The 117,673-nt window shown below is 43.3% G+C and overlaps 1 protein-coding gene across 1 annotated transcript; it reads right to left on the bottom strand.

Annotated features, from left to right (window-relative positions):
• Positions 1 to 7,954: 7,954 nt before the first annotated feature.
• On the bottom strand, positions 7,955 to 106,747 carry HFM1 (helicase for meiosis 1). Its single transcript, XM_065554242.1, has 35 exons — positions 106,620 to 106,747; positions 99,603 to 99,704; positions 99,053 to 99,168; positions 94,656 to 94,715; positions 93,349 to 93,408; positions 90,508 to 90,555; positions 88,922 to 88,992; positions 77,449 to 77,581; positions 74,737 to 74,888; positions 73,086 to 73,163; positions 72,774 to 72,935; positions 71,941 to 72,141; positions 71,763 to 71,851; positions 60,819 to 60,862; positions 60,102 to 60,203; positions 57,454 to 57,599; positions 48,618 to 48,712; positions 46,111 to 46,244; positions 40,124 to 40,171; positions 37,255 to 37,335; positions 36,654 to 36,745; positions 36,178 to 36,284; positions 36,039 to 36,086; positions 35,732 to 35,829; positions 35,521 to 35,652; positions 26,713 to 26,798; positions 19,535 to 19,618; positions 15,033 to 15,190; positions 14,042 to 14,145; positions 12,986 to 13,138; positions 12,290 to 12,367; positions 11,742 to 11,860; positions 10,785 to 10,870; positions 10,524 to 10,633; positions 7,955 to 9,202 (listed from the first exon to the last, which is right to left on the bottom strand). The coding sequence occupies exons 2-35, from the start codon at positions 99,671 to 99,673 to the stop codon at positions 8,940 to 8,942; spliced, it is 3,609 nt and encodes a 1,202-aa protein (XP_065410314.1). The 5' UTR covers positions 99,674 to 99,704; positions 106,620 to 106,747; the 3' UTR covers positions 7,955 to 8,939.
• Positions 106,748 to 117,673: the final 10,926 nt, after the last annotated feature.

Raw genomic sequence — 117,673 nt, forward strand, 5'->3', positions numbered from 1 at the left:
TGCAGTTCTAGAGCTTCCCATCAACAGTAACTCTTGGACAGCAGATGGGTTTGAGTGGCTGAGGTTGAGGAGGCTGCATACCTGTCTTTGTCCTTTCTGGAATTTGCATGATGGCTCATATATGTGCTGGTGACAGAAAGGCTGGTGAAGAGGCCTTGGTTTACACATCTGTTTGTGGTGGTTCCTCTTCGGGACCGAGGTATAACTACCCAGGATGTATTGGACTGTCTTGAGTCTTTTAATGGGTGTAGTGACTCATCTGTCTTCTCATTAAAGTGATGAGACTCAAAAGGCAAGTCCTCAATAGTACTCTGTACCTCCCTGGAGAACTCCGAAGAATGGAGCCACAATTCATGTCTCGTAACTGTCACTGTGGCTATGGATCTAGGTCTGGTGTCAGCCGCGTCCATGCCGCTTGCAATGATGTCTTAGCTACCAGTTTGCCCTCATCAATAAGAGTTTGGAATTGGATACTCTCTTCCTGAGGGACTTTGGATAGGAATGTGCTCCAGGAAGGCCGCCGAGGACACCTGAGCTCTGGTCGAGTGGGCCCTCACGATTGAGACTTGTGCCAGCTCGTACCAGGTCCAGATGCAGGAGGTGACCCAGTTGGAAATCCTCTGCAAGGACACCATAAGGCCCGTCATCCTGTCCGCTGTCACAATGAAGAGCAGGGTCGACTTGTGGAAAGGCTTGGTATGCTCCAGGTAAAATGCCAGGGCACGTCTGATGTACAGGGCATGCGGCCTCCTTTCTTCACTAGTGGTGTGTGGCTTGGGAGAAAATACCAGGAGGAAGATGTCCTGGTTAACATGGAAGGAAGACACCACTTTCAGCAGAAAGGTCAGATGTGGTCGCAGCTGAACCTTGTCCTTGTAGAACACCATATATGGGGCCTCTAACGTCAGGGCTTTAATCTCTGAGACTCGTCTCGCTGACGTTACTGTTACAAGGAAGGTGACCTTCCATAACAGGTAGGAAAGGGAACAGGAGCCCAACGGCTCAAAGGGTGGGCCTGTGAGCCTAGAAGGAACCAAGTTAAGGTCCCACTGTGGGGACAGGAGCCTGGACTGGCAGGAAGAGGCTCTCGAGGCTTCTCAAGAATCTGACCGACATGTCATGAGAGAACACCATCTGATCTTGGATCGAAGGGTGAAAGGCGGAGATGGCCGCGAGAGGGTCCCTGATTGAAGAGTGTGCCCGACCCTGGTTCTTCAGATGGAGAAGGCAGTCTAGGATAGACTGTACGGATGAGCGCAACGGAGAGATACCGTGCTCGGACGCCCAGTGGGAAACCTGGCCAAGGGGACGAGGTTAAGTCCCTCTAGTGGAAGGCTTCATACTTCCCAGGAGGACCTGTTGGACCTCAAGAGAGCAGGTCCTCTCCTCCGGGTTCAGCCACGCAGCCTCTACACCGAGAGGTGGAGGGGGGCGAGATTGGGATGTATGAGACGCCCATGGTCCTGAGACAGCAGGTCCACTTGGTTGGGCAGGGGCCAAACCAGTGCTGGCACGGCCATGCCAGGGCGATCACGATAACTTGTGCCTTGTCTCTCTTGATCTTTGCCAGGGCCCTGCTGATGAGCAGACTTAGCAGGAACTCATACATCAGGCTCCCAGACCACGACAGGAGGAAGGCATCAGAGAGAGAGTCCTTGCCCAGACCCTGCAGAGAACAACGATGACATTTTCTGTTTTGTCTGGTGGCGAACAGGTCCACTTGGGGAGATCCCCACCTCTGGAAGATCATGCAGGCTACCTCCAGGTGGAGTGACCACTCATGATGAGAGGAGAAGAACCTGCTGAGGTGATCTGCCAGTATGTTTCTGATGCTGGGAAGATGACAAGCTTCCAAGTGGATCTTGTAGCTGATGCAGAAATGCCACTTATGGAATGACTCTTGGCACAGAGCCGACAAGCATGCTCCCCCTTGCCTGTTGATGTAGAACATCAAGGCTGTGTTGTCCATCACTCTCACCGCTTTGCCCATCAGGTGCGGTAAGAAGACTCCTCATGCCAAGCGGACCACTCTGAGCTCTTTGACGTCTATCTACAACATCATCTCTTCTGGGGACCACATGCCCTGGGTCTGAAGGTCATCGAGATGTGCTCCCCAGCCGAGGTCCCAGGTGTCCGATATCAACTCCATCGAGTGACAAGGGCTCTCAAATTGAACTCCCTCCAGGACTGCCCTGGGGCTGGTCCACCATTGCAGCGAGGTAAGTATCGTCAGTGGGATGGTAACGACCTTTTCCAGGTGATCTCTGAACTGGGAATAGACCCGTCACCAGCCACAGATGTAAAGGGCGCATTCATAGCCTGGCATGGTGACCGACATAAGTACATGCTGCCATGTGGCCCAGCAGGCAAAGGCAAACCCTAGCCATGGTCAGGGGGAACGCATAGACTCCCGCAATGAGGTCCTCCAACGCTTGGAACTTCTCCTGCAGCAGAAATGCCCTGGCACATGTGGAGTCGAGCACCACTTTGATGAACTCTATTCTCTGCACCGGAACTAATGTCGACTTTTTGTCAGTTACGAGCAGTCCCAGGGATCAGCAGGTGGCCTGCAGCACCTCAACATCCCTTTGGACTTGGGAACTGGAGTGGCCTTTGATGAGCCAGTTATCGAGGTATGGGTAGATCTGGATATCCCGACGCCTGAGGTAAGCGGCTACCACCGACATACATTTGGTAAACACCCTCGGTGCTGTCAGTAGGCCGAATGGGAGGACCACAAACTGATAGTGATCGGGTCCCACCGCAAATCGTAGGAAGCGTCTGTGACCTTGAAAGATCGCTACGTGGAAATATGTGTCCTTCAAATTGAGGGCGGCATACCAGTCTCCAAGATCCAGGGAGGGGATGATGGAGGCCAGTGAGACCATGCAGAACTTCAATTGCTTTAGGTATTTGTAGAGGTTGCGCAGGTCCAGGATGGGCCGTAGACTGCCCTGGGCTTTTGGGATTAAAAAGTACCAGGAACAGAACCCCTTGTTCCTGTACTCGTGAGGAACTTCCTCCATCTCCCCCAACTGCAGCAACCCTTCTACCTCCGGCGCGAGGAGACTCTCTCATGAGAGGGGTCCCTGAAGAGGGATGGGGAAGGGGTGGTGGGAAGGAGGGGTAGAAAGAAACTGGAGCATATAACCCTATGCCACTGTATTGAGGACCTAGCAGTCTGAAGTTATAGTGGTCCATGCAGAGAAGAAAAAGAAAGGCTGTTGGAGAAAAGTGGGAAAGATGGATCTGGGGTATAGTCTGGTAGGTTGCCCTCGGGCGCACCCTCAAAATGCTCACTTGCCACCCTGCTTATTGCGGGTTGAGCCTGATTGGGCAGAGAGTGGAGGTGGGTGGCTGGGGTGGCGCTTGCCGGGGTTGGCTCCCTTGGCACTGAGATTGCTGTGGTTTGAACCGCTTACAGGCTGGACTGGGGACGTACAGCCCTAGAGTTTTCAGGGTAGTGCAGGAGTCCTTTAGTCCATGCAGCTTACTGTCTGTCTGCTCTGCAAACAGGGCCTGGTTGTCAAAGTGGAGGTCCTGCATCGATTGCTGAGCTTCAGTCAACAAGCCAGAGAGGAGCAGCCAGGATGCCCGCCGCTTGGAGATGGCTGAGGCCATGGTGCAAGCCACCGAGTCTGCTGCATCTGAAACTGCCTGAAGGGCCGCTCTGGCTGCAGCTGTGCCCTCCTCGAGGATTGCCCGGAATTCCTTCCTGGACCATTCGGGAAGTGAAACCTCAAACTTGGCCATGGCCCGCCACATGTTATAATTGTAGCCATCAAGGAGGGCTTGGTGATTGGCCACTCTCAATTGAAGGCTGGAAGACAAATAAATTTTTCGCCCAAACAGATCCAGTCTCTTCAAGTTTTTATTCTTGGGCGTAGCACTGGTTTGACCCTGTCTCTCCCTCTGATTAACAGCCTCAACTACGAGTGAGTTTGGGACCAGGTGAGTGTACAGGTACTCGTGACCTTTAGCTGGCACGAAGTATTTTGAAATGGGGGCAGGAAGGAGGGGGTTTGCCATAGGACATTAGTAATTTTCGATACCTCTTCATATAGGGGCAAAGCCACCCTAGCAGATGCCGTAGAGCAAAGGACGCTGAACAGGGTGTCCGCTGGCTCCTCTAGCTCCTCTTTGTGGAGCCCAGGTTGGAGGCGACCCTCTTCAATAGTTCTTGATGAGCTTTAGCATTATCTTGTGGAACTGGGTGAGGAGGACCCGTAATAGCTTTGCCTGGAAACGATGAGGAAGAAGCCAGTGCCATAGGAGCTGTCATATCTTCTGGTGGTCCCTCTGGCTGTTCCCCTGGGTCCTCATGGGCCTGGAGGGGAGGTCTTCTCTTCTGGGGCCTCCACCTCCGGGAAGGGTGGGATGCTGAAGCCAAATGGCCTATCCGAGGCTCCCGACATTGACCGGATGGCCTGCGAAGGCTGGGTAAACTCCCAAGGGTTCCAGGGTTACCAGGCCGCTGGCCACTGGCCTTGGAGCCACGGGGTTGGTTGCGGTGCCGATGACGTAGATGGTACCGCCGGTGCCAGGGCTTGTCCCAATGTCAAGGACTCCTGCTCAGTGCCCAGAGCCAGAAGCAGACTGGTTGCTGTCAGGTGACCATGATCGAGCAGACTGTTGGCCCTTCTCTGTGTAGTGCCAGCTGCTATGCCTAGACATAGACCTGTCCAATCGAGACGAGTTCCTCACGCAGGATCTTGGGGACTGGCAGCATTTGGCTGATCATTGTTGGTAATCCGTCGATCTACGCCTCATGCTGCTCGACTGGTACCGGGATCTAGACCAGGCTCGGGAGCTGGAATGGGCCAGTTGTTGGATCTCCCTCACCGTGGGGATCCGTGTCTTGGCAACAAGTGTCAGCGGGTGAATGACTGGTGGCTCTGCTCAAACTATCAGTCACATGATCAGTGCCGAGGCATTGGAGACATGAAGGGCCAGTCTTGATGCTCTTGCCGGGGGGGCGTGTGCCTCTGTAGGTATGCGCCAGGTTACCGGCGAGTTGTGCCTCGAATCCTGCTGTTGGTGCCCAGGGTCCGGAGCCTGAAGAGGGCTTCGCTGAGCTGGCCTCCCAACTTCTGATGGGGAGCGGTGCTGCTGAGGAAGTGACACACAGGGAGATCCCAAGGCGCGTTTACCCCTGCACTGGGGTACTGCCAGAGCCGGTGTGGGTGGCACTGGTAGCATCAGGATCTACTGCACTGCCTGCAGGGCGTCGGGTGTCAACGGGACCTCCAGTTGACAGAGGCTCTTGTCACTGTCTGGCGTGGCAGGCATGTTACGGGATGGGCTAGACTGCTCAACTTGAGCTGGGACCCGACTCCCTGACGGAGGTGCTGAGCCGCCCAGCACAGGTCTTAGCTCTCCTCCGGCCCTCTCCTTTCTCTTATGGCAGTGCTTCCCAAACTTGGGACGCGGCTTGTTTAGGGAAAGCCCCTGGCGGGCTGGGCCGGTTTGTGTACCTGCTGTGTCCGTAGGTGCAGCCGATTGCGGCTCCCACTGGCCGTGGTTCGCCGCTCCTGGCCAATGGGAGCTGCTGGAAGTGGCACGGGCCGAGGGACATACTGGCTGCTGCTTCCAACAGCTCCCATTGATCTGGAGCAGTGAACCGCAGCCACTGGGAGCCGCGATTGGCCGGACCTGTGGACGCGGGCAGGTAAACAAACCGGCCCGGCCCGCCAGGGGCTTTCCCTAAACAAGCGGCGTCCCACGTTTGGGAAACACTGCCTTATGGGAAGTGGGAGATCTTCCCCTTGTGGTCCTCTTTGGCTTCTTGGCCAGAACCAGGAAGGGGGATCGGTGCCAGCTTGTAGACAGTGCTGGCAGGGCACTCAGCACCGACGCTGCGGTGCTCAGGGCCAAGTCAGATTTCTGGTCCAGTGTCGGCATTAGCACTGACTCCATCAGGAGTGCCCGGAGACGGATGTCTCTCTCCTTTTTTGTCTGGGGTTTAAAGGATTTACCGATGTGATACTTTTCACTTATGTACCCTTCGCCCAGACACCTTAAACAACTACTGTGCGGTTCGCTGATGGGCATAGGCTGCTTACAACGATCACAGGCTTAAAGCATGGGGACCGGGACATGAGTCCCGTCTGGGTCTGGCTAAATTAGAGCCAACACTAAGGGAACTATTAACTACATACAACTATTTTATAGGAAAACTTTCATAAGAAACACTGAATGAGCACAGACGTTCCAGCACCGTCACTGGCGGCAAGAAGGAACTGAGGGTGGGGGGAGCCAGAGGGCGCCAGAGCTGGTCCCCTACAGATACTACTGAGGGAAAAACTTCCGGCACCAGTGCATGTGGCGAGCACACACACCTAATATGAAATGGACATGAGTAAGCACTTGAAGAAGAGGAGGAGGTTGGAGGATATTTTTGCCTTATCTCATCCTCACAGAGTTAAGTTTCAGTCTGTCCCTGAGTGCAAAGCATTATGGTAGTCAGAACCGATGGATCTAGTGTGACTATGGGCACGGTCATCAGTGGACCCTGATGGGAGTCAATCAGTATCATCAAAGAGGAGTCCAACTTGGAAATTTCAGTTGGTGCTGATCTTTCAGCTTATGAGTTGGAGCCAGAGCCAGAACCGACGGATCCTTTCTCCTTCGCACCTTACCCTTGTGGCCAGAAGATTTAGGTGGACCTAAGTTTTTAGGACTCTCATAACTTGAACAGAGACAGAAAGGGATCCTTTCTTTTAAGAGCAGATTTAGAAGGGGATATGTTCTTATGTCTATGAGAGTGCCCCTTACTCTCATGAAAGGCCTAAGCTAATGATTCCTTCGGAAGTTGGGCTTAACAACTCTGGCCTCTATTCCAGAGCTTGTCCTCAAAGGGGCACTGCTCACAGCCTGAAGCCGATGTACAGGGAATTCTCCCCAGCCTGGATCTGATGGGGGTCTCATGGCCTTCTCCACAAGATACTTCCTCAGTCAAAGTTCTCGGCCATCTCAGTTTCAGGGAGGGAAACAGCAGCTGTTGCTGCACTTGGCAGAGATATAAGCCTCCCCAAGGCAGTAAAGGCAGCATTAGTGTTCATCACTGATTGAGAAGGAGCAGGTATAGGAGAGACAGTTCTTAAACCTTGGAACTCTGGCCACAGTCCTTCTCCCAAAGGGAAAAATGGGAAAGGTCCCTGAGGTGGGGGAAACTACTAAAATGGTAAAATACTAGAACTATGTACAAGATGTTTATAGATAGGTACACAATACTCTTTGGAGACAGAGGATTCTGACTCAGGCCATGCTGCAGTAAGAAGGAACTGGAGAGGTGTCAGTTCAAATCACCCCTTATACCTTCGGTATGGAACATGAGAACCACTGCACAAGTGTGGTCCAACAGACATTATTTGCTAGAAATCTCTAGTCTCAGGTGCATGACGCGCCTGTGTGCCCACATGTGGAATACACATAGGGACCACCATTCAAAGAAGAAACTAATTTAGACAGGTGTTTTTACCATTGTATTGTTCAACTCTGCTCAGAGTGGGGATAGACAAAATGGTGGTGAAAACAACTTAGTCTGCTTGAGCCCTATCGATGCTACAGTTCCTGCCATTGCTACCACCAGGGGTGAATTAAGGGTCACATTTTGCAGTGTAGATGCAGCCTATTCTAAGACTTTAACTTAACATTTGTTACTTGTTCTGATGCTGTTAAGACGATTAATTTTAAAGTTTACATTTATCAACACTGCAGCATAAATAAAAAACCAACAAATTCACATATTTACAAAATTATCACAATAATTCTGAATTGATCTATCATTTGACTTTCATGATAATTTGGAGACTTTTAATACACTTGTTCCCTTAGATAGCTTTTCTATTGATTTTAAGCATGTATATAGCTGCAGAAGAACAGAAGGAAATACATTGCAAGGTCATTTATGGTTACATTCACTTGTGAGAACAATGAATGCATAATTCAATATGCAATTTAACAAAGGTTTATTTTGTCTTCAAAACCATACCACTTATTGAAACATAGAAAGCAGGAAGGCCAAAACAATTCTTAATTCTCAGGAACCATTCTTCCAACTTGAAGCATGCATCTTGATAAAGCTATCCTACCCAGGCCCTGGTGAGTAAGCCCAATTCTGCAAATTCCATTTACTTCAATGAGATTTGAAGGTGCTCTGCACCTTCTAGAAATGGGCCTAAAATGTGAATATTTACATGGAGACACAGGGGAGAAAGGAAACTTTCCATTCTCCCAATCTGTATTCTAAGCTAATACTGTGGAGGCTCTTCCAGTCACCTATCTTTGTGAGAGAGATTGGTTATGGACTCAATCAGAAAGAACCTGCTTCAGACTGTGATTCTGAATAGGGAATAATACACATGGAATCAGGTCCATTAACCTGATTAGGATATAATGTATGGGAAAGGGGTGGATACGGTGTCTGTAATTCAGGCCACAGGAAGGGAGAAATGTTTGGCAGTTGTAAAGTAATTTCACAGCATTTAGACAGTAGAACTTGCCTGCTGGAAAAAGGCAAAATCTGTTGATCTTAAAACCTCTGACATCTATGATAATTCAGAGGGCTAGCAGGTGCTGAGTCTATAATTTGTTGGTAAGACCTACAATTAATTGTACCAAATTGGTGACAATTGAAGTGAAAACATTAACTATTTACCTGCTCATCATTTTAACAAATACCCAACTTCAGAGACTGTGAATGAAGGTTCAGTAGAAAACCATCTTTGATATTTAGGCTGCAGTAATCTTTAATGAAAAATCTGTCTTTAAACTACAATTCTAGACGGTCAATTAAGTTACCCACAGATTTGAAGTTAAATTTTACTTTAGACCATAATTAATTACTTTTAACAAAAAGGGGGTGAAGAGTTAATTTGAAGAAGATTATCTGGTGCACTGTCCATTTGGTACATACAGTGACAATTATAAACAATAGGTTACACCAAAATAATTTTACCTAAATCTTCTCTACTCTCCACACCAGTGAAAAAGCTGCTAGCATGTATTAATTTGTCATCATCAAAATCATCCCAAACTTCATCTCCCAATTCAAAGTTCACATTCAAAGCCTCTGAAAACCAAGAGCTGCTTTTATCTGCATTAGTAAAATTATGCATTAAAGATTCTTTAAGATTTTTCTTTGACGTCATCGTCTGATGGCTCTCCTCACTTACAGTCACAGAATGTTCCCAAGAGAAATCTGTAATGCAATTATAATAGGGATGTAAAACTCTGGATTGCATGCTTAAGACTATTTGTTCAACCTATAAAAAAAAGCAAACTATGTTAGCTACACACTTTTTCTCAACATTATTTTAAGAAAAGTCATCTTCACTCCAAATTCCAGCAAGTGACCCTTATAAAGAATATTTCAAGTCACCTCTGATTTAATTTTTTTTCCCGTGTGAGAATTATGGTCTGGTGGAGTGCAAGTTTAACACTGATGAGCCCAGTCCCTTTACCTTCCCTCATTCATTTGCTCTTTATTCACTCTATTTAGTCTTACTCACTGTCTCCCTCTCCTATAAATTCAACTCCCCAAGAACTAATCACAGCAGACAAACACATTTTAAATAATTAATTTTAAAAGCATTTAACTAAAATATGTTAAGATAGCTGAACTAAAACATTATTTGAGAGTACTATGCAGAATGGAAGGGTTACCATTTCCTCTCACTGCATGAGTAGCAGAAATGAGCATGAGCAGATGTGGTGGCAGTACACTTCTGGAGATAGATTCATGTTAGCAAAATAAGTAGAAAATACTGCTATCTTTTGAACACTGGAAATAGAACACAATTGTATACTGTAAATCGGCATGTGCTAGAAATGGAAAGCATGTAATATGCAGTGTATGTATGTGAAAATAGCTTATGTGGTAGGATTGGGACCTTCATCAACAGTGATGGGAAGCAGCAGTAAAGTTTCATTGATTATTGAGATATACTCACATTTATGGAGAAATTAGAACCTTGAAAGGTATTAAAATAAAACTTCAGTTTTTAATATAGATAGAGTGAGAGGTTTTACTAAATGTTAATTTAGCTGTTTTAAGGGCCCAACCCAGCAAACAATACAAAGCATAATGCTCACTTTTCACTCAGATACTCCACTGATGATGGGAAAGGTGTGTGGAAAGCAGAAGGAGATAGAGATAAACTATCTGATGCATTACAATTGGCATCAATGGGAATAAGCACAGTCATAAGCATCAAACTCAGTAATACGTATTTACAGAATTAGGCCCTAAAGTATTAGAACTAACCACTACAGTTTTCCTTTAAGGGACATTTATTGGCTGAGAGCTCTGCTTGCAACTTTAATTGATTTTAGAAGAAAAGCCAATGTCAAAGCAAGTTCCTTGCCTTGACAGAGCGTATTGTATTGCCCTAAATATGCAGTTCCCTGCAGCACTATGGTGGTTGCTGTAGTGATTTCAACAGGTTTAATTTTGCAAGAAACATTTAATTCAAAACAATGAAAAAAATCATAGAAAATCTCATACATTAGTAATAACTTACTACTCTTTTCATAACTCTCTGATTGCAGTTGGTTCTGAGGTCTACCAAGGATATTAACATTATTCCAGTGTTCTCGTGAAGCTGAGGCAGAAGACTGTACATAGTCAGACCTTCATACAAATCAGTAAAACAGAGTCACAAGAAAGTTGCATTTTAAAAATAATTTGCTTCAGAAAACACGTCTTCACTGCTTATGCCAATGAGAGAATTTTAACTGAGCAGGTTTTAAATTCTATTATATTTATAGCAATAATATAGTACCTTGGCAATGCTGGCAACAAAGATTTCGGTGTAAAAACAAATTGTTTCAGATCCACATTTTGAGATTTATTTAACTGTATCTGCATCTAAAAAAAGATTACAGATGATTAGTGTATTATTGTATTTTAATAGTCTGGATCACACCACTTGCACTTTCCAAAGAATAGGGAAGGCATTATAGGAAGAAAGTTATTATTCATATTTTATAGAATTAATGCACGAAATGTACAGCTATTTGATGGAATAGATTTTTTTTAAAGTTTTATTACGCACATTATTCAATTTAGCCAGTGAGATCTTGGAGTAATGCAAGTATCTCAGCAAGTCCAGACTGTTAACCACATTTCTTTCTCTGTTATCTCTGGGTCAAATCATCCTCCACTGCAGAAAAACCTGCAGGGAGGGGGAAATAAGCATTGCAAAAACTCAGATGCCACATTCTCCCCATATGGAAGAGGGGTTTGCAGGCACATCCAGGGGGCAAAGTGCTTAGCCTTGAAACTCTGTGGAGTCTAAGAATCTAAAAAGAATGTTACTCTTAAAACCTCCTCTGGCAGCGTAATTCTCTCAGGACACCAGTATTAATTTTTACTTATAATTTCAGGTAGTATTTCCCTAGGTCTTCACATAGAGTGGTGGCTTCCAGCTATGCCTGCTACTCAGTCCACTATACTTTCCTAAACCTGCAGAGTACAAATCAGGCAGTGTTTGCAGAGAAAGGCTTCCACAGGCTCATGGGAATCATACCACTTAGCAGCTATACCTTTCCAAGATTACTGGGCCTTTCCCATCCTTTTTGTGCTCCTTCGCTATTTCCATATTTCACAGCAATGGGATACATTTGATCCTATGTGTCTATATGTGTTTAATAAAATACCTTCAATCTACCAATACTTATATATTCAATAAACATGATTAAATAATTTTTTTTTCAGGAGTGTGTATGTTAAAACGAACCTTTAATTGTTTTACTGGGGGAACTGATGAAATTGAGTTTCTGTTCCTTAAATCAGCTAGGTATGAAGAAAACTTTGAATCTCTCTTTAACTCATATTTCTGTGAAACTCCAACTTTACCTAAGAAAAGGAATTGAAGATTCTTCAGATTAAATTTTAGGGGTAAAATACAGGCCCCATTTGAGTCAATGGGAATTTTGACTTCAACAGGGCTAAGATTTCATCTTTGATGTTTTATAAAAGACAAATTTTGATGCATTTGTTTTCATACAAAAATATGAGAAGCTTGACATTGCTATCGAATTCTGTAAAATATTACTCTTCATTATATTCACTACAGAATAATTCTACTGCAGTTATTTATTAATAATTTTTACTTTTTAGATTGCATTATATTGACATTTTAAAGCATGATTCTCTTGCTTTGTACTCTTTTTACACCAATGTCACCATAGATATCAACAAAATCCTAATTTACACTTGTGTAAATGAGGGAATTAGATCCTTTGAATTTAGATGTTAGAAATAATGAGTTTTCATGAAACTCACAGCAGTCATGTCCACATACATCTTTATTTTTACAGTGATGGCTGCATTCTCTGTTCCCAAGTTTCATGTAGGTGATCTCTCGGTTACAGGCACCTCCTGAGGTAATATAAGAAGAAGAAATGCTGACTTTTTCTATTTCACTGATTTTGTTGAGGGTTTCTCAGGGAGAAAAAGGAACAAAGTAATCCATGGCATTAGATTTTTGTTCACCTCCAAATAACTTTTGGGTCAAAAAAGTCAGCTGCTACATGTTTGCCAGAGAGACTTCCCCTTTGGGTTGCTAAGACTGTTTTCATAGCAAAGCAATAATTGTCCCCACTAAAAGCTGTAAGCATCACCTCAACACCACTCTAAAACTCTGAAAGCATGAGGTACTAGATGTCCAACTTCTCTCCCAAATTCAGTTCCCTATGGAAATGTAATGCACTACCTGTTGAGCCAATGGAGCAACACTCTATGCCCTTGTTGGGACTCGATGGAAATAGTCCTAATTGTCTATACCAGATTCAAAGCCATTGTATACTACATTCCTTAATATATTCTAGTGTGTTTTCATACAACATTTTACTCAAAAGTGAGGAAAGATGACCAAATATGGGGCCCAGTCCTACTCATATTGAAGTAACTGACCAAACTTCCATTGACCTCAAGAGGTGCAGGATGTGGGACTCTATTCTTTAGAGTATTATTAATTACCTGTATCCTTTCTCGCTGCTGCTGATCTTATTGAAGAGGCATGATACATAGGTGAAGACTCAGCTTCTAATTTTCTTTGTAAAACCACTTCATTTCCAAACCTTTTTGGTCCTAAGTAAAAGGCTGAATAGTTTTGCTGAATATCCACCCCAACTTTTAGAAATGATCCACAAAAATGTTTATGTAAATATAAAAAAATATTTTTCAATTACCATTTACTGTACTTCCAATTTTATAATGAACAGTGTTATACAGTATGTTTTCATAATTTACCATTATAGTAATATAGTATTTTGCATTTAATGTTGTGATTGAGATTTAAACAAACAAACAAAAAATCTGGAAATTTAAAGTTATGGTTCCTACAAGAATCATTTAGCTAATCTGTACAGTATACACTGTTCACTTTAACATGTGTATATGTATTTGTTTTAGGAAGTGGAACTGTGTCTTGGGCATTTCTGATCCAATTTTAAACAATTTTCACCTCCTTAGCATTGCATTGCAAGCTGCTGTTAGGGAACATTAGTAGCACTATTTGCAGCTACACAAGAAGTACAACTAAGTGCTGATAGTACTTTTGATGTTAAATGCTATTAATATTTACAGCTTTGGACAACAGAACAATCTACACAAGGTTAAAAGACTAGGAGGGATTTGCCATTAAGAGAATCAATGTTAAATCAGGCAAATCTGATATGATGAATTGGTAAGTGGCTCAGAACTGATGGAGAGGAGATTGGAAAACTTTGGGGATGGATGGGGTGAAGTGTTTTGGAGTCATCTTCTAAAGAGTTTTGGGAAGAAGGGCTCGGGTTAAATCCTAGGGAGCAAGGAGAGATGACTGGTAATGTATATGACATTTAGATGAAACAGTTACATTAGAAAAATCTCATTATTAATGCTTTTAGTGTAGTATGCCATACAATAAAACAATGAATAGAATATTATTTTAAAATTAATTCATTTTTATTAAATTTTTGGCTTGGTATAAAGGAAACTGGTTTCCCTATTTATTCAACATCTTTAAAAGTATATTCATATCAATAAACCTACCATATTCAGAGCTAATTAAATTTATGCTAAGTTCGTCAGATTTAAGAGCTCTTTTCACTTCAATTTTTTTGGTCCAATTTCCATTTTTCAGCAAGACAGAATCCCTGCAACATATAATAATATAATGATATTAAGTATACACAATGGACAGTAAGATAGTGGTAAACATTTTATTAAAAGAAGTCACGTTATTTGTGATGCTAGCAGTATGGAAATCTAGTAAAAGACCATAGAGCAGTTTTGATTCAAGGGATCTAACTGATGAAGGGTCTCTTAAAAACATTCTCAATAGAATGTGCCCACACAGCCTGCAGCCCTAAGATAGCCAGGGTCCTGAAGATGCAAGGTGCAAAGAGCAAGCCTTCCTCTTTGTGAGGACTTGATCAGGACCCAAGTTCAGGTCATCTAGTTGGAGAAGATTTATTTTACTCTTTGTTTCCCATTCCCTTCAAGTACAGCTCATCCAACTGGAGAGAGTGTCTAATTCCTTCACCAGGTGAAAAAAACCAGTGTAGGGAAGGTAGGCAAGTGCTGCCTATGTAAATAATTCAGTACCTAATTTTCATGAGTAACAATTCAAAAGCTTCCTTTCTATTAGCATTAAGTAATGTAAATTTTGTATATTTATATTAAAACTGGATGCTTTTGGCTTCAATATAATCAATAAAATTGATAACATAATTACACAGATATTTAGAATGGCATGACTATTGCACTGCGTTTGTTTAGCCATTTACACCAGTGCAAAGCAAGTGTAAAATGCTACGAAATCAGGAAGCACTTTATGCCCATTTTACACAGTGCACAAAGCAACAGAGGATCAGGCCTAGGGAATCCATTTGCAGCAGGACTTCCACTAAAATAATAGAGATTTGGTTAGTCTCATTAATATAAAAAAATGTTACACCAGCTACATATTATTTGACTCTTCATGGAAATAATACAAAATGGCATTCCTAAAGATGTAAATAACATGACTGATCACACTTACATAATTTTCTGTTTAAAAACCACTTGATTATCAGCATCTCCTATGATCAAGGTTACATAGTGAAAGTCTGGTGCAGTTCTCTTAATCTGAAGCTGTTCAAAGTTTGTTAATATGATGGTCACTAAGATTTCAGCCACTGTATCGCTGTATTTTGTAAGCTAGGAAAATAAATCATACATAAAATGATATAACCAGTAAAAACACTTCAGAGTAAGCCCCACGCCTTTTCATGAATTTGTACACCACGCACAAACAAAGGCTCAATTTGGACAGGTGCAATTTCAACAGAACACACATTTGTTTTGTTCATACACCAGAAAGGGCTATCATCATGAGTTCATTGCTGAGATTCTAAGTTTGAATGACTGTTCAAAGATACTCTGCACTTCTAAGATGAATGTCACAGCATAGAAAAACCCCTTCTGTTCACTGCCAAGGAAAATAGAAACCTGATTCTATAAGGGATGCACACCAGTGACTTCCAGTGGAACAATCTGTTTACTAGTAAATCCAAAGAAAGATATGAATGCTCATCATGTATCCATTGCTGGAGTTCAAACACCAGAAATAATGATTCATGCCCTGTTTATACTAGCATTTCAAGATGTGTTTTAGTCTTTAACCAGGTGCTTTCTAGAAATGTGTTATTTGTAAAATACCTATTTTACTAGAACTTTATTAAGTACAGTAACTCCTCGCTTAACGTTGTAGTTATGTTCCTGAAACATGCAACTTTAAGCGAAATGATGTTAAGTGAATCCAATTTCCCCATAAGAATGAATGTAAATAGGGGGGTTAGGTTCCAAGAAAAAAATTTTCACCAGACAAAATTATATATATATATATATATATATATATATATATATATATATATATATATATATATATATATATATACACACACACATACACACACACACATACACAGAGTATAAGTTTTAAACAAACAATTTAATACTGGTACACAGCGATGATGATTGTGAAGCTTGGTTGAGGTGGTGCAGCATGGCAGACAGAGACAGAGACACACACCGTGTGTGAGAGAGAGAGAGATGGGCATTGCCCCTTTAAGTACGCTGACCCCACTGTAAGTACACTGCCTTTTTAAGTAGATCAGCAAGTTGAGACAGCCCATGCTGCGAGCAAGCTCCCTCCGTCCTGAGCCCTGTCGTGTCCCCTCCCCCCTGCACTATGGAGAAGGGGTAAGCGAGGTGCAGGAGCAGGGGGGAGGGGGACACCCTGACATTAGCCCCCCGCCTCCCTCCCCAACCCCGCACAAACAGAGCAAGCAGGAGGCTCCGGGAAGCAGTTCCAAGGCAGAGGGCAGGAGCAGCACATGGCAGTCGGGGGAGGGACAGCTCTACTGGCAATTGATAGCCTGCTGGGTGGCTGCCGCACAGGGAACTTAGGGCAATGGGGAGCTGCCGGTACACCCTGGTCAGGGCCGGCTTTAAGCCGATTCAGCTGAATTGGGCCCCGCGCCTAAGAGGGCCCCGCAGCTGTCCACTCCTTCCCTCCCCTGAATGCTCCGCCCCCTGTTCCTCCCCTGCCCCTGCTTCCCGCGAATCAGATGTTCGCGGGAAGTCTGAAAAGGGGCAGGCGGTGGCAGCAACAGGTAAGGGGTGGGGGGGCATGAGGAGGGCTCCTAGGAGGCGCGGCGGGGCCCAGTCCGGCCCCGGCCGAGCGGCTCTGGCTCCGGCCCGGCTCGGGCCCCGGGGCGCCAGCCGAGCCCCGGCCGAGCGGCTCTGGCTCTGGCCCGACTCGGGCCACGGGGCAGCGGCCCCAGTTCTGGCCGAGCACCCCCAGCACGGCCCCACGGCTCTGGCCCCAGCCGAGCACCGCCGGCTTGGGCCCCGGGGCGCCGGCCCGGCCCCAACACCTCAGGCCCCGGCCCTGGCGGCTCTGGCTCAGGCCCCGGGGCGCCGGCCCCGGCCCCAGCCGAGCGGTGCCGGCCGAGCACCCCCGGCCCGGCTCGGGCCCCACGGCTCCGGCCCCGGCCGAGCACCCCTGGCCTGGCTCGGGCCCTGGCCCAAGTGGCCCCGGCCCGAGCCCCTCGGGCCCCGGCAGCTCTGGCTCGGGCCTGGGCCGAGCGACTCCGGCCCAGACCCAAACCCCGCTACCCCAGCCCAAGTGGGGCCCGATTCCTGGGGGCGGGTCTTGCTAGCGGCAAGCCCCGCCCCCAGGAATCGGGCCCCGCTCTTGCTAAGGCCGGCCCTGACCTTGGTTCAAAGCCCCCACCAGCTAGCTGAAATGGGCTGCTCTTCCTGCGAGCAGTGGACAAAGCAGGCGGCTGCCAAACGACATTATAAGGGAGCATTGCGCAACTTTAAATGAGCATGTTCTCTAATTGATCAGCAACGTAAAAACGTTAACTGGGATGACTTTAAGTGAGGAGTTACTGTAATCCTAATGTTTTCAAAATATGTCAGACTGGTGATGCGAGTGAATCAACTATTATTCTATTCACCCACATAACAAGTTCATTACAGACAGCAGCGAGGCAAGCTTTCTCAACACTGCCCTGTTCCCCCATTCCAATGTCTATTTGTCTGATCTAGAAGGAGACTACTTTAGGTGAGTGAAGATAGTTCGGTCTCCATTCTTTTTCTAATGTTAAGACTGCAACGATGAGTGCTAATCATGGCAATTTTGAGAGTGGACTTTTTTCACTACAAACTAGACTGAGACCATCAACTTCTTTCTCACAAACCCCTAAAGAACCTTCCTATTATAATGACTTACAGACACAACTGCCAGTTCTATGTGGGAGACAAGGGGCATGAGGTAATATTTTTTATTGGACCTACTTCTGTTGGTAAGTGAGACAGGCTTTCAAGCTTACATAGAGTTCTTCTTCAGGTCTGGTAGAAGAAGCAGCTTGAAAGTTTGTCACTCTCACCAACAGAAGTTGGTCCAGTAAAAGATATTGCCTCACCCACCTTGTCTCTCTAATATCCTGGGACTGACAGCTACAACACTGCATAGTTCAGTCTGGCTCAGGTTGGTAATCTAACAATCAGAGCTTCCGTATCCCTTTATTAAGTTTAATTGCTGGATACTAATTATACCATTTAAATGATTAATCAGTGGTTAACGGAAGCCAGAAACGTGATCACCAAATTCTAGAGAAATGAACTGTGCCCATAATTTTGAAGAATTCTTATGGAAGATATAGGAAATAATTGCTTTGGAGAAATTTATGGTAAAAACGAAGTGTATTTTACATGTATGTATATTTTTCATAAACAATATAATGCTATTTCAAATGCTGATTTGAGATGGTCTTGGTGTTTTTTTTCAGTTAATGATATCAGCTATTATGGGTCCAATTTGGATTACATAAATTAAAATAGAATCACAATAAATCTTGGCTGAAAGAGGTTAATACATTAAATTCTGATCCTCCATTGTTGGCATCAACAAAAATGTATCAGACACAAATATATGTATCAAAATAAACATGAACTAGCTTCACAGGAAAGAATACAGAATAAGACAAGGAAAATCCTCCTTTTCTCTTATTAATTCATATGTAAATATGTCTGGGGATGAAGCATTTATCATTGTTAACTTTTCCTTCTGAAAAGGATTTTAGAATTACCAATACATTATTCAAGGACTTCTGCTAATCTACAAAATGACAGACTAAAACTGAATTGATCATTATTATAGTAATAGTCATAACACTTTAAACTTATATCAAGTTTTTTATCTTCGAAGTACAAACTGTAACTAATTGTCTTAACAACGCTATGAGGCAATTAAGTGTTGTTATCCACATTTTGCAGATAAGAATGATGAGGCAGACTGGTTAAGTGACTTGCCCAATGTCAGAGAGGGAGTAAGTATCAGAACTCAGGATTTCCTGTCTCCCAACCAAAGCATTAGCTCATGCCTCCTTTGATATGCATGGTATCAATTATTTGATTCTAATCAGCTATTGTTTCTGTATGTTCCTGAATCTGACATCTAAAAACAGAAAAAAATTCTTATTGACCTCTTTTTGCCTCATGTTTGATATTTAAGATGGAAGAGAGCTGTCAGATTTACATATTCAAAAGAGCTAGATCAATAGGTGAACTGTCTCCTTTCACATCTTTTAACATAAAAAGATTGCTGACAAACAGAAGAAACAAGAAAAGAAAGAGATCAGATATTTTGTGTAGAATGTAGACAACTGACTTAAGAAGTCTTTGAATGAACTTATGTTTCAGGAACATTTCTTATGACAATATTTCCTAAAATGTGGAGTGTGCCCATACAGAGGTCACAAAGAACACTCTTAGGAACACAGAATATGTATAAATTAAATGGGCAGGCCTTTAACAACACATGGCAAGGTTGAAGGGGGGCATGACTGGTTTCGTTTTCCTGATGGGGGACGTACACATTTAATATTGTAATATTTTATTGAAATATTTTATTTTTACTATGTTAGCAGAATTCTAAAGCAAAACAATCATAAAAAGCATTATCCAAGTAAAGCAAATGGAAGAAGTTACCTGTTCAATGTCAAGTTCATATTTTGGCAGGTGTAGCACAGATTCTTTTATTTGGTTTCCAAAAGGAGGATGTCTGTTTAAAATCTGCAAATATTTAGTTTTATTTCTGATATATTACAAGTCATGTATTACCAGTAATAAAAATAACTTTCAAATAAAGAAGTTTAATAAGAGAATGCACAGGATCAACTATGGACAGTTCTTATTCACCTACAACTACCCTTAATATCAAAGAAGTTGGAGGTTTCCATATCGTTTCAAGATTTGGCCCATAATTTGCAAATACTGTACTTATTATTCAAGAGGGATAATTATTTTCCAGGGATGGTATAATTTCTTCTTTCCTCATCCTGATGAAGAAATGTCTTAACTGGAAGCAGTTAATACTTCACCAACCAGGAAAGAATTGACAAGAAAAAGTATCAGTTGCTTTGATGTACAATAACTGTTCAGCCACAAGCAGAATAGTCTCTCAGAGGTTGACTCTCATCTCACTCATAATCCTCAACAGGCAAGGAACTTGGAACCTACTGAACTCCTTAGTCCCGGCCCTCCTCCACCCACAAAAAAAGAAATGCTATAGAAGACTGCCCCCAGTAAAATGGATCAGATCACGCTAGAATGAATATGAACAACTTTATCTGATAAATTATACTATTAAGTGTAAGAGGGGAAAAACCCTAATCCTGGGTAAGGGCTATTCTTGAGAGAAAACTGTGATAGCACATATATGGAAGTCCAAGCATAACTTCAGTCACACAAATAAGTGTTTTGGGACCATAGAGAGCTTCTATTGTCATTTTGGAAGGACCACAGTTCCTCAACATTACAGAGGAGTAGGAGAAAGGAGGTGTTTTAGATGCAGTATTGGCAATACCATAATAAAAGGAAGTTACTAGATGACCCAGCATCCACAGGGGTTCCCCTAAGGCAGTGGTTCTCAAACTTTTTTTTTTCATGGACCACTTGAAAATTGCTGAGGGTCTCAGTGGACCACTTAATGATCTTTCCAAATGTTGTTTGTACCATTAGCTAACTATTGTAAAGCGATTTGGATAAAAGCACCATATAAAAAAACCCTTAATTATAAACGTTTTTTTTGTTCTACAAATAAAAGCACACAACTCATATTTTAATATCAGTAGTCTTACCTTTCTAATGCGATGTCTATCAACTATCCGGATATATGTTGGGAAAATAACACAGCGGGGCACAGACTATCCAACAAATTCTTGGACTGCATTGGAGACAACTTTTTATTTCAGAAGGTTGAAAAAGCTACTAGGGGGGAAGCTGTTCTAGACTTGATTTTAACAAATAGGGAGGAACTCGTTGAGAATGTGAAAGTAGAAGGCAGCCTGGGTGAAAGTGATCATGAAATCATAGAGTTTGCAATTCTAACGAAGGGTAGAAGGGAGAACAGCAAAATAGAGACAATGGATTTCAGGAAGGCAGATTTTGGGAAGCTCAGAGAGCTGATAGGTAAGGTCCCATGGGACTCAAGACTGAGGGGAAAAACAACTGAGGAGAGTTGGCAGTTTTTCAAAGGGACACTATTAAGGGCCCAAAAGCAAGATATTCCGCTGGTTAGGAAAGATAGAAAATGTGGCAAAAGACCACCTTGGCTTAACCACGAGATCTTGCACGATCTAAAAAATAAAAAGGAGTCATATAAAAAATGGAAACTAGGACAGATTACAAAGGATGAATATAGGCAAACAACACAGGAATGCAGGGGCAAGATTAGAAAGGCAAAGGCACAAAATGAGCTCAAACTAGCTACGGGAATAAAAGGAAACAAGAAGACTTTTTATCAACACATTAGAAGCAAGAGGAAGACCAAAGACAGGGTAGGCCCACTGCTTAGTGAAGAGGGAGAAGTTTCCAGTAACAGGAAACTTGGAAATGGCAGAGATGCTTAATGACTTCTTTGTTTCGGTCTTCACCGAGAAGTCTGAAGCAATGCCTAACATAGCGAATGCTAATGGGAAGGGGGTAGGTTTAGCGGATAAAATAAAAAAAGAACAAGTTAAAAATCACTTAGAAAAGTTAGATGCCTGCAAGTCACCCGGGCCTGATGAAATGCATCCTAGAATACTCAAGGAGCTAATAGAGGAGGTATCTGAGCCTCTAGCTATTATCTTTGGAAAGTCATGGGAGACGGGAGAGATTCCAGAAGACTGGAAAAGGGCAAATATAGTGCCCATCTATAAAAAGGGAAATAAAAACAACCCAGGTAACTACAGACCAGTTAGTTTAACTTCTGTGCCAGGGAAGATAATGGAGCAAGTAATTAAGGAAATCATCTGCAAACACTTGGAAGGTGGTAAGGTGATAGGGAACAGCCAGCATGGATTTGTGAAGAACAAATCATGTCAAACCAATCTGATAGCTTTCTTTGATAGAATAACGAGCCTTGTGGATAAGGGTGAAGCGGTGGGTGTGGTATACCTAGACTTTAGTAAGGCATTTGATACGGTCTCGCATGATATTCTTATCGATAAACTAGGCAAATACAAATTAGATGGGGCTACTATAAGGTGGGTGCATAACTGTACTCAGAGATAACCGTACTCAGAGAGTTGTTATTAATGGTTCCCAATCCTGCTGGAAAGGCGTAACGAGTGGGGTTCCGCAGGGGTCTGTTTTGGGACCGGCTCTGTTCAATATCTTCATCAACGACTTAGATATTGGCATAGAAAGTACGCTTATTAAGTTTGCGGATGATACCAAACTGGGAGGGATTGCAACTACTTTGGAGGACAGGGTCATAATTCAAAATGATCTGGACAAATTGGAGAAATGGTCTGAGTTAAACAGGATGAAGTTTAACAAAGACAAATGCAAAGTGCTCCACTTAGGAAGGAAAAATCAATTTCACACATACAGAATGGGAAAAGACTGTCTAGGAAGGAGTACGGCAGAAAGGGATCTAGGGGTTATAGTGGACCACAAGCTAAATATGAGTCAACAGTGTGATGCTGTTGCAAAAAAAGCAAACATGATTCTGGGATGCATTAACAGGTGTGTTGTGAGCAAGACACGAGAAGTCATTCTTCCGCTCTACTCTGCTCTGGTTAGGCCTCAGCTGGAGTATTGTGTCCAGTTCTGGGCGCCGCATTTTAAAAAAGATGTGGAGAAATTGGAGAGGGTCCAGAGAAGGGCAACAAGAATGATTAAAGGTCTTGAGAACATGACCTATGAAGGAAGGCTGAAAGAACTGGGTTTGTTTAGTTTGGAGAAGAGAAGACTGAGAGGGGACATGATAGCAGTTTTCAGGTATCTAAAAGGGTGTCATGAGGAGGAGGGAGAGAACTTGTTCATCTTAGCCTCTAAGGATAGAACCAGAAACAATGGGTTTAAACTGCAGCAAGGGAGGTCTAGGTTGGACATTAGGAAAAAGTTCCTAACTGTCAGGGTGGTTAACCACTGGAACAAATTGCCTAGGGAGGTTGTGGAATCTCCGTCTCTGGAGATATTTAAGAGTAGGTTAGATAAATGTCTATCAGGGATGGTCTAGACAGTAATTGGTCCTGCCATGCGGGCAGGGGACTGGACTCGATGACCTCTCGAGGTCCCTTCCAGTCCTATAATCTATGATTCTATGATGGATGTGCCCTTTCTCCCCCGTGTGGCAGCCCCTGAGCTGGGAAGGAGGGCCATCTCTCCCTGGCAGCTACAGCCCTGCACATCCCAAATTTCCCCCACCCCCTCTTCTCACCCCAGTGCCCCGTACCACCTACCCCTGATTCCCCCCAAGGCCACCACCTCACCTTACATGTGCGTCTTCTCCAGGGTACAGGCACCTAATTTGTGGAGCCATGCCTGCGCAGCTCTACTAATTAGGTGGGTGGCCCTTCATTGTTTTGTGTGCGGCCGCCCAGGCACGCACCTTAGAGGGAACTATCTGCGGACCACCCGCATGGAGTTCACGGACCACTGGTGGTCCACGGACCATAGTTTGAGAACCTCTGCCCTAAGGAAATGTATATTATCCTAATGTTATAGGCTGGTAGCACTACCTATTAAAGTTTCCTGACATTTCCAATTATAAGACACTATTTTCAGCCACTTAAAACTCTGTCAAACTTTAACCATCAGGCTGAAATTTTCCATTTTTCAGTGTCACAGGCTGATCTTTTTGGGCAGGACGGTGAATGTTTCAGCTAAAACTGTTCAGCTTCTTCCAAGAATGAGGTTAGGGAAAAAAAGCATTGTTTTGCAATGTCAAAAGAATTCTGGTGACTTTTTCTTTGAGAAGCTCTATCACCCCCAGACTTTGGAGTAGGGAATTGACATTTGGCAAGAGTGGCCTTTGTATTAGGAATGTGCATTTTGCTGTTCATGTGAAAACCCATCCATACTTGGTCAAATTATAAACCTTTGAAAAATCTCAGTTCTCACATGCTCAGTAGAGACTTCTTAAAGTTTAGTAGCTAAAATCTCTGAATAGTCCATCCTCAATGAGCATGCAGCCTCCATCCCCTCACAGCTCCCAGTGCTGTTCAAACTAGGCATGCACCATGCCCAAAGAGCAACAGAGCATGCCTAAACACAGGAATACAGGAGTGAAATAAGGCTTTTTCTGTAATTGCTGCTCCTGTCTGCTATGGGCCAGGGCCGGGGGGGGGGGGGGGGGGGGAGGGGGGGGAGGGAGGAGGGAGGGAGTCAGGCACCAAAACTGAAAGCATAGAGCTTGCCTCCCATGGGCACTCAAGGACCCTGTGCTGGGAGAGGAAGCTGCCTGACTTGAATGTGGAAAGAACAAGCGCCAGACCAGGGGGAAGGAAAGGAGTAGATTGTGACAAGGAGCTTGGTGACACTGAAACTGCAAGTGGGGGAAGGGGAGAGAGAAACAGTGACCGGGTGTTGTGGGTTGACACTGGGATCTGGGGAAAGCGTTGGACTAATTGGAGCCTGGGACTAAGAGCTGGAGGGAGGGAAGGCAGGGACTGGCTGAGCAAGGAGATTGAGACAAGAAGCCTGAGGTGTGGAGACTGGGACTGAATAGGCAAGGAGAATTGAAGAGAGCAAATATCTATGAAATACTGGTAAAATGTGTCTTATCCCTCTCTAGGGTTGGTCCACATAGCAGACGATAACCTACTCTTGCTATCATTTACTGTGTTGGCTTCAGTAACAGAGGTCAGTGCTGGGGATCTAGAGGTTCTAACCCTGCTGCTGAACCATTTGGATGTCAATATGAAGACACGTGATGGTATTTGTTTTTTCAATTTGCTTTTTTAAAAAATCTAAGAAATTACACACAAAAACTATGTTAAAAGAACAAAAAGATTGCAAAATCAAGCACACACAAAGTTAGCTTTTGCCATCTTAATTTGGCACTCTTGTGCATATGGTTCACGATATGGTCTCAGATTACATAACCACATATCTTTTCCTTGAGACCCCTGCCTCATTCAGTGCACAGGAGGGACTTCCTCTGGACTGAATCAGGGCTGTGTAGTGGAGGGTATGGTCTAGAAAAGTGGTTTTAAAACTTTTTTCTGGTGACCCAGTTTAAGAAAATGCCCGTGACCCAACGGAGCTGGGGATGAGGGGTTTGGGGTGTGGGAGGGGGCTCTGGGCTGGGGCAGGGGGTTGGGGTGAGGCAGGGGGTCAGGGCTCTGGGCTGGGGGTTCAGGCTCTGGCCTGGGGCTGGGGATGAGGGGTTTGGGGTGCAGGAAGGGGCTCCAGGTTTGGGGGGGGCTCAGAGCTGGGGTAGGAGATTGGGGCACAGGGTTACCTCGGGCGGCTCCCGGTCAGCGGCGGTGCTAAGGCAGGCTTCCTGCCTGTTCTGGCACCACAGACTGCGTGCGCTCCGGAAGCGGCCACCAGCAGGTCCGGCTCCTAGGTGGACGAGTGCAAGCGGCTCCACACGGCTCTTGCCTGCAGGCACCGTTCCCCCAGTTCCCATTGACTGGGAACCAGCCAATGGGAGTGCAGAGCCGGTGCTTGGGGCCGGGGCCGCACGCAGAGCCCTGTGGTCCCCCTGCCTAGGAGCCGGACCTGCTGTTGGCCGCTTCCGGGGCGCAGACTGCTGTCAGAAAAGATAGGGACTAACCTGCCTTAGCTAGGCAGCACCGCACTGAATGTGGCAGGGATTCTGCGGAGAAAGTAATATGTGATCATATAATTAAATATTGTATCATAAAGCATAAACAAAAGGGAGCCAAATTAAGGTTGCACAGGAAATCTTAATTCTGGCATTTTCTAACTTTGGAGTACTTGACATTCCAACTTTACTATTATTTTATCATAATATAAAAACTACATATGAGAGAAATTTAAAACCAAGGACAAGGAACTAAGTAAGGCCATCTGAGTCATTAAAAAAAACAAACCAAATATAAGATTCCTATCTCCCTACCTGCAATGGTAACCTGAATAGCAACCTAACCAAAAAGCCAGAAATGCTTCAAACTGTTGCTCCTCTCCAGAGTAGAGCCAGACCTCAAAAAGCTGCCTCTAGTGCCTACATTAGGAATCTATACTATGTTGTCCTAAACTTTAATGTATTAAATGATGAAACACAAGAAACTGGGGGCGGGGGGGGGGGGAGAGAAACAGGCAGAGAAGGCAAATTAAGATCTAACAAATTCCCAAATGCAAAACAAGAGTATTAATGAAGCCCACAACATTTGGAGATCTGAAAGAGCACCTTACACACTGTGGGGAGAGGATGCTATCACACTTAAAAACCAGAAATGCCAAAGAAATTGTGCATCAGGAGCCCAGAAAAATTTAATCCCACGTCTTTCCGCACCAGCAGTGAGATCCTGGCCTCACCCATGTTCAATGGGAGTTTTGCCATTGACTTCAGTGGGGCCAGGATTTCATTCTACGACTTTCCGCTACTAAAAGGATAATGATGAAATTCCTGAATTTGAGCTATTATTCTTTTAGTTAGTGGAAAGTTCTAGGGTGAATCTCTCTTCCCCCATATGGTAATACAAAAATGTCAGTAAAATTAAGATGTAACTTATAATTGAAGCAAAACATCAACTTAACCAACTTCAGGAAAAGAATCAACTACCTCTGTCAGATAATTGCATATTTCTTTAATCTAGTGTGATACTGTACAAGAATAAACCACTTAAAACATTGGAGTCTATAACTTATTAAGTATTAAACATTAGCATTTCCTTATATAAATAGGCATATAAAATTTTAAATACCAATTCAAGCTCCCTTGCATTTGCATCTTCAATTTTTTTAAATGATGTCAGACCTGCATTTACCATTGCATTTGATAGTGTTACACCTGTAAAAAATGAAAAATGTTGTAATATTTTTATATGGAATTCCTAATTCCAAATTATTACTTTCAACAATTGCATTATGGCAAATAAATATAAAGCATAACTAATTTTAACAAGAGGTCTTTTATCTAGCATTTTTTCAAGAGGTGGTCAATGTTTTCTTTTCAACAATAGTCAATTTTATTTCTCTTCAAGTGGCCAGAAAATTTAATACAGTTTAGTTCAATTTATACAACAGTATAAACAAAACATAAAAGCAATAAAATGAAGTATAAAACATTTGAAAGTGACAATGTCTTTTACTAAGTTATAGAATCAAAGAAAGGCAGATCAAGGGCCAATTCCTGCAGGCTTTACACAGGAAAAACTCCGACAGTCAGCAAATAACTAATGTGGACACACAAATGAATAAACAGCATGGCACTGAAATAAAATAAGTTTTCATGCAAGAGACTCCTGTTGACTACCCAAGGGATCCTTTAAGCATATGCTAGAAATCCCTGTGAAGTCTATCTTTTTTTGAGCAAGATGTAACTAAAATCCACTCTAGGGAGAGCCACTTGTCTCCAAAATCTTCTGGGAGAATACACAATCCCTGAACAGATTTAGCAAAACACCTGATTAGAATCAGGAAAAGAACAGGCAGTCTCTGTGATCTATTGGACTAAAGGATAAGCTAGCAGGGAATTCTGCAAAAAAAAAAAAAAAAAAAAAAAACATGCCTCTACAAGTATTCCCAATTCCTCAGTCTCCCCTTGTGGGGTATGGGAGTCAGCACTTAGATTCCAAATCAGGAAATTCCTTCTTGGAACTATGACTCACTGGAATGAATACAAATAACTTAGACAGAAAAGTCTACTTGGAAGAAATGGAGGTTACTTACTGTAATTGGAAGTTCTTTGAGATGTGTGGTCCTATCTCTATTCAACACATGGTTACACAAGCTGCACACTATATGCCCAAGTGCGAGATTTTAACAAGCAGTGTCTGTTGGCCCACACATGTGCAGTCAGGGCCGGCTCCAGGTTTTTTGCCACCCCAAGCAAAAAAAAAAAAAAAAAGCCGGAATGCCGCTGCCGAAGCAAAAACAACAACAACAAAAAGGCCGGAGTGCCGCCCCTTGAAAAGTGCTGCCCCAAAGAGCTGGATGCCGCCCCTTGAAAACTGACGCCCCAAGCACATGCTTGGAACGCTGGTGCCTAGAGCCGGCCCTGTGTGCAGTAGGTCTCCTCATTCTCCCAAGCAAGGCAGTGCAGGTCGTTGCCCCTTCAGTTCCTCTTCTTACTGCAAATCTAATCAGATCCAAAGCAGAGGGGATGGAGGACGGGTAGTGAACTATAGATAGTGAACACACATGTCAAAGAATTTCCAGTTACAGTACATAACCTCCATTTCTTCCTCAAGTCCTGGTCCCTATGTGTATTCCACATGTGGATGATGGGCAAGCTGTGATCAGACTGGAGGTGGATGTGAGGAAGCAGGCAGCAAAGATGCTTGCAGTACTGCAGATACCATTGCTGAATCCGCAGCAGAGGCCTGGATTAGTGCATGTCTAGCAAATGTGTTGTAAGGGACCAGGGCATAGGTGGTCTGGTCTAGAGGTCACAACTGGGCTGAGGTCCACACATCAGGGTGGGTAATCAGTGAACAGGGGTCGGAGGAAATCGCTGGAGCTAGGTTCAATACGAAGAGTCAGGATCAAAGTCAGACCGGGATTGGAGACCATAGGTAGTACAAGGCCGGAATTGAGAGGCAGGAATCAGGGTCAGAGTAAGGCTGGAGTCAGATCCTGGATATCAGAGGTACTACCAGGCTAGAGTCAGGAGGCAAGAGCAAGGGTCAGGCTGGGATTCGAGACCAGAAATCAGGAGACAAGGTGAGGTCTGGAATTGCAGCAGGCCCAAAGTCTGTGTGGCTTCCCAGACAATTTCCTGGGGCAATCACCGGGGTTAAATAAGGTGGCTGACCAATCAGAGGGCCGCAGGCTACTGCCACTCAGGGTCTCCATAGTGCTTCCTGACTATGGCTCTGCAGGGCCCCCTGATGGCAGTGAGAATGTCAGCTGTCTTACATTCTGAAGACCTGGGTTCTAGTCCCTGTATCTGTGCATCATCACCTTCTTCAGAGGCATCCTTCCTTGAGATGGGCACTGAGCCTGGTTTATCTGAGGGGTCTTGATGAAAACTTTTTAGCAGGTCAGGGGCATGGATATGGACATGGGTAGCAGGTTCCCAGGAGTTTTCTTCTGGACCCTAGCCTTCCCAATTGATTAGGTAGTACAGTCTCCCCCTCTTCAGCTTAGAGTCAGGATAGCATGGATTAAATGCCCTTGGACCTGGACTGGTGGGGGCAGCTGTTGGGATCAATCAAGAAAGGGGTCCCTCTGTGTAATGCTTCGGGAAGGATACATGGAAAACTGGATAACTTTCAAGAGATTGAGGAAGCTGCCATTTGACTGTAACAGGGTTGATTTGCTTACAAACCTGGAAGGGTCTGAGGAACTGGTGGTCTAGCTTGAGGGATGGCCTGTTCATACAGAGGTGTTTTGCTGCAAGCCAGACCTTTTGACCCACCATGAGAGCTGGGCCTTCCTGGAGTCAACAGCCGCATACTGCTTGTAGTTCCTTTTCACATCTTCAAGGTGGTCCTTAAGTTTCTCCTGGATATGGTGAATTTGTTGGTTTCAGTCACCAGCTGCTGGGTTCATGGAGGCTGCTGATAAGGCCAGGTGAAAGCGAGGTTGGAACCCATAATTTGCAAAGAAGGCACAATCAGCGTTGTTGTATGAGAACTTGGCATAAAAAAGGAGGGACAACTAGTTATCTTGATGGTAGTTGACCAAGCACCATAGGTATTGCTCTAATACTTAGTTCACCCTCTCTCTCTGCCCATCTGTCTGGTAGTGGTACATGGAGGAAGTAAAAGTGTGAACATCCATTAGCCAGAGGGCTTTATGCCAAATGCGTAAGACCAATTGAGAGCCTTGGTCCAAAGTGCTACAGTCTGAAAGCCCATGAAGATGGATCACATGAACTGCTAGGAGTCGAGCCATTGTTTCAGCAGAGGTTAGGCCGATACAGTGGATGAAATGCGCCATTTTTATCAATTGGTCTACAACAGTTAAGGCGACTTGTGGCCAAAGGAAGGGAATTGCACTATGGAGTCCAGGGTGATTGAGGCCCGGGGTCTCTGGAGTACTGGGGCATCCTGGTGTGAGCACACAGGCCACAAGAGTCAACATGGTCCTGGACTTCAGTTTGCCTACGGGGCCACCAGAAGAAATGGGAAGGCGTGTGGAAGTCTTAAGGTGGCCAAAATGGCCTGTCAATGGAGGGTCATGGCAAAGATAGAGCCCTTCTAGCCGGGGGCACCTCGGTGGAATGTATATGCGCCCATCGATGTAGGTGATCCTATCCTGTGTAGAGCACTGCATTTTTGTTCTGGAGGACCCTTAGGAAGGCTGGGCCAGAGAAGACAGGGGGACTGCAAGTAGAAAAGAAAGATATCCGCCGGTGCCATGTAGGTCTGTGTGTGTCCTGGTTTGCAACGGGTCCCAGGGGTCGGCACCAACAATAACAGTGTGTCCCTGGGTAAGGTATATTCTTTGGGTGGACGAGTCGGAACCAAGAAGTCCAGACCTGCACCTGTAGATGGAACCGGCAGATAACAGTCCTTATGCTTTGGTGACAGAATCACAGATGGAAATGTCAGATCCTTCCTACACACTTTACCCTGCAATCTAGGAGGTTTTAGCAGAGCCAGTTTCTTGGGGTCTGCGTGTGAAGGCACCTGACTTTGATGGGCTCAGGAAAGGACCATGTCTCTTATGGATAGACCTCAATGGGGATCTGCCCTTGTGCCCATAACAGTGTCCCTTACTCTCATGGGAAGACCTGAAGGGTCTTTGGGCTTAGAAACCAAAAGCTCCGCTCCTATTCATGTCTCCCTGGCCCAGACTGGAAAGGGGCCTCATGGCCTTCTCCATCAAGTGTTTCCTAAAGTGAAGCTCACAGGCTCTACAAGCCATTGGTGGAAACAAGTGACAAGTACTGCACTTTGCAGAAATATGTGTCTCACTCAGACAGTGGAGACAGTGTTGCTGTTTATCGGTAACAGAGAAGGATCTAGGGCAGAAGACGCAGTTTTTGAAGCCCAGGACTCTGGGCATAGTCCCAGATTGTGGGGAGGGAATCCCCAGTCTGGGAAGGAAGCTACACTAAAACTATAACTTTATTAAATCTAGGAAGAATAACTATTTACAATTTTATTTACAGGTTCTTTGAAAAACTGAAGCGAGGACTACGGATTCTGCATCAAGCCATGCAGTGGTAACAAGGAACTGGGGGGCATTGACCCACACGCTTCTTATACCCTCACTCGGGAGCACAAGGAGACCTACTGCACATGTGCAAGGCAACAGACACAGCTTGTTAAAATCTCTGGACTTGGGCGCATGGTACGCATGCATACCCATGTGTGGAATTCACATAGGGACCAGCACTAGAACAACAAGTATCGGCATTCATCATAAATAATTTTCTAGGAACAGTGAAAGAAGGCTCAGAATAAGCAACTTAGAAGCCTTCAGCAACTTAGAAGCCTTCAAGCCTTTTTAGATAACTTCTGGGAGGAAAGGTTAGTCTCCTGGTAAGATTTAGCAGTCAAGGAGGACTCATTGTTTGTGTCAAGAACTTCATAGGTAAGAGTAAAGGAAGGGGCCTGTTGAGATCACTTCCCTCAATGAAGTACTGAAGCACTTCTTCCAGGTCTGACTTAGGGAGAGCCTCTCTTCCTAACAGACCTCTTCTTCTCCCGCTTTGTGATAACTTTGTGCAGGCTGTCTTTTCCAGCCCCAGAGTCTGCATCAATCACTTTATTAGTTTGCTGTTACTTCAGCAAATGTCTCTACCCTCTTAGGTGAGCCTTCATCCCCCTTTAAGGAAGCTGACTAGCTGACTAATTTTGTTTGTCACAGCTCCTGAACTTGCTTTAGCCACTGCCTACCTGAAGTAGTTGGAGATTCTGTCAAAAAAGGAAGGAAAAAACGTTACTATAAGGATATGTTTTTTCCCCCTTTTTCTTTTTCATTCTCCGGTTGGGAGACAAATAGAACAAGATGCAGATATAGAAGTTGCCTTTTTGCATAATACTCTGGGTGAAGCAGCTAAAAAACTGAAGAAACAGAAGAGGTGAAAAAACCCTGGATGGTGATTGGTCATAATCCTGCCTGCCAGAAGAAGTGAGGAGAAACTTGGCATTTGATATAATAGCCTGGAGCAGCATTTCTGCTGAACATCAGGGAGAAATGTGGAGGATACTAGAAAATGCAAGAAGTATTTAGAACAGTCCTAAATTGAACAAGGCCACGTGTCAATTAAAAAAAATCAATTAAAAAAATCACATATTTAGGAGATAAATTGACCACAAAGCTTGAAGTTTCTAAGATTTATGCAACACTGACATACAGAGACCCAAAAATTTAATAAAAATAAATAAATCCAAGACCACAATGCATGTCGAATTATGTCAGTAAATTCACACCCAACTATGTAGTTAGAATAACTCACCTCACTTCATGAAGATAAAAGATTGAGTTAGCTGCCAGAGCATGAAAGAATTCAAGAATTTGAAGAAAGTATTGATATCAACTCTAATTCAGCAATTGTTTGACCCACCAAAAGAGTACCTTCAAAAGGAACCTGGGAGCTCTACTACTTAGGATGACCAGACAGCAAATATGAAAAATCGGGACGGGGGGTGGGGGGTAATAGGAGCCTATATAAGAAAAAGACCCAAAAATCGGGACTGGCCCTATAAAATCGGGACATCTGGTCACCCTACCACTACTACAGAGGCATGAAAATGAATGGCTGTCAATAAAATATGCTGCAAGAGCTATGACAGCAGCAGAAAAACATACAAGAGGAAACCAAAAGAGAAAGATGTGGGCTTTTTATATAGCTGTACAAAGTTCACAATTTTCTGTACAACTGTAGCTGAAAAGCTGAAATTGACCTTAACCCACTGAATACAACACACAAGAAAGGACTTTGAGAAGAATACAGAAGTTACTTCTGTGTATATGTCTACACTGGAATAAAACACCCACAGCTGGCCCATGGCAGCTGACTTGGGCTCATAAGGCTCAGGCTGCAGGACTGTAAATTGCAGTGAAGATGTTGGTACTCGGGCTGGAGCCCAGCATCTGTGACCTGCTCCAGTCCAAGCCCCAACATCTACACTGCAATTTTTAGCCCTGCAGCCCGAACCTGAGTCAGCTGACACGGGCTAGCTGCAGGTGTTTTATTGCAGTGTAGACAGACCATGAAAGTACAAAAGTATAGTTTAATCCTGTAGTTCTGGACAGGACATCATCTAGTAATTGCAGACTGTCAAGAGCATATGTTCTCTTTGCCACCTCCCAAATAGATGCCATCAAAAGCATATGTTCCCTTTACTACCTTCCAAATAGTTGATCTAGAATAAGCAGTTACCAGTTCATGTGAACCCGATAAAAGCACCACGTGCCCTTTTGCCACAAATAAAAGATTAGCAGGAAAGAGAAACAGCTAAGGATGAAACAATACAAGCAGTAATACATGCTCTAAGTACTGGATGGACTCAACATTTCCCCACATGAATATTCACCATATAAAAATGAACCTCTCATTGATTTTGGGAGTATTCATGAAATGTACAAAAACAATTTCCATAGTCATAAGAAGAAAAATACTGGAAAGAATATGGACCTGATTCTCATTTATATGAGGGCCCCTTTAAAAAGTACATTTACTCCCACTCCCAGTGCGTTGTAAAGGGACCTTATTGTACATGAGAATTAAGTCCCACACCAAAAACTCCTTGGAATGATTAATTAAAAAAAAAAGAGCAGAAGTAATATTCTGGCTACATATAAACAGTGATATGGATGAAATAATAAGCAAGTGTGGAACCTGCCTGAAATACAGAGATACACAATGGGAAAGAAACATGACACCACATGAACAACCTACAATACTCGAAGGCAAAGTCGGAATGGATTTGTTTGCCCACCAGACATGATCACCTGATCATAATGGACTATTTTAACCACTTTCTAGATTGATACTTCAAGATACCACAGCTTCAACTGTGATCACTAAGTCTGTATTTGCATGTTATGGAATTTCAAGGACTGCAATGGACCACAATTCAAGAATACAAGAATTAATAGATCTGGCTAAAACTTATGAAATTCAGTACATCATCTAGTTCAGGGGTCGGCAACGTTTGGCACGTGGCTCGCCAGGGTAAGCACCCTGGCGGGCCGGGCCAGTTTATTTACCTGCTGACGCGGCAGGTTCGGCCGATCGCGGCCCCCACTCGTCGCGGTTCGCCGTCCCAGGCCAATGGGGGCGGTGGGAAGCGGCGCGGGCGAGCAATGTGCTGGTTGCTGCTTCCCGCTGCCCCCATTGGCCCGGGACGGCGAATCGCGGCGAGTGGGGGCCGCGATCGGCCGAACCTGCCGCGTCAGCAGGTAAATAAACTGGCCCGGCCCGCCAGGGTGCTTACCCTGGCGAGCCGCATGCCAAATGTTGCCGACCCCTGATCTAGTTCTTGATACCCACAAGAAAACAGATTTGAAGAATGTGGACTCTGTAGAGTGAAGGGAAAAAGGCAATTTATTAAGCACTACTCAATTATAGAGCAACACAGTTGCAATGTGAAAAATCACGAGAAGCCCCAAAAAGTGTAATGGATCGACTGTGTTTCAGACTATTTCAAAGAGAGTGAACTGACTGTTTAAGACATAGACATGCCTAAAACCCCCAATACTGCAGATACAGAAAAGTGCTGAAGATTAATTAGATTGGCTGATATTGTAAAAACAACATTAAAAATGTTAAGTTAAATCACTGTTAGAATTTGTTCAGTTAGAGAATATGGTGATTTTTTTAAAAAAGAGAAGGTGTGTCCTAAAGAGCTAAAACTGTAGCAGGAAGTTGCTACACATTCTGTAGGACTCTATGCAGTACCACTATTCCTGTCTCCCACACAGCACCAAGAAGCAGCTGCACAGACTCAGGCGGCAAGATTAGATTACAGCAGCATCAGTCCTGTATTTATTTTGTATGTAATCTCCTGTTGTTAGGTAAATAAATAAGTTATTTTAAAGCCTGTCTCAGACATCATTAACATACTACATTCGTCACAATTATGTCATCCTTGAAAGTGCCCTGTGTGTGAATTTTCAATTAAAAGACTGTCTACCATTGAGCAAAACAGTAATGTAATAGGACAGGATTGTGTACATTATCAGCAAAGCAGCAGAAATTCAATATTTTGCAGGGTACATCACAAATTACAAAAAGATTAATTAAAAGTTCAAATATCAGTTGTTTCTGCCAACGGATAGTTCAATTTTCTTTATAAACATGAATCTGATACTGTTAAATCTCTGGAAAAAGTTCCTTAAATGTTTTCTCTAGTGTATTTTTGTTGTTATTCCTAGATCAACGTTTTCATTCTAGTTACTAATCCAGTTAATAATTTACTGATTCTGAAAGAATTTGTACTGGTCTGTCAACTAATCATCTTTGCAACAGTCTTTTCTACCATGATTCTGGCAAATGAAAAGTTGGAAGACTTATTTAGTCCAGAAAACAGATCTTCTAAAAGTTTACAGTGAAGTTAATGATGAACTTTGACACACTATTATAATTACTGCTTCTTTCTGGTACCTACCAATTTTTTCTAGCTGTTTGGATACATGCAGAGAGTTTTCCCACAGTTTGCACCTGAAACACTTAGCTAAAATCAAAGAGTTTAATAATGCAGGGAAATTGTTTTTACGTGATGCCAGAAAGTCAGATAACCCTACAAAAGAAAAAATATATTTAATAATATAATACAGTTTATTATTAAATATATCAAAATGCATTAAATTTTAACATACATTTAGTAACTCTTACGCCATGCCTGAAAATTTTGCCTATATCTTGTGTCAAAGTGAAGTCTTGAATAGGAATGCATCCTAATTGAGCCTGAATAAGACTGAAAAAGAAATATTTCTTAGTATATAAAAAATATTAGTAAACAAAATATAATAAAACAAGAGTCAAAGACTCCATTGAAAAACAAAGGCAAGTTCAAGATAAAAGCAACATTGTTTGGCATCTAAAGGCCTGCACACAATGAAGTCAATAGGAGTTTGGATCAGGGCTTTTAATTTTCAAGCCAATGAGAGAAGACAAAATATTTACCAGTTTATTTTCATTTCTCTTGTTTTTATCTTCCCTTCCATTGGAAATCTGTATAATAAAACATACTGATTTTTTGCTATTCACTTTAACTAAAAATTATACTTTCTTTCTGAACATTAATTCATTGATTTTTTTGTACCTGATAGTTATCCTGTTCTTGTCTTTATTCAAAGTGTTCAATATTTTCTTCTCATTTATTCTTAACTTGACATCTGAAAATTCAATGCAGCCGGATATCATTGTGATCTGTAACAATTTAACATTGTTTAACAGATCCTGTTTTCATGCAATTGTTGTTAGTAGTAAGATATAATGGAAGTAACAGCACAAGACAATATAGTATGTTATATATAATCAGAATTGCTTCAGAATTCCTTCATTCAGAAGGGTAAGATGACTCAGTGCTACGTAACTGAGAAGAGTAAAAGATGGGACAATTGGAAGATCTCAGAGACTAAAACCCTTGAAAAAAATCATACTGCATACATCTTATACATCTTGAACTTCATAATTTTTTGGTGTAAGGAAAAACAATATAAACTGTCTTCAATTCTGTTTTAAACTTACAGATGTATATATAGATATAGATATATATTCTTAGGAAAATTATATTACCAGTTCAGATAAAGTTTCTGTTCCATTAATTGTGGAAAACTGTTTCACTGTATCAAATGCAATATAGTACCAAGCCATTAGTTTCCCAGTCTCTGTAGATGAAGATTAAAAATATTTAGTGCATTTTTTAAAGAGAAGGTGTAGGGTACTTGCTTCTTCTAAGCAACAGAACTGCATTTTTATTTTCCTTATACTATTATACATAGATCACTGTCACCAGGCCATCTTTTGATCTGCAGCAGAATTTCCAGTGATTTAATAGGAGGATTTGCACAGGGATCCAGATCAGTATATGGTCCTAAGAATACAACTTCTATCATTTGCTAAATTAAATTCAGCTCAGATAATAAAATACGGAATATGTTCATTATGGGCCAAATTCTGCCCTCAGCTACATCTGTAGAACTCCACTGGAGGTACACAGATGTACCTGAGGACAACCTTTCTCCTGAATGGTTTTCTGTTCACTGCACAATCTCTGTGCCTCTTAGTATGTCTTATGATAAATGCATACCAAGAATAATGTTTAAAACTTATAAAAATATTTTAAAAATACGTTTTCAATACTATAGTCTAAATTATATTATGAAGTAAATGTTACCTGTAGGTTTGAAATTAAATTCTTCATCCATCTTGATCAAATCAAGAGATGACAAATTGTTCAAATTCTTCAAACACAATTCTGTCCAGAGTTTGAAAAGAGAAATTAATTTTTCGAACATGCAGGAAAAAGATACAATATTTTTGTATATACTAAGGAAAAGATTATGGTCTAAGTTAGAACAGTGTAAAGCCAGAGTAACTCCACTTAACTCAACAGAAGGCCTAAGCACACGATCCTTTTCCCATTGAAGTCAGTGGCAAAAATTCTTACTAAATTCACTGGGGCAGGCTCAAAGCTCAACTATACATTCAACGAAAACCAACCAACCAACCTCACTTTAAAATTGTAGAAAGTGTGAAAGAAACTAGATGTGAGAAGTTTAAAATGTCAACTTAAGCTCTGAAAAGGTTGAGTCCACTAGTAATCATCCAACACAATACAATATTTTCACTAATTTTTAACGACATAGCAAGGCATGGCTATTCAAATGCACGTGTGATTGAGTTTTTAATGGTATATGTACGTTATAGTAACTGTGCCTGCATTTATTTCAATGGTTACAAATTCAAATAAACCTATGTAGTCACTAGCAGTGGATATTTGAATGATGATGATGATCAAAGTGTTTCCTTTGTTCTTATCTCTTTCGAAACCAAGAAAATTAAGTGCAAAAATGACATTAATACAATGTTGAAATTTTTCAATGCAAATATGTCAAGAAACTCAACGTTGTAGTTCCCATAGCAACCACAAATCATCCACATTGTATACACACTATATATACATATACATACACATATATATGAAGATAATTATAATTAACAGAATATACATTACTACAAAATACTGCATATGTGCAAGAGGGCTGAGTTACAATATCTGTTAGAATAATAAAGGTGAATTTCTAGATCTGTGCGGTTAAAATCTTGGCAAGTAATGTTCTATTACCATACCTATTTTGCATTTCATATCATTCTTATATTGGAGACAGTATGAAAGAAAGCATAGCATATTTGTTTTTATCATTTAAAGACGGGAGGGGCTGACCCCTAAACTGTTGAGTTTCATCTGGGAAATTTGATAGTATTGTCATAAATTGAGAAGTAATTTTAATATTTAAAGAGCCTTAAAGTAAATAATTATTTTATGTTCAAGCCATAACAAAATCATCTTCTTAAAAATTCTTTAAGTAATAGTTAAAGACTATTCTATAAAAACCTGAGAACTGAAGAATATAATTGATCTTTTTGTATTTGCAAAGTCAGATGCTACATGTCCGTTTTAACAATACAGCATACAAGGGGTCCCTTAATTGCTTGATTGAATTATCTTATCTTACTTCTTGGCATTGCTTTATCTATTTGCTATATGAATAAATGTATAACCAAGCTTAGAACAACTTTAGCATAGCAAAATAATTCTTAGAAGACCTAATAAATCAAATAGATTTGAGGTATGACTAAATAAGTTATGGAACACTTTATGCATACAAATCTTGCAAGATGTGTAAGATTTCTCCTGGCATACATAAACAGAATGAATAAATCAAGCAATAAATGCTAAATCTTTAGCAATAGAGCAGAATATGCATTGAAGGGCTTTGCTCCATGTCAAAAATCTCATGGTCCTGGGGAATGGAATCCTCAGTCTAAACCAGCCAGACTGTATACATAGCCAAATCACAACCAGGGGTGGCTCCAGGCACCAGCGCAGCAAGCGCGTGCCTGGGGTGGCAAGCCGCGGGGGGCGGCGTGCTGGTCGCCATGAGGGCGGTAGTCAGGCAGCCTTCGGCGGCATGCCTGCGGGAGGTCCGCAGGTCCCACAGTTTTGGTGGCAATTCGGCGGCGGGTACGGCGAAGGCGCGGGACCGGCAGATCACCCGCAGAAACACCGCCAAAGGCCACCTGACTGCCGTGCTTGGGCCGGCAAAAAACATAGAGCCGCCCCTGATCATAGTCACCAATATAGGTAACATGAAAGAATAGCATATAAGGCCCTCCTATAGCTCACTGGATACACTCCCACTGGCCATAAAATACCATGCCCTTGACCTGTACAAAATTCTCCTCCCACCTTCCTCAGGGAGTTATGAGGCCTGATGCAAAGTTTTCTATAATACAAGGCAGTATGAAGTTCCCCCGCACATAGTCTCTACTACTGCTGCCCCACGTGCATCAAGCATGCAGTTTTTAAATTGCTTTTGGGCAAGCTGCAGGTATTTAAGTTTTGTGGAAAGAGGAAATGTGATATTAAATTTCTGTAGAGCAAATTTTGAAGGAATGTGAAAAGAAATTAAATCAAATGACAAATCAATGGAGGGAAAGGAAGGAAAATGAAAAGCATTCAAAATGAAATGACTCTTACTGTATCCAAAGTTTGATTTATGAGTAGGATATACAAGAAGCAGGATATACATACCTATGCATGTGGGTAAGAACTTGGGAAGAGGAGTATTTATTGTTTCTCCATATTATGAAATCTGTTTTTTCGTAAAAGAATCATATTTGGAAAGTCCAGTATTTACAATATGGAATAGCATGTAAGTTAAATGAAAGTAATAGTAAAAAGCGACAAAGAGTCCTGTGGCACCTTATAGACTAACAGACGTCTGTTAGTCTATAAGATGCCACAGGACTCTTTGTCGCTTTTTACAGATTCAGACTAACATGGCTACCTCTCTGATACTTGAAAGTAATAGTGTTGCTTTAACAATTCACAAAAGGCTAGATTCAGCCAACCTTAATCACACTGAATAGTATCTTGCTCCATCAGTAGTTCCACGGAAATGAATGGAGCTATTCAGATATGGTGGAAGAATCTGGCTCAAAATGTCATGTTGTACTCAGAAAGGTGAAAAGGCACTGACCTTGTAATTTTGCTTCAATTCCAACTGTGTCTAGTCCAGGCGAAAAACCTGCAGGAAAAGGAAAAAAGGCCTTTTAAATTAATACAATCATGCATTTAATTTTCAACATTACTGTCTACCAAAACAATTTACTGACTGTAAAAAATGTCAATTTCAGTACAATGGTTGTACCTTTCATACTAATTGACACTTAAAATGAAGGCACGAAGTGGGTGAGGTAATATCTTTTATTGGACCAACTTCTGCATATATATGAAATAGTATCCATTTTAAGTTTGCAGTGTTGTTGTAACTGTGTTGGTCCTAGATATGAGAGAGAAGGTGGATGAGATAATATATTTTATTGGCTTGACTTCTGCTGGTAGAGAGGACAAGCTTTTGAGCTTCACAGAGATCTTCCTTATTCAGGTCAGGAAATGGTAACCAGAGTGTCACAGCTACATACAAGGCTGGACAGATTGTTCAGATTAATGTTGTAGGAGACCACTTCAAATGAAGATGGCACTGAACACCTCACCAGTTTTAGAACAAAGGAGGGTTAGTAGGCAGCAGAGTGCATTAAAAATTGTAATAAGCCATAAAACCAATGCCTTTGTTAAGTCCATGATTTTTAGCGTCCAGCAGAGTTATGAATTAAAGTTTCCAGGCTCATCTTTTGAAGGTGTTGTGCAGGTTTCCTTTGATGATGAGGCCTGAGGGGTCAGACACAGAGTGTTCACTTAAGTGTTTACTCACATGTGATAGGGTGTTTTTGTCTTTTATAATTTTTCTTTGAGAGTTCATTTGAGAGCAAAGTGATTGGCTGGTTTCACTCACATAGTTGTTGTTGGGGCATTTGATAAACTGGATCAGGTACACCACATATTGTGATAAATAAATAAATAAATAAAATATATGGAGATATATGGAGATATACCTATCTCATAGAGCTGGAAGGGACCCCAAAAGGTCACTGAGTCCAGCTCCCTGCCTTCACTAGCAGGACCAAGTACTTGATTTTTTGCCCCAGATCCCTAAGTGGCCCCCTCAAGGATTGAACTCACAACCCTGGGTTTAGCAGGCCAATGCTCAAACCACTGAGCTAACCCTTATATGTAGAACCAATTGATCTTGAAAGGTGTATTGGGGGAATATTGATCATCACAGCCATGGTGATGCGTCTGCAGGTTTTGCATCTGTTGTTCTAGTAGGATCTGGTGCTTTCAGGTGGTGTTTCCTTGACTGCGCGGAGCTTGCTTCTGATGATGAGCTTGATGAGGTTGGATGGGTGTTTGAAGGCCAGAAGTGGGGTTTGGGAAAGATTTCTTTCAGGGTGTGGTCCTCAAAGTTCCATTTTTGAAGCTGATCATGGTGTATTCGAATGGAATAGTGCATCTAGTTGTGTCACGCCTGCCACTCAAAAGTATCTCACTGCATCCAAACAGGTTATTTCTGAATCCTGGAACAATGGAGGAGACAAGCTTTGAAGGGGAGCATCTCTGGATTGGGATGGAGGATACATCCTGTGAAAAGGAACTGTGGTATTGGACAGAGAGCGATCGGTTGGCATTCTATCATGTGAAGGAGATAAATATACCAAACATGTTGTTGCCATGTTGGAGCTATAAGAATGATGTGAGCTTGGTCCTCCTGTATATTGTGAAGTATCTGGAATAGGAGGGGAAATGGAGAGAAGGCACAGAGGAGTGGTGTACTATATGCGATAAAGAATGCATCTCCCAGCGATCCGGGTCCGAGTCCTGCTCTGGAACAGAATTGAGGGCAATGGGTGTTTTGCGGTGTAGCAAGAAGATCTATGATAGGACATCCCCATCAATTGTAGATGGGCTGAAGGAAGAATCTCTGGCTCAATGTGTCTGCAGTGGTATTCTGGTATCCGGGGAGGTATGCTGCTGAACTGGTAATGTTGTGCTGGATACACCAGTTCCACAATTTGAGTGCCTCTGAGCAAAAGAGTGGGAACATGCTCCGCCTTGTCTGTTGATGTAAAACATACAGGCGAGATTGTTTGTCATGACTCTGATGGTGTGACGTTCAAGGAGAGGGAGGAAATGTCGTCAGGCATCGTGGACCACTCGTAGTTCTAGGAGGTTGATGTGTACCGTGGATTTTGTTAACAACCATCTGCCCTGCACTGTGTGATTAGGGGACACAACTGATTAGGGAGGAATCTGTTGTTAGAATCATGGTCGGTGGTGGTTGGAGGAAACGAACTCCAACACAGACATTGTAGGGCTGAGTCCACCAAAGCAGTGAGTCCTTGACTCTTATTTGCATGGATAAGAGTTTGTGGAGGCTGTGTTTGTTGGGGTGATATATTGTATAGAGCCATGCCTGAAGACATCACATGTGTAGTTTTGCGTGCCTGATCATGAAAGTGGCCTCTGCCATGTGGCCTAGAAGTTGGAGGCATGTCCTGGCAGAGATCTGGGGGCAGACCCCACACATTGGATATCAGATCTAGTATGACCAAGAATCTGTGAGGCGGTAGAAAGGCTCTGGCTTGTATGGTGTCCAATTATGCATCGATGAATTCCAGGTGTTGTACTGGCATTAAAGTGGACTTTTCTAGGTTCATGAGGAGGCCTAGCTTTGTAAACAAGTTCATTGTTGTAGACGGCTCGGAGAATGTCGGTCTCAGCTGGGGTCTTGAGGAGACAGTTGTTCGAGTATGGAAAGATGATGATACCTTGTTTCCTTAGGTAGGCTGCGATTACTGCCAGGACCTTGAAGAACACCAAAGGGGCAGTCGATAGTTCGAAAGGCAGTACCTTCTACTGGTAGTGGTTGTTGCCCATGATGAATTGGAAAAATCATCTGTGGGCAGAGTGAATTGCGATATAAAAGTATGTGTCTTGGAGGTCACGGACAGAGAACCTGTCCTCCTGTTCCAGTGCTGGGATAATAGTGGAGAGGTAGCCACCTTGAAGTGTTGCAGTTTGACGAACTTGTTTAGATTGCGAAGGTCCAGGATGTGTTGCCAGCTGCCAGATTTCTTCTGGATGAGGAAATAATGGGAGTAGAAACCCTGTCCCCTGTGTTGGAAAGGGACCAGTTCTATGGCTTCCAGTTGCAGAAGATAATTTATTTCTCCCTCTAGAATGGGTTTGTGAGGGGGTCCCTGAAGAGGGATAGGAAGTGGGCGGTGGCAGGGTGGGATAGATATGAAGGGGATAGAATATCCTTCCTTAATTATCTCTAGAACCCACCTGTCTGAGGTGATTAGTCTCCATGATGGGAGAAACAGAGCTTGTCGGTCACCAAACTGGTGGGACCTCAAAGATGGTGGGAATGACTGGAAGAGGGGGGCGCTTCTTGGGGCCTCAAGGTCTTTCAAAATTGTTGCTTCAGTAGGGGGGTGTGAGAGGTAGCCCCCTGAGGAGTAGATTCATAGATTCTAGGACTGGAAGGGACCTCGAGAGGTCATCGAGTCCAGTCCCCTGCCCGCATGGCAGGACCAAATACTGTCTAGACCATCCCTGATAGACATTTATCTAACCTACTCTTACATATCTCCAGAGATGGAGATTCCACAACCTCCCTAGGCAATTTATTCCAGTGTTTAACCACCCTGACAGTTAGGAACTTTTTCCTAATGTCCAACCTAGACCTCCCTTGCTGCAGTTTAAGCCCATTGCTTCTTGTTCTATCCTTAGAGGCTAAGGTGAACAAGTTTTCTCCCTCCTCCTTATGACACCCTTTTAGATACCTGAAAACTGCTATCATGTCCCCTCTCAGTCTTCTCTTTTCCAAACTAAACAAACCCAATTCTTTCAGCCTTCCTTCATAGGTCATGTTCTCAAGACCTTTAATCATTCTTGTTGCTCTTCTCTGGACTCTCTCCAGTTTGTCCACATCCTTCCTGAAATGTGGCGCCCAGAACTGGACACAATACTCCAGCTGAGGCCTAACCAGAGCAGAGTAGGTTGTTTACACTTGGAGGGAGGCCTTTGTTTTCAGCCCTGGGTGTCATACATTGAGAAGTATATTGCGGTGATCAAGAGTAAGGGGGGAGGTGGTACTTTCCTGGATGTCTCTTTGGCACAGGCGTGTAAATGCCGAGAGTTTGGAGGGTAGCTAGGGAGTCTTTACAGGAGTGTAGGGAATCGTCTGTGTGCTCCAAGAAGTTAAGTCTTCCACAATGGTTTGTACCTCATTATGAAAACCTGAGAGGTGGAGCCATGATGCATGCCTCATGAGCACAGCAGTTGCAATGGATTAGGCAGCAGTGTCTACAGAGTCTAACAAGGCTTGTAGGGCTATACGGGCTAGAAGGTGTACTTCCAATATTAGGGACTGGAATTGCTCTTTCTTGGCCTCTAGGAAGTCATGACAGAAATCCTCCAATTTGGAGTAGTTTAAGTAGTTAGCCATCAGAGCCTCGTAGGTATTCAAAACTGGAGCACGGCTGATGAATATGCCTTGCGTCCAAATAAGTTAGTCATTTCCAATCCCTGTCTGGATGACTAGCATGGGGTTAGTATTGACGGCCCTTCTCTCTTGCACCAAATTGACCACCAGAGAATTTGGGATAGGGTGCAAGAATAGAAATTCAGCATCGTTCGCTGGAAGGTAGTACTTTTTGTCGGCAGGTTTGCAAGTCGGAGGGATGGATGCTCGGGTCTGTCAGAGCCCTTTTGCAGAGTCTAGAAGAGCTTCATTGATCAGTAATACAATTCTGAAGGAAGAGGACGTGTGGAGGATATCAAGCAGTTTATGATGCTAATCCTTGACTTCCTTCAAAGGAATCTGCAGGGGATCTGCAATCCTGCAGAATAAGTCTTGAAAATGTCATCGGCCATAAACAAGAGCAAGGGTTCCTCAAAGTCATCGATACAGCTTCCTAGCAAAAAATTTCCTAGCTAGAATTTCCTAGCAAAAATTTCTTCCAACAATATGCAGCTTTCCTCATTTCCCTCCTCCCAAAACGTTAAGAGCATTTCTTATGTGATGTTTCCATTTCCTACCAAACTAGGAAACAAAACACTGAAATCTGGGTGAACGTAATTTATTTGGATTATGATAGTGCCAATGAGACAGGCATCTATTGTAATAGTCTTAACTAATAATGGCCTTGGTTTTGCAGGGGATTGTAATCTTCGTATTATTTTTATATAGCTTTTCACATAATAGTATGATGATATTAACAATATCTTAAAGTGTAAACAGACATATATATATGTATAAAGGAGTCAGGAGTACCTTACTAACAGCTGCTGAATGTCCAAACACTTATCACTTGGGAAAAAGTCAACCAAAAAGATTTAAATTTACCAATTATTAATTTTCTTTTTCAGTGCCACAAAGCAGCTGTTCCACAATCACAATCATAGACATCCCATTTTGCTGAGCACCACAGAATGCCTTATGCTGATTGGGTCAGCAGCCTGTACGATCAGTGCTGAAGCAGAAAATCTGCCTTTGGGGGAAAAAGATAGATCTGTTTTTATTCAATATGAAGCAGTTTTCTGAATTTTAATATCCTCATTTTATCTTCTATAAAATAAGGATATTAAAAAGAAAAACCACTCAATATTAAATAAAAGTTGATTTACCTTTTCCTTGGAGGCACACTCAATACTCAGAGCTGAAAAGTAATGGTAATATGCCACCAGCTTTGTGTGTGCTGTGATGCCTCAACACAGTGGGAAGTTGGTAATCATAGGCTGAAATTTTGCAGACCTGTTAATGAAAAAGTAGTACAAGTTTAAAATATGTTGAAATGCCTGCTAATTACGTTAACACGGTTGAAATGCTTTTTCCTAAAGATGTTCCAGGTCACCTTTAACAACTTCATTGTCTTCAATCCCTATTGAAATGACAGTCCATAAAAGACAAGAGAAAACAAATAACACTAATCTTTTTTATCATTTCTCACTAACAGAAAATTACTTGCCAAAAATGCAGGTAGTTTACTGTAACCTACTTTATCTTAGACATGACATATAATCCAGTATCATAGTCTAATCAATTTAAAAGCAACAAACCATAATGAACAGGATTTTTCAAAACTCTGATGTATAGGAAAGTTGATCGTATCCATTCCAAAGCTATTTTCACATCCGTGATAGTGTGCAACACTATTTCTGCATTTAAATGCTCAACAAGATGTTTGTGCAAACTAGTAAGGAACAAAAGGTAAATCAATTAGAAATATAATTAAATTAAGTAAATGTTAATCAACATTTTTTACAAACAATATTAAATTATATTTTACCATAAATAGTCCACTTACTGCTGCTGCTTTTTGTTGTACTCAGTATAAAAAGGTAAAAAATACTTAAATGATGAAGAATTCAAGTTGTTTGTTATGGAATGGGCTCCAGTTAGCAAAAGAAACGGAGATTTTTGGTGTTGGCTGTTGGACATCACTGGCATCCAGGAAACAAAACTATCTATATTTACATGTTGCATTATATTCTTGATACTTTGGGAAATATCAAAGTTTAAGTCTTAACAAGATTTAGCTTATAAGATTTTCAATTTTAGCATTTAAATTCCACTGTAAGTCTGAATGTTCTTATTTTTAAATGTCTCTCACTCCCTGTAGGCCTTCCATCAATTGAGCATTATAGGCTAGCGTTTCCTGAATCTCTCTTGTGTCAAACTTCAAAGACATGGCCTGGGAGCTTTCTATGTTCTATTCTTGGTTTTTTGAATACTATTACCACATATCTACAACCAATTTCCTTTGATATGTTTAAGACAGAACTATAGACCTAATTCTCTTTTGTAGGTATCAGGTATGGGTAGTATTCCAGCTGATGAAAAATACATGGAGCTCAATCTCCAAACCCAGAAACTCATTCAGTGTCATACTGCTGTTTTCAAGGAACATGACTTATACTTTAGCAGGTATCTACGTATCTACAGGCAGACATTCCAAAACAGGGATAACTTAAGAACCTCCTTACCCCACACAAAACCAGGACGCTAGAATGGGAACATCATTGGTATTAGGAACAAGACTAATCACTTGAAATCAACAGAATTTATATACCAAAAGAACTGGTGAGAAGAATTCACCTCTAACATTAAGCTGCTGACAGTAACTGAAGTAACTGTGAAGCATCTCACACATCCACTGAGACAATAGGCATCAGTATTTATGTCAGTGTTATGGTGTTGTGGGTATAACCCATCAGCTCCTTAGGGTGGTATGGCCCTGTAGCCCAAGTCACCAGGGCAAGCCTGGGCTTCAGGACCATAAGGCCTAGTGCCAGAAGTCTAAATAGTAGCCCTTTTCCCAGGGCAGCATGGCCCAATGGCTAGGGTCAGTAGGGCTACCCCGGGGTTCAGGATAGTAAGGCCTAGTGGCCAAAGTCTAAATAGCTGTCCTTCTCAGTGTAATATGGTCCAATTGCCAGAGTCAGTCACGTGGTCCCGATGTTCAGGACAGCAAGGCCCAGTGGCCAAAGTCTAAATAGCTGCCCTTCTCAGGGCGGTATGGTCCAATGGCCAGAGTCAGTTGGGCTGTCCCAGGATTTAGGACAGCAAGGCTCACTAGCCAGAGTCTAAAAAGCTGCCATTTGGTTCAAGGCAGTGTGACCCAGAGGCCAGAGTCTAAGCAGCTGCCCTTCGATTCAAGGCAGTACAGCTCGCGCCTTCGAGCGGTGACCTCATTGAGTGGTGGGTATGGTGCAGAATAAGGGGACTCAGGCCCAACCTACTCCACTGGGTCCCAACCCAGGGCCCCGAGGAACCGATTCTCCTGTGTTTAGGCTCGGTCTCTTTCTGCAGCCATTCCATTCCCTGCATCACTTCCTACCCTCACTTCCAGCATTGGTAGCCTCCCAGCATCAGCAAACTCTTTTCTGTCATCCTCGGCGGTCAACTGGGTGTCTGCAGTGGCTTCAGCGCAGTCAGCCTCTGCAGCCTGGGGCTCCAGCAGCTTCCTGACAGGAGCCTGCAGCACACATCTGCTCTCCTCCTCAGTCAGCCCAGACTGAGTGGAACTGCTCCCTCTTATACTGTGATTCCAGTTGGAGCATGCCCAGCAGAGATGACAGGGTGCAGCTTCCTTGGCCCAGAGCCTGGGATTAATCCCCTCCATCCCAGTGTGGGGTAGGTATACCCCATCACGTATGGGAACACTGCAAAGTTCATCTTTTTTTCTTGGACTACTGGAAAGGAAATGGGCTCAGGATTGGAGTGTTTGGTAGATATCTATGATGTTTTAAATGTACAGGATAGATGCCCAAATTACAGAATTTATTTTTCTCAATTAAAAACTGATTCTTTAAAAAAAATACTACAAGAAAGCTTCTGTGATTACTTTTTTGCACTATCTAAATATTGTTTGCTTTTCTTGTTGGTTAATATTCTCTCAGTCACTGAATAGATAAAATGAAGTTTCCACCTCTGGTGTACCTCTATATGATTTCCCCATAAACCTGTTTTTTTATAAACCGTGGGATGATAAGCCAAAAGAACAAGAAAATACATTTTGTTGGTTCTATCCATCAGTATGCTTGTAGCAAAATTACTTAGTTACCTGCTTTCTATTGTATCTGCACCATTTAACAGCTGTACATATTTCTCTCTTGTACTTAACCTAGTCAAGATAACTGCTGTAGCTGTAATGTCAAACTGAAAAAAAAAGTACTTTAAGATTTAGCAAGAAACACCTAAAATATGCATTTCATATCTTTGGTAACAATTCAAAATGTATTTTAAAAATGTTATGTTTAACCTGTTGAGGAATGCCAAGGCATCAACAACTGAAAGACAAATCCATTTGCACATTGAACAGTACCTGAACTTTAAAAAAAATAATTGTTTGCATTTGGGCTGGCGCTACTAACCTATTTGCTGTAACACGCATATACTATAGACAGTATTAGGATCAATGAAATTTTGCACAGTTGTTAAACAATACTGTGCATACACAAAAGAGAATCCCACTTATCCTGTGGACAAATACGCATTTGGAAAAATCCATTAACCTCAGTCAAGTGATTTCCACATCCCACCTCACCCAAGCTGCATGTCACCACCACAATCCTTCTGAATGAGAAGGACTGGAGAGAATTCACTTTGTAGTCGTTCAATGCACTCTGCAGTGCTGGACATTAGTCTTATGATTAGCGAGATTGTCAATTCCTCCCTCAAGTGGGAAGCAGCTCTTAAATGAATGATTATTAAACACAAGCTCAGAAAACCAATTCTTGACACTGATAATCTCATTAATTATTGCCAAATGTTAAAAAGCCTGGAAATGAACCATTAAGAGATACACCAAGTGCCCTACTGACTTCATTACTCACTATCAAGTTACCTCATGTACTCAGCACCCAACCTTCACTTTCCCTCTTGCTTTGTTCAGAATTGGAAATATAAAGCTAAATGTATATTGTTAATTTTTGTATGGGAATTTTCCAAGTTTTTTCATTTGGATCAGTGTATATGGTACATATGAAAACAGCCCTGAATCAAATAACTCTTCCTAATTCAGTATAAGAATTTAAGCACATGCTTAAAGTTAGGCATATGCTTAAGTATCTTTCTGAATCAGGACCTCTAGCAGCAAAATCATGTATCTTTTTTTTAAATGGCCAAAGATAAGAAAGAAGAATTATTTATATGTACAGTAATCGGAGTTCTTAAAGATGTCTTGTCCACATATATATTCCAGTTATCATTTATGTGTGCTCCAGGAGCAGAGTCTTTTGTCCAGCAGTGTCCATTGGGAGGCACACATGCCCAAAGTGTTCTCATGCCCCTTACCAACAGCATACAGGGCAGAGCAAGCCAACCACCACAGAATTCCAGCTGTACAGGACTCCATAGCACAGGGGAAGGAAGCTGGATTGTGGAATATACTAATGGCCAAATTCTCAAAGAAGTGAAGATTACTTGTAACTAGAGTTCTTTGAGATGGCTCCGCTTATTCATACTTATGGGTATTGCGCCTCCTAGTGGTGCCTAATAGTAGAACCTTCTCCAAGCAGTGTCTGTTAGAATGCTCACGCAACCCTTCCTACTCCTCCTCTCTGCATTTCTTAATATTCTGAGGATGAGGCTATAGAAGAGGCTGCAGCGCCCTCTACCACCTGTGTTCCTTCCGCCACCATCCCAGAGATACAGAACAATAGGACCCTAAGAAAGAGCAGAAGACAGGAAGAAAGTGTGAATATGCAGAGCCATTTCAAAGAATTCCAGTTACAAGTAAGTAATCTTCATTTCTTGTTCGAATGGCTCTGTGTATTCCCACTCACGGGTAGTTTTATAAACAGTACTGAAAATAACCTAAAGGAGAGAACAAAGTCCTAACTGAATAGTGACTGAAGCACTGCTGTGACATCTAATGTCTGCCCTGGAAGCCAAATTGAGAGAATAATGTTTACTAAATGTGTGAACATAAAAAACGGTTACTAACCTTTCCACAACTGCTGTTCTTAGAGATGTGTTGCTCATGTCCATTCCAATGTAGGTAGGCATGTGCTCATTCTGAGCATAGCCACTGGAAAGTTTTCCCTCAGAGGTATCCGTTAGGTCGGCTCTGGTGGCCCTTGGAGTCGCACACTCAGCACCGGTATAAAAGGTCCTGCTGACCCACAACCCCCTCAGTTCCTTCTTGCTGGCCAACTCCAACAGAGGGATAGGAAGGAAGGTCTTGGAATGGGCAGGAGCAACACATCTCAAAGAACAGTTATGGAAAGGTAGTAACTATTTTTCTTCTTTGAGTGCTTGCTCATGTCCATTTCATGTAGGTGACTCTCTGGCAGTTGCAAATGGAGGATTCAGAGTTTATTGACCAGCTGACTGCAACACTGCTCTGCCAAATCCAGCATCATCTTTAGCCTGTTGGGTGATGGGGTAGTGAAAAGTGAAAGTGTGAACCGACAACCATATTGCAGCTCTACAAACGTTCTGGATAGGAACCTGTGCTACAAATGCTGCCAAAGATGCTTGGGCCCTTGTGGAATGTGCTGTCAGGGCAGCTGGTGCAGGGACCTTTGCGAGGTCATAGCATGTGCTGATGTAGGATGTGATCCACAATGAAATACTCTGGGTTGAGATGGGAAGACCTTTCATCCTGTCTGCACAGGCCACGAATAGTTGAGTAGTTTTCCAAAATGGCTTAGTCCTTTCTATGTAGAAAGCCAGTGCACATCTGATGTCTAGCGAGTGGAACCTCTGTTCTTCTCTGTTGGCATGTGGTTTTGGATAGAAGACCAGTAGGAAGATATCCTGGTTACTATGGAACTGGGAAACCATCTTTGGAAGGAAAACTGGATGAGGACGCAATTGGACCTTGTCCTCGAAGAATACCATGTTATGGTGGTTCTGAAGTAAGGGCCCAGACCTCTAAGACACTTCTGGCACAAATAATGTTCACCAGGAAGGTCACCTTCCAGGACAGGTAGAGCAGAGAGGGCTATCAGGATGACCCACGCTTTGTCCTTTCTGATCCTCAGCAAGACTTTGTGTATTAGAGGAATAGGAGGAAACGCATAGAAGAGATGACCCGTGTAGGGAATAAGGAAGGTGTCTGCAAGAGATCCGGGGCTGTTACCCAGGAGGGAACAGAATTGGAGACACTTCCTGTTGTGCGTTGTCACGAACAGATCCATTTGGGGAGTTCCCCATCTCTGGAAAATGGTGTTCACAACATCTGGACGAATCTGCTGAGGTGATCCGCTAGCTCGTTCTGTGATCTCAGCAGATAGGAGGCCTGGAGTGGATCGAGTGCGTTATGCAGAAATCCCACAAGCGAAGTATTTCCTGGCACAGGTGAGAGGAGCATGCTCCTCCCTGCCTATTGATATAAAACATCACCATCATGTTGTCTGTGAGAACTGACACATCTTGCCCACCAAATGGGTCTGGAATGCCTGGCATGACAAGCAAACTGCTCTGAGCCCCCAGACATTGATGTGTGTAGCGAGCGCTCTTCCAGAGACCAAAGGCTCTGAGTTCTGAGGGAACACAGAAGAGCACCCCAGCCTATCACTGAAGCATCTGTAATGAGAGACACAGATGGTTGGGGTCAGCAGGTTTAACCACCAATTGAGAGAGGTGATCACCGACAGGGAACCGTGATAACTGTGTCCAAACAGTGTCGGTTTGACGAGTATACGGACGCCAGCCATGCCTGGAGAGGTCTTAGTTGAAGTCTCACATGCTGCACCACTTACGTGCATGAGGCCATGTGGCCCAGGAGCTTCAAGAAGTTCCTCGCTGTAGTGATGGAGTGATCTCTGAGGTTCTCTATAAGCAGCACTATTGCTTGGAACTGTGCTTCTGGCAGGAAAGTTCTGGCTTGGACAGAGTTGAGGATCACCCCGATAAACTCTATCCTCTGAACTAGGGAGAGGGTAGACTTCTGAACGTTTATCAGCAGACCCAAGTCCTGAATGTTGACTGGATTAACTTTATGTCAGACTCCACCTGGCCATTGGTCTAACCTCTGACCAGCCAGTCACCAAGGTAATGGTAGACCCGAGCCCCTTGTCTCCTCAGGAAGGCTGCAACGACCGCCATGCACTTCGAGGGTTGCTGGCAGGCCATATTGGAAAACTGCAAATTGGTAGCGCATGTGGTTCACGATGAACCTGAGGAACCTTCGGTGTTCCTGAAAGATCGAGATATGGAAGCAAGCAAGCAAGCATCCTTCAAATCAAGGGTGGTGTACTAGTCCCCAGGATCCACGGAAGGGATAATGGAAGCCAAGGAGACCATGCAGAACTTTGGCTTCTTCATGTATCTGCTGAGCTTTTGCAGGTCCAGAATTGGTTTGAGCCTGCCGTTGGCTTTCGGGATAAGGAAATATCAGGAGTAGAATTCATCAGCCCTCTAACTCTGGTGGAACCTCTTCCATGGCTCCCACCCTTAGGAGTGACTGCACCTCTTGGGCTAGAAGTAGCTCATGTGAAAGGTCCCTGAAAAGGGATGGGGAGGGTGGGAACAACTGAACTAAAGAATGTATCCCACTGCTATTATGCTTAGCAGCCAGTCGTCTGTTGTAATGCAGGCCCACGACTGACTGAAATGGGATAAACAGTCCACAAAAACTGGAGAGGCTGGATCCAAATTCTATCCTGGTATGTCGTCCTCAAGCGTCCCATCAAAAGGCCTGCTCGGACCTACCAGAGTGTCGGGGGGGAGGGGGAAGGAGAGGCGGGGCAAGGCGTAGATGTGGATGAGGATGGGGGCAGAGGTCTTCTCCTAAAGCTCCTGCTCCTTTCCTTTTGGTAGTCTTGCCGGGCAAGTGGTGGGAAGAATCGAGCAGCCAGTTAAGGCTTATAATGTTTCCTTGTGGGTGCCAGTGTATAAAGTCCTAGAAACTTCAGAGTAGCTGTAGTGAGTCGGTGTGGCTCCCCACCATCCTGGAGAGGGACGAGCCCATCCGGAGGCCGGAGTGGGCCGAGCTAGGGAGCTCTGAGCCCGCCCCTCTGAGGGTCAGGTGGTGACCCGGAAGTATAAAGGCTCACCCTCAGAGCTCAGTAAGGACCCAGCTGCTGGAGAGGCCAGACGCCTCCAGCCTAGCCCGTGACTGGGAAAACCCCGCGGCCCAAGGCACACTTGCCCTGCGCTCGCTACCCGGAAGAACCCATAGTGCTGGACCCCCCAGAGGACAACACCCTGACCCATGTGCTACCCAAGGGGCAGTCTGAAAGTAGCCCGGGGGCAGTCGACCCTAGTCTGGCTACAGCACTACCAGAGCCCATGTCAGTGTGTTGCGGCCAGGATCCCCACTGACACAGCAGCGGGTCGTCTGCCTCTGCTAGGGCCCCGAGCTGGGACGCAGTGGAGTGGGAGGGCCTGCGTCCCCCCTGCCACCCAACTTGTGGGTGGCAGTCTCCCAGGCCTGTGGAGGCTTGGGCCTACTGTTGTTGCTCAGCCCTGCCTGAGGGCCTGAGCTCCTGACTCTGTACTGCCCTGCCCTGCCCTAGGGCCTGGGCTTGCTACTAATTGTACTGTTGTTGCTCAGCCCTGCCTAAGGGCCTGAGCCCCTGACTCACTGTTGCCCCGCCCTGACCCAGGAGATGGACCTATTTCTATTGTATTGTGGTTGCTCAGTCCTGCCTGAGGGCCTGAGCATCAGACTCCTTGTTGCCCTGCCCTGACCCAGGGCCTGGGCTTACGGTATTTGTTCTAGTTCTGCAAGGGCTGCCAAGGAAGACCCCGCAGCCAGACTAATTCCCCCGAACCTTAACTGTGTGTAGGGAGCCGGTGTGGCTCCCCACCGCTCCGGAGGGGGTTGAGCCCGGCAAACCCTTGTATAGTGGCTCTTGAGTCCTTTAGGCTGTGCAGCTTGGAGTCTGTCTGCTCAGAAAAGGGTGATGTGCCCACAAAAGGAAGGTCCTGCAAGGTCTGTTGGACCACATGCAGCATGCCCGAGGATTGAAACCATGAGCTTCTGTGCATTGCCACCGCTGAGGCCATAGATTGGACTGCAGAGTCTGCATTATCCAAGGCTGCTTGCAAGGATGCCTTTTCACCAATTTGCCTTTCTCCACAGGAGCTGCAAATTCTTGTCTGGACTCCTGGGGTAATAACTCCTTAAATTTCAGCATGGAATCCCAGAAATTAAAATTGTACTTGCCCAGGAATGCCTGCTGATTCATGATCCTGAGCTGGAGGCCCCCTGTTGAACAGCTCTCTCTGCCAAAAAGGTCTAATTGGGGGTTGGCCCCTGTAGCCCGTTTTTCCCACTCATTGGCTGTTGACACCACCAAAAAGCCCTGTGGTGGATATGTGTAAAAGAAACTCACAACCCTTAGCTGGGATAAAGTATTTGTTTTCAGTTTTCTTTGCTGTTGGCTGAAGAGATGCTGGGGCCTGCCATAATGCCTTGATGGGGTCCATAATGGCCTTGTTAAGGGGCAATGCCACTCTTGATGGGCTGTGACTATTAGAATGTCCACTAGAGCATGGGAGGACTCCCTGATCTCTTCTACTTGGATCTCCAGTTCTTGAGCCCCTCTCTTAAGGAGCTTCTGATGAGCCTTGTAATCATCCTGGGAGGGTGCTACATCTGCTCCCACTCCAGTCTCATGAGGAGAAGAGGAGGAAGCCTGTACTGGTAGGGGGCACTGTTCTTCACACTCAGCACCAGACAGGTCTCAAGGTGCTGGCTCTTGCTATTTGGCACTGGCCTCAGTACTGAAGCCTGGGTCCTGCTCTGAGTGGAGCAGTGGAAGTGCTCTGGACTCAGACACCATGGAGTATGACCTTCTGCAACGAGTCCTCTGCATTGTCTGGAAAGCTCAGGGGTCCCAGAATGGCCACTGTACTGCATCTGCCACTGCCCCGGGGGCCACACTGTGGATGGGATGCCTTGGCTTGGGTCCATGGCAGGATAGTGCTAATTGGAGTGACGGAGTCAGTTCCTGCGAGAGGCATATGACTCAGCCTTCGACTCTGTCTCCGAAGACTCCCCTCCTGAAGACAAGGGAGGAGCGGTGCTAATCAGTGCCAGCGAGCAGTGCTGAGAGGGACTGTTTCTCTTTTGAAGACACCTGGGGCCTCAATGCCGCTGAAGTTGTTTCCCATCAGGGCCACTGCTGTCAGCTCCTGCATAGCTGGAGACGCTGGTACTGGCAGTGTGAGTAGGTCTCTCACTGCGGCAAATGTGTCTGGCGTTGACAGTACTGCCAACAAAGTATCTCCAGTGGCTCTCCTGCAGTGGTGAGTTCATTGGTACAGGACTCAACAGTACCCACTCTGGGGCTGGAGTCAACGGCACTGCACAGGTTGTTGAAGCTGTGGAGTGTCCCAACGCAGGTCGCGCTCTACTAGTGTTTCCCTGGCCCGCTGACCTCGGGGATGGGGATAAACCACTATCAGTCTTCTATTTCTTCCTCGGTACCAGTGACGGAGCGTGGTGCTGAGGTTCTCTCACTGGAGCATTTTTCTTTGGCACCGGAGATGGTGGATGGTGCCAAGGCTCTCGAAAGGTAGAAGGAGCATCTTTTCTCAGTGCCAGTGATGAAGAACAGCGCTGAGGATCTCAAAGAGTAGCTGGAGCACTCCTTATTGAGACTGAAGTGCTTGGTGCCAAGTCTGAGTGGTCCGGTGCTGATGGAGGCCTTAGCGCTGCCTCCATTAGGATAAATCTCAGTCTGGAGTCTGTATCCTTTTTGGTGCAGGGCCTGAAGTCTTTACAGATCTTACAATGTTCTTATATGTGAGCTTCCCCCAGTCACTTAAGGCAACTGGAATGGGTGTCACTCACAGGCATAGGCTTGTGGCACGAGGCACAAGACTTAAAACCTGGAGACCAAGGCATGCCCCAGCACCAGGCAGAGACTAACTCCACTAATCTATCTAATAACAGAAATTTAACTACTAACAAAAAGAGATAACTATATACAATATAGGGTTGAAAAAGTCCACTAAAGGTGTACTTGCAGATTGCAAGGATAAGGTAGTTCCAGCGACGGTCACAGGCAGTAAGAAGGAACTGAGAGGGCTGCGACTCCTGGCAGGACCCTTTATACTGGTCCTAGGAGCATGCGACTCCAGGGGGCAGCAGAGCTGATGGATACCACTGAGGGAAAATTTTCCAGTGGCAGTGCTCGGGGCAAGCAGACACCTACCTAATGGAATGGACATGAGCAAGCACTTGATGAAAAACTCCACGTTGCAGCCCTGGAAATTTCAGTAACAGGGACTTGTTTAAGGCAAGCAAAAGAGGCTGCCACAGCTCTAGTAGAATGAGATCATACCATCATAGGTACAGGAATTTCTGCTAATGTGTAACATTCAACAATACATTATTTAATCCATTTAGAAACAGTTTATGGCAGTGGATTTCAATCTTTTTAAATTTGCAGACCTCTTAAAAGTTTCTAATGGAGGTGTGGACCCCTTTGGAAATTGGGGGTCTGCAGACCACAGGTTGAAAACCAGTGGTTTAGGGAGACACAATATGACCCGTGTGATTTTTAGCATAAAACACAAATGATCTAGATAATTTTCAAAAACTTTTAGTTCTATTTAAATAATATGCAAGAGCTCTGTGATGTCCTTCTCAGTACTACACACACTATTCCAAATGAAGCTGCACAATTTATATAAAAGGTATTATAATATTTGCCATATTATTCAACTTTCCATTCCTTATGCAATCTAACATCTTACTTTTTGGACTACAGTTGCACACAGATCAATGGAGATCTCCATTGATCTGTCTACAGTGTCGCACAGTTCTCTTTGTTCAGTATTATTTTAACTCAATAATTCACTTACAAATAAATCTTTAAAAAGCAAATGCTATCCCTTAAGTTGTGGGTATTTTTTATTTATTTGTCAAGTGTATACTGTAGCTTTTACTAAGCCAGATTTAGAAAGCATTAATATAAAATACACAGTTAACTTACTTGAGGCCGCCCTGCTCTCCCAATCATTTGCAGAATATCTGTTTCACTGTATTCTTGAAACATTCCTCCAACATAGTGCATTGTAGATTTTATAACTACCAGGTGTGCGGGTAAATTTACTCCCATAGCTAAGGTACTAGTAGTAACTGAATCAGATTAAAGCATATTAATTTAATAATAAACAGTATTCGGTGTACTAGCAAGATTTTAAATAAAGCAGCAAATATATGGTCCAATCCTGTGAGGTGCTAAGCACTCTCAACTCTAATGAAATCAATGGTAGGAAAGGGCACTGAAGAGCTCATAGGGCCCATAATCTGTATATACATTCATATGCAGTATTTCAGTGTATCTGATCATGATTTCTGTGTTGTCAAATGCTCCCTTAAAACTAAATATAGCCAACATATGTGTATTTAAATATTTATTAACATTTACAGGTAAATCAGGGTCCAATCTTTCATTCCTTGTGTACCAAAATCACATTGAAGTAATTGCTAATCATTCAATACAAATAGTTCAGGAACTGTTTGAATATAGCCATTACTTCATCCTGTTTTGTAGTGACTGTATACTTGAGGACAGTTTTTGGGTCTTTTAATTTGCTTGTAAAGTGACATGCACATCTATAGTAACTAAAATAATTCTCATAATAATGTATTTTTCATGACCCACCAGTCTCAAACTCCAGGCCCACAAGGTTCATTAGAGCAGTGGCAGATTAGCCACTGGGCCTGTACGGGACCCTGGAAAAATGGGGGTCCCCACGCTCCTGCTGGGGAATGGAGTTGGGATGCAGGGACTTGCCACGTTCCACTTGCCCAGTGCTCCTGCTGGGGAGCAGGGGAAGCCCCCACACCCCAACCCTGCTCCCCCCAGGAATGTCAGGCAGGCAGAGCGGGGCAAGCCCCCACACTCCAACTCCATTTCCCCAGAAGAAGTGCGTGGGGGGGACGACTGCAGGCAGAAGGGGTGGGGAGGGGCCACCACTTGCTCTGGCCCAGGGCCCTAGGCCCCACAAAAGCTTAATCCACCTCTGCATAGGAGTAACCAGGCTCCAACCCTCCACATGGTAGTATTCTGGCAACAGCCTACTTGAGAACCATGAAGCCCACCCCCATTGGTGAGATTCTGCCCCTAAGGTCTGATTTGTGGAGTCCCCAAGTGGCTATTTGGCCCACTGTCCCTACTGAAGCCAGCAACAGGAAGCCATCTGAACGAGGCTCCACCCCCTTGCTTTGTCCCAATCCCCACTATCTACTCGTGCTTCCCCAGCTTGATCTCCTGGCAGTCTGACCTGCTTAACTCCTGGCACCTGACTGGTGGTTCCTGACTTCCATTTTGTCCCCTGCTCCTGACTCCCTGGTGTAAGGGACCAGAGTTTAGGCAGTCTTGCCTAGCAATCACAGCTGGGCTGGGGTCCACATGTCAAGGATAGAAGTCAATGAACAGGGATCAGAGGAATCGCTACAGCTGGGTTCAATAAGCAAGAGTCAGGGTCAGGCTAGAATCAGAGACCGGAGATCAGAAGATGAGGTGAAGTCTGGAGTTGCAGCAGGCTAGAAGTCTGTTTGGTTGCCCAGACAACTTCCTGGGGCACCTACCTGGGTTAAATAGTGCACTTCATCAATCAGAGAGCTGCAGGGTACTCTCACTCTGGGTCATTTGGGAGGTACTTTCTGTGATGCCTACTTTCCACAATGCTCCCTGGCATGTGGCTCTGCAAGCCTTCCCAGTGGTACTGTGGGAATGTCAGCTATCCCAGGATCTGCAGACCTAGGTTCTAGTCCACGGATCCTTACATCTGGTATCCGGACCCAACCTGACTCTAGTTCCCGACTCGTGTTCTGATCTCTAGTTTGTCTCCTGATTCTGATCTCCCAGTGTCCCAACTCAACTGATTCTTGACTCCTGTCTTGTAACTGCAGACTTTAGGGTCTGACTACTATGCCTGGCCACCCATCACACAGCGTCAAACACAAAAGACATATTAGTAAATCCAGAGGTGAAAATAAGCCCTGCCCCTTCTGCTCGAGGCCCCACCCCTTCCAGGGCCCAGAGCTGCCCCCCATCTTGCCCAGGAGCCTGGCTGCCCTGTGTACCGGTAAGTCCTTTAAGTTACTTTCACGTCTGAGTAAATCACAAGTGTGTTGATTTACTTGAAGAATCTGGTCATATTTAGATAATATTTTTCACATGTTCAATCCATTTTCTTTAAGAAGAATAGGATAATATGATTAGAACTAAAGAGTTGGCTTTCCATTTTCAACTGGTATTATTCTTCCTCAATGAAGAAGTAATATTCTGACCATAATTTATTTCTGAAGGGAAAAGAAAAACTGAAGTTAATGGGACTTAGGAATGCAGGATCAAACCCTAAAGTACAGGCCCAGTCATGCAGCCTCATCTGAGTATTAGTATCATTTATACTGTAGTAGCATGTAAAATGTCCTAAATACTTATTGAAACAAATTGACCTACTCGTATACAGGCTGCAGAACCATACTCTCTATCATCATGGATTTCATGTCATAAAAATAAGTGAAAGAATCATAACGTTTACTTTTTCCAAATACTAATCTCCTCACTATATTTAAAAAGAAAAAATATAGTAACATTTTGACTTTCAAATGTTTAAGTTTACTTACAAAGCACTGGTAAGTCTCCCCTGATAAAAGCTCCTTCAATTATTTTTCTATCAGATAGTTCCATACCAGCATGATGATAAGCCACACCACACATTAAAAGATCTGAAAAAGAAATATTATATCCATTGCCTTTACTATCTTTCGTCAAGCAAATATTATTAATTCATGTTGGCAAAAATTAGCATTGCTGTATATGGGTGCCAGGTTTGTATAATTTTTGGTGGTTCCGAGAACGGGTCCACACAGAGCCATCTCATCCATAGGATGGACCAGGGCAACCGCCCTGGGCCCCGTGCTTTGGGGGTCTCCGTGCTTCACGGGGATGCAGGGTCCACGGTAGCCTGGGGAATTAGTGGGGGGCCTGGCACTGGCAGCAGCAAGCGACCCAGCCACAGCCCGCCCCTGCTCTGCCCCCTCCCCGTCCCCATTCCACCCCTTCCCCCAAGCCCCTGCCCCGCCTCTTTCCAGCTTCCACCCCCTCCCCCGAGCAACACCGGGAGCCGGTGGGGCGGAGCGGAGCGGGATGGGGTGGGGTGGGGCCGGGTCGTTCGCTAACCCCCTAGGCCGCCCTGGACCCTGCGTTCCCCTGAAGCGCAGGGACCCGCAAAGTGCGGTAAGCTCAAACATTGATGGAGCCGGGCCCATGTTCCTAAATACTGGTGGAGCATGGGCACCACGGGCTCATATAAAACTCGCTGCCTATATTGTTGTACTTACCTCTCACTTTGGTATCTTTTGTTGAATTTGCACACTTTTGTAATCTACATAAAAATGAAACAAAAACAATAAGTACTTTTTAAACCCAAAATTATAAAGCATTTTTACTAATTTAAATACAATATGAAGACATACCAACGTGTTTTAAAAAAGGCACAATGATATCCTATGAAGAACTCTGCATAATGACATTAAACTTTGATTCCAGCAGTTACACTCATTAAGAGTTATAAGATTTATTCTTCTGTTTAAATTCATTTGTCCCTATTTCTGTCACATCCTTGTGTTTTTCAATACAGTCCTATTTCATATCTACATTTTAGAATACTAAAAAGTCAACTTATATGGCATAATTTTTAAATAATTTTCTCACTTATAATTACCTTTTGGATACTTGAAACTAAAATCTGTTTGTTTTTAGACGACTAAATCCTGTAATCCAAACTCAGGCAAATCTCCCATTGTTTGAGTAATGTCTGTATGTTTAGTTAGAGAATTAATATTCAGGAACCTGGGTTGTAAATCTACAGCACTTCAGCATTTCATGCACTAACTGACCGTGTGGACCCTGCTACCACATACTGAAAGTTCTGTAGAGCACTTTCACTTACTGCTGAGTCAAACAGCAGTAAGTCAAAGAGCACTATGGGAGTTTTAGTGCACAGCAACAGATCCACATACAATTTAGTTCACAGCAGGCACTGTACATTTACACCCCAGGTTGCCACACGATAACCCTCCTTATAGGCAAAACCTAAATTTCATTATTGCATCCTTCCACGGTAAAATCTACAAGAGGAAGACCGTGAGTGCCAGAAACTCTATGAAGTGAGCCGTGGTGAAAACATGGAGAGTAACCTCCAAACTGCATATCTGCCAAGGATCCACTCACAAGCAACTGCCCCTTCACACTGTTCTTTGAGGCTACTTTCCCTCATTCACGGATTCCTCCCTTTTGTAAGACAATCACCCTCAGCAGCAACATGAGTTTATGGGTCTTCTAATGGGTGGCATTAAAGTGACTACAGATTTATAAGGAATGTTTCCACCAATCTGGTAGGAGAGCATGCCACAATGAGTGGCATTACCGATCAGCTCCACCAGATCAGACCCCCTCCTGACCAACCTCATGAGAGTTCACTATGAGTCCCAACATCATAGTAGTTCTCTAATATAGCTTCCATAGGTTTGGGGAAAGAAAGAGAATGCTAAAGAGCGACTCTTCTTTTGCATCTCACTTACTTTGTGCAGGTTTCTCTCCACTACATCAACATAAGTGAAGAGGTGCATATGGCCCTGAATAAGTATTGAAGAATTTGGATCTGATTATTTTCCCACAGTAAAAATATTGTGTGCATTGTAAGCCTGTTCATGACTGTTGGGCTATTCATGTCAATATTCTTTGAATATTGATGAATTTGGACTTGGGAAAGAAACATTTATGGACATAATCTTGCAGTACTTTCTCAAGCAAAGTTTCTATTCACTTCTTCAAACTACTCTGATTTCAATGAGAGTTTTGACTGATTAATTATAATAAATAGTAATAATAATGACTGGGCTCAAAGAGTTTCAAGAACTTCTCAAACAGACATTAATATAGAAGAGGGCTACTAATAGTTGTTTAATAGTGTCTGAAATTCTGAACACGGAATTGTATCATAATTATTATCTCAAGATCCATTTGAAATCTGTTTTTTAAAAAAAATAGCCTTCAAATAAACTTTAATGTAAGTAAAATATACATGTAGGCCTCAATTCAGGAAAGTACTTAAGTATGTGCAAATGTCCATCAATTTTACAGAAAACACTTAAGCATATGCTTAAATCCCATTGATTTAAAATGGGAATTAAACTTGTTCTTAAGCATCCTTCTTGAATTGGGCTCTAATAAATGCATTTGGGATTGAACAAGACACACAGCTCCTATTATTCCTACCAGGAGTTGTACAAATGAAAATGTAGCTTTGATATAACTACCTGGTGAAATAAATAATCACTAACAGAAGTTAGGACTGTGTTTACTAAGGACTTGATCCTGCAAAGACTTAAGAGTATCTTAAATTAGACACGTGTATCTGTGAGTAGTTCAACAAAACCATATCCAGTGGGACTATTCATATGTGTAAGTCTTTGCAGCCTCACTGGAAATTAATGTTTTTATTCTTCAAAAAACAGGTAATTTAAAATATTAAATGCATTTAATGTTCATGAAAAGTACCCAAAAGACATCCTTCAAGAAGAGATTCCTTTATTTAGAGGAAATAAGTATAGCTCAGTCAACAGAAATGCAAGTTGGATTACACAGTCCTATAAATGTATCTCAACCCTATTCTGTAGAGAGCATTCTAGTGGCGAGAAATTCCACATTCCAGTCTGCATGGTCCATTCAGTCCCTGGCCACTAGTGAAATTTCCCAGCAAGGGGGCCAACCGCAATAATGATTTTGAGATATAGATACCTCTCTACTAGAAATTGTATTGAACCCACCAACCCTCTTCACATGGCCCATAGAATGGCTAGAATACACGTATGCTTTTATTATAGCAGGGACAAAGGACAGACAAGAAGGAATATAAGATGTTCATTAGATTTCCCTTCTAGATGTCTGAATACTAACATAAGAAGTATGGAGAATAAACAGGAAAACCTAGAAATACTAGTGAATAATCACAATTATGACATAACTGGCATCACAAAGACTTGGTGGGATAATTCACATGACTGGAATATTGGAAAACAAGGTTTCAATGTGTTCAGGAAGGACAAGCAGGGAAAAAAGGGAGGAGGTGTTGTATATCAAAAGTGTATACACTTGCACTGAGGCTGAGGTAGGAGTGGGAGGCAGACCTGTTGAAAGTCTCTGGATAAGGATAAAACGGGTTAAAAAAAAACAAGTGTGATGTCATAGTGGGGAACTATAATAGACTACCTAACCAGGAAGAAGAGGTGGATGAAGCTTTTTTAAAAACTAACAAAATCATCCAAAGCACAGAACTTGATGGTGATTGGAGACTTCATCTACCCAGACATCTGTAGGGAAAATAATGCAGCAGGACACAGATTATTCAACAAGCTTTGGAATGCACTGGAGACAACTTTTTATTACAGAATGTAGAGAAAGTGACTGGGGCGAGGCTACTCTAGATTTGATTCTGACAAACAGGGAGGAACTGGTTTAGAATTTGAAGTCAGAAGGCAGCTTGGGTGAAAGTGATCAAGAAAAGATAGAGTTCATGATTCTAAGAAATGGAAGGCGGGAAAACAGAAGAATAAAGATAATGGACTTAAAAAAGGCAGATTTTGGCAAACTCGGAGAATTGGTAGGTAAGATCCCATGGGAAGAAAGTCTAAGGGGGAAAAAGTTCAGGAGAGTTAGTAGTTCCTTTTTTAAAACAACTGCCAAGGGGCACAAGAGCAAACTATCCCAATGCATAAGAAACATACAAGAAGACACCACTGTGGCTTAACCATGAGATCTTCAATGATCTGAAACTCAAAAAGTGGAACTAGGTCAAATTACAAAGGATGAATATAAAAAGAACAACGCAAGCATGTAGAGACAACATTAGAAAGGCCAAGGCACAAAAAAGAGATTAAACTAGTTAGGGACATAAAGAGTAACAAGAAAACATTTTACAAATACATTAGAAGCAAAAGGAAGATCAAGGACAGGGTAGGCCCATTACTCAGCGAGGAGGGAAAGACAATAACAAAAAATGTAGCAATAGCCTAAGTGTTAAATGCCTTTTTTGTTTCAGTTTTCACCCAAAAGTTTAGCAGACATCGGACACCTAACATAGTGCACATCAGTGTAAATGGGGTAGGATCTGAGGCTAAAATAGGGAAAAAAAACAAACAATTTAAGAATTACAAAGGCCTTGTCTACACAACAGAGTTTGGTTGACAAAAGTCAGCTTTCGTCGACAAAACAGTACACATTACAAATGCTTCTTCCGCTGACAAAATATTCCTGCTTTATTTCAAGAGGTGCTCCAATCCTCAGGCGCAGAAAAACATGAATACAGGGCATGGAAAGAACCAGTAAATGAAAATTATAAAAGAGAGAGGCAGGAGAAGAAGGAGAGTCAGGAGTAAATTTTAATGGGCCAGAAGCAGTTGACAAAAGAGATGGAGGTGCATACAGAGATGTTGGAGTCCCTATTCACATTGCAGGCCTAATACATGTGTGCTCGTCCCTCCCTGCAGCCCCCAAACCTCTCCCACACATTCCTTGCATCTTCCCAGCCTGTCGCAGTACCCCATTCATTACATCCCTTCAGATGGGTTCCAAAATGACAGCTGGAGTTACAAACAGCTATGAGAGTCTACATCAGGAGACTGCCCTTCACTGTTATCTCCCTTTCAACCAAGTGTTTTCTGTGTTGTTAATTGATATTTAATAAAAACACACCCTCTGAAAGATAATCAATCTTTATTTGTCTCCTGCACACAATGGTTGCTGCTAGAATTAATACACAGTGGCAATTGTAACATTTGCAGACTACAAATCATGGTCAAGAAGCAATTATCAACATTTTCTTGCAAGGTGAGAAATTAACAAAGCATGGCAGAGTGCTTTATAGAAAGTCACATTACTAGTGCTCATTGTTAAAATGGTGCCTTAAAGCCTCCCTGATTCGAATAGTGCCCCCATTGTGCCCCTCTAATAGCCCTGATACCTGGCTGCTCAAAATCAGCCACCAAACAATCTGCCTCCACACTCCACTCCGGGGGAAATTTTTCCCCATTAACCTCACAAATACTATGCAGCACACAGCAAGCTGCTATGACCATGGGAATATTTTAGGTTTAACCTGCCATAAAGGCAGGGCCTGCGAGATTTTAATCTGCCAAACACACATTCAGCGTATTGTTGAAGCGCTCCTTGCTGCTGCCCAGGTTTCCTGTGTAAGACTTCATGAGACGTGGTAGTAAGGAGTACGTTGGGTGTTCCAGGATCACTATGAGCATTTCAATATCCCCTATTGGAATCTTCTGGTCTGGAAAGAAAGTCCCTGCTTGCAGCTTTCTGTACAGTCCTGAAGATGCATGTGTCATGCACCTTCCCTGACGTCAATGAAATGACCTCAGTGATCTACAAGCACTTGCAATACCATAGAGAAATACCCATTTCTATTGATGTACTCCATCGCAAGATGGTCCGGGGCCAAAATTGGGATAGCCAAGCCATTTACCACCTCGCTGCAGTTAGGGAATCCCAGTGCCGCAAAGCCACCCAGTATTTCAAGCACATTTCCAAGAGTCACAATCCTTCATAGCAGGATGAGTTTAATGGCTCTGCACAGTTGCGTTAACGCAGTCTCAACGGTTGATTTCCCAACTCCAAACTGATCTGCGAGTGACTAGTCTGGAGTTGCCAGCTTTCACACAGCAATTACCACACTGAAAGGGCAGTTCTCATTTGGGTGTCCTTGCACCGCAGTGCTAAGGCAAATTCCACACACAGTTCCAGGAAGATTCCTTTCTGTTTCTGAAAGTTCTACAGTGGCTGCTTGTCATCCCAGACCTACAGAACGATGCGATCCCACGATTCATGCTTGTTTCCCGAGTCCAAAAGTGACAGTCCACAGTGCGCAGCAGCTCTTATTTTTACTATTGCTATATTTGAATGCCAAAAGTAATCTGATGTTGTTTCTTTCCAAGGAACATAGCAGGTCAGGCACCTAGGAGTCCTGTTCAGCTCATGGTATACAGCATGCCTAGTCACAAAGTGTTCATAACAGTGACCACAAAAGTAGAGAGCAGTGCAGGATCCATCCTTTCAGGCAGACATGGCAGGCGCACAGTAAACAGTAGCCGTTGAAAAATGGCACAAAACACATTCAGAAACCCATGGAATGCTGGGACAGAAAAAACTGTATCATGGGACATTGAGCTCATACCCATAATGCACTGTGAACTATGTTCCCTCTAGTTTTTTACATCCATGTGCAGAATCAATTTTGTTATGTGCACCAATATGAAGGTGATGTGTGGTGGGGGTGGGGCTGAGGGGTTTGGGGTGCAGGAAGGGTTTCAGGGCTAGGGCAGAAGGTTGGGGTGTGGGGTGGTGAGGGCGCTGGCTGGGGGGTGAGGGCTCTGGGGTGGGGCCAGGGATAAGGGGTTCAGGGTGGGGGAAGGGGCTCAGGACTAGGGTAGAGGGTTGGGGTGGGGGAGTGCTCCAGCTGAGGGGTGCAGGCTCTGGGGTAGGGCAAGGGATGAAGGGTTTGGGGTGCAGGCTGCCCCGGGGGTGCAGGCTGCCCTGGGGGTGCAGCGGGGAGAGAGGACTCCCCCCAGTCCTCTCTTGCTGCAGCAGCCCGGGGCCAGGGGAGAGGTGCCTCTCCCCGGCCACGGCAGCTCTGGGGCTGGGGAAGAGTCGCCTCTCTCTGGCCATTGCAACTCCAGGCTGGGGCCAGGGGAGAGGCACCTCTCCCCTGCCCATGCGGCCCTTGATAGCCTGCTGCGTGGCCGCGCAGCTTAGAGGGAACTTCAACTGTGATCCACTTGGCCTTCCCAAAACTTCTAGATGCAGAAGGTGGCGAGTAGCACAGTGGGATAGCTATCCATGGCACACTGCTCTCACTGTCAATGCTAGAGCACCAACTATGGATGTGCTCCACCGACAGAAGAAGCATTGTGTGAACATGCAAAAGGGATGTAATTATAGTGGTTTTTGATCGTTGGCATAACTTGTGTCGACAAAATTCTGTAGTGTAGACAAGGCCTTGGACAAGTTAGATGTCTTCAAGTTAGCAAGGCCTGATGAAATACATCCTAGAATACTTAAGGAACTGTCTGAAGAGATCTCTGAACCGTTAGCGATCTTTGAGAACTTGTGGAGGATGGGAGAGATCCCAGAGGGCTGGAAAAAGTCAAATATAGTACCTATCTATAAAAAGGGGAATAAGGACAAACAGAATTATAGACCAGTCAGCTTAACTTTGGTACACAGAAACATAATGGAGCAAATAAACAATCAATTTGTAAGCACCTAGAAGATAATAAGGTGGTAAGTAAGAGTCAACATGGCTTTGTCAAGAAAAATCATGTCAAACCAACCAGGATCCTGACACAAGGAAGAAAGGAGAGCAGCAGAATACGGACCCTGGACTTCAGAAGAGCAGACTTTGACTCCCTCAGGGAACAGATGGGCAGGATCCCCTGGGAGAATAACATGAAGGGCAAAGGGGTCCAGGAGAGCTGGCTGTATTTTAAAGAATCCTTATTGAGGTTGCAGGAACAAACCATCCCGATGTGTAGAAAGAATAGTAAATATGGCAGGCAACCAGCTTGGCTAAACAGTGAAATCCTTGCTGATCTTAAACGCAAAAAAGAAGCTTACAAGAAGTGGAAGATTGGACAAATGACCAGGGAGGAGTATAAAAATATTGCTCAGGCGTGCAGGAGTGAAATCAGGAAGGCCAAATCACACTTGGAGTTGCAGTTAGCAAGAGATGTTAAGAGTAACAAGAAGGGTTTCTTCAGGTATGTTAGCAACAAGAAGAAAATCAAGGAAAGTGTGGGCCCCTTACTGAATGAGGGAGGCAACCTAGTGACCGAGGATGTGGAAAAAGCTAATGTACTCAATGATTTTTTTGCCTCTGTCTTCACGCACAAGGTCAGCTCCCAGATTGCTGCACTGGGCAGTACAGCATGGGGAGAAGGTGACCAACCCTCTGTGGAGAAAGAAGTGGTTCGGGACTATTTAGAAAAACTGGACGTGCACAAGTCCATGGGGCCGGATGCGCTGCATCCGAGGGTGCTAAAGGAGTTGGCGGGTGAGATTGCAGAGCCATTAGCCATTATTTTTGAAAACTCATGGCGATCGGGGGAGGTTCCAGATGACTGGAAAAAGGCTAATGTAGTGCCCATCTTTAAAAAAGGGAAGAAGGAGGATCCGGGGAACTACAGGCCAGTCAGCCTCACCTCAGTCCCTGGAAAAATCATGGAGCAGGTCCTCAAGGAATCAATTATGAAACATTTAGAGGAGAGGAAAGTGATCAGGAACAGTCAGCATGGATTCACGAAGGGGAAGTCGTGCCTGACTAACCTAATTGCCTTCTATGATGAGATAACTGGCTCTGTGGATGAGGGGAAAGCAGTGGATGTGTTATTCCTTGACTTTAGCAAAGCTTTTGATACGGTCTCCCACAGTATTCTTGCCGCCAAGTTAAAGAAGTATGGGCTGGATGAATGGACTGTAAGGTGGATAGAAAGCTGGCTAGATCGTCGGGCTCAACGGGTAGTGATCAATGGCTCCATGTCTAGTTGGCAGCCGGTTTCAAGCGGAGTGCCCCAAGGGTCGGTCCTGGGGCCGGTTTTGTTTAATATCTTTATTAATGACCTGGAGGATGGTGTGGACTGCACTCTCAGCAAGTTTGCAGATGACACTAAACTAGGAGGCGTGGTAGATACACTAGAGGGTAGGGATCGGATACAGAGGGACCTAGACAAATTAGAAGATTGGGCCGAAAAAAACCTGATGAGGTTCAACAAGGACAAGTGCAGAGTCCTGCACTTAGGATGGAAGAATCCCATGCACTGCTACAGACTAGGGACCGAATGGCTAGGTAGCAGTTCTGCAGAAAAGGACCTAGGGGTCACAGTGGACGAGAAGCTGGATATGAGTCAACAGTGTGCTCTTGTTGCCAAGAAGGCTAACGGCATTTTGGGCTGTATAAGTAGGGGCATTGCCAGCAGATCGAGGGACGTGATCGTTCCCCTTTACTCGACATTGGTGAGGCCTCATCTGGAATACTGTGTCCAGTTTTGGGCCGCACACTACAAGAAGGATGTGGAAAAATTGGAAAGAGTCCAGCGGAGGGCAACAAAAATGATTAGGGGTCTGGAGCACATGACTTATGAGGAGAGGCTGAGGGAACTGGGATTGTTTAGTCTCCAGAAGAGAAGAATGAGGGGGGATTTGATAGCAGCCTTCAACTACCTGAAGGGGGGTTCCAAAGAGGATGGAGCTCGGCTGTTCTCAGTGGTGGCAGATGACAGAACAAGGAGCAATGGTCTCAAGTTGCAGTGGGGGAGGTCCAGGTTGGATATCAGGAAAAACTATTTCACTAGGAGGGTGGTGAAACACTGGAATGCGTTACCTAGGGAGGTGGTGGAGTCTCCTTCCTTGGAGGTTTTTAAGGCCCGGCTTGACAAAGCCCTGGCTGGGATGATTTAGCTGGGAATTGGTCCTGCTTTGAGCAGGGGGTTGGACTAGATGACCTCTTGAGGTCCCTTCCAACTCTGATATTCTATGATTCTATTCTATGAATATCCTTTAATAGGGCAACAAGCCTTGTGGAAGGGGGGAAAGCAGAACATATGATATACCTTGACTTTAGTAAGGCTTTTGATTCTATCTCACATGATCTTCTCATAAGCAAACTAGGAAACTATAGCCTAGATGAACCTACTACTTCCAACCTGCACAACTGGTTGGAAAACTGTACTCAGAGTAGTTATCAATCGTTCACAGTCAAGCCTGGAAGAGCATATAGAGTGGGGTCCTAAAGGGATCTGTCCGGAGTCCCGTTCTATTCAGTATCTTCATAAATGGATTGGAGAATGGCATAGACAGTCCACTTACAAAGTCTGTGGATGATACCAAGCTGGGAGGGGTTGCAAGTGCTTTGGAGAACAGGACTAGAATTCAAAATAATCTTGACAAACTGGAGAAAAAGTCTGAAATAAATAGGATGAAATTCAATAAAGACAAATGCAAAGTACTCCACTTAGAAAGGAATAATCAGTTGCACAAATACAAAATGGGAAATGACTGCCTAGGAAGGAGTACTGCAGAAAAAGATCTGTCGGCTATAATGGATCACCAAGTAAATATGAGTCAACAATGTAATACTGTTGCAAAAAATGAGCAAACATCATTCTGGGATGTTATGATAGGGTAGCATCCTGCTCCTTTCTTTTCTGTAGATGCAAACTGCTCAGAGACATTCTGTTCAAACAACTTGTGCAATTTATTTAGTGTTCTCCCTATCACCTTTACAAATGTGTGCAGCTCTATATTTACAAGCATACAGCCCTTAACTCACTGAGCCAAGGAGGGGAGACAGAAGATATATGCCCCTTGAGAGATCTCTTCTGGCTCTGGCTCTCAAAAGCCTACCAGTCTCTTTCTTCTTCTCTGAGCATTTCCTGCCTGTACCTTTTCTACCTACTGGGCTAAGATAATTAGCCTTTGGGGCTCTCCTCAGCCCATCCCAGTTTATCAATTAGGCAAATATTTGGCCCTCAGGTTTACTCCAGGGTGATATAATTGGAGATCCAGCAATCAGAATTGTGGTACAGCTGCTGCTGCCAAACACTTTGTTACAGATGTACTATCAGGAGTAGTGTAAGCAAGACAAGAAGTAATTTTTCCACTCTACTCAGCTCTGATAAGGCCTCAGCTGGAGTCCTCTGTCCATTTCTGGGCACCATACTTCAGGAAAGGTGTGGACAAATTGGAGAAAGTCCAGAGTAAAGCAACAAAAATTATTAAAGATATAGAAAACATGACCTATGAGGACAAATTGAAAAAAATGGGTTTGTTTAGTCTGGAGAAGACTGACTAAGGTCCTAATAGTCTTCATGTATGTAAAAGGTTATTATGAAGAAGGCGGTGATATATTGTTCTCTATATCCACAGAGGACAGGAAAATAAATAATGGGCGTAAATTGCAGCAAGGAAGATTTAAGACAGACATTAGGAAAAACTTGCTAAACTATAAGTGTAGTTTAGCACTGAACTAAATTATCTAGGGAGGGCGTGGAATCTTTGTTTCTGGATGTTTTTAGGAACAGGTTAGACAAACACCTATCAGGGATGGTCTAGATAATAGTTAGCCCTGCCACAGTGTAAGGACTGGACTAGATGACTTATCGAATTCCCTTCCAGCCCTACATTTCTATGGTTAGAAACTACAAGAAATATAAATATACCTTTGTTTCTGTTCCACAGTCATAATAAATTTAGCATCTTTTGCAAGAACTGAAGCAGCCTGCTGTACTCCTTTTCTTGTGGCACAAAACTATAAGTAAGAAAATACCTTTTTTGTATTAATTGTACTAAGAAGAAAACCAAGAATTTCAAAAGCATTAAGAGAAAAACGTATTATACCACAAGGGTTGGTTTTTGTTCAGAGTATGTTTGTATAACACTAGCTATTTTGTAGTTAAGAGTTAAGTCAAATTTGAATTCTGTTTGGTTGCTAGTGCAGGGAAATCCAAGAACTATTTTGCGAAGCTTCACAGGTCGATGACTTTCATCTATTTTCAGACATACAGCAGGTCTCATACCATCTGAAAGCCATTCTGCAATCTTTAAAGAACAAGGAAGCAAGTTAAAATGATGCTTGAAAATAATGCCTCTGTTATTATACATGCTCTCTTCAAACTACAGCACATACAGAATAAAGAACTGGGAAGCAACTATTTTTACTGCCCCATATGCCCTATGACATTGACAAAGAGAGTTTACATGTTAAGTCCTTTTTGTCGTGTCTAAACTAATGAATTCACTTGAAAATAATTTCTTCACTAATGAGCAGACCAAATTCTGTTCCAAATTACACTGGTACTATTGAAGTCAAAATCTGTCCCCAGGCTTGTGTGACTTGTGTTAGCATCCTTAAAATTTTAATTAAAAATATAAAACTTCAGTACTTGATCAATTTTTGGTTGATATTTCCATATTCTTGGGGCCAAAAGTTGTATCTGCGTTCATCAAGACAGCAGCATTCAGCTGACAGCCCAGAAATGACAACTTTACTTTAAAATTCATGTCAAGCTGATTTTACAGCTTTACTCACTTTTCTTTATTTAAGTTTCTCAAATGAAGTTCCTCAGGATTCTCAAATGAAGTGAATAGTCTAAAGAACTACTGCTTTTACAACTGATCTCAAAGAAACAAATACATATTTTTAAAAAAGTAATTAAAACTATAACTCTTACATCCTCAGCATTTGGGATTGTTGCAGAAACAGCCACAAATCTCATGGGAGTAAGCATGTCAGGATTCTCTGAGATACGTGAAAGAGAAGACTGTATAGTCTTCATCCGACTGACTACAACCTCAAGTGTTGCACCACGGCTTTCATCTTTCACAACATGTACCTATTAAAATAATTAAAGAAATCTGTGAAATAACATTGCTTACTTTTTGCATTCTAACCCACAAATATGTTAAAATAAATATATAACATTGTTATATTTCCTAAAAGTTTTCTTTTTCTTCATGTACAAACAGACTATAAAAATCACTACCTCGTCAATGAGGAACAGTCGTACCAGTTGGACTAAAGAGTTGTCTCTCCATTTTCTAGTCATGCTATCCCATTTTTCCTGCGGTGGGGAGGAGTGGGGGGAAGAAGAGGCAGAAGAAACAATGAAAAACAGATTCCAGAAGTAGTAGCAGAGACAGACCTTAAACACGACCAAATTTTTATGATGATAAAAAAAAAAGTAAAGTTCTGATGAGCTAATGCTATATATTTTGCATTTGACACATTATTATTTTATTACTAATTATTGTTTATATTGTACTCCTGAGGGCATTCTGCATCAAAACATTAAAATTCTATGCATAATATTTTAAAATTCGGCAAATTTTATTTGTCAAATAAATGTGGAGACTCTAGCATGTCATTGGGGAGCACAGGCCACTGGCTGCACAGAGGTTGGAAATCACTGTGCAGCACCCCCCCACCCAGACACGGACTCAGCAGTGAGGCTGCACGCAACCTTGACACAATGCAAGGACCAGGCCTGCCCCAGAAACACCCCAGGGCCCTGCCCCTCCATGCCAGGTGCACCAGTTGTGGGCAGGCAGGCTCAGCAAGGCAGGATTCAAGTGTGGAGAGGCTTAGTGTGGGGGGGATCCAGGTGTGGGTTGAGAGGGTTCTGGGTGCGGGAAACTCAGTGGGGAATCTGGGTGTGGAGGGGATCTGGATTCATCGGGGCTTGTTGGTTTTTTTTGGGTGCAATGGTAATTGGACTCTGCAGGGGGTCGAGGAGAAGATGGTTGGGGTCTGGATGGGTCTCAGTGGGGGGGCAGATGATGGGGGAGTGGGACTCAGTGGAGTGGGGATCCAGGTGCAACTGGTTGGGGCTCAGTGGGGTGGGTGCAGATGGCTCGTCGTGGTGGTCCAGGTGCAGGGGGAGTGAGGCTAATCGGGGGAGGAGGGTTCTGAGTGCAGTGGGTGAGGCTCAGTGGGAGGGTCTGGGTCTGAGGGGTTCTGGCTGCATGGGGGTTGGGCGGATGGGTGAGCAGCTACCTGTACAGGGATTCCTCCCCCTGCAGCTGAGGAGCGATGGTTGCACAAAGTAGGAGGGGGAGTTTGCAGAGCTTCCTGCAGCCAGGGGATAAATCTGGGGGTGAGTCTGACCCGGCCCCGGATGCCATGCAAGGGAAGAGGAAGTCCTATCTTCCCCAGCCCAGCCCGGACTAGCAACTGAGCCTGGCACAGGGTAGGAGCCACCATCCAGGTCTTCCCCTGTCCTGCCTCATAGTGATTTATCTCTCTGCCGGCTGCCCTGGGCACCCGAAACATACTGCTGGGGAGAGTTGCATGACCGCTTTTGTGGCTTCCCTTTGCTTCCCTATCAGAAAGTCATTTTTCTGCGGGGAAACAAAGAAATCTGTGGGGGTCATAAATTTTGCATGTGCGCAGTGGCACAGAATTCCCCCAGGACAAATATCGCACTAAAAGTATGCATGGCAGTATACAGGCAAGTAAAATGACCTTACAATTATACTGAAAGTTTCCAATCTCTATAAAACAAGGGGAAGCCCCGGAAGCATACATACATTAGCTAGACTACATGCAGCAAATTATTTCTATAATACATTTTTCTTCAGATTTTTGGTTTAGAAAAAGATCAATAAAACAAATAGCAAGTTATATATGAAACCTACTGGTGTGGTCATAATAATGTGAGCATGCTGTATTTCAAATAAATCATCCATCACTGTATCTCCTGTCAGTTCTTTACAGCTGAGCCCTATAGGTCCAAATTTATCTTTCCAATCATCAAAACGCTGACTGCACAGAGCTTTTATTGGAGCCACTAAAAATAATACAAAATGGAGGGATTACGCTGAGAAAAGTAAAGGATTTTAAAACAAAACGTCAAATGTATTGCTTAAGCTGCTAAATGCGTGAGTTTGGGGGGGGGGAATTCTTGAGCAAAGCTAAAACCAGAAGAACTTAATTAACATGTATATTAAAATTTACCCATTGAGTTAATGATGGCAAATACTCTCTTCTGTCTACAGCAGTTCTGATCTCTGGGCTATAGTTCTTTCCTGCCCACAAAGAGAGACAAAAGACTTGAACATCCCTCTGGAACACGTCTCTTTATACCAAAATGCCTAGTGCCCTCTCATAGTCCTCGGATATTTTCTGACTCCCACAGAAGAACAAACACCCAACTGACAGAGCCAGACTCTCACACAAACACAAGAAAACACAGGAAAAGCACTCCTAGCAGCCACATAATAGATTAATATACAAAGGACAACCTCACTCCAAATTAGAGCTTGATTTTTCTGGGGCACTCTTTAATAAACACATAGGAAGAGTCTTCATAATAGAAAACATGATCCACAACTGCAGAGTTAGAGTCAGTTTCCTGTTGGATCCCATCTAGACTCAGTACAGAACTATTTGTAATCATGGGGGTGTAGGGAAGCAAGTCTTGAAGTCATCATCAGGCACAGATTCATACAATGAATCTTCTGCAACACTGACATTTTTCCTGAGGATGTCAACACAAATCATACCTTCCCTAGGTGGTGGCTCATTTCTAAAATATCAAAAAAGAAATGTCCCTGATTCCCCACACTGACATACAAGTAGCAACAGATACAAGCCTTTAGGGATGGGTAGCTCATATAGAAAATGCCATGCCTCAGGACCTTTAACGAGTGAAAGAAGTGATCCATCAAGGACATTGAAGCAGGAATAATAAAGTTTGTCCTGTTGCAACTGCATTCTAGACTAGGTAGTCAGAGTCCAGTTGGAAAAAAGCAACTACAACAGTATACATCAACTGGCAAGGCGGGGGAGACTGAAGGGGGGAAGCAAGTACCAGGAGTAAAGCTGTTCAAATAAATCAATTTCCTGATTCAGTGGTCAGCATGTCAGTCATCTGCATTGCTAGGAAATCACTACCACCAAATTCTGGTTAAGCCACAAGCAAATAAATCCAGGAAAATCATGGGTTATCAGTAACAATTTTGAGGGGCAGTTTCTCCATCCTTCCCAGGTCTAGAAGGTGGGAAAAGGGTGGGTGGGGGGGAGATAAGGAGCCACCAGTGGCCCCCTAGTCCTCAGCCACCCAGACCCAGAGGCATCCTCAGTTAAAGCAGAGGGGAACAACTCCCTCACAGATCTTATGCCCCTGACATGTCCACTCTCTCTCTTTATGCCCCGGTGCAGAAGGCGGTAGAACTATCTCCACCAGCAGAGAACTCCCTTCTCCACAGTTTAAATCCACTTTGCACTGATTGGGACAAGAAAAGGTCCTTTGATAAAGAACAAGATCATAACTCTAAACTTCAAGTGATCTGTCTCCATCTGCTGTCAGCAAGGAACTGTAATACACGTGTCTAAAAAAGTACTAAATTTGTGGTTTGCAATGTTGTTGCAGCTTTATTGGTCCCAAGATATTAGAGAGAGAAGGTGGGTGAGATAATATCTTTTATTGGACCATCTTCTGTTGGTGACAGAGGCAGCTTTCAAGCTTACACAGAGCTCTTAAATCTGAAGAAGAGCTCTGTGTAAGTTCGAAAGCTTGTCTCTCTCACTAACAGAAATTGGTCCAATAAAAGATATTACCTCAACCAACTAAGCTAGAAACCTTTGTAAATGCAAAGTTGACCATTTAACATAAGACTACCAAATATGTTGAATTGTGCCAAACTGCATGTGGCTTTACAATGTGGACAAATCAAGGGTAGGGGGAAAAGTCACCAGTCTCATTTGATCTACATGAAGATACAAAATTCCTTTCTCCAAAAATAAAAACAGAATGATAGATCAAGAGATGTCATTACCTTTAAATATACTAATTATATTTTATTTTTGTTATAATTAAATCAATGCAGATAACTCTTAACCTTGCCTGCTTTGTCCTGAAGATTAGATAAGAAGAAATGGTTAATGGAAAGGCCGTGTCGTGGTCCAGTGGACAGACCAATGGACTAGGATTCAGACGACCTGGATTCTATTCCTGGTTGCAGCACTGAGCGAAGCATTCCCAGTGCCTCTGTTTCTTCACAGCCTTTCTCTGTTCAAGCTATCAGCTCTTCAGGGCAGGGACAGTCTTTTACTATGTGTACAGGCAGAGCCTAATAAATGGTTCCCAATCTCACTTATGCAATACAAAGAATAATAATAATAATAATAATAATAGTTGTCACAGTAATACAAATACATGATTATAACAACAACCCCGATACAATACATACGTTTTGTGAAGTAGGCCTCACTTAGTTGTCATCACGTATTTAAGTTCAAGCTTATTAAAGGTAACCATTAAGTGTACATAGAAAATTATTTCAACTTTTACATTTTGTTATCATTGCTACTAGCTAATAATTGTTTAAAATTAGCATAATACTCACTATAGACAATTTTAATATTTAACCAAGGCATCGGCACTTCCATTAGTAACCTTGTAATAGCTAGTTCGAACATTACAGTTTTTCCAGAACCAGTCGGAGCACAAATCACAAAATTCCTATCTGTGTAAAGAATCTAGGAAAGAATTAGAAAGCAGTAAATATAATGAAGCTATTCAAATGTACCTATTCATTCATTCTGACAGAACTGTGAAGGAAAAAAATTACACAGAAGGGATTATTAAATTGATATATGTACCAGTGAATGACTGCTGGTATGACACAACATGTTTTTTCTAAAGATTAGATACTTTGTATTAGATGAGAACTTAAATAAATGGCAAAAGAATAAAGAATGTCTTTTTCTATGCCTAGCTGCCATTGAAATATTTATTAAAGAGATGCCATACACCTATAACTATGATGTAGTGATGTACTGTCGTCACAAACACAGAAATGCCAGTCTCTAGACTCAAATTACTGCTGTACAAATAGACCACTGTCAATATGCAACTATTAGCAAAGAGAGGCTCATTATAAAGTTGTATTAATTTTGCTTGTACAAAAATTTCAAAGACATTCCTGTAGTCGTCTTTTTATAATTTCTGTATCTATTAATGCCAATACTGGTAAAAAGATCACTTTAACAGAATTCTGAGTTTTAAACAACTTTTATGGAGAAAAATATTATAAAAACAAAATAAGTGAACATAGTTCCCTATTTAGGCACATATTAATTTAAAATAAAGTTTCTCAGCAGACTCATTAAGTTTACTTGAATCAAGGAAAATAGTTACCTTTTTGCTGCTGAAAATGAATGCTGGAAAACTTGCTTGCTATTTTTATATTAGGGAGTTGCACACTTTGTTGCTTCCGTAGAACAAGCTCATTGCATTCACCAGGAACTCTTGTATCCCTACCTCCTCCCCCACAAACCCCCTGTATGCCACCCTCCCATCCCCTTCTATTTTAGGGACTCGCTGAACCTCCCCATCCCCCTCCTTCTTGCCGTGGTCTCTGCGTGTTCCCGATTCTCTTCCCTACCAGAGATGAATGCCCAACATCTCTCACTACGAGCACCGTATGCATCCTCAGTCCCCCTATTACTCATTCCCCCACATTCTCCTCCCTCCAGGGATTCTATGTGCCCACATTTCTCCCACCCCAGCAGCTCTTTGTGCACCCCCTATTCCAGGTTCCCCCATTTTACCCCTCCCCCATGCCCGGGATTTTGCATGTATCACCACTCCATCCTTTCTCCCCTGCCTCCCCATTTTTCTTTCCTCCCCCCAACATTCTTATTCCCCTTTTCTTTCTTACAGTGTGTCAACATTTTAAAATTGTACAGTAACTCCTCACTTAACGTTGTAGTTATGTTCCTGAAAAATGTGGCTTTAAGTGAAACAATGTTAAGCGAATACAATTTCCCCATAAGAATGAAAGTAAATGGGGGGATTAGGTTCCAGGGAAAATTTTTTTTTGCCATACAGTACAGTACAATAGTTGGGAGATGTTCCCACCTTACCCCACACAGGCACAGCCCACTGGCACTGGAGACAATGAGGCAGGCAAAGAGGCTGAAGGTGCTGTAGGCTAAGAGAAGCACATTGTGCAATAGCAGCGGCAGCTTCCCCTACTCTGCAAGCACCAGGGGTGGGGTGCTCATCCCTCAACCTGCCCATGCCACCCCTTTCCCCAAGCCCCCACCCTTAACCCACCTCTTCTTCCCCTTCCTCCTCCTTCCCCCCCTTTACTCCGCATGCCTCATCCTTGCTCCTCCCCCCTCCCTCCCCTTCCCACAGCAATCAGCTGGCTTGCAGCATTCAGGAGGCAGGAGGGAGGGAGGAGAAGCGAGAACATGGCGCACAGGCTCCCCCTCCCTCCCCTGCCGCCTGAACACCGCAAGCCAGCTGATTGCCGCGGGCAGGAGGCAGGGGAGGGAGGGGGGAAGTGCGCCGCGTCCTCGCTCCCTCCTGAACACCGCAAGCCAGCTGATCAGCTGACTGCCGCGGGCAGGAGGCAGGGGGAGGAGGGGGAAGGTGCTGATTCGCGGGGTCTGCCGGGAGGCAGGAGGTGCTGGGGGAGGGGCGTAGGGGAGCTGATAGGGGGGCTGCCAGCTGTGAACAAAGCAGGCAGCCAAACTACGTTATAGCAAAGCATTGTACAACTTTAAATGGAGCATGTTCTGTAATTGAGCAGGGATGTAAGATCAAAACAACGTTAAGCGAGAGGACGTTAAATGGGAGTTACTGTATTAGGAGAATGGGCAGAACTAAAATAAGGGGAATATTTTAATGGCTGCCATCAACCAGTTCTTTTATCTATAGACAATTAGAGAGATAGTAGAAGGTGCTAACTAATCAGATGGCGCTAATCGGATGCCAGGAGCATTGTGTTCCCCATTTTCTGCTTCTAGTTTTCTGATTGTCACCAAAATTAAGAGGGTTCTGCCCATGGATGCCTAGAATATGCCCTGAAAATTTAGAATTGATCAGATAAAATGTTCAGGAGTTATCAAATTACATCCAAATCAGAAAAATGTCATCAAGCTGAGTAAGGCCTCACAACCTTGGCCAGTTGATAAAAAACAAGTAACTATATTCTGTAGTTGAACATAATATTTCTATAATATACAGTTAATTGCAATGACTACTATGAATATATGAGGCTAAGTGAACAATATTATTTTGTAATTAAGTCCTTTCATGTTTAAAATTACTAAGCCAAATTCATGAACTACTTAAATCATAAAGAGAGAGGGTTATTCACCTTGTGCAGTAACTGAGGTTCTTCAAGATGTGTATCCCTGTGAGTGTTGCACTTCAGGTGTCAGTGCATCCCGGCACTGTTGATCAGAGATTTTTGGTAGCAATGCTTGGTTGGGACGTGCATGCACAGAAGTTGTCTTGCGGCCATTGGAATCTCATCCAGCACGCGCACAGCCCGACCCCTTCAGTTCCTTCTCTACCACAGAGTCCTTGTATTGAACTCCAAAATAGAGGGGAGCAGGGTGTGTAGTGGAGCACCACAGGGGGACACACCTCAAAGAACCTCAGTTACTGCACAAGGTGAGTAACCCTTTCTTCTTCTTCGAGTGCTGTCCCTGTGGGTGTTCCACTTCGGGTGTTTGTAGAACAGTTGCCCCTACGGTTGGGGGGACTTTGGAGTTATATGCATAGTGGAGGAAAGGGCCGTTAGGCCTAGTACAGCATTAGCTTGTGAGTGTTGTGTAACTGCGTAGTGTTTAAAGAATGTATGTTCTGTGGCCCAAGTAGCAGCTTTGCAGATATCTGCTATTGGTACGTTGTTCAGGAAAGCTATGGATGCTGCCATGGAGCGAGTAGAATGGGATCTGATCTCCTTTGGTGGCTCTCTTATTTGTTTGATAACATAAGCAAATGCAGCTTGAGATCCACTTAGATAGTCTCTGCATAGATATAGCTGAGCCCTCAGATCATTCTGTTGTCGAGATGAAGAGTCTCACGGATTTGTGGAAAGACTTTGTTCTGTCCAGGTAAAATGCTATTGCTCGAACGTCTAGAGCAGGGGTGGGCAAACCTTTTGGCCCGAGAGCCACATCGGGGAATAGAAATTGTATGGTGGGCCATGAATGCTCACAAAATTGGAGTTGGGGTGTGGGAGGGGATGTGGGCTGACGTGTGGGGCTGGGGGTGAGAAGTTCGGGGTGCAGGAGGGTGCTCTGGGCTGGGATTGAGGGGTTTGGAGAGCAGGAGGGGGAACAGGGCTGGGGCAGGGGGTGCAGGCTCCAAGCGGTGCTTACCTCAAGTGGCTCCCAGAAGCAGTGACATGTTCCTTCTCTGGCTCCAATGCTGAGGCACGGCCAGGCAGCTCTGCACACTGCCCCATCCACAGGCACCGCCCCTGCAGCTCCCATTGGAAAGCATAGGAGCCGGACCGGGGCCATGGTGCGGCCCCCGACCCAGCGCCCCAGCTGGAGCGCTGGAGTGGGGCTGAGCCCTGTGGTGCAGCTTGTGGGCCGGATCCAACCGAGGGCCGTAGTTTGCCCATCCCTGGTCTAGAGTGTGTAACATGGCCTCCTATGTGCTTCTGTGTGTTCTGGGATCGAATGTGGGGAGATTAATAGGTTGGTTGATATGGAAGGATGATACTATTTGGGGAGGAATTTGAGTGAGGTCGCAACGTGATCTTGTCTTTAAAGAAGACAGTATATGGTGGATTGGCCATTAATACACCTATCTCGCTTACTCGTCTTGCGGAGGTGATAGCCACAAAGAATGCCAGCTTCATTGACAAATACTGCATGGAACAAGTGGCCAGCGGTTCAAAGGGTGGTCTAGTTAGGCCTTTGAGAACTAGGTTTAGATCCCAAGTGGGCATGGGTTGGCATACTTCTGGGTAGAGATTCTATATGGCAGTGAGAAACTGCTTGGTGATCGGGTATGCAAATACCGAGAATTCATCAATTTTATGATGGAAAGTGGTGATCGTTGCAAGATGTACTTTAGAGCTTGCGGACAGTCTGGAGTTCTTTAGCTCTAAGAGGTATTTTAGCACTAGTGATAGTGGTGTAGTGTTGGGAGTGAATTGTTTTTCTGACTCCATATGGAGAATGTTTTCCATTTTTGTAGGTAAGCATTGCGTGTGGATGTATGTTTGCTGTTCAATAACATATGTTTGACTTGCTCCGAACAATTTAATTCGTGTTGCTGGAACCATGAAGGAGCCATGCTTTCAGATGGAGTTTCAAGTTTGGATGGAGGATCTGACCATTGGCATTTGAGAGGAGATCTGATCTCAACAGGAGAGTTCATGGAGTGCAAACTGTCATGCGCATCAGGTAAGGATACCAGGACTGTCTGGGCCACACTGAGGCCATCAGTATGATTTTGGCATTGTCGTTCTGAATCTTGTGTAGAACTCTGGGGATTAGCGGAATTGGTGGGAATGTATAGAGAAGCACTGTGTTCCATGTGAGGAAGGCATCCCCTAAGAATTGAGGGCCTAATCCTGTTTTTGACCAGAATAGTGAACATCTGTGATTCTATGATGTTGCGAATAGGCTGATGGTGGGAAAACCCCATCATTGGAATATATGTTGTAGGATTGTGGGATTTATTTCCCATTCATGTTCCTGGGAGAACTGTCTGCTTAGTGTCCCCTGTGCTATTTTGACATCCAGGAAGGTAGGAGGCTGAGATGTCAATGTGGTGATGAATGCACCAGTTGCATAGTTTTATGGCCTCAGTATAAAGGAAATGGAATTGCACTTCCCCTTGTCGATTGATGTAGAACATGCATGTGATATTGTCTGTCATCACCTGTACTGTCTTGTTCTTTATGAACCGAAGGAAATGGAGGATGGTGTTCCGTACTGCTCTCAGTTCTAGTAAGTTGATGTGGAGATGTCTCTCCACTGCTGACCATCTGCCTTGAATTGTATGATGATCCAGGTGTGCACCCTAACCTATCAGTGATAATTACTGAGGGAGGTTCTTGATCAAAGGGGATCCCTGAGCAGAGATTCTCCTGCTTTGTTCACCACTGAAGGGATTCTAGGACTCTGGGAGGTGGTGTTAAGGTCTTGTTCAGGCTGTGTTTGATGGGTTTGTATAGTGAACTCAGCCAGCCTTGGAGACAGTGCATATGTAATCTGGCATGCTTTACCACGAATGTGGTGGCTGTCATATGTCCTAGCAGCTGTAGACAGGTTCTTGCTGTAATTTGAGGAGCGGTGTAAACTATCTCTATGAGATTTCTTTATCGCCAGAAATCTGTTCTGTAGTAGAGATGCTTTGGCTTGAACTGAATCGAGGGGTTCTCCAATCAAGTCTAGTTGTTGCGTGCGCATCAATGTCGATTTTTGTATGTTTAATTGCAGCCCTAGTGTTTGGAAGAGGGCAGAAGTCCATTGAGTGATTTCTGCCATCGCTATCTGAGTGGGGCTTTACAGGAGGCAGTTGTCTAGAAACAGGAAAAACATGATCCCTTGCTTACGCAGGTGCACTGCGATGATCACAAGTGGTTTGGAGCAGTGCAGTGCAGTGGCCAGGCTAAATGGGAGCACCCTGTATTGGTAGTGCTCGTGTCCTACTGGAAAGAGGAGGAATCGTCTGTGTGCTGGGTGTATGGTTGTGTGGAAATACGGGTCTTGTAGACTGAGGGCTGAAAACCAGTTCCCCTGTTCCAGCACTGGAATTATTGTGCTTAATGTGACCATCTTGAATTTCTGGGAGCGGATGAACTTGTAGAGTTTTTGTAGGTCTAGTATGGGTCGCCATCCTGTTTTTCTTTTGGGTCAAAAAATAGTGGGAATAGAAGCCTTTCCCTCTGTATTACGTAGGTACTGGTTCCACAGCACCTAGTTGCAGTAGATGATTTACTTCCTGCCTTAAGAGGTGCTCATGAGAAGGGTCACCGAAGAGGGACGGGGAAGGGGATAGAGTAGGTAGGCAAGAAATAAAGGCAGAGCCCAATCTTATGATCTCTAGGACCCAACGGTCCTTCGTGGTGGACTTCCATGCTTGGTAAAAAGGTCTCAGCCGATGTCCAAATGGGCAAAGTGGCACTGTCTTGAGGTCGTTCAGACCCTCAACCAACCATTCAAAATTGCAGTTTATTAGGTGGCGGTTGTGACACCACTGGTTGGGGTTGTGATAGTCGACATCTTTGTGGTCTGTTTCTTTATCTGTTGATTTCATAAGGTCTGGGTTTCTGTCGATTAAATGGTGTGACCCTAAAACGGTGATAAGGTTGGTAACGCTTTCTTTTAGCAAATGGTGTATAAATGCTGAGCCTGCAGAGTGTCGCACATGAGTCTTTCATGAAGTATAGCACCTCATCGATCTTAGATGAGAATAGTTTTTCTTTGTCAAAGCAGAGGTCTTCCACCTTGAGTTGCAGTTCTTTTGGGATGCCAGAAGACAGGAGCCAAGGGACTCTGCACATTACAATTGCTGTGGCTGTGGTATGCACTGCCGTATCAGCAACGTCCAGGGAAGCCTGTAAGGCAGTGACGGCCACCAATTGTCCTTCAGTTAGTAAGGTCTTGAATTGTGCTTGTCCTCGGGAAGATCATTTGTGAGCTTGAATAGCTTCCCATAGTTGTCGTGGTCATACTTTGCCAGGAGGGCGCTGTAGTTAGCGACCCTAAATTGAAAAGTGGACAATGTGTAGACCTTCCTTCCTAGGAGGTCCTTATCGAAAGGTGTGGATTTAGAGTGAGGCTGTTTGGATCAATGGTTTGCTGTGTCAACTACCAGTGAGTTTGGTGGCAAGTGGGAAAAGAGAAAGTCCATTCCTTTGGCTGGCACATATTTTCTATTGGCCCTTTTGCATGCAGGCAAGATAGTGGCTGGCGTCTGCCACACTGTTTCGGCAGGTTCCAGAATGGCCTCGTTTACTGGGAGTGCAATTTTTGAAGACGAGGTTTGCAAAATGTCAAGCAATTTATGCTGATTTTCTTGGACTTCTTCCAATGGGTATGTCCTGGCTCAGCGCAATTCTCTTAAACAGTTCTTGAAACTGTTTAAAATCATCCATCATTGTAGGTGGAGGTGGTGTAATGGCCTCATCAGGAGATGAAGAAGAGTTGTGAGTTGCTGGTACATTTTCTTTACCTGTTTCTTCCTCAAGCTCCTCTGCTATATCCTCTGGGGCAATGGATGTAATCACTGGGGATAGGGGAGGAGACCCAAGTTCGCCTTGGGTGGCAATAAGGTTCTGGTGTAGTGGGATCTATATTCTGCCCATGGGTCCCACAACCCTGGATGTGTCCCCTCATGGCCACTGCATGGGGAATGCCATGAGGGGACACATCCAGGGTTGTCCATACCATGGGTGAGTGGGCTATGGTGGCTACAGTGTTCCTCCAATTGGTCTGTGGTGAGTAGGAGTGCAGTGCTGTAGTGAGAAGACCCCCTTCTCCTGATCCTCATCCGCCTGTCACTTGGTACCGACGGTGCCATGGGAGACCTGGGCTGTACAGTGATGCTTCATGGGGGAGATCCATTGGTGCCGAGAAGAAGTGGTGATAGGGGCACCAAAGATATTGAAATATCCCTCTGTGTAAGGAATTGCTGTGGTGCTGATGGAGCAGTGTTCCCTTTAATTTTCCCCACACATGTGTGGAGTGAATTGGTGCACATAACAAAATTCATGTGGTAGGGGTGGGGCCGAGGGGTTCAGAGTGTGAGAGGGGGCTCAAAGCTGGGGAAGAGGGTTAGGGTGCAGGGCTGTGAGGGGTCCGGCTGAGGGTGTGAGCTCTGGGGTGGGGCCGGGGATGAAGGGTTTGGGGTGCAGGCTGCCCTGGGCCTACGGCAGGGAGAGAGGACTCCCCCCAGCACTCTCTCCCCGCAGAAGTACCTGGGCTCTGGGGGGCGGGAGGGGAGAGGTACCTCTCCCCGTCGCGGCAGTTCTGGGGCTGGGCCACGGGATAGGTGCCCCTCCCCCAACTGTGGCAGGTCCAGGTTGGATTCAGGCCAAGGTAGGGGCACCCTTACCCTGGCCACGGCAGGTCCGGGCCTGGGCTGGGTTCGGGCTGTGGGAGCGGCTCCCATCCCCTGGCCGCGGCAGGTCCGGGGCGCCCCTCCCCTGGCCACGGCAGATCCCAAGCGGGAGGGCTCCCTGAGTGTCTATGTGCTGCTTAATAGGCTGCTGCACGGCCACGTGGGTTACAGGGAACTTAGCGATGGTGGTGGTGCCAAAGGTCCCAATGATGTTGTTTTTGTAGGAGCTAAATAATGTGCAACTGCTTTGTGGCTCACCTTTGTCGGTACCGGCAGTCCCATTGTGGTTATATCAATCGGTGGTGCCGGAAATGGCAGTGCCAACGAAGTCAGTGGTGCTGATCAGTGGTGGTGGCATGATCAGTGCCGGTGCCGGTGCCGATTCCCATGCTGACATAGTTGGTGCCATGGAGGAGGCTTGGCTATGTCTATGCCTTGCCTCCATTTCTTTTGCTTTGGGCTTGGCCGTGCGGCCTGTGCCGGAGGTACCAGGCGAGTCGAAAGTGCTGACTTGAGAAGTGATTGGCACTGAAGGTAACGATCTCGCAGAGGACCATTTCTTTTTATGTGGTTCCCTCTGCAGAGAGGTTGACGGTCGCTTCGTCTTTTCTTTAGAGGATCGAGCTGTGCTCTTCATCGGTTCAGACCTGGTCAGAGAGCCTTTAGAGAGGGGCTTTTGGTGGCCCATTTCTGGGCTTGGTAGTAATGATTTCTCCATTAAGATCATCTTGAGGCGAAGGTCCCAGTTGCACCAGGCTCTCATCTTCAGGTTGTAGCAGTGAACGCACTATGGGGGTATGTGTGATTCACCAAGACATCTCACACACCGCGAGTGTCTGTCTGATCTCGGCATCACTTTGCAGCATCTTTTAAAGCCTGGGGGAACCAGGCATGCTTCAGAGGGTGCTCCAAAAAGGAGCAAGGAAACAGGAAAATCATTTTTTTAAACTATAAACTAACTTATGTAAGATATCTAACTAGTTTTTCCTCTTTATTCTATCTACAGGGGAAGAATATGACACACTGTCCCTAGTTCAATCTTCAGCTGAGGACGGTTGAGAAGGAACTGAAGGGGTCGGGCCGTGCACATGCTAGACAAGACTCCAACGGCACCGCGAGACAGCTTCTGTGCACACGCATCCTGACAGAACACTGCTACCAAAAATCTCCAATCAATGGCATCGGGATGCACCGACACCTTAAGTGGAGCACCCACAGGGACAGCACTCTAAGAAGAACTAGTGGAAGGTTGCATAAAAACCACTAACTTCAATCTAATGGGAGTACTGTATGCAGAATAATGGCAGAGTATGGCCACAAGCAAAGTTGATTTTCATGAAAGTTATAAGAAAAAAATTGTGCAATATATCATGTAGGTACTTATTAGATAAACCCTTGTTAATTAATACTGGGTCTCTTACTGAGCAATGGGGCATCTAACTAGTATGGATAAAATAGACATGCACTTCAAAAAGAGAAGAAAAAAAAACAGGGGAAAGAGATTGCAAATGTAAAAAGAATACCAATCCACATGATTTTAAATGTTCACATGTTAAGGCCTGTAGGAGTACGGACTCACCCCTGCGGTGCCTCCTGCTGGTGACTTCCGGGAATTAGCTCGTTCCAGCTCCGGAGCGCCCTCTGCAGGCCGGTGATCTGCCTGTCCTCTGGCCCCCGTGTCCCTCCCTCGACCCCGGTGCCCTTTTACCTGGGGTTCTGCCCCCTGGCAGTAACCCTGCAGTCTTAGGGTCTCCCCTCCCCGGGGAACCCCCACCTACTATTCCCACCTCGCCTCAGTATAAGGCTACTGCCAGTCGTCGTCTAGCCCCACGCCCTGGGCAGACTGCAGTATCAGCCAATTCATCACTGGCAAGGAGGGTTTGGACCTGCTGCCTTGGCCTACCCCTGGGCTCTCCTCTGCAACCACTAGTACCCCTTGGTCTTCTGCTAGGCTGCAGCCTGGGGCTTTCCAGGCTGGAGCTCCCCGAGCTCCTCAGCCTTTCCCCAGCCCTGCTCCACTCAGGTACCCTGTCTCTAGCTCCCTGCAGCCAGGTCCCTCCCTCTCAGAAGCTAGAGGGAGTCTGTTGAGCTCCTGGCTCCCAGCCTCTTATATAGGGCCAGCTGAGGCCTGATTGGGACGTGGCCCAGCTGCGGCTACTTCTCCAATCAGCCTCGTAGCTTTTCCTTTGCCCCAGCCCTCTGCCAGGGCTGTTTTAAGCCCTTCCGGGCAGGAGTGGGGGACCACCCCACTACAAGGCCCCAGGGAGTTTAAATGTAATATTAGTGTTTGCACGGCAAAACAATCATATCAGCTTCTCTGCAGAAAATGTTAACTAATGGATATGAGGCTTGCATGGCCATCCCCTAAGGCCCCAATCCGTTTTATAGCATATGCTTAAAATGCTCACTGAATTGGACTTAAATCTCCTATACAAACCCCTCTGCTCATTTTAACCACAAGATTGCAACACTTGTAATAGTGTCTTCCTCTGCTGGAAGAACGGTTGCTTCAATGTAGGGTCTTGAGGTTTGGAGAATAAAAGCAGGGAAAAATTTGAAAATCCTCAGGACTCCCTAAATGATGAAGAACCCTAGATGTAGGATAAGAAAGTCTTTCCTAAAAGACTGTCTTCCCTGTGACATAACTGTATTATTGACTTCACAAATTTTAATTTCAAAATTTGATTACATTTGTTCTGGAAAAAAACATTCTTATGAGTCCACATGTGAAACGGCTATGCAAATCACAATTTACAATAATATTATATTCAAAATGGATAAAGAAATTTAATCCTGGACCTTTTTCTAGATGAGCTGCATTACTGTTCTGCTTACCTGCTCCTGAAATGTGTACTGCTGCACTACTCTGTACCTCACTAATGATTTATCAATAACACTTGTAAATAACAAAATGGCACTTCAATTTATTTAACATATTTAATATATTAAATACAATCTGCAAACATAATTAAGAAATATTATTTACTTACATCATCCAAAGCCTTGGACTGTATGTAGTTAAAATATGGGAATTCCTTGAAAATATTTCTAAACTGAGCAGCTTAAGATCATATTCAAACCATTCAGTTAAGAATATAAAACATCTCTTTCTTTTCTTTTAACTGAAAATAATAGCTGCTTTATTAAAACCTAAATAAAGAATTTCCACTTCTGCAAACATGTCAGGTAGTTCCCAAAATGTAACTCAAATGATTTGATGGTTTCAGTTCAATTCCTTGTGGACAGGAGCCCACTTTACAAAACCCCCACATTAGTAACTTTTAGGAATGTATTGGCAGTCTTAGGAGAGACTAAGATCTAAAAGAAAAATGAAATAATCCTTAAAGGTCGTCCCTCTGAAGAGAGACGGAAACTCTTTTACTCCACAAAACATGTATAGCAGGGTGAAGCAGAGCATTCATTGCCTGTGCATGCCTGCTCTGTGAAGAGAGCAAGAGCACACTTCAGATTCAAAAGCATTAAATTGATTAACATTTTTTAAAAACAAGGTTTCAAAACTTCTACTTCACATTTATTTTTTAAACATACATAAACATAAATGAATGTCATGCTGTTTTCTTCATTCTGTATATGTAGCTTTATGCTTCTTTACTTTTCTCCACAAAACACATATGTACACACACACAAAAGAGGAGAGGTTGCCCAGAAAAGCCAAGGGGGGCAAAAGTACAAGGACACATAGGTACTGTCCAATTAAAAAATATACAGATGTAGTGGGGTTCAAATATAGTATCTTAAAACTAACAGCAATTTTAAATACTTTTGCTCAACTCCGATTAGTATATTCAGCACTGGTATTGTTGTTGTATATTTTCAAACAACAAAAATAACAGGTTTAGTTTTTTCAATATTGTTTTTATTCTGAGAACTAGTTGAAGGAAAATACCAAAGAAGAAAAGGAAACATCAATCAATATGTAAGAGTAATCAAAGACAGAGTAAAGAAGCGTAAGTAATGCTGATTGAGTGTTTAGGAAAATGAGGGCCAAGATTTTAAAAAATGGGGACTTAAGGTTATGTAACAACCTGCTTGTAAAAGAGCTCAGCATCCAGCAGCTTTCACTTACATCATTAGATCCACTGATACCTCAGTGCTTTTGAAGTCTGGACACTTAGTTGCCTAAATATGGATTTGAGAAGCCTAATTTTAGGCGCCCATTTTTGAAAATGTTTAGCCTAGGAGTGTGTCAGAGGATTAGAAAACAAATTTTAAAGAACCAAAGATGGCAAATGTGAAACACATCCATATGCTAATTCACTTCAGCTTTATTTGAAGTTTTATATTTGAATTAGGTAAGTACCTGTATTTTATATTGATATTTTAAATGTATCATTTTTATAAACAAGTATGAGTACATGATCTAAGAATAAATTGCTTAGGCAATGAATGATTAATTATTATTCCATTGTCCTATTTTCACTATGTTTTAGAGGTACCAAGCATAAAGAATATTTTACCCTTTGATTCCCAGATTTTGTTGGGAATCAGAAGTAATACTGTAAAATACATGTTTTATGTTTTAGATTTAAGCCAGGTACAGTAAGTAAAAGGATACGGATTTCTGTAACAGCCCTCAAAAAAACCAAATCTTTTTTTACAGTTCCTAAAGAAACAAAAACAGATTTATAAAAACTGACACTGTTTTCTACCAATAACCTTTAAACATTATTTTCCTAAATCTTATATATGCATCCTTTGGAGAGTTACAGGCTTGTAATTGGGCATAGGGTGATATGGGAGGATTTGACAGCTGGGAGGGGGAGGGGGAGGTCATGGGCTTGTCACTAGGAGAGATCTGTACAGGTTTCCACAGCTTGGGAGTAACAGGAAGGTCACATACTTGTCATGGACGGTTTAGCAGTAGGGAGACAGGTTAGTCACTTGTTACTGTTCCTGCATTCCCCTTAACATCCTTTATTGATTATAGCTCATTTTGTGTCTTTGCTTTTTGAATTTGTCATTCCTATCACATTATATTGAACTCTATTATTTCTTTTGTGCATTTTTATAAGATTTCCTTTTAATTTACAGGCCTTTAAAAATGTCCCTGCTGCAACTACAATAGGTCATTTATTTATTTTCCTAGGTTTCCTTTACATAAGGATTTAACTTTTTACTATGTCTTGAGTATTATGCCCTTCCAAAACTTTCAATATCCTACATTTCACGTCCCCCTGAGGGGTCAGGACCCCCCCAGTTTGAGAACCCCTGCTTTAGAGCCTACAAGTCCACTCAGTCCTGCTTCTTGTTCAGCCAATCGTTAAACAAACAACTTTGTTTACATTTACGGGAAATAATGCTGTCCACTTCTTATTTACAATGTCACTAGAAAGTGAGAACAGGCATTTGCATCGGTCTTTTGTAGCTGGCATTGCAAGGTATTTACATGCCGGATATGCTAAACATTCGTATGCCCCTTCATGCTTCGGCCACCATTCCAGAGGACAGGCTTCCATGCTGATGACACTCGTTAAAAAAATAATGTGTTAATTAAATTTGTGACTGAACTCCTTGGGAGAGAACTATATGTCTCCAGCTGTGTTTTACCTGCATTTTGCCATATATTTCATGTTATAGTAGTCTCAGATGATGACTCAGCACGTTGTGAACACTTTCGCTGCAGATCTGACAGAACTCAAAGAAGGTACCAATGTGAGATTTCTAAAGATAGCTTCTGCACTCGACACAAGGTTTAAGAATCTGAAGTGCCTTCCAAAATCTGAGATGGATGAGGTGTGGAGCATGTTTTCAGAAGTCTTAAAAGAGCAACACCCCGATGCAGAAACTACAGAACCCAGATCACCAGAAAAGAAAATCAACCTTCCTTCCAACATGCATCAGTCCACATTGCTTAGGACTGTTATCAAGCAGAACCTGTCATCAGCATGGATGCATGTCCTCTGGAATGGTGGATGAAGCATGAAGTGACATATGAATCTTTAGCGCATCTGGCGCATAAATATCTTGAGACGCAGGTTACAACAGTGCCATGCGAGTGCCTGTTCTCACTTTCAGGTGGACTTGTAGGCTCTAAAGTTTTACATTGTTTTATTTTTGAATGCAGTTATTTTTTGTACATAATTCTACATTTGTAAGTTCAACTTTAATGATAAAGAGATGGCACTACAATATTTGTATTAGGTGAATTGAAAAATACTATTTTGTTTTTTAGTGTAAATATTTGTAATAAAAATAAATACAAAGTGAGCATTGTACACATTGTATTCTGTGTTGTAATTGAAATCAATATATTTGAAAATGTAGAAAACCTCAAAAAATATTTAAATAAATGGTATTCCATTATTGTTTAATTGCGCGATTAATCGCAATTAATTTTTTTAATCACTTGATAGCCCTACTATCAATATAATTTTTAACTATGATTTGTATTCCAGGAACAACCAGTGTGCCAGGCACTGTCCACACACAGAGAAAGACAGTCCTTTCCCTGAAAAACTCAATCTAAAACTGAAAGTATTTAAAAAAGATATTAGTTTATTGATTTTAAAGTCAATACAAACCATAAAATCTACAAGGCTAACATTTTATTATTTTATCAAGATGCTTTGTCACACTACTTTCTCCTGCTCCCTTTTCACTGTTCTTTTTTTTTGTAAAGCCGGATCCACTGAGGTACTGAGTCATGTCCACAAGTTATTCAGCAGCCACCATTCAATTCCTCAAAAAAAGATTAGGAGTACTTGTGGCACCTTAGAGACTAACACATTTATTTGAGCATAAGCTTTCGTGGGCTACAGCCCACTTCTTCAGATGCATAGATGTGGGCTATAGCCCACGAAAGCTTATGCTCAAATAAATGTGTTAGTCTCTAAGGTGCCACAAGTTCTCCTGTTCTTTTTGCGGATACAGACTAACACGGCTGCTACTCTGAAACCATTTAATGCCTGTTGATTTCAATGGAAGATGAAAGCATTTACCACCTCAAAGAACCAGGCTTTTAGATTGCAAACTCTTTGGACACAAAGACATCAGGTGATTTTCAAAAGTGCTTAAGTGACTTAAGAGCGAAAGTTTCACGGACTACACTAAGGAGCTTTTTAAAGTCCCACTCCCTTGTCTTCATATATTTGTCTGTCAAGCACCTAGTATGCTACTGTCACTGTACAAATAAGAGTCCCTCATTATTATAAGCACTTGTGTCTTTTGTGGTTTAGGAGTATCTAGTTAATCCCTTCTTCCTGATTTGGTGGTCTACACCTAACCTTCACCATCTGCTCATTACTTCATCTTACCCAAATATGTTTTAACATTTATTGTACATATCCTGAATTCCTCTTCATCTGAGAGCATGAATATACATTATTAATACAGATATCACATCAAGAGTGTAGTAAATATTTTTTTCCAAAATATTACAAAGAATAATTATAATTACCTTCCATGCCAAAAGTCTTTGAAGCATCAGGAAATGACTGTACTTTAACTTCTTTTCCATCTTCAGAAACGGAAAAAACATCATTTACACTAAAATCTGAATATTGAGGTATCTACATACTATGATTATTTTTCCATAACTCTTTTTTCATTTTGTATATTTTTTAATTGTATTACAATAAATGTCAACTTCCTTCGTCACAGTGGAACTGTCTTTGTAAACTATATTTGCATATGTATAATCAGTTGTTTTAAATAAGCTTCAAAAGTCTCAGTTGGAGATTTCATATATTTTATTACAGTTTTCCTAATATTTTTGAATATACTTTTTTGATAATACAATGTATTGTTTTGTTTGTACAGATACAAATACTAGGAAACAAAATCTTTTCTTCTCATGAGCATGTCTAAGTTTGCTTGATTCAACTGAAATTTGTCTACCTAGAAAGTAGTCCTCTTTTCTAGACAGATTTTTAAGAACTCAATCACAATGGACAGGCTACCAATCCCATCTATCCTGCCATGCAAAATAAATACTGGATCCTAATGCTAGATTGCCACTTACTGCACAGATGAAAGAGTGAAACTTAAAGACCTCAGGACTGGGAATAGCTGGACATGAAAGAAGAATTGTTTATATGTATGACCTCTCCTCTTAGGCACCAATGAAGCTGCATGGAGGGCTGTTTTTCTAGTCTTCCAATTGGTTTTCAATTTCATACAGCAATAAACAAGTTAGTGCTACATTCATCTATGGATGTTTGTATTAGTCAGTAATTTCCTTAAAACAACAAAATCAACTCCATGCTTAACTTTCTTGTAGAAGGGTTGAGCTCAGGGCAATTTTAATTAAGGTACTAAAATATTGCCAGGAGGAAATATCTGTTTTTAATTACATGCAAAAGAATAATAGCGATAGTGCCTGGAGCTCTATTAAGTACTTTCATTTCAAGGATCAAAAACTCAGTCTTTGACAAATGTATCTAAAATAATAATATGATTCTGATAGTTGATGAATTATGATAATTGACTAGAAACACATACCTTTTTTTGAATGTTGAGCTGGTACTTTCATCATCACCATCTTCTTGAAAGTTAATTAATATTTTATTTTCTGAAATATTTCTACCAGGTTGTTGACAAGCCCTGATTTCATTTTTTATCTTTATTGTGGTCAGAATAGGGAAAAGAGAAAACCACTTCCAGACTTTCATGTTGCAAATGACGTATCTCCCTCTCCTAAACTTAACCTAAGTATTTCTTGCTTGTTAGAGGTCATGTCAAAATGGACAGATACTGATGACTTACCATTTGGTTCTTCAACAGCCCTCTTAAAATGTGGTACAAACTTCTGCCTCTCTGTCTCATCTATAAAAGCCAACACATTATTCCCTATATAATATTCAGTCAGTGCATTAAATCTCTGCATAAAATAGGATCAACTTCACATATATTGTCTGTATGGACAGTGCTATTTTCTTTTAAGTACTCTATTATATATACTGTCTTTCAATGAGATGTATCTCATCATCATGCTGTCAATCAAAAACTTACAAAAATTGGGCTACTTGCTACGCTCTGCTACATAAAACAGAGGGGAACAAAATGGAGTAGAAAACTCAAAACTACATGGGGTGGAAGACAGATTTCTCCTGGTCACAAAAACCTTTCAAGCCAATACATAAGAATCTTCCAGATCTAGAGGAATCAGACATTACCTTCTCACTGCAAAAAACTGAACACACATATGAAAGATGCCAGGCTACTGCAGGAGATATGCAAACTGTAATTTAGTAATATGATTGGTTTGAGTCACAGGTGGGAACAAGTGTGAATGCACAGGGCTTCTACACAGACAGCCTTGGCTTTTACTAGATATCCCAAGTATGTACAGATTCTGATCACCCCAATGATTCAGAAGTACAGATCCACTTCTGTCAGCTCGTTCCCTCTTGCAAAACAATTTGGTGGAAACGCCAGGATTGGGATCTTGTGGATTTTCATATCCCCCAAATGGGTTTTTCCTGCACAGGGGCCAATTCAGCCTATGATCTTTGCCAGTATTGCTTTTAAAGGACTTCTTTGTTGGTTGTTTCTTCTATTCCAATGCTTGCATAACAGCCAGAAGTAAACTAAGAGTTTTGGTACACTGGACTAATCCTTAAATTGTTAGTAAGTTTAAAGAATATGGACCCTGTCTTGCATTCCTTGCACACTAAAAGTTCCCAATGAAGTCACTGAGAGTTTGGGGTATATGTATATGAGTGAGAACTGCAGAATTTGGCCCAGTACAGTAACTCCTCACTTAACATCCTCCCGCTTAATGTTGTTTCAAAGTTACGTTGCTGCTCCATTAGGGAACATACTGATTTAAAGTTGTGCAAAGCTCCCTTATGTCATTTGGCTGACTTTATAAGGGAGCATTGCACAAGTTCCTCTTTTCCGCCTCCTCCCACGCCCTTCCTCCCTCCCAGCGGTTCCCCCACCACCAAACAGCTGTTTAGCAACACTTAGGACTTTCTGGGAGGGAGGGAGCGAGGAAGCTCCCCCCCCCCCCGCCCGGCAGGCAGGGCCACCCGGAACGCAGGGTCTTTAGGGGCTGCAGGGCCCTAGGCTAAGGGGGCCCCGGGGCCCTGGCCTGCAGCCCTAAAGCCCCTTTCAGAATGCGGCCCTGCACGCACGGGCCTGAGGACTCAGGAGGAGCAGGGGCAGCCGCGCAGCCAGAAAGAAGCAGCACTTTCCCCTTCAAAGCCGGCCGGAGAGAAGCGGTGCTTTGAGGGGGAAAGCTCAGCTTCTCTCCGGCCGCTGGCTGGGGGGGGACGGGGGGACGGGGGACGGACGACAGGGGGAAGGGGGGGCAGCTCCCAGGATCGCGGCTCCCAGAATCGCAGCTCCCAGAATCGCAGCCATGGGGCAGTGCCACGCTGCACAGAGCCACAGAGCCCCCTGCACCAAACAGGAGCTGCCCCAGGTAAATGCTCTGCACCTTCTGACTGCCCCAGCCCTGAGCCTCTTCCCGCACACTCACCCTGAGCGCCCTCCCACACCCTAACTCCCTCCCATACCCTGCACCCCCAGCCCCATCACAGTACAGTACAGTATATAATGCCTTTTGTCTGCCCCCCAAACATTTCCTTGGAACCTAACCCCCCGTATTTACATTAAATCTTATGGGAAAATTGGATTCATTTAACATCGTTTCACTTAAAGTTGCATTTTTCAGGAACATAACTACAACGTTAAGTGAGGAGTTACTGTATTGTCGCCATCCTATATTAATTTCAATGCCATATGTTTGTAAGTGAAAAATACAATGGCCAGTTAAGCTTGTTAAACACAAACATTTGAAAATGTACTTAACTTTATTCAATGAGTAGTGCCACTGAGTTTAATAGAATTACTTATGTACAGAAGCATATGAAGAAACGGGTCTTAACACCACAATTCAAAAAACAAAAACAAAACAAAAACCTATGTCACAGCAGCTGAGAGTTGCACAAGTTTATTTTGTGATAGTATAGCACCAGAATCCCAGGAGAAAATTTTCTCCTGGTGGAGACCCTGAACACTCATTCAAAATAACAAGGACCTTAAAGACTAACAGATTTATTTGGGCATAAGCTTTTGTGGGTAAAAATCCCACTTCTTCAGATGCATGGAGTGAGAATTACAGATGACGGAATTATTATACTGACACATAAGGAGAAGGGAGTTACCTCACAAGTGGAGAACCAGTGTTAACAGGGCCAATACTATCAGGGTGGATGTAGTTGAGGTGTCAACTCCAGGAGAGGAAAAGCTGCTTCTGTAGTGAGCCAGCCACTCCCAGTCCCTATTCAAGCCCAAATTAATGGTGTTAAATTTGCAAATGAATTTTAGTTCTGCAGTTTCTCTTTGAAGTCTGTTTCTGAAGTTTTTTTGTTCAACTATCGCTACTTTTAAATCTGAAATAGAATGTCCAGGAAGATTGAAGTGTTCTCCTATTGGCTTTTGTATGTTACTATTCCTGATGTCTGATTTGTGTCCATTTATTCTTTTACGTAGAGACTGTCAGGTTTGGCCAATGTACATGGCAGAGGGGCATTGCTGGCATATATCACGTTAGTAGATGTGCAGGTGAATGAGCCGCTGATGGTGTGGCTGATGTGGTTGGGTCCTCTGATGATGTCGCTAGACTAGATATGGGGACAGAGTAGGCAACGAGGTTTGTTACAGGGATTGGTTCTTGGGTTAGTGTTTCTGTGGTGTGGTGTGTAGTTGCTGGTGAGTATTTGTTTCAGGTTGGGGGGCTGTCTGTAAGCGAGGACTGGCCTGCTTCCCAAGGTCTATGAGAGTGAGGGATCATTTTCCAGGATAGGTTCACAATTTTTTACCCACGAAAGCTTATGCCCAAATAAATCTGTCAGGGCTTGGCTACACTTGCGAGTTACAGCGCAATAAAGGAGTCCCGGGTGCACTAGCTCACTACCCAAACACACTGGCAAGGCACGTAGAGCGCTCGGACTCCGCGGCTGCAGCGCTGCTGGTACTCCACCTCGGCGAGTGGAACAATGTTTGCTGTGCCCCCGCTGGAGCGCCGCAGCACCAGTGTGAACAGGGTGTTGCATTACTGCGCTCTGATTGGCCTCCGGCAACATCCCATAATCCCCTTAAGTCAAGTGGCCACTCTTGTCTTTGTTTTGAATCGCAGCAGGAATGCGGATATGCCCTTTGAAAGCTCCGTTTCTGACAGCCGGCTGCGTATCTGCCCCGAGACAAAGCAACCATTAGCGTGGAATGTTGTGAGTGAGAGAGAGAGAGGTGGGGGATGGTGGGGGGGAGAGTCTGCTGCTGTCTGAACTTACAAGACAGCATGCTGACATGCTCTCAGCCCCCCAAAAACCCACTCTCTCACCCCCCACATACACACAACACGCTCCACCCCACCCCTTCATTTGAAAAGCACGTTGCAGTCACTTGCATGCTGGGATAGCTGCCCATAATGCACTGCTCCCAGTGCTGCTGCAAGTGCCTCAAATGTGGCCACGCCAGTGCGCTTGAAGCTGTCAGTGTGGACAGACTGCAGCGCTTTCCCTACTGCGCTCTACGAAGGCTGGTTTAACTCATAGCACTCTACATCTACAAGTATAACCATGCTCCTAGTCTTTAAGGTGCCACCGGATTCCTTGTTGTTTTTGTGGATACAGACTAATACGTCTACCCCCGATACTTGACATCATTCAAAATAATTACTCATTGTAAATCTTTAGGTAAAATTCTAAGCTGTGCCTCCTTAGTGGGGCAGTTGGGAAGGGGGTCCATAGTGAGTGGAAGGGCACAGGTGGCTTTATACCACATCACCTTTGCATTTCTTGAACACTGGGCTGATGTGTGGGCCATCATTCTCTTACAGCGCCTTTCCATGGCACCTTTCCACAATCCAAAGTAAATGGAGTCTGGTCATGCCCTGCTCTCATCCAAAACACCACTTTCCGCACCTCTACACCAGCTCCTGCGCATGACCACCATGAAACCCCTAAAGTAAACCCTCTGAATTCCCAGCAGAGAGGACATGCCTGGTTTTCACTCCCTTTGCACCACCAGAACAACACAAAGAGCACACATCCCCCAGAATCCGAGCTATTATTTTTCTAAATTACATGTCTATAATACTTCACATGAGCACCAGTGTATTTCATATTAAAAATGAATGTTAAACATTTTACCTAGACAGTTACTTTTTTCCAATTCCTTCTGTAACTCCTGAGTGGCTGGAATTCCAGTAACAGATGGAGCAGGTGCAAGATACCAATTTTTTGGTTCTTCATGTTCTAAATATCTGCTTGTAACACAGGTACATGAGATAGAAGTATTCCTTAACCATTTCCCACCAATATACATTAATGTTATTAATTATAAGTACCATATTGATTGTTCCTTCCCCTATAAATAATCATTTTTAAAGAAGTCATAGTAAATTTAAAACATAAAACGTCTGTTAGTCCATGTCTTAGAAGTACATACTGAATACAGTATAAACACAAGCACAAAGTAACATTGTTCAGTGTACTTTAACCAATATTACAGAATATTATGTGTTCCCAGTTTGGGACTAACAACCCTCATTAGTGTCACACCTTCTCTCTCTCTCGCTCTTTTTTTCTTATTTACAGCTAGAGGGGAAGGGGAAATCCCAAAACTTTTTTCTGTTGCAACATGAGGTCAAGATATTGAAAAGGTTGAGAACCAGTAAAGTACATCATTCAACAAACTTACTTTTGATTTGCATCTGGTCTTTCAAAAAATAAATTATCCAATGAAAAGACAGTTGCTGTAGGTTTCAGCATTGCTCAAGATCAGACATGAATTCTCATTACACTGTAAAACACAGTACAAGATTGTGCTGTATATATACACATGCAAAGAAAAAAGAAAGCTTTCTAAGCAAATAAAATGTGTGCGTATATATATAGATGAACACACACTTTTTTTCTTTTTTGCACCTCTAGGTTATTATCCTTGCTTCAAAAAATAGGTTCTTTTGTAACAACCAGAAAACAACCAATTTCTTGACAAAATTTCAAGATTATTATCAGTAAAGCTATGTGCACTCATAGCTCCTCTAAACACTCATGCATGTTCTTAAAGTTAAGCATATACTAAATGTTTGCAGGATCAAGGCCTAAATCTGCCTTTGTATCTAGTGATAAATATAAACTGAATTTTCACCAGATACCCATTGTAGTTTATTACAGACTTAAACATTTGATTTTCTAAAACAACTGTTCTTAGCTCATCTTTTCCAATGAAATAGAAAAATGATGTACAGGTAGAACTTTAAACACTTTTTACATAACCACAATACCACCTTTGAAAAAAAGAAAAGATGACGCTGATAAGGGGAAAGTTTGCGTTAAAATGTTTTATTTCAGAAAATAATTTTAATATATATTCAATGGATTATAGTTTTATTTTATATTTTTTCTTGCAATACTTTCTTTTATTCTGACTACAAAGGGCCCTCTCCTTTTGTTGGACCGGATTCTGCCACCTCCAAAAAAACCCAAATAGACTACTCACAGTTATTTAAAGAATGTAATTATTTTAATTTACAAGCAGGTCAGAAATCTTTCTACATAGGCCCATATTACTTAGTTGCAAATTGGACTGTGGGCCCAATCCCCAGGTCCTTAACAGGTTTTGCCTGCAGGATCAGGTTTATAGGATGAACTGTATGTTATCTAACTATATACTAGTTTAAAACTTTAAATACTAAATAAGAATGTTTTTCCTTCAGTTCTTTGCCCAGTTTAAGACTCCCTATATTATAATAAATCTAAATTTAGAAGAATTTACTAGACCCAAACTTGATATGTACTTCGAAGGATGTCAATTAGCTTAGACACAAAACTTAAGTTCTGTTACTAAAACAATAAAGTTTTATATCCACAAGTGCTTTCCCTGGTCAGAATCCCAGACCCAGGATTTTACCCTGTTTTGATAGTTTAACTCAGTGGTTCCCAAACTGGGGTTTATGAACCCCTGGGGGTTTGCAGAATGTTACAGGGGGTTCGCAAGAAAAAATTCATTAATAGCGGCCAGAGGACCCCAGCATTGGAGGCAGCAGGTGGGACCTGGTTGCAGGGCAGACAACCAGAGCCCCAGGAAGAGCAGGGCCGTCAGTTGGGGCCGTCAGCCCAAGCCCTGCCCCCGTCAGCGGGGGAGCCGGCAGCCTGAGCCCCAGCACTCCGGCGGGGCTGGCAGCCCTGAGCCCCAGAGAAAGCGGGGCCGGACAGTTGGGGCCGGCAGCCCAAGCCCTGCCCCCCATCAGCAGGGGAGACGGCAGCCCCGAGCCCCAGCGCTCCGGCAGGGCTGGCAGCCTTGAGCCCCAGGGAAAGCGGGGCCGGGCAGTTGGGGATGGCAGCCCAAGCCCTGCCCCCCCATCAGCGGGGGAGCCGGCAGCCCCGAGCCCCAGCGCTCCGGCAGGGCTGGCAGCCCCGAGCCCGAGAGAGAGCGGGGCCGGGCAGTTGGGGCCAGCAGCCCGAGCCCTGCCCCCCATCAGCAGGGGAGCCAGCAGCTCTGAGCCCCAGCGCTCCAGCAGGGCTGGCAGCCCCAAGCCTCAGGGAGAGCAGGGCCGGGCAGTTGGGGCCAGCAGCCTGAGCCCCAGCGGTCAGCGGGACCTGCAGCAGAAGCTCAGTGGAGCTCAGTTGACCGGGGCGGTCAATGGGGTCCAGCAGCAGGAGCCCCAGGGAGTGTGGATCCAGCAGCCCAGGCCCTGGCGCGGGGCCAGTAGCCTGAGCCCTGTGGTGGGCAGGGTGTCAGTTGAGACCCCCAGACCTGCAGGTGGCAGCTCGGACTCCTGTCTTTGTCAGACAGGGGAAGTTGGCATGGAGGGCAGAGTTAGCAGGAGCAATGCTGTATGTGGGGGGTGGTCCAAGCTAATTTGTCCCTCGCAGGACACCCTCCTAGGGAGAAACCTCGTGGCGGAAGAAAAGCTGTTTGGGAGCCAAACCAGCCAGAAGCACGTTGTAGCCATTGTAGCAGTGTTAAGGTGCCTCTGTAATTGTCATTCTGTCTGGAGTGCTGTTTTGCTTCAGTGAGACTTGAGTGAATCTTCTCATTTTCTAGTTTGTTGGTTGTTAGCAGTCTCTCTGTGTTGTTTTTATTAGAACTTTTGTACACAAGTTCAATGGATAAATGGCTGAAAAAGGAAAGTGTAAAGACGCAAGAATCAGCTAGCGTTTCCTCAAGTCCACACTGTGGAAAATCTACGTCTAATGATCATGATTGGTCCTGGAAAGTCACTTACAAAGAAAAGAAAATATGATGATGATTATATAAAATATGGCTTTACATTCATTGGTGATCAAGAATGTCCAAAACCACTGTGTGTGATTTGTGGTGATGTTCTATCAAACAGCAGCCTCAAACCTTCTCTACTTCAGCGCCATTTAGAAACTAGGCATCCTGCACAACTCGACAAGCCTGTTGATTTTTTCAAGCGAAAATTAGCTGAGAGGAAAAGTTACATTACCAGTTTTATATCCAAAGCAAGTACTGATAATGAAAATGCACTTGAAGCATCAAACCACGTGAGCTACCGAGTAGCAAAAGCATCAGAAGCCCATACCATAGCAGAGAGCTTGATTGGTCCATGTATAAAAGACGTAGTTCATTGCATGCTCGGAGAAAAGGCTGCAAAAAGGATTGACATGGTACCTTGTCCAATAATATGTTGTCACGAAGAATTAATGACATATCAAATAACATAGAGACCACAATTGTACAGAGAGTGAAAAATAGTCCATATTATGCTATACAGTTGGATGAATCAACTGATGTAGCTAATCTAGCTATTTTGCTACTGTTTGTACGTTATGTGAATGAAGGTCTGGTTGAAGAAGACTTGTTGTTTTGCCGACCACTGGAAGAACGTACAACTGGAGAAGATATCTTCAATCTAACTAATGCATATTTTCAAGAAAAAGAAATAGATTGGTCTCGTTGCCTAGGCATTTGCACTGATGGGGCCACATCAATGACGGGGAAGTATACTGGATTTGTAGCTCGAACAAAAAAGGTTGCATCAAAAGTCTCTTGGACTCATTGCCGCATCCATAGACAAGCCCTCGCAACAAAACACATGCCTGAGGGACTGAAGGAAGTGCTGGACAATGCAGTGAAAATGGTGAATTTCATAAAATCATGGCCAACAAATTCCAGAATATTTCACGTACTTTGTGAAGAAATGGGTAGTATACACGATTGTCTGTTGACCCATACTGAAGTTAGATGGCTCTCACGGGGCAAAATCCTGGTGCGCTTGTTTGAGCTTAGAATGGAAATCCTAGTTTTTTTCAACAGCCACCCTTTCCACCTTGCCAGCTGTATGGAAAATAATGTCTGGCTCCAGAGCCTAGCTTATTTAGCAGATATTTTCTCAAGAATTAAGGACCTAAATTTATTTCTTCAAGGTCTCAATATAACAGTTTTCAATGTGCAAGACCGAGTTGAATCCATGATAAAGAAGTTGCAGTTCTGTGAAAGTTGTTTGGAAAACAATCAAACTGAGTGTTTCAGTAATCTTCATGACTTCCTGGCAGAACATAAACTTCAGTTGGATCAGTGCACTAAAACCAATATAACTGCACACCTAAAAGGACTTTGCACAACATTCAGGGATTACTTTCCAGCTATATCAGGCGATAATGACTGGATTTGCAACCCTTTTGATGATACCACTTTCTCAACACAGATATTGAACACTGAGGAAAAAGATAAATTGATTGAGATCTCCTGTGATTACGAACTGAGAAGGAGTTTCAAAAATCTGTCATTGATCAACTTTTGGCTGATTTTAAGAAACAAGTACACCCTTCTGGCAGAAAAAGCTGCTGCAGTTTTGTTACCATTTTCAACAACATACTTATGCGAGAAAGCGTGTTCCTCGTATGCACATCTGAAAACGAAATACAGAAACAGACTTGATGCCGAACCAGACCTGAGACTTTATCTTTCTCCAAAGGTTCCGGACTTCAAAGAGCTATGCAGAGCAAAGCAAGCGCATCCATCACACTGAGGAAATTTAAATTTAAAACCCTGGAAATATTCATTTTTAGAAGGGGGTTCACAAGATTTCACAATTTAGAGAAAGGGGTTCGCGGGCTGTTAAAGTTTGGGAACCACTGGGTTAACTTAACTACTGTGAGGAGGCCCACTGAAATATTTGGGACTTAGGTTAAGAACGACACCGGAGTGTCTAATGTGTCAGGTGTGCCTTTGGGCAGCTGAAGGAACACAAAAAAGGGGCCAGCCAAAAGAATCCCTCTGTCAAACACTACTCCGAGAGGGGAAAATTATGGGACTTAACAACATACCAAACATCCAAAGACCAACCCAGGACAGATGGTAAAGCCTTTTTGTACCCTAAGTAACATATGATGCTTCGAAAGGATTCAGACTCATGGTAGTAAATTAAACCATTAGTGTTTGCAGAACTGGAGATCAAAACAGTACATAAATATGTTCATGTTTTAGGGCTGTTTTACAATTTGATTTTTCAAGTCAGATTCAGCTACACATATGGATTCAGGTTTACATTTAAGATGTATGCTTCTGGTAAGCTTACAATTCAACTGTAAATATCCTGCAAAGACCTTTAGATACACTAAAAAGTTCTCTCAAATGTTTTAAAATGTTCTATTTCAGAAAATAATGTTAATGTATCTTCAGCGGACTCCCAGACCTGAAGCCTGCTGTGTAGTTCAAAAGCTTGTCTCTCTCACCAACAGAAATTGGTCCAACAAAAGATATTACCTAACGTATCTTATCAGCGTTGTCACTTGTTTTCAGAACTGTTTCTTTCTGCTAATACACATCACCAAAACTTTTAAAAAACATTAAACTATGAATTGCTGTAAGCTTTCCTCTTTTCTTTTTTAAACACACACGCATGTTTTTCAGTTAGGCTTAGTCTATGACGGTCAAGGAAACTCCCTAGTGCCTCTCCAGGAACATGGCTTAGCCCCAATTTGTCTGAGGTGCAAAATTTCCCTAATCAGCAGACAGGGATTTAGGAGTAATCATTCCCTTTGCCCTCCTAGCTCTGTAAGGGCAAGACCAGGCACTCATTTTCGCTCTGCCCATGGTGCAGCATGGCACAGCTTAGCACCCATCTCCTCTCACTATTTTTGAGCTAACAGGGGCATCAGAGCAGCCATCTCCAACATGGCTTCCTCTGAGCACGGTACAGCGTGATGTGTAAACCAGGGGTTCTCAAACTGCGGGTTGGGGTCGCAAGATTATTACATGGGGGTCACGAGGTATAAGCCTCCACCACAAACCCCGCTTTGAATCCAGCATTTATAATGGTTTAAATACATAAAAAAGTGTTTTTAATTTATAAGGGCGGGGGGTCGCACTCAGAGGCTTGCTATGTAAAAGGGGTCACCAGTAGGGTTGCCTGGTGTCCAGTTTTCGACCGGAACACCCTGTCGAAAAGGGACCCTTCCGGCTCCGGTCAGCACTGCTGACCAGGCTGTTAAAAAGTCCAGTCAGCGGTGCAGTTGGGCTAAGACAGGCTCCCTGCCTGTCGTGGCTCCGCGTAGCTCCCAGAAGCAGTGGCATGTCCCCCCTCTGGTTCCTACACAAAGGGGCAGCCAGAGGGCTCCGCACGCTGCCCCCACCCCAAACACTGGCTCTGCAGCTCACATTGGCTGGCGGCCATGCCTGCAGACAGGGCAGTGCGCAGAGCCGCCTGGCTGCGCTTCCACATAGGAGCTGGAGGAGGGACATGCTGCTGCTTCGGGGAGCTGCTTGAGATAAGCGCTGCCCAGAGCCTGTGCCCCGACCCCCTCCCATGCCCCAACCCCCTGCCCTACTCCTGATCCCCCTCCCACCCTCCAAACCTCTCAGCCCCAGCATGGAGCCCCCTCCTACACCCCAAATCCCTCATCCCAAGCCCCACACCTGGAGACCTCAATCCCCTGCACCCTAACCCACTGCCCCAGCCCAGAGCCCCCTCCTGCACCCTGAACCCTCATTTCTGCACACCAGAACCCAAAGCTCCAGCCCAGAGCCCTCAGCCCCTGCAACACCCCAACCCCTGCCGCACCATGAACTCCTCATTTCTGGCCCCACTCCAGAGCCTTCACTCCCTCCCACACCCCAACCCTGAGCCATCCTGGTGAAACTAAGCGAGTGAGGGAGGGGTGGTAGAGCAAGCAACAGAGGGAGAGGGGGATGGAGTGAGTGGGGGGTGGGACCTCGGAGATGGGGCTGGGCGGGGGCAGGACCCCAGAAAAATGTGGAGTCTGGGTTGGGGCAAGGGTGTTCGGATTTGTGAGAATAGAAAATTGGCAACCCTCGTCACCAGTACAAAGGTTTGAGAACCACTGGTGTAAACCCTCCAAAGCGGCGTGGGGAGAAAGGCACCCACTCCGCCCCTCCCCCGGCGGCCAACCCTCACACACCAGGTGCAAGGCTCCACTGCCCCCTGCACAAGCGATGCCTGCCACTGACTGCAAGAGCCGCGTCTGCCTGCAGGAGCTGGGGGCCCTGGTGCTTTAACGGAGCGGTCACGTCACCAGAGTCCTTGGGCTACAGAGCTGCCGGGCCCCATAGCAGCAGGCGCAGCCACAGCCACCCCCCACGAGGCCCAGGAGAGCCCAGTGGTGAGGAGCCTTTGCATGAATCTGCTCTGAGGTGTGAAAGGAGCCTCGACTCTCTCTCCTCCGGAACTCTGGCGACGTCACTCCGACCACTCCCCGATTCATGAGGGGAGGCGAATCATACCTCGTCCAGCCGCTTCTCCCGCCACCGCACAAAATGGCGTCAACTGGGGCAAGGGCAGAGCGCGCGAACGCCCCGAAGAAGGCTCACGGAGAGCGCTGATCGATCGATCGCACTCCCCTCTCGGGCTCACAAACCAGCCACGCTGACCGAATGATCGATTGATGAGCTCGCCCCCTTCAGGAATCTATCGTCCTCAGAGCTTCAGCGCTGCCGCCCGGGTCCTGCCCTGTGGGGCGCTCTGGCTGCGCTGGGGCGGGTCTGCTCTGGCTCGTGCCTGAATTTCCCCTCAGCAGATCACGCCTTGTGCCACCTTTAAAATCACTCGCTTTCGAGAGGGAGAAGGGGGTGATTAGGAGGAGGCCCCTACAATTGTGGCACCACCCAGAAGAATGGAGGGCTGGGTCTTCTTTCCCTCTGCTCCTGCCAGCAGGGAGGGTGGGCATGGCGTCTCTGGTGGTGAGTTGCTTCCTCCACCCGCCTCTGGTACTGCTGGGTCTGTTTCTCTCTGTCAGGCAGATAGAGGTGTAGGGTGGAAGTTGCAGAACTTGCATGGGATGTGAAGATCCTCCCAGAAATGGGCCCCATGCCGCCAGAGGAGATTTAGGCATCAGTTGCATCCTGTCTTTTCCTTCTGCTGGAAGGGGCAGATGCCTGGAGTCGTTTCCTTCTCTGATGACCCACTTCATGAAGGGGGCAGAGATAAATGGTGGCTTGTTGTTTCCTCCTTTCTGACGTTGAGGATAAATAGATTGGCAGGCTTGGGAACTGCAGAACTTGTATGGGTTTCAGGGGCATCTAGAGCATCAGCAGATATGGAGTCGAGGGGGCTTTTTTATACCTTTGTATGTTAGAGGAGCTCATCTGATGGAGCTCGTGGCAAAGCTCTCATGGCCCAGGTGGCAAAGCTGTCTCAACAGGTCTTCAGTTATTGCATCCCTTTCTACCAGAAATCAGAATGGCCATCAATCAGAACATCTTAAGGGCAAAATGTAAAAAAAAAAAAAAAACCTCTTTGCAAATCCTTCACACAAGTTCAATGCCTGAGAAATTACCCAGAAGTATGTCACTGAAGAGAAAAAACAGAAATATACAGACACAAATTTTGCTAACTGAAATAAGAGGGAGAAGCAAAGAAAGGACCAAATTCTGCTTAATGTTACACATCTGTGAATTTGGAGTAACTCCATTGGTGTCTTGCATCTGAAGAAGTGAGGTTCTTACCCACGAAAGCTTATGCTCCCAGTACTTCTGTTAGTCTCAAAGGTGCCACAGGACCCTCTGTTGCTTTTTACAGATTCAGACTAACACGGCTACCCCTCTGATACTTGACTCCATTGGTGTCAGTAGATTTAGGGATTTTCTACACAGGGAGTTATTCAGAAACAGCTTATTCTTGAATAACTCCATTTGTAGACAAGCCCTTTTTATGAAAGCAGAATTTAGCCCAGCAATTTTCATACTGAATGTTTGCATTAGCAAAAGAATTCCTAGACACTACAGTAATAGCTGCACTAGAAAAAGACTGATAATCAGCGGTTTTCAAACTGTGGGTTAGGACCTCAAAGTGGGTCACAACCCCCTTGGAATGGGGTCGCCAGGGCTGGCTTAGACTTGCTGAAGCCTGAGCCTCACTGCCCAGGGCCGCAGCCAAACCCCGAAGGCTTCAGCCCTGTGCAGCAGGGCTCAAGTTGCAAGCCCACTGCATGGGGCTGAAGCCCTTGAGCTTCAGCTTTGGCTCCCCTTGCCCAGAGCGGTGAGGCTTGGGCTTTGGCCCCTCCACCAGAGACAGTGGGTCTCGGGCGTGCTCAGGCTTCGGTCCCCCCTCCTGGGGTGGTGAAGTAATTTTTGTTGTCAGAAGAGGGTCGCAGTGCAATGCAGTTTGAGAACCCCTGGATTAGATTAATTAGGTTGATCTGTAGGATATCTCTGGGAGATGTGTGCAAAGATCTGCAACATTTTCATTTAATTCTGGAATGGATTGATTTATTTATTGCTGCTGCTAAGCTTGAACAGAAAATCAACCTCTGAATCTTTTATTAAAATTGAAGTGATATCAGGTAACATATTTTGAATTGCAAAAGTTGGGGGGGTTTCCATAGAAAACACTGTACATTGCAGTTGTTGTCTCACCATTAAAGCCTCGCTTTTGAAATACTAAACTTAAAATTAATTAATTGCTATACTGTCTCAGGCAAACTAAATTTTAAATTGGTTCAAAGCTTTATGACATCCAAGAAATAATATAGAGGGAACTACTGTAAATATGTTTTCTCATAAATAGATGAAAAAGATGATTTTATCAAATACTGATTTATGATTTTTCCATAATTGCTTTTTTTATATATATAAACCAACTTTTTAATTCCCCTTTCTTGAAAATATTCTTTAATGTTTTACTTTCTATTTCAAAGACTTAAAATTGTGTTTATATAATTTAAGTATATCCTCAGATACTGTACAGGATTAGGTCATTATAAAAACATACAGTAAAGGTTATACTCACTCTTCCACTTATGTGTATATGTTTCTCAGTTATCACCATCACAGAAATTTCTGTCCTGAACAGACTCAGAGCATCAAAAGTATGTTATGTGAAATTATGCCAAAACCCACACCATGTATTCACAGTCTCTAGTCCACCTCCATCTATGTACTGGGCAGGCAGCCAGAGGTAAGGTGTAAGCTCAGTCATATTTCCGATTCCAGTATGATAGTTGTAATCCTTCCTTGCCAGTGCAGAATAAAATAAAAGATTTCATGGTAAACTTCTTACAATCCAGTCACAATTTATAGTGAATCATTTGCCTGAAATCAAATTAGGAAACTATAACCATTGTGCACTAATCTGTCTAAATATAAAGAGGAAAAAAGTTCAAGAGTGTCCATTTTATGTATATAATGCATTTTGATTCCAGAAAGCATTTTTCCTTTTTACTATTAGAAAGCGCCTTCTCCAATTCTTCTGGCCTCAGGCAAGTTTCCATCTTAGTTTGCAACATCTGGTTTTAGCTGACCAGACTTTAAAGTTTAAAGCAACAATACAAACAGCACATTTTTAAAGCTTTTTTTTTTTTAGATTCCCTTCCCTAGGTGGCATCTCCCCCAACACACACACATACAAATCACATAAAATATATAGCAAAGCAGTCTCTCAACAGCTCCGAGACAGTTTAATTTTTGATTTCCCCCAAGCCTAACATCTGATCTGCCATATGCTTTGAGTCTTTCCAGCTCATAGAGATCACATACTAAGTCACAAACCTGCATGTTTTGGAAATGTGACTAGAAACTCACGAACATCAAAATCTCATGGGTCAGTGATCCACATAACAATAGAATAATACATGTCCCTACCAAATGCAAATCTGTTAAAACTTTAGAAATTCTGTTAAAGTTACTAATTGAGCAAAGCTGCACAAGCAGTTTTTAGATGCAAAAAAACCTCAAGACTGAACTAGGCTGAGAGATACAGGTGTGATATTGCTTGCTCCCTCAGTCTCCTTTGCTCAGCCTTCTCTATGATTTCAGTGAAATAAGAAAAACGTTAACCTGTACAATGAATTGCCACTGCCTTCTTACATGTGGTGGAAATTACTATATAGCATTAGATGGACTTAAACCTGTCAAATATTAAAAACACAGTGATATATACTGCATGGTTGAGACTTTGGTTATTGATTCAATCATTTGCAGAAACAGACTCAAGGACTTCCAGAATGTTTACAGTGGTCTATAATTTTTTCAATCAAATTCTAAAAGAAATAAAAATAAGGCATATGTTCATCTGATAACAGACTTGGGGAAAGGGAGGTGTGGTAGAGTTCTTCCCATTTTCTCCTTTTGCCTGGCATCATGTGCCCTGGGCCTGATGTTGCACCAATATTGTAAACACTTAAACACATGAGTACCTTTACGCATGCAGGTAGTCCAACTGAAGTTACTCACATGCATGTTTGCAGGGTGGGACCTTAAGAGGGCTAAATACAGCCTATTAATTCAGCTCTGTGTCAGCCAGAGCAAATCTCCCAGGAGTGATGCAAGATACTGTCCTCCAGGAGCTGAGGAAGAACACTGTTTCTGCAGTGTTCATAATCCATGTTTAGCCAGGAAGTTCAGGTCCTGAACTCTGATTTCTATATAGCTGGACCAAAATAAATATTTGAATTAATTTATGTTCTCTTTTTCATGACAGAGGGGAGAATTCCTATTTTCTAAATTCTTTATCTGTACCTATTTTGTTTCCTTTTTCAGTTTCTGATCTATCCTCTGTCTCTTTTGGGACAGTGTTCTTTCCTTTGAGTGCTTCAACCACAGAATAATCTCCAAGTAGCCTCTGTTCATTATGCAATGATTTCCATAAAACAAAAACAATGCTATAATTATGTAATAATGTTTACTGTTAACATCCTACCTGAAACTCACAAAGCAATAACATCTATGTTCAAGCTAAAATTCCATCCTTACCATATGTCATCACGCCTAAGTATTGTGACACACTCCGTATTTAGAAATATCTGTAATTCTGTACCTAGACTATATGGGGCATATCGATAATATATTTTTAGCCTTAACATCTTTTATACATATCAATCAGAAGCCCTTTTGATGAAATGAGGTATATGCAAAATGGGATTGCATGAAGTATATGTGATGGCAGTATTGTTCTTTAGGGGTATATTTTCAGCACAAGGTGCAAACCATACCACACCATTCCATTAATTAGCAGTAAATCAATTTGTATAGTTACAGCTACAACCACCGTAATGGAAAATGTAATTATTTAAATATATTTTGTTTTAATTTTCCACACATTTTTTTAAGCAAAGGATATTTCATTGAGGTCAGATCTCAGTGGAAGCCTTTGAAAGACCTCCGTACAACAGAGTTGTTATATTTTATTAAACATAATTTTGTCTGCTAGATTCTTATCTACATCATATAATGGTGTTCATGGCTGACATCTAGATTCCAGGTGTTATGATGCTCATTCCCCTTAACAAAGCTTTTCTTGTAAATATTATTTTCTGTTTTGGATTAGCAACTATAATAGTGTTATTGAAGCATTGGAATTATTTTGAAATCTTCAACATTTTTTAAAAAGTTAATTTCTATTTCAAGTTTTATTTGTAAATGTATTACAAAGTATGCAGAATTAGCATAGATTTATGCAGAATTTTTCTCTATACTTTTTTTAATTATGGTGATAATGAACAGTGATAATGAACAGTAAGCACTTTTAAAGACACCAGTCCTACAATGAGGTCTGTGCATGTGCTGGGACATAAGTTATTATACCATCTTGTTACAATGTGCTTCTATTTATAATTTCCTTCCAAATTATTTCTCTGGAGGAAAATACCCTCTTACCACAACCTGTCTCAACTCTACTTATCTCTTATTCACTGTCAAGTTAGACTCCCACCTCCGATTGGCTCATGATGTCAACCCCCATTGACCACTTGTTACATTTTCAAATATACACCTCTTTTTTACTCGTGGGGGGAACTCTGCACCAAAAAGAATAAAAATTCTGCACACAGTATTGCAAAATTATGCATATTTTGTTTGTCAAAATGGCACAATATAATCATGTCAGTTTCAATTATTTTGGTAATTTATTTCAAAATACCTGTCAACAAGTAAGTCTGTAACAATACAGTGTGCTGGTGTGCTGAGACCACTGCCTAGCTTGCTGACCAATATTGTCTCATTGTTCCTTATTAGGGCAGGAACCATCTTTTTGTTTTGTTTTTATAGTGCCTATCATAATGGGCTCCTAGTCCATGACAATGGCTCCTAGGTGCTATGGTAATACAGATAATACGTAATAATACAAAATAATAATAATAAATGTTGTATAGCAATTTTGTGCCATATTCAGGTTCAACTAACTCCTTAATTCAGTCCTAGCTTTCAAAGATCATGTTGAGTCTATGGGGACTGTGAAATTGTCACATAAGGTCCTAGAGCAGGGGTCGGCAATGTTTGGCACGTGGCTCACCAGGGTAAGCACCCTAGCGACCCGGGCCAGTTTATTTACCTGCTGACGTGGCAGGTTCAGCCGATCGTGGCCCCTACTGGCCGCGGTTCGCCGTCCCGAGCCAATGGCGGCGGGAAGCGGCGCGGGCGAGGGATGTGCTGGCCGCGGCTTCCTGCCACCCCCATTGGCCCAGGACGGCGAACCGCGGCCAGTAGGGGCTGCGATCTGCCGAACCTGCCACGTCAGTAGGTAAATAAACTGGCCCGGCCCGCTAGGGTGCTTACCCTGGCGAGCCGCGTGCCAAACGTTGCCGACCCCTGTCCTAGAGCCTAGTCTTTCAAATGCTCACTTATATGAATATTCCTTAATCATGTCTTTAGTCCACTTAACTTCAAGAGTGTGAATCAGGTTTGAAAGATCAGACTCCTACTTCCATTCGGTGCAGCATAAAGGAAGTACCATTTTGAAAAGTAAAAAATCAGTAGAACAGGATAGAAAATGGAATCTTCAATGAAGGGAGTTTTTTTGGTACTGATGAAGTTGGAAATGAAAGAGATACGATTATAGAAACCTTAAAATCTCTGATGGATTTCACTATGTTCAGATGACAAAAGAAAATTTCTGAAGTTCTGAATTTACAGTCCTAAAATAAAATTAACTTTTACAATAAATTTTACCCTGTGTAATTAAATTTTAAATTAATTCACTTGCCACCTAAATTCATGACCAATATTGTTGAAAACTTCCTTTTAGTACTTTGGGAGGTAATGTTGTCTAGTGGTTACAGCAGCAGGCTTGGAGTCAGGAGACCTGGCTTCTGTTCATGACATGCTGTGATCTCCAGCAAGCTGCTTAGCCTCTACGTGCATCAGTTCGCCCCCCCCCCCGCTTTTTTTTTTTTTTTTGATTCTGTGGAGCCTCCATTTTCTTCAGGAGAAGATTAAAGCAAACCTTTTAACTCTTGTTCTCCTTCAGATGTCTATCAGTCTCCAATTTGTTCTGGAAATGAACACCAGTCTGATAACTTCTAGAGAAACATCTCCTATCCAGTGACCCTCTTTCTTCTAAGGCCCCATCCCAAAGGGAGATGTAAACTGAACTATTTTAAAACAGTAGCAAATGTGGTTTGCTTACCTAGTATTATAGGGTAGTTAGGGTAGAACATGGTTTCTAAACTTTGTATAAACATGGTAGAACCTGTTTACATGGGCCATACAAACCATGTTTAAAGTGAATTAGCCTGGTTCATGTTTAAACTGAATTTTACAAAAGTCCAACTAACATGACTAGGATCCTACCAAATTCACGGCCATGAAAAATGTCTCATGGACTATGAAATCTGGTCTCCCACCATGAAATCTGGTCTTTTGTGTGCTCTTACCCTATACTATACAGATTTCACAGGGGATACCAGCAAAATTTCTCAAATTGTGGGTTCTGACCCAAAAGGGAGTTGCAGGAGGATCGCAAGGTTATTTTACGGGGGCCACCCTTAATTCTGTGCTGCCTTCAGAGCTGGGTAGCTAGAGAGTGGTGGCTGCTGACTGAAGGCCCCACTCTGCAGACAGCAGCACAAAAGTAAGAGTGGCAATGCCGTGCCATGCCATCCTTACTTCTGTGCTGCTGCTGGCGGTGGCTCTGCCTTCAGAGCTGGGCTCCCGGCCAGCAGCTGCAGCTCTCCAGCTGCCCAGGTCTGAAGGCAACGCTGCCTCCAGCAACAGCGCAGAAGGGTAGCAACCTCCCCTACAATAACTTTGCGACCCCCCCCCCCCAACTCCTTTTTGGGTCAGGACACCTACAATTACAACACCGTGAAATTTCAGATTTAAATAGCTGAAATCATGAAATTTACAATTTTTAAAATCCTATGACCATGAAATTGACTAAATGGACCGTGAATTTGGTAGGGCCCTAAACGTGACTAAAGGCCTAATGTAGCTAGTCCTAAGACCTACACCTATTCTAGAGACAATTCAGATAATTTTTAGACTCCTATTCATGAAGATAGTCTACTTATTCTGTTGTTACTAGCCTTGTGCAGCGTAGCTGTGCTGTGACTTGTGAAATAAACAGAAACATCATGCCAATTAAATTTTTTTAGGCTGTATGATCAGAATATCCTACAAATCCTTAGCTTTTTTTCAAAGTAGACCCATGTATACAGACTTTGTTTGATCTCTGGTTCATGTCAGCCTACTTTTGAAACATTCTGTAACTAGAGAATATTTCTTTATGATATGGTACAGGAAAAAGATTTCTCCTGGTGGTATTTCAGCAGAGATGAAGAAGTTCCTTCTCATCTTAATATAATAGAAAGAATATGAATATTTGGAGTTTACATTTTATAACTTATTTAAGAACTATAGTTTCTATGAACACCAAGAACATTCTCTTAACCAACATATTTCTAAATACAATATTTTCTAATTAAATATTGACTTTTACTATTATAATAGTTTTAATTTTTAAAGTAGATTAAAAGATCTTTAGGGTAGATACTATGCCTTCCTATGTACAGAACCTAGCACAATACAGACCAGTCCTGATTGGGACATTTGGGAATGAACACAATGCAAATAGTAAAGAAGAACAAGAATGGTGAAATAAATATTACATATCCTTGTGGATGAGGGGAAGGCTGCAGAATATTGTAATATACAACTCCCATGATTCTACACCAGATATCAGAAGAATCAACTGATTACTTGTATATAATATATTTTACTTAGATTGCTGAATTACTACAATCTAACATGATGTGAGCCCTTTAAAGGAGCTAGGAAACTGGGACTCAACACTTTCTGGTTACTGTGTGCAATTAAACTGTTTTTCATCCAGTTGGAGAAAGAGGAAGTTCTAACTGGGAAAGTGGACATGCTTCATCTGAATGGGCATCTGAACATGAGATCTGATTTGCCCCTAGAACCACTTATGTCATAAATCGCATTCAAAAGAGGGGGATGAATCAAATCATTGTATCCTCCAGACACCCTCCACTGGCAGGGCTCCTGTGGTGCCACAACTGTAAGCTAAAGCTATTCTGTAGCAAAGTCCAGAGGGAGGGTGGAAGTGTAAACACTGTCTGCCCTTTCACAGAGATGAAGCCCTTTAGTGGATCTCCAATAACATGTGGGTGCAATTTGCCCCTCTGCTCCCCTGGGGATTACCTAGCTCATGATGTTATGGCAAACTCTGAATTTGTGAAGTGCTGAAGCCAGAGCCACTGTAACCTAGAGCTTTTCTGAATAAAGCAAAAGCAAATTGCGACATTTGATCAAAAGAAAACACTCCATAATACAGTGTTCCAAGCTAGCCAACTACTATAGTGTAGCCAGCAAGTTGACTTTTCAGAAATCCTTTTTCAGTTGCAACAAGCTGTTTACATTATAACACGGACAAGAATGAGATTGACTAATAAATGATACACGTTGAGTACTTCGTCAGCTTTGATGAGTTGCCCTTATCAGCATGCACAAAGTTAAGCAATTCTATTGTACAAATCATGAAAGCATTTGTGCAAAATATTTCCTTCTGCCTTAGCCAAAGCCAGTATCAGTGTAACTCTAATGTGTGGTTGTATTTCAGGCCTGAAACACCTCCTGAAACAAGTGTAACTGAAAAGTGACAATAGTCATTTGTTGCATCTTACATTTGCTGATGCAGCAATTTGTACAAATGTTTGTTCAGATGTTAGATGGGACACCTGGGCACTGTACAGGTTCCTACCTGTAGACTTCTGCAAATGAATATAGAGAAATACACAAAGAGCACTGGAATAAACAGTATTGGAACCCATACATTTAAAAAACTGTTTGTCACCAGATGGGCAAGTTCCAAGCAAGCAGTGGACTCGTTCTGAACATGTTCTGGGAAAATTTCAGAGTAAAAGACGAAGGCAATAACAGAAGCTTAGGGACTTCTTACTAAACAGAAACATTTGAGTTCAAATTCCAGCTATGCTTTTAGCACAAAATGCTGAAGATAGCTTACACACACACTCAACTTATCCTCAAAGTAGCACACCTGTGTTTGTGACAGCAAAGAACCTGAAATATCAACATGTTGCAAAGAAAGAGAGAAACTTCTGTCATATTAAATTTTTGATAAAAATGGAAGAAGCAGCAAGGAACACAGCTAAAGAATGTGGTACGTTGACACACTACCAAAAGAAACAGAGTTGGAAAAGAAACACTTTTATAACAAGCTGACTGCTGACAACCCTACAGAAACTAGGTGACAGCATTTCAAAGTCAAGACATTCTACATACTTGTTGATGTGTTTACAACACAGATGAAAGAGCAGTTTCAAGATTTCACAGAGAAATGCCGGCTGACACCTTTGACGTTGATAAAGTTATGAAAACATTTTCTACTATGAAACCATGAAGAAAAACTTTGTAATTTGCATACTCCATCCAATACAGCTATTCACTAATCAACTCTTCAACTCCTTCACTCACTGAGCAAAGACTGTTACATCAGTCTGTATTGCTTAGTTAATAAGGATACTAAATAGAAGACTTTACATAATATTTTCCAAATATATTAAGAGAGATTGTGAGTAGCCTCTGGAATTCTAATCGGGCAGCTATGTAATCTTGGCTAAATCACATAATTTCTCTGGATTAAATCCTGGCACTACTGAAGACAATGGCAAAACTCCTATTGACTTCAGTGCTGCCAGGATTTCACCGTGCATCTCTGTTTCATCATATGTTAAATGGCATAGTATTACATTCAATGTGTGCACACATTTCAGGGATGTTATGAAACTTAATTAAGTAATGTTTGTACAGCACTTTGAAAATGTAAATGTTATACAAGTACTGATTATTATTATTAAATCCACTATGAAAATAGTACCTCATATTTGAAAACTGCACATCCCAAATGTGAAATTAATATACCATTTATGTAAATATATATAATGTTTATGTAAATTAGGACACAATGAACAATATATAACTGATCAGTGCAACTTCTGAATACATGCCAAATTGAAAGACTTCTGGTCTGATATCAGAAAATGTATTCCATTGTTTTATATGGATATACGTTCCAAATGCCTATTGTG

Source organism: Chrysemys picta, chromosome 8 (genome assembly GCF_011386835.1).
Source record: "Chrysemys picta bellii isolate R12L10 chromosome 8, ASM1138683v2, whole genome shotgun sequence".
In the NCBI taxonomy this organism is placed as follows: domain Eukaryota; kingdom Metazoa; phylum Chordata; order Testudines; family Emydidae; genus Chrysemys; species Chrysemys picta.

Excerpts from the sequence above, each read along its gene's own strand:
- HFM1 (XM_065554242.1), bottom strand. The coding sequence starts at position 99,673 with ATGCTGAAACCTACAGCAACTGTCTTTTCATTGGATAATTTATTTTTT. Across the intron at positions 46,245-48,617 it reads GCAGATACAATAGAAAGCAG|TTTGCACAAACATCTTGTTG; the intron begins GTAACTAAGTAA and ends GTTCCTTACTAG. Across the intron at positions 14,146-15,032 it reads GTTTTTAAACAGAAAATTAT|GGATTCTGTCTTGCTGAAAA; the intron begins GTAAGTGTGATC and ends TATATGTTGCAG.